The sequence below is a fragment of the Mustelus asterias genome, unplaced genomic scaffold (genome assembly GCF_964213995.1).
Source record: "Mustelus asterias unplaced genomic scaffold, sMusAst1.hap1.1 HAP1_SCAFFOLD_475, whole genome shotgun sequence".
Lineage (NCBI taxonomy): Eukaryota > Metazoa > Chordata > Chondrichthyes > Carcharhiniformes > Triakidae > Mustelus > Mustelus asterias.
The window spans coordinates 1,838-127,480 of NW_027590427.1; the positions used below are offsets into that span (position 1 = coordinate 1,838).

The window sequence follows — 125,643 nt, forward strand, 5'->3', positions numbered from 1 at the left end:
TGCACAGATGCTGCCGAACCTGCTGAGTTTAATTCCAGCATTTCCCTGTTTTTCTAAGATTTCACAGAATAGTGTTGGTGCAGGAGGAGGCCATTTGGCCCATCGTGTCTGCACCAGCTCTCCAATGTGCTGTTAAATCAGAGATTGGTGTAAAACTGGGATCTGTTCCTGACTGAGAGCGAAACGGCAGCTTTACATTTCCAACCTGAAAATAACTGGCCAATATTTTGTGCAGATTGTTCCCAGTTCCTTGCTTGTGGTCTATCCCTAACTGCCCTTGAACTGAGCAGCTTGCTTGCTGGGCCATTCCAGAGTCAACCACATCGTGTGGACCTGGATTCACATGAAAGACTTACAGGGACTACCAGACCTGCTGAGATTTTCCAGCATCCTCTGGTCTTATTCTGGAGTCGGATAAATTCCTTCTCTAAAGGGCATCGGTGAAGCAAATGGGTTTTAACGGCAATGGTTTCATGGTCATCACCAGGCCTTTAATGACAGATTTTTATTGAATTGAGATTTCACTATTTGCTGTGGTGTGATTGGAAGCTGGCTGGCTCTGGGCTCCCAGTCCAGTGACAATACCACCACACCATCAGATTGAGAGCATCTGTGTGATAGTCCCCAGTCTACCACTTTCAGCCGGTCTCAATATGTTTAAAATAAACCGTTTTAAAATAAATCAATTCAAGTCTAATTAAATACGAGTTGGAGGAATTCACAGGAGCCTGGGGCAGTTTTCTAACACATTACCATCTTTCTATAGATAAGGAATCAAGTATTGTACACAATACTCCAGATGTGGTCTCTCCAATGCCTTGCACAATGGAAACATACTGGAATTTAGAAGAATGAGAGATCACTGACAAAGTGATAAAAGGTACGGATAAAGTAGACGTGGAGCGGATGCTTCCTCTTGTGGGACATTCTAGGACGAGAGGTCACAGTCTTAGGATAAGGGGCAGCAAATTTAAAACAGAGTTGAGGAGAAACTACTTCTCCCAAAGGGTTGTGAATCTGTGGAATTCGCTACCCCAAAGAGCGGAGGATGCTGGGACAGTGAGTAAATTTCAGGAGGGGTTAGACAGATTTTTAATTGGTGATGGGTTGAAGGGTTATGGGGAGAAGGCAGGAAAATGGGGATGAGGAGCATATCAGCCATGATCGAATGACGGAACGGACTCGATGGGCCGAATGGCCTAATTCTGCTCCTATATCTGAGGAATTTCTGACCCTTCCTATTTAATAATACATTCCCTTGTAATAAATGGTACCATTTTATGACATTTCTAATTAATTGCTGTACCTGTATATTAGCCCCTTTTGATTCATGCCCAAGGACGGCCCAATCCCTCTGTCCCTCAGAATGTTGTGATCTCTCACCATTTAGTTATTAAGTGTATTTTATATTCATCAGGCCAAAATGTACATTTTCACATCCGCCCATTAAACACAATTTGGCGAAGCTTTGCCAATTCACTGAACTATTTATGTCCCTTCATCGTCCCCTTACATCCTCATCACCATTTATTTTCCAATCTATCGTTGTGTCGTCAGCAAACTTAACATCCATATCTGCTCTGTAACATATCACTGTGTAATCTAACAATTAATCCAGTTCTCCTGGATTACTGCTCTGTAACATATCACTGTGTAATCCAACAATTAATCCAGTTCTCCTGGATTACTGCTCTGTAACATATCACTGTGTAATCCAACATTTAATCCAGTTCTCCTGGATTTCTGCTCTGTGACATATCACTGTGTAATCTAACAATTGAAGCAGTTTTCCTACATTAATGCTCTGTATCACTTCACTGTGTAATCTAACAATTAATCCAGTTCTCCTGATTTATGTTTCCCTGTATCAATGTGTAATGGAACCCACTCCTGATACCGTGATCACACAAACACGGTGAGGGAGCTCCCTCTGGTGGTGATCTGAGGTAAATGGCCTCTGCTTGGGAGATCAGTGAATTCTCAGACTACTGGAGGATCTTTCTTGTTGCAGGATTACGCTGCTGTATTTTTCTTAGGAATAAGAAAAATACGCTCTGTAACATATCACTGTGTAATCCAACAATTACTCCAGTTCCCCTGGATTACTGCTCTGTAACATAATACGTAATACGCTGTAATTCAGTAATACGCTGTATTCAGTGTAATCCTGCAACAAGATCCTCCAGTAATTATAAACTGCCCCTCTGGAACTTTTGTATCTGTCCCCTCTTACCTTAAACCTATGCCCTCTAGTTTTAGACTCCCCTACCTTTGGGAAAATATATTGACTATCGAGCTGATCTGTGCCCCTCATTATTTTATAGACCTCTATAACATCACTCCTCAGCCTCCTACGCTCCAGAGAAAAAAGTCCCAGTCTATCCAGCCTCTCCTTATAACTCAAACAATCAAGTCCCGGTCGCATCCTAGTAAATCTTTTCTGCACTCTTTCTAATTTAATAATATCCTTTCTATAATAGGGTGACCAGAACTGTACACAGTATTCCAAGCGTGGCCTCACTAATGTCTTGTCCAACTTCAACAAGACGTCCCAACTCCTGTATTCAATGTTCTGACCAATGAAACCAAGCATGCCGATGCCTTTTTCACCACTCTGTCCACCTGTGACTCCACTTTCAAGGAGCTATGAACCTGTACCCCGAGATCTCTTTGTTCTGTAACTCTCCCTAACGCCCTACCATTAACTGTGTAAGTCCTGCCCTGGTTCGATCTACCAAAATGCATCACCTCGCATTTGTCTAAATTAAACTCCATCTGCCATTCGTCAGCGCACTGGTCCAATTGATCAAGATCCCGTTGCAATCGGAGATAACTTTCTTCACTGTCCACTATGCCGCCAATCTTGGTGTCATCTGCAAACCATGCCACCTATATTCTCATCCAACTCATTAATATACATGACAAATAACAGTGGACCCAGCACTGATCCCTGAGGCATATCGCTGGTCACAGGCCTCCAGTTTTAAAGAAAGCCCTCTACAACCACACTCTAGAACATAGAACATTACAGTGCAGTACAGGCCCTTCGGCCCTCGATGTTGTGCCGACCAGTGGAACCAATCTAAAGCCCATCTAACCTACACTATTCCCATATCATCCATATGTTTATCCAATGACCATTTAAATGCCCTTAATGTTGGCGAGTCCACTACTGCTGCAGGCAGGGCATTCCACGCCCTTACTACTCTGAGTAAAGAACCTACCTCTGACATGTGTCCGATATCTATCACCCCTCAATTTAAAGAAAGGGCAGTCTTCGGAGCCCGTGAACCAGTGAATCCTACGGTTGTGCGGAACTGCTGCATGCACCTCCAGCGGGGACCTCCGCCGCCCGGCGGCAACAAGGCCCGCCAAGGTGTATCCGGGCGACAGGCGAGGAGGCGGTAGTGGAAGGTGTGCAGCAGCAGCCCGCACAGGAAACGCCTCCGCGCGGTAGAAAAAGGCACGGAGGGCATTTCCGCGAGGCGGCTCAGGCTGTGGGGCACCTCACCCAGGGGAGGGGGCTGAGGCTTTGGGCCAATGTGGAATTCCGCCCGAACAGGGGAACGCTCGGGCGGGATCCCACCGCACGCCTGCGCCGTCTCAAGTTTGCGTGCAGTTTCGGGGCCGAGCACGACCGTCCTAAGGTCTAGGATGGCTTTGGCCGCGCGCCGGACGGACGTCCCCGCACGCTCAGCCAGCACGCGGGGACTCATCCAGCCCGCTCCTCCGCCATCGAGCACGTCCCCGATTCTGGTCACCCCGGCGTCCACAGCCCCCCTCTCCGCCAGCCACCTGAAGTTATACGGCTGGAGGAGCGGATTCCTGAGCAGCGGCTCTCGCACGAGAGCCGCTACTTCTGACGGGGGAGAGCTGCGTCGCGAGGCAACCTTGTTCCAGACAGTGAGGAGGTCCTGGTAAAAGACGGGCAACTCCTGCAGGGTGGTCGAAGCACACCCCAGTTCGATATGCAGGAGCTGCACGTCATAATTGAGGCCGTGCCACTGGCGGAAGAAATACGTCGCCATGGCACACCACTGTGGAGGGGGCTCAACGTAAAGGTACCTCTGCAGGGCCTGGAGGCGGAAGGTCGCTATCTGAGTGCGGAGGCACACCAGACCTTGTCCGCCCTCCTCAAGCGGGAGATACAGGACCGCAGCAGGGACCCAGTGCAGTCGATTGCCCCAGAAGAACCGCACGAGGGTTCTCTGGATATCGGTGACAAAGCCAGGGGGAGGGGTCAAAGGGACCAGCCGGTACCACAGCATGGAGGCGACCAGCTGGTTTATGACGCGAGCTCGCGCCCCGTAGGACAGCACTCGGAGCAGTCCTGTCCAGCGACTCAGGCGGGCGGAGACTTTGGCCTCCAGCTCCCGCCAGTTCGCCGGCCAGGATTCCTCGGCTGGGCAGAGATGGGCCCCCAAGTAGAGGAGGTCGGTCCTGCTCCAGGTGAAAGGCCTGAGCTCCTCCGGGAGGGGGTCCGTCTCCCAAGGACCGACAAGGAGTCCGGAGCACTTGGCCCAGTTGATCCTGGCGGAGGACGCGGCGGAGTACACCGCCTGGCATTCTCGCATCCTCCGCAGGTCAGCCGGGTCCGTGAACATGAGGAGCACGTCGTCGGCGTAAGCTGACAGGACCACCCCTACGTCCGGTCCGCGCAGGACCAAACCTGACAACCTCCTCCGCAAGAGGCGCAGGAATGGCTCCACGCAGACGGAATACAGTTGGCCGGACAAGGGGCAGCCCTGCCGTACTCCTCTCCCGAAGCGAAGGGGCGCCGTCAGGGACCCGTTAACCTTAATCAGACACTCTGCGGCAGAGTACAGTAATCGGATCCGGGCGACAAAATGCGTCCCGAACCCGAATGCCCGCAGAGTCCCGAGTAAATACTCGTGCTCCACCCTGTCGAACGCCTTCTCCTGATCTAATGACAAGAAGGCGCCCGACAGACCAGCCCTCTGGGTGTGATGTATTAGGTCCCGGACCAGGTGGAGATTGTCATGTATACAGCGGCCCGGGACCGTGTAGGACTGGTCAGGGTGGATCAAGTGGTCCAGCACGGATCCAAGGCGTGAAGCCATAGCCCTGGCAAAGATTTTATAATCCGTGCTGAGGAGGGAGACCGGGCGCCAGTTCTTGAGCAGGTGGAGATCCCCCTTCTTGGGCAGCAGGGCAATGACGGCCCTGCGCCACGAAAGGGGCATCTCCCCGGTAGCGACGCTCTCCCCCAGGACCCCCGCGTAGTCGCTCCCCAGGACGTCCCAGAACGCCCTGAAGAACTCTACTGTCAGCCCGTCCAGCCCAGGGGCCTTGCCCCGGCTGAGGCCATTTAGGGCGCCGGTCAGCTCGGCCATGGTGGTAGGGGCCTCGAGCCTGCCGACGCCCTCCGGGCCGACCTGCGGCAGGTCCTCCCACAGAAGTCTGCGGGCATCCTCGCTGGACGGATCCGGAGAGAAGAGCGAGGTGTAATACTCCCGGGCAATGGCCCGGATGCCCTCCGGATCCGAGATGGGGGAACCGTCGTCGGCCAGCAGCGTAAGGAGCTGCTGACGGTTAGCCCGCCCTCTTTCCAGCGAGTAGAAGAAGGGGGAGCCGCGGTCCAGGTCCACCCGGAACTGGAGCCGCGACCTCACGTACGCGCCGCGAGACCTGGCAAGCTGCAGGTCCCGCAGCGCGTCCTTCTTCTCCCTGTACTCCGAACGCAGGGCCGGGTCCGCGTCAGGCCGACTGAGACGTGCCTCCAGGTCGAGCACCTCCTTCTCCAACTCCTCGAGCCTGGATTTCCGCCTCTTTGTCGACCCCCTCGCGTACCCCTGACAGAAGGTACGGACGTGAGTCTTGCCCACATCCCACCAGAGCCTCAAGGAGGGGAAGCCTCCCCGCTTCCTTCTCCAGCCGGCCCAGAATCGACGGAACGAGTCCAGGAAGCGCTCGTCCTCCAGCAGCGTGTTGTTAAAGTGCCAGTACGCGGACCCCCGCCGGATGCGAGACGGCGCAAAGTCCGCCCACACCAGGCTGTGGTCCGTGCTCGACACCGGCCGCATGGAGACCGAGGACACGCCGGACACGTGCGCCTTCGAAATGTAAAGGCGGTCGAGCCTGGACGCTCCGACTCCAGGCCTCACGAAAGTGAAGGCGCTGGAGCCAGGATGGAGATGTCTCCAGACGTCCACCAAGTCGTGGGACCCGATCAGGTCCCGCAACTTCACCACCGCCGGAGTGCGCAGCCAGGGGCCGGTGCGGTCCCGTGCCTCGAGGATGCAGTTGAAATCTCCCCCGAGGATAATGCATTCGCCCCCCGCGATGGTGTCGATGTGAGCGGACACTTTCTCGTAGAAAGTCGTTTGCTGCGGTCCAGCGGTCGGGGCGTAGACATTCAGCAAGTGAATGACCACGCCCCCCTCACGGACCGTCAAGTGCAGCAACCGGCCTGGCACCGGCTCCTTGACCCCCAAGATCTCCGGCTTATAACGCGGGGCCAACAAGATAGCCACCCCGCAAGAAGCGAGCGTGAGGTGGCTCATGTAGACCCCCCCTCGCCACTCCAGGAGCCATTGAGCTTCGTCTCCCGGAATGGTGTGGGTTTCCTGCAGGAAACACACCGCATACTTCCCGTCACGGAGGACCGAGAAGTTCTGGAACCTGCGGTGTGGCCCACTGCTGCCGTTGATGTTGAGGCTGGCTATGGTCACCTTCATGTCAGCAGCTTTGTGCCACCGTCACCACTTAACTAGGTGTGTGGGGGGGGCGCTGGCGCAATTCTCACCAGTCCACCCCCCACCTTTTCGAGCCTGTGGAGGAACCGCAGTACCCAGCGCCGCTCTATTTTCTCCAGGCCCGCGGAGGCATGCGAGCATGCCTTCACGGACCGGACGAGCTGCGCCAGGTCCGGCCAGTGGCCGAGGGCTAGCCGGATTATGTCGGAGCGACCGGAATGGTTACGGATAAAGACCCTGAGGTCCTTGGAGGGGATGAGGGACGACTCGGTGGGGGGCACGAGGGAGTCCCCCGCCTCGCTCTGGGCAGACTCTGAAAGTGTCCCCGTGCCCTCCACCGAGCCGCTGACCTCCTCAGGGCGGTCGCCCCTCGACTCCGAGTCCCCCGCCGCAGGACGTACGGCGGGCGGCACGGAGCCACCAACTAGCCCTAGCCCCTCCCCGATCCCACCCCCAGGATCGGTGGAGGAGGGGTTCCCCCCGGGCTCACCTTTCCCGGATTGCGGGCCCCCGTGCGACGGCGGCCCAGCCCCCCCCCCCGCCCCAGACGCTTGGACACCCCCCAGGTCCGGTGTATCCTTCGGACTGAGGTTGGGGATGTCCAGCGTCCAAGGTCGGGACGGAGAGGACGAGTGGATCGTCTCTTCGCCGCCGCCGCACGAGGACATGAACATTGGAGTGTCGCCCCAGTCCCCCGACAGACTGAAGAAGAACTCCGGGTTGTAACCGGCCGGGTGGAACGGAACCGTGGGGGCCCCGCTGCCACCCGGCCCCGGAGACTCCTCGCCGGGGGACTGAGGCAACACATGCTTGGATTTACAGGGTGCCTTGCCCCCTTTTTTCGCGGGACAAGGCACAAAGACAGGTGGGGGCACGGCAGGAGATGACTCACAAGGGGGGAGGGGCACGCAGACCTCAAACTCTACGGTGCCCGAGGGGCCCCGCCTCTTTTTGTTAACCTGCCCTCGGGCAGGCGAGGCCCCTCGCCCTCCGCCCCTCTTCGCCTTGCCGCGCCCCCCCTGCTCTCCCGTCACTTCCCCCCGAGGTGGCGGCGTCGCCAGTTTTGCCGGCTCGGGGTCGCTTACCCCCCCATGCTCGGGCCCATGATCCTGGGTGCCGGACCCAGCACTAGGCCCAGGAGAGCCCACGGGCCCGGCAGATGGTGGTGGTGGGGGGGGGCGCAGGTGGAGACTGAGGCGGTCCCCGAGCCGGCTGCCGGGGTGGTTGGGGTGTCTTTCCTGGGGGCCGGGGTTCCGGTACCCCCCTTCTTTTTCGTGGGTCCCTTCTGGGCCTTTTGGCCGCGCGGGGGCTCCGCTCCCCCCCCGCCGGCAGCTGAGGTGGCAGCTGCTGCCGGCGTGGCCTCCCCTCGCGGGGGGGCAGATGGTACTCGCTTGGGGGGAGAGGGGGCTGCGGTGCCAGCTGCGGCCGCCTTGGGTTGGTGGTCGGCGGCCTTGGAGACAGGGCAGTTTTTCCGCACGTGCCCCGCCTCCTTACAGGCATGGCACCGCACACCGTCCGCGGACCAAAAGACCCGGTACGTGGTCCCCTCGTGGGGGACATTGAACCCTCCCTCCAGTTCCTCCTCCCGGGCCAGGCGGACAAAAACCTGGCGCCGGAAGGAGTATATATGGCGGAGGGAGGGGTCCCGAAGGCCGAGCGGGATCGGCTGCACCCCGGACCTGACCTCCCCCAGTAGATAGAGGTGGGGGAGGAGGAGCTCACTCGGTAGGAAGGGCGGGACGTTCGATATTACTATCTTGTGGGCGGTGGCCTCCAAAGGGTCCACCGCCAGGAACGTCCCGCCCACCGTGAGCCCCTTTTCCAGGGCGAGGCGAACCGCCCGCTCGGCCTTCAGGAAGAATACGGCCCGGCCGTACATCTTTGAGGCCGCGACAATGGCTGAGGGGCCGACAACCCCAGCCATTGCCTTGACGCAGGCCTCAATAGACATGTCGGGGTGGGCGTAGCACTTCACCCCGAGCTGCCGCGTGATTAGGGAGAATGGCGGCAGGGCCTTGGGAGCGGCGGGGGCTCTGGCAGCCGCCACGCCCGCATAGGTGGGCCGAGAAGGCCCTGCCACCGGCGACGCTGGTGATGTCGCCATGGTATCAAGGGAAGTGCTACGCCCACCCCGAGACTGCCCAGACGTACGGCAGGGCGTATGTGGGATGGGGACGATAAGGCAGGGTGGGGTAGGCGGGGAGGGGTGTAGGTGCTCTCTCCCCGGAGTGAGAGAGGGAGAGAGGAGGTTGGAGGAGCAGGAGGGAGACGAGGCACAAGGCCGGTGCCCCAGTCAGGAGGGAAAAAGGGGAGGGGGTGCCGGTCCCGGGGGCAGCAGCAGTGGGTAGGGGAATTAGGAAAAGGTCTTCACCCCCCCCACTGCAGATGGAAAAGAGACAGTCCAAACGCCTTCGCCCCCCCCCCCCTTCTCCTCCAGTCACTCCCTGTCCTCTCTTCCTCCCTCCCCCCGGGGAGAGCGCACCCTCCAGAGGCCAGATGGCAGGCAAGCAGGCAGTCAGGCAGTCCAGACGGCAGGCAGGCCAGACGGCAAGCAGGCAGGCAGGTAGTCCAGACGGCAGGCAGGCAGGCAGTCCAGACGGCAGGCAGGCAGGTAGGTAAGCAGGCCAGACGGCAGGCAGGCAGGTAAGCAGGCCAGACGGCAGGCAGGCAGGTAAGCAGGCCAGACGGCAGGCAGGCAGGTAAGCAGGCCAGACGGAAGGCAGGCAGGTAAGCAGGCCAGACGGCAGGCAGGCAGGTAAGCAGGCCAGACGGCAGGCAGGCAGGTAAGCAGGCCAGACGGCAGGCAGGCAGGTAAGCAGGCCAGACGGCAGGCAGGCAGGCAACAGGCAGGCCGGGCAAGGCAGGCAGCAGCTCACCTCCCTCCTTCCTCCCCGCAGGGAGCCAAGAACAAACAAACAAAACAAAAACAAACAGAACCGGGCGTCTTCTTAAACAAACCCACCCCGGAAACAAAGTGCAGGCGCTGCCCCAGAGGAGGCACGTTTCAGGCCGTCTGAAGCTCAATTCTCACTCAGACCGAGAGCAGCAGCTTTGCCGGGCAGGAATGAGCAGCTGAACAAGCTCATTGTCCACTTCCGCATTCAGACAATGGGGGAGCTCTGATTGGCTGGAGGACCAAAGAACTTCTGGTCCTCCAGAGTTTCCATTGGTCAATCCCCCGCTGACAGACAATGAGGGGCGGAGCCCCACGTGGGGTGGGCGGGACTTTGTGCTCAAGCCGCGCTGAGCTGTTGTCCAATGGGAAAGGCTGGAAGATCCGGACAGACAATGGTGAGTGCGCCGGCTTTGTCCCGGGCCCCGCCCCACATCCGCACATGCGCATTCCCCCCAAAATACGCACATGCGCACCTTTGATTCAGGGCCCCTTCCTAGCTCTGGCCAATAGGAAGAGTTGGAGGACCGGAAGGACTCTGGTCCTCCCGCCATTGAGAGCGCGGGCTTTGTGTGACTGAAGATGGAGTTTCAGAGAGAGTCAAAGTTTCTCCTGTCGGCCACATCTGTGAGTTTGACCTAAAAGAGGCCAACATCTGTGAGTTTCTTTTCTCAATCTGGGGGAAATTGGGGACTTGCAGCAACTGAAGGGAAAGGAAGTGAATCCAGGGAGGGTGCAAACTCTGGAAAGGTTGGCCCAGGACTCTCTCTCTCTCTTAAAGACATTGATATCGAAACATCGAAGGAACTCCATCAGGAACATCCTCCCTGCATCTATCCTGCCTCGACCAGTTAGAATTTTATCAGTCTCTTTGAGATTCCCCCCTCATTCATCTGAACTCCAATGAAAACAATCCTAACCTAGTCAACCTCTCCTCCTACATCAGTCCCGCGATTCCCTGAATCAGCCTGGTAAACATCCTTTGCTCCCTCAGCTTGACACATTTATTTGTCTGTCGAAAAGGATGGTTATTTTCCTCATGTTCACATTAAAGGGCAGCTTTCCCCAGGAGCTGGCTGACATTTAAGCGTACAGTAACTTAATATAGGACAGAGATATGTCTAGTGTTATTCTATGTACCCAGATTAGATACATTCTTTATGCTTCTGTAATAAAATACATTTATTATTATTTCTTGCATTGTAGTATAATGCTGTAGCGATGTTATACACTTCCAGTCATAAAGTCATTACAGCACAGAAGGAATCCATTTGGTAACTTGATTTCATGCTGACTCTCTGTATAACATTCCAGTCCCATTCCCACTCGATATCCCCATTCTCCTGCAAGGTTATTTCCTTCAACTGCCCATCCACTTTCATTTGTAAATAGAATCCATAGATATGGATGGAGATTTACAACTTTTTGGGAATGAAATAGGAAAGAATGTTCCAGAGAAACTAGAATTGTCTGCTCTGAATTTCGATCCTATACTGACTGTGATGACTTTTGAAAGCTCATTTCACAGGATTTTGAACGAGGAATCACAGGCAAAACTCTCAACCGTCACATCTAGAAAGAGTCATATTCCTTGGAATCTGAATATCTTGTAATGTGGAACTGTAGCTACGTTATATATTTCCAGACGTCTCTTCCCTCAGAGGGTTGTTAGTCTTTTGGATTTCTCTTCTACAGGGACCAGTGGAGGCTGAGGATCATTGAATATATTCCAGTTAGACAGATCTTTGACTGACAAGGGTGTCAAGGGTTATAGGGAACAGACAAGAAGATAGAGCAAAAGCTAAGATGTGAGGGGATTTCTTCACTCAAGGATGTCGTAAAGCTTTGGAATTCTCAACCCCCGAGGACAGTGAAGCCTCAGTCATCAACTATTTTCAAGAGAGAGATTGATTGGTTTCTAGATGTTGAAAATATCAAGGGATATGGGTTTAGTGTGGGGAGAATGATGCTGAGGTAGATGAATGAATTATCTCATTGAATAGTTTAAAAGGCTCGATGAGCCAAATGGCCGACTGCAACTCCTCGTTGTCATGGTCTCTGTGTCCAGGACAGGAAGCAGTGAGCATGAATCTGTCAATCAGCCTCAATCAGCACCTTCAGGAGAATTGGGAGGGTGAATATTAGATACAGCAGAGTGAGAATGGAGGGAGAGTGTGTGGGATGGAGATTTACAGCTTTTGAGGAATGGGAGAGGAAAGAATGTTCCATAGAAACTAGAATTGTCTTTTCTGAATTTCTATCCTGTCCTGACAATGATGACTTTTGTAAACTTGTTTTACAGGATATTGAAAGAGGAATCACAGGCCGAAATCTCAAACGTCACGTCGAGATCTGACATAGTCATATTCCTTGGGAGCTGAATATCATCGTCCTTTGAATCTAGAAAGAGAAATTGTTGTCCAGTCTGTTGATTTGAAAAGATTTCAAACATCAGTGTGACTGGAAAAGCACCAACACACTGCCACACTCGAGTGAGGGTGTTCCAGTGCACGGACTAAAGAGCTTTAACCAGTTACACAGCCTGAATAAATATCACACCATTCACAGCAGGGAGAGACTGTACCCGTGTTCTGTGTGTGGACGAGGCTTCAACTGATTGTCCACCCAAGAGAGCGGCAAGGACACCTGCACCATGGAGAAACCATGGAAATGTGCGGACTGTGGGAAGAGATACAGATACCCAACTGAGCTGGAAGCTCATCGGCGCAGCCACACTGGGGAGAGACCATTCACGTGCTCTCAGTGTGGGAAGGGATTCACTCAGTCATTCAACCTGCAGAGACACCAGCGAGTTCACACTGGGGAGAGGCCGTTCACGTGTTCTCAGTGTGGGGAGGGATTCACTTCTTCATCCCACCTGCGGAGGCACCAGCGAGTTCACACTGGAGAGGGGCCGTTCACCTGCTCTCAGTGTGGGGAGGGATTCACTTCTTCATCCTACCTGCGGAGGCACCAGCGAGTTCACACTGGAGAGGGGCCGTTCACCTGCTCTCAGTGTGGGGAGGGATTCACTTCTTCATCCTACCTGCGGAGGCACCAGCGAGTTCACACTGGGGAGAGGCCGTTCACCTGCTCTCAGTGTGGGAAGGGATTCACTCGGTCATCCAGCCTGCGGACACACGAGCGAGTTCATACTGGGGAGAGGCCGTTCACGTGTTCTCAGTGTGGGGAGGGATTCACTCGGTCATCCAGCCTGCGGGCACACGAGCGAGTTCACACTGGGGAGAGGCCATTCACCTGCTCTCAGTGTGGGAAGGGATTCTGTGATTCATCCCGCCTGCTGAGACACCAGCAAGTTCACACTGGGGAGAGGCCGTTCACCTGCTCTCAATGTGAGAAGAGATTCACTCGATTATCCAGCCTGCTGAGACACCAGCGAGTTCACACTGGAGAGAAGCCGTTCACCTGCTCTGTGTGTGAGAAGAGATTCAGTCTTTCATCCAGCCTGCTGAGACACCAACGAGTTCACGAATGATTCCAGGGGTTGGATTCTGCTGTTACTGTTTCTGCTCTCAATTACATCCAGGACTGCATTTTGTTCATTCTCACAGTTGGTCAATGGGGAGAATGCTCTGACTGTGGGAAGGGATTCACTGATTCATCCGACCTGCTGAAACACCAGAGAATTCATAATAGGGAGAGGCCATTTATCTGCTCCGAGTGTGGGAAGGGATTTACTCAGTCATTCAACCTGCTAAAACACCAGCCAAGTCACACTGGAGAAAGGCCATTCACTTGCTCCAGTTGTGGGAAGGGATTTATTGATTCATCCAAACTGCTGAGACACCAGCGAGTTCACGCTGGGGAGAGACCAGTCACCTCCTCTGATTGTGGCAAGGGATTCAGTCAATCATCCAACCTGGTAAAGCACCAGCGAATTCACACTGGGGACAGGCCATTCACCTGCTCCGTGTGTGGGAAGGGATTCACTCAGTCACCTCACCTGCTGAAACACCATCATGTTCACGAGTGACTGCAAGGACTGAATTTTGCTGTTAATCACATCGAGGTCCCAACCATTTTCATTGGTGTCTGTTTCTGCTGATGTTAATAAACCCTGGCCCAGTTGTAAGATTTGTATTGTGGATTGTCTAGTCTGAGTCCTGAACTCGTAAATAAAAACAAGAAGTGCTGTAAAAACTCAGGAGGTCTGACAGCATCTCTGGAGAGAGAAACAGAGCTAATGTTTTGACACTGAAGAAGAGTCACATTCAACTGGAAACATTAACTGTTCCTGTCTTTACAGATTCTGTCAGACGTACTGAGATTTTGCAGCAACTTCTGCTTTTAGAATGACGGTGAATGCTGGATACATGAATCAGAGATTGGTGTAAAACTGGGATCTGCTCCTAAATGAAAGTGAAACAGCAGGTTAAAGTTTCCAGTCTGAAAAGTACTATGGTTGTTATACTATATATACAATTTTAAGGCTGGTTTTAACTCATTTAAAATAAACCTATTTAAAATATATTTGTTAAAGTCAGTATTAAAATACGAGTTGGATGAGTTCACAGGAGCCTGTTAACCGCTGGGACAATTATTCAACAAACATTGGATCTCCAGATAGAGAAGAAGCTGCAGTTTGTTTGCAGGAATTCCCTGTTTTATTGATGTGTCTGTGTTAGACATCAGGATAACTAAAACTACACAAACCTGGACATCAATGGTGATCTGATTGACAGTTACTCTGGGAATCACTCCCACTGTGAAACTTCAGCACTGACACTGCTGAATGTTGTAGGCTCAGGGAGTGGGACCTCCAGGAGTGGACTGTAAAAAAGCTGGGTTTCAGTATCCTGACTAATATATGGTGAGGAACCAGAAAACTCCTTACTGAGGAACTGTCTGGGGTTTTACCAGTGTAGGTTCAGGCGCGAATGATTCCTGACTCCCTGAAATGTCTGATATTGAACCCAGTTTGGAACAAGATTCATTCAATTTCCAGGAGAATAGAGACAAATATCACCCACAACTGAGAGAGAGAAAAACAGCCACCTTGATCAATGACTTGGATGAAGCCAGAATTGATGATACAAAGATAGGTAAAAAAGCAAGTTGTGAGGTTATTACAAAAAATCTGTAAGGGACACAGATAAGTTACCTGAATGGACAGAAAAATGGCAGATGGAGTATAGTGCGGGAAAGTGGGAGCTTTTCCACTTTGGCAGGAAGAGTGGAGAAGCAAAAAATTGTTTAAATATACAGAAACTGAAGAATACTGCCGTAGAGAGGAATCTGGGTGTCCTTGTACATGAATCGTGAAAAAATAGGATGAAGGTACAGCAAGTAAAGAAGAAGGCAAATGGAGTGTTGGACTTTACTGCAAGGGGGTGGAGTTTGAAAAAGGGAACTTGCTGCACCTACACAGGACATTGCTGAGAGAGCAGCTGGAATACTGTGTGCGGTTTGGTCTCCCTACTTATGGAATGACATGCTTTCATTGGAATGAGTTCAGAGAAAGTTCACCAGGCCCATTCCTAAGATGAAGGTGTTGTCTTTTGAGGAAAGGTTGTGAAGGTGTAGGGGAGAATTCTCCCATCCCACCCACCACAGGAATCGTAGCAGGCCAGGGGGTGGACCACACAAAAATCCTTTGACCTCGCAGAATCCAACTCGTTGTCTTTTGGGGAAGGGTTGCACCTATACTCATTGGGTTTGGAAGAATGAGCAGTGGACATTCTGAAACATGAGATTCTCATGGGCAGTTGACAAGCTCGAGGCCAAGAGGATGATTCATGAAGCAGTCTTGAACTTGGTGCCACAGGTCTACAAGGAAGCCAAGGGTATTGTTTTCACCCTTACAGACACCAATACTTTATCCTCAGTTTTAGTCAGGTTAGTCAGAGGTTTAGTCAGGTGTGGTGAAAGCTTCAACCAATCATCTGGCCTTTTGGAACATAATTTGCAGTCACAGGGAGATGCCATGGAAATGTGGGGATTGTGGGAAGAACATAAGAACTAGGAGCAGGAGTAGGCCATCTGGCCCCTCGAGCCTCATGGCTGATCTTTTTGTGGACTCAGCTCCACTTACACGCCCGCTCACCATAGCCCTTAATTCCTTTACTGTTCAATAATTTATCTATCCTTGCCTTAAAAACATTCAATGAGGTAGCCCCAACTGCTTCACTGGGCAGGGAATTCCACAGATTCACAACCCTTTGTGTGAAGAAGTTCCTCCTCAACTCAGTCCTAAATCTGCTTCCCCTTATTTTGAGGCTATGCCCCCAAGTTCTAGTTTCACCCGCCAGTGGAAACAACTTCCCTGCTTCTATCTTATCTATTCCCTTCATAATCTTATATGTTTCTATAAGATCTCCCCTCATTCTTCTGAATTCCAATGGGCATAGCCCCAATTTACTCAGTCTCTCCTCATAAGCCAACCCTCTCAACTCCAGAATCAACTGAGTGAATCTCCTCTGCACTCCCTCCAGTGCCAGTATATCCTTTCTCAAGTAAGGAGACCAAAACTGTACACAGTACTCCAGGTGTGGCCTCACCAGCACCTTATACAGCTGCAACATAATCTCGCTGTTTTTAAACTCCATCCCTCTCGCAATGAAGGACAAAATTCCATTTGCCTTCTTAATTACCTGTTGCACTTGCAAACCAACTCTTTGAGATTCCTGCACAAGGACACCCCTGTCCCTCTGCACAGCGTAAGAAGTCTCACAACACCAGGTTAAAGTCCAACAGGTTTATTTGGTAGCAAATACCATAAGCTTTCGGAGCACTGCTCCTTCGTCAGATGGAGTGGAAATGTGCTCTCAAACGGTGCAAACAGACAAAATCAAGTTGCAGAATACTGATTAGAATGCGAATCCTCCAGCCAGCCAGGTCTTAAAGGTACAGACAATGTGGGTGGAGGGAACATTAAACACAGGTTAAAGAAATGTGTATTGTCTCCAGACAGAACAGCTAGTGAGATTCTACAAGCCCAGGAGGCAAGCTGTGGGGGTTACTGATAATGTGAGATAAATCCAACATCCCGGTTTAGGCCGTCCTCGTGTGCAGAACTTGGCTATCAGTTTCTGCTCAGCGACTCTGCGCTGTCGTGTGTCGTGAAGGCCGCCTTGGAGAACGCTTACCTGAAGATCCAAGGCTGAATGCCCGTGACTGCTGAAGTGCTCCCCCACAGGAAGAGAACAGTCTTGCCTGGTGATTGTCGAGCGGTGTTCATTCATCCGTTGTCATAGTGTCTGCATGGTTTCCCCAATGTACCATGCCTCGGGACATCCTTTCCTGCAGCGTATCAGGGAGACAATGTTGGCCGAGTTGCAAGAGTAGGTACCGTGTACCTGGTAGATGGTGTTCTCACGTGAGATGACCGTGTCAATGATCCGGCACGTCTTGCAGAGGTTTGTTTGAGGTCATTAGGTTACATTGAAGCTTCATATGTTTCATATGAAGCAATTTTTAAAAACAGTATCTCGGCCTTTTGGCTAAGATGCAAATGAGATCAAGTCTTGGAGGAGGAATTGCTTTCCCTCCTCCAATCAGCTTGGCCTCTGCACAGCAGCATGCTGCAATTTTTTCCCATTTAAATAATAGTCCATTTTGCTGTTATTCCTACCAAAATGGATGACCTCACATTTACCAACATTGTACTCCATCTGCCAGACCCTCGCCCACTCACTTAGATTATCTATATCCCTTTGCAGACTTTCAACGTCCTCTGCACACTTTGCTCTTAGTGTCATCTGCGAATTTTGACACACTACACTTGGTCCCCAACTCCAAATCATCTATGTAAATCGTAAACAATTGCGGTCCCAACACTGATCCCCGAGGCACACCACTCGTCACTGATCGCCAACCAGAAAAACACCCATTTATTCCCACTCTTTGCTTTCTGTTAGTTAACCAATCCTCTATCCATGCTAATACATTACCCGTAGCACTGTGCACCTTTATCTTATGTAGCAGTCTTTGGTGCGGCACCTTGTCAAATGCCTTCTGGAAATCCAGATACACCACATCCACAGGTTCCCCATTGTCCACTGCACATGTAATGTTCTCAAAGAATTCCACCAAATTAGTCAAACATGACCTGCCCTTCATGAACCTATGCTGCGTCTTACCAATGGGACAATTTATATCCAGATGTCTCACTATTTCTTCCCTGATGATAGATCCAAGCATTTTCCCTCCTCCAGAAGTTAAGCGAACCAGCCTATAGTTACCTGCCTTTTGTCTACCTCCTTTTTTAAATGTTTGTGATTTTGTGAAACCTGTTTTTGTTGTCTGAGCTGACTGGAATTAGAGCCAGAGCAGGAGTAATCCAGGGGAATGATTTGGAGGTAAAGCAAAATCCTGCAGATGCTGGAGTTCTGAAAAGAACCAACCTGCTGAGTTTATCCAGCATTTTCTCTATTTATTATAATGAGTTGGGGACCTGGGTTTGAATCCCACCACGTTTCAATAAAAATATTGATGAGCATGAATTAATTGTTGTAAAAACACATCTGGTTCTCTAATCCCTTTAAGGAAGGAAATCTGCCGCCCTGATCCAGTCTAACCGACATGTGACTGGATTTACAAACAATTCAAGGGCTGACTGGGTAAACAGGGAATGTCACCATCAGAAAAACAGAGCCCCCTGGAGGGCAGAAGGGTTATGACAGGTTATGGAGAGGTTAAAACTGTCATCATTGAGAACACAGACTTTAGTGGAACAACTGGTCCCAAACACAATCTCTTGTAGTTAGTGTGGCAGGGTGTGGTGAATCAAGTTTAAAAAGAGTCAAATTATATATGTTTTCTAGTTTGGACAACCACATTTAAATCTGGGACTCGGATGAGGATATGAATTGGTGTTTGGTGGTAAGATCTAAATCTGTGTATTACGCCAGGAAGCCTTAAACCCAGAGTGAGAATATTTCAAACCAGGGTTCAAAATGAACGGCTGTGGATGGTGAATTCACTCTCAAAAGAAAACAAAGAAAATTACAGCACAGGAACACCCCCCTTTAGCCCTCCAAGCCTGCACCAACCACACTGCCAAACTGAACTGAAACCCCCTACCCTTCCGGGGACCATATCCCTCCATTTACATCCTATTCATGTATTTGTCAAGACGCCCCTTAAAATTCACTATTGTATCTGCTTCCACTACCTCCCCCGGCAGCGAGTTCCAGGCACCCACCACCCTCTGGGTAAAAAATCTGCCTCGTACATCCCCTTTAAACCTTGCCCCTCGCACCTTAAACCTATGCCCCCGAGTAATTGACTCTTCTACCCTGGGAAAAAGCTTCTATCCACTCTGCCCAAGCCCCTCACAATCTTGTAGACTTTGTCAGATCGCCGTCAACCTGCGTCGTTCCAGTGAGAACAAACCAAGTTTCTCCAACCTCTCCTCATAGCTAATGCCCTCCATGCCAGGCAACATCCTGGTAGATCTTTTCTGTACCCTCTCCACCCTCTTCAAAGCCTCCACATCTTTCTGGTAGTGTGGCGACCAGAATTGAACACTATATTCCAAGTGCGGCCTAACTGAGGTTCTATAAAGCTGCAACATGACTTGCCAAAAGGCCCGCAGAAATTCTGTCTTGGGAGGAACTACTGGAAGAAATAAATCATCCTGTACATGGGAGGGACAGAAACTGTGAGGACCATCTCCTCCAATCACAGATTCTGTCTCTCCCGATGTTGCTACATCTGCAGAGACAGAGTCTCAAACTGGAGGAACAGCTTTGCCACCTATTTTGAGAAAAGAAGTTCACTGACTCAGCAGCCTATCAGTGACGTGTGGAGGAGTTGTGTCTTCCTGCTACAGAACTAGTTTCATAGCAGTGTGAGCCTCAAAAGGAATGATCCAACCATCGGCAGAGTTTTCCCCATTCTGCTGAACAAGTCTCGATTATTTTTATATATCTCAGGAGGTGGGGTTTACAACTCAGGAATTTGAGTAAACAGATATTGTGAACGTACTTACAATCACTTGGGTCGTCACATTAGAAATTGAGATCCATTCATCCAGGTTCATATTCTAAACTGCTTTCATTTGCACTTTAACGCTCACAGACAACATACAGAATCCCCGGTCAGAGCTGATCTCAGCTGGTGTAGTGAGGTTATTGATGGGTTATCAATGTAAATCCACACACAATGAAGATCAGAATCGGGAGAGATTTTTCCTGCTCCACTGTCTGAACCAATAAACATCTGATTCAGTTACCTTGTGTCAAATAGTTAGAATTCTCATTTTGGAAAGAGAGTATGGGAGTATTTTTAAAATAAGTTAATAAATTGGAATCTATGAATGATATTTTTTAAAAGATTTAATATATACACAGTCTTCAGTATTTGTGTTATCTTATTCAAAGAAGTAAACTAACAGAAACACAAAAGGTAATGTTACTACGTGACTACATCACTAATAAAGGAGTTACTGAGAATGGAAAACGATCTCCTGGAAACCAAAAAATAGCCCTTAAAAATCAAAGAGTAGCTTTCCAGAAAATCTCAATACAAGCATTGAAAATAAATACTTTGTGCCCTGCAGATGGATCTTTCAGAGAATGAATTGGAGATTTTGCCCAAAGATCAAATTAGAATTGAAGCAAAAGTTCTTAACTTTATTCTAAACAGGTTCCTGTTGAGAGTTCTTCAATTAAGGGGGAAGATCATTGGTGGTGCTTTTAAAAAGTGGCATTGCAGCCCTGAAAATCAGTGACACTTCCAGAATATTAAATTCCAGCTAGTTATAGGGTTTGTTAACATCAGCAGAAATAAAATATTGTCAGACTGTCAATACTGAACAGCAGCAAAAACAGCAAAATCCAACCCCTGCAGTCACTTGTGAACTTGTTGATGTCTCAGGAGCCATTGTGACTGAGTGAATCCCTTCCACACACAGAGCAGTTGAATGGCCTCTTAGTGTGAGTGTGTTGGTGAGCCAGCAGGTTGAAAGACTTTGCGAATCCCTTCCCACACACGGAGCAAGTGAATGGCCTCTCCCCTGTGTGAACTCGCTGGTGAGCAGAGAGGTTGGATGACCGATTGAATCCCTTCCCACACACGGAGCATGTGAATGGTCTCTCTGCAGTGTGAGTGCGTCGGTGAGCAGTGAGGTTGGATGACTGCCTGAAATTCTTTCCACAGTCAGTGCAGCTGAATGGCTTCTCTTCAGTGTGAATTTTCTGGTGTCTCAGCAGGGTAGGTAAAGCTGTGAATCCCTTTCCACACACAAAGCAAGTAAACGGTCTCTCCCCAGTGTGAATTCGCTGGTGTGCAATGAGGGAGGATGCCTGTCTGAAACTCCGTCCACAGTCAGTGCAGCTGAATGGCTTCTCCTCAATGTGAACTCGCTGGTGTGACAGTAAGTGGGATGACCCAGTGAATCCCTTCCCACAGTCAGAGCAGGTGAACGGCCTCTCCCCAGAATGAACTCGCTGGTGTGACAGCAGGTGGATTGACTGAGTGAATCCCTTCCCACACACGGAGCAGATGAATGGTCTCTCCCCGGTGTGAGTGCGTTGGTGCACAGTGAGTGCTGAAGAATGCCTGAACCTCTTCCCACAGGAGGTGCAGGTGAATGGCTTTTCCTCAGTGTGAATTCTCTGGTGAGACCAAAGGCCAGATGACTGAATGAATCCCTCCCCACAGACAGAACAGGTGAACGGTCTCTCCCCAGTGTGACTGCGCCGATGGTTTTCCAGCAGGGAAGGGTAACTGAATCCTTTCCCACAGTCCCCACATTTCCACGGTTTCTCCATGGTGCTGGTGTCCTTATGTTTCTCCAGGTTAAACGATCAGTTGAAGCCTCATCCACACACAGAACACGTGTACAGTTTCTCCTTGCTGTGAATGCTGTGATGTTTTTTAAGGCTGCGTAACTGGATAAAGCTCTTTCCACAGTCAACTCACTGAAACACTCTCACTCGGGTGTGCGTGTATCTTGGTGCTTTTTCAGTCACACTGATGTTTGAAATCTTCTCCTCCAGACAGAAGACAAACATTTCTCCTTCCACATTCAAAGTCTGAGGATATTTAAGTCCAAGTGAATCGAGACTCTGTCTGATTTTGATGTGATGTTTCTTCACCTCACCTGTAAAAGGAGTTTACAAAATTAATCACTGTCAGTCCAGGATAGAAATTTTGAACAGGCAAATCTAATTCTCTGGAACATTTCTTCCTCTCTCATTCCCCCAAATCTGTAAATCCCCGTCCCCACACTCTCCCTCCTCCCTGGGCTGAAATCCAAACCCATCTCACCATTTCTTTCCTCCACTCCCAGTTTTCTCCCTCCCACTCCTCCGTCTGGGTTCAGTTCTCCAGCTCCTGTCTGCAGACTGACAATAAAACCAATGGGTCTTATTGGGGGTGTTGGGGCCTCCAGCGGGTGTTTGTGAATCCTCCCCGCCCACCTCCCAGGGTTTCCTTCCTTCCCAGAGATCAGAGTCCTCATTGATTTGAGGCCAAAGTGTAACCTCTTATTTATTGTCCCCCTCCCCCATCCTCTGATGTGAACCATCCTCCAGTGGCTGAGCCAGGATGGGGCCGTTAACCTGGGTCTGTTCCCGGGAGGGAGGGAGGGAGAAGCCCCGCAGCTGCAAACCAGGGAGCTGACAATGATTCTGAAGGGTTTGCGGATCCACAAAGTGTTTCCAAATCCTCCCAGCCACCGCCTAACGCTGACTCCGCTTCTCCGGGACAAACAAGCGCCAAGGACAGCAATGACACTGCGCATGCTCCACATCACAATGCCCGGGGACTGATTGACGGCAGCTCCGGACCAATAGGAAGAGGGGGTGGGGCTGGAGGACCGAGCGGGAGCGGCTGGTCCTCCAACCAATCGGAATGAATGAGGGGCGGGACCTGAAGCATGCGCAGTGCGGGTGAACCAGATAAACCTGTTGGACTTTAACCTGGTGTTGTTTGACTAGTTGCTGTGTTTCCTGTGCTGTACTGTTCTTTGTTGTTCTTTGTTTACCCCAGTCCAACGCCGGCATCTCCCCATCAGTGCGGGTAATGGCAGACGGCCGGTTTTAGTTTGGAAGCGAGATCAATGAAGGGAAAGGAATGACTGGCAAATGGGAGGTTTTAAAAGTGTGATATCAAGAGTCCAGGGGCAGTATATTCCTGTTAAGATGCAGGGAAAGAATGGTAAATTTAGGGATCTCTGGCAGACAAGGGACATTGAGGCTCTGGTCAGGTAAAAGAAGGAAGCGTACATTGGGTTTCGGCAATCGGGGACAAGTGAATCACTCTGACTATAAAAAAGTGTAAGAAAATACTGAAGAGGGAAATCAGGAGGACAAAAAGAGGGTATGATATGGATCTGGCAGGTAAGATTGAAGAAAATTCCAAGATGTTCTATAGCTATATTAAGAGGAAAAGGGTGGCTAGAGAGAGAATAGGTCCCCTTAAAAATCAGTATGGCCATCTGTGTGTGGAGCCACAGGAGATGGGTGAGATTTTTAATGAATACTTCTCTGTGTTTACTGCGGAGAGCAGCATGGGTGCGAAAGAAATAAGGGAAACAAGTGGTGATGTGTTGGGCACACGCATGTTACTTGGGAGGAGGTATCTGCAGCCTTATAAAAGCAAATTACTGCGGATGCTGGAATCTGAAACCAAGAGAGAAAATGCTGGAAAATCTCAGCAGGTCTGGCAGCATCTGTAAGGAGAGAAAAGAGCTGATGTTTCTTGTCTAGATGACCCTTTGTCAAAGCTCTGAAACATCAGTTCTTTTCTCTCCATACAGATGCTGCCAGACCTGCTGAGAATGGGGAGAGAGTGTGTGGGATGGAGATTTACAGCTTTTGGGGAATGAGAGAGGAAAGAATGTTCCATAGAAATTGTCTGTTCTGAATTTCTATCCTGTACTGACACTGATGACTTTTGTAAACTCATTTTACAGGATATTGAAAGAGGAATCACAGGCTGAAATCTCAAACGTCACGTCTCGATCTGACAGAGTCTTATTCCTTGGGACCTCAATATCATCGGACTTTGAACCTAGAAGGAGAAATGATTGTCCAGTCTGTCGATTTGAAAAGATTTGAAATGTCAGTGTGAGTGAAAAAGCATCAACACACTACCACACTTGAGAAAGAGTGTTCCAATGCACTGACTAAAGAGCTTTAACCAGTTACACAGTCTGAATAAATATCACACCATTCACAGCGGGTAGAGACTGTAATCTTGTTCTGTGTGTGGACGAAGTTTCAACTAATTGTCCACCCAAGAGAGAGGTAAGGACACCTGCACCATGGAGAAACCATGGAAATGTGTGGACTGTGGGAAGGGATGCAGAACCCCATCTCAGCTGGAAGCTCATCGGCGCAACCACACTGGGGAGAGGCCGTTCATCTGCTCTCAGTGTGGGGAGGGATTCACTCGGTCAACCAACCTGCAGTCACACCAGCGAGTTCACACTGGGGAGAGACCATTCACCTGCTCTCAGTGTGGGCAGGGATTCATTCAGTTCTGCAGCCTGCAGACACACCAGCGAGTTCACACTGGAGAGAGGCCATTCACCTGCTCTCAGTGTGGGAAGGGATTCACTCGGTCATCCCACCTGCAGAGACACCAGCGAGTTCACACTGGGGAGAGTCCATTCACCTGCTCTCAGTGTGGGAAGGGATTCACTCGGTTATCCAACCTGCGGACACACCAGCGAGTTCACACTGGGGAGAGTCCGTTCACCTGCTCTCAGTGTGGGAAGGGTTTCAGCGTTTCATCCCAGCTGCTGAGACATCAACAGGTTCACGAGTGATGACAGTGGTTGGATTCTGCTGTTATTGTTTCTGCTCTCAATTACATCCAGGATTGCATTTTGTTCATTCTCACAGTTGGTCAATGGGAAGGGTCAGAGGGTTTCTTTGTGCTGGACTGGCTGGTCTCAGCCTCCAGTGGGCTGATGCTCTTTGAGTCTTTTTGTGAATACCTGATTTCAAATGTCACAAGGATCACAGAGTGACAGGGTGTTAGGAAGTTTAGAGATATTTAGTCAGAAGAAAACAGAGGTTGGCAGTGCAAAGGTACATTTCTGAATGGAGGGCTGTGACAAGTGACATTCCTCAGGGATCAGTGCTGGGACTTTTGCTGTTTGTAATATATGTAAATGATTTGGAGGAAAATGTAACTGGTTTGATTGGTAAGTTTGTGGACGACACAAAGGTTGGTGGATTTGCGGATAGCGATGGGGACCGGCAGAGGATACAGCAGGATAGAGATCAGTTGGAGACTTGGGCGGAGAGATGGCAGATGAAGTTTAATCCGGAAAAATGTGAGGTAATGCATTTTGGAAGGTCGAATACAGATGGGAAATATACAGTAAATGGCAGAACCCTGAAGAGTATTCATAGGCAGAGGCATCTGGGTGTGCAGGTACACAGGTCATTGAAAGTGGCAATGCAGGTGGAGAAGATAATCAAGAAGGCATATGGCATGCTTGCCTTCATCGGCCGGGGCATTGAGTTTAAAAATTGGCAAGTCTTGTTGCAGCTTTATGGAACCTTAGTTAGACCGCACTTGGAATCTAGCGTTCAATTCTGGTCACCACACTACCAGAAGGACGTGGAGGCTTTGGAGAGGGTACGGAAAATATTTATCAGGATGTTGCCCGGTGTGGAGGGCATTAGCTATCAGGAGAGGTTGGAGAAACTTGGTTTGTTCTCACTGGAACGACGGAGGTTGAGGAGGGCGACCTGATAGAAGTCTACAAAATTATGAGGGGCATGGACAGAGTGGATAGTCAGAAGCTTTTTCCCAGGGTGGAAGAGTCAATTACTCGGGGCATGGGTTTAAGGTGCGAGGGGAACTCCACCAGGCTCGTAAGGCACGATCTGCCCTTGACAAAGCCATGCTGAGTATTCTTGAGCATACTAAACCTCTCTAAATGCTCATATATCCTGTCCCTCAGGATCTTCTCCATCAGTTTACCAACCACTGAGGTTAGACTCACTGGTCGGTAATTACCTGGGCTATCCCTATTCCCCTTCTTGAAAATAGGACTAAAACCTCTCAAAAGTTTGAATATCACTGTTAAATCTTTCCTTAACCTTTCCTGCTCTATAGAGTGCAATTCCAGCTTCTCTAATCTCTCCATATGGATTATCCATCCTGAGGTCCCTAGTATCACAGATGCCCATCTTCAGCCAATTCGATTCACTTCAAGGGATATCAATCACCAGCTGAAGGCAATGGATAAGGAAAAATCCAAACTGGCCAACTGCCCTCCAATGTCTCTCGTCTCGATCATCAGCAAAATGATGGAAGATGTTGTTGCCAACGGTGCGATCAAGCAGCATTTATAGCAACAACCTGCTCACTGATGCTCATTTTGGGTTCCACCGAGGACCACTCACCTCCTGCCTCATTTACAGCCTTTGTCCAAACATGGACAAAAGAGTTGAACTGGGTGATGTTGGAGTGATTGCCATTGACATCAAGGCAGCATTTGACTGTGCGTGGCATCAAGCAACCCGATTAACATTGAAGTCAATGGGAATCAGGGGGAAACTCTCCACCGGCGAGAGCCACATCCCGCACAGAGGAGGGTGATCGCGGTTGTTGGAGGCCAATCATCTCAGCCCTAGGGTAGTGTCCTCGGCCCATCCATCCTCAGTTGCTCCACCAATGACCCTCCCCCCATCATAAAGTCGAAAGCGGAGCTGTTCATTGATAATTACAGTCCTCATGGCTGAGAATGATACCAGGGATGAGGAATTTTTTTATTCTTTCAGGGGATGTGAATGTGGCGGCAAGGCCAACATTCATTGTGCATCACTAATTGCCCTTGTGAAGAAAGTGAGCCAATTTCCTGAATCGCGGCAATCCATCTGGTGTAGGTATACCCACAACGCTGTTAGAGAGTTCCAGGAATTTGATGCAGTGACAGAGAAGGAATGGTGATTGATTTTCAAGTCAGAATGGTGTGTGATGTGGAGTACAATTTGCAGATGGTGGCATTCCCATACGCTGGCTGCACTTGTTTTTCAAGTGGTAGAAGTTAGGGTTTGGAACATGCTGTGAAAACAGCCTTGGTGATTTCTTGCAGTGTATCTAATATGTGGATACACTGCCACCATTGTGGGCTAATGGTGGAGAGTGAATGTTTAAGGTGGTATTTGAGATGCTGATCAGGCGAGCTACTTTGTCCTGGATATGATCTACAAAATTGTTGCAGGTACACTCATCCAGGTAGGGAATATTCCACCTTACTCCTGATTTATACCTTGTGAATCATGGCAAGCCTTTGGGGAATCATTAAGTGAGTAACCTGCCACAAAACTCCCAACCTCTGATCTGCTCCTGTAACCACAGTATTTAAATGACTGGTCAATGGTAACCCCAAAGTTATTGCTGGTGGGGCATTCACTGATGGTAATGCCATTGAATATCAAGGGAAGATGGTTAGATTTTCTTGCTGGAAATAGATATTTCCTGATAATTATGTGGTGTCAATATGAATTGACAATCAGCTCCAACCTGAATGTTGTCCTGGTCCTGCGCTGCATGCGGGCAGCTTCAGTATTCAGAGTTGTGAATGGTAATATACACTGCAATCATCAGTGAACATTCCCGTTTCCCACCCTACGGTGGGGAGACGGTAATTAATGAAGCCGCTGAAAATGATTAGGCCCAGGAGACATGAGGAACAACAAAATATATTTATATAGCGCCTTGAAATAATAAAACATCCAGGGAGCATTGTAAAATAAAGTATGATATTGAGCCACAAAGAAGATATTAGGTTAGATGACCAAAAATTTGGTCAAAGTGGTAGATTTTAAGGGGTGTGTTAAAGGAGTAAAGCGAGGTGGAGAGTTGGAGATGTGTAGGGATGGTATTCCAGAGGTTGGAGCCTAAGCAACTGAAGGTAGAGCTTGCAATGGTGAAGCAAGGTCAGGGACAAACTAAAGACCAGAATTAGAGCAGTGTAATATATTGAGGGTTGTGGGGCTTATAGGAGATTATAGATATTGGGACAGGCAAGGTCATGGAGTGATTTGAAACCAAGGATGAGAATTTTAATATTAAGTTGTTGCTTTACTGGGTGGATCATCGTGCACGAGGGTGATAGTGGAATAACACTTAATGTGAGTTTAAACATGGCCAGCAGAGTGTTAGATGAACCCTGCAGTGACCCTTGCAGTGATGACTGACCTCCAACAACCACAGCCATCCTCGTCTGTACCTGGTATATCCCCAACCGGTGGAGAGTTCCCCCCGCCAAATCCCACCGACTCCAACCCTGTGTAGGTCCCTTTCTGCCAAACTCAGTCAAATGATGTCTTGATGGATTTTCTTTGTTCTTTTTTTGTTTTTTTTGTTTTCTTTAAAAGAAAAACAAAATTTTCTTTGTTCTTCGTTCTGTTTGGAACATCCCAAATGCCCATCCAATTTCCTTTTTAATTGTTTATTGTCTCCACTTCCTCCACCCTCGTAGGCAGCGAGTTCCAGGTCATTACCATTCACTGCATCAGAATATTCTTCCTCACATCTCCCCCCCCGCCTTGCATCTCTGACCCAAAACAAGAAATCTGTGACCCCCCTCGTCCTTGTCCCTTCAGCTAATGGGAACAGCTTTTCTTTGTCCACCTTATCTAAACCTGTCAGAATCTTGTCCACCTCTATCAAATCTCCCCTCAACCTCCTTTGCTCCAAGGGGAACAACCCCAGCCTGACATTGACAATAAAGAACAAACTAACAGAATATGTTACTGTCTGAAATCAAATGGGAATGTTTAATTTCTGTTTTAAAGATATTGTGAATATATTGTCCTGGACAATAAAGGAATCAGCTATAACTGAGCGAGAAGAAGACAGTTTCAATGTGGAATTGACTGGAATTTTCTCTCTGGATTTAAACAATGGAGGAACTACAAACATGAAAGAAAATAAATTTCAAAACGTGAACTCTGAACAGACTGTTTTCAAAATAGAACTTGAAAATTCACAAATGAACAGCAATGAAGACTCTCCTTTTGCAGGAGGACCTTTGGACTATAATTATTGTAAAAAGAAAAGTTTCAGAAAAGACTGCAAGCAGTAATTTCCATCTTCAGTGGACTGAGATTCCTGGACATGGAACCCAGCAGTGTGCTGTTACCAAGCTGGACTTGTGAATGTGAAGTGGACAATGGAGGGATTATTATGTCTGTTGCAGGTTATAAGATAGTTAAACATAGGAAAACAGTGGATTTAGGAACAGGAGGAGGCCATTTGGCCCTTCGAGCCGGCTCAACCATTCAATAAGATCATGGCTGTTGTTAAGATATACAGCATGTTGTACATTGTAATATTCTAAATGGGATATTATGAAGGTGATACATTTCCATTTTTTCCTGTTTTTGTTACAGAAATCTAATTTCATAATTCCTATGTTTTCGAAATATGAATTAGTTGCAAGAATTGCTTTTAAAAAATGGAAAACCTGGATTGAGAATCTGATGAAAACACCCTCAGGGAATTCGCAGTCACAAAGCATGGCCCATGTTGGTTTAAGAAGTCAAAACTCGAGAGGTAAGAACTGTAAAAGGTCAGCTGGATCTTTTAGCTGGAGACATTGGGACTGACAATTATTGTACTGTTTTTGTTCGGTGAATTCTTCATGCAGACCTCAGGGAAAAAGGGTTTAGTTTTGAAGCGAAATATCTGTCGGACATTCCACCTGGTCTCTGTTACCATGGGGATATGTGATTCAGGGTGGAGCCTTGGTTAGAATTAGACCATAAGATATAGGAGCAGAATTAGGCTATTCGGCCCATCGAATCTGCTGTGCCATTCGATCATGGCTGATAAATCTCAATCCCATTCTCCTGCCTTTTCCCCGTAACCTTTTGAGTCCTTTCCAATTAATGACCTGGTTCCACAGATAGACAGCGGACAGTCTGCAGTTCGCTTGGAAGCCACCAGTTGTGGGACCAGGAGCTGTGGGACTAGAAGCCTCGAGGACCATTAGAAACCAGGGGTGTTTCCAACATTTAAATCCCTCAGCAAGAATGCAGTGAAGCCCATGTTTGGACTGAGGAGTCCACAGTTTGAGAGCTTAAAGGAAAATTGGAGGCTTGTTTAATGAAAAGATAATGGATGGACTCCCATAAACTCTTGGAGCTTGGAGAATATCTGGAGTACTGGGGAGAATTAAAGTGAATTGTGGAGAGCTTTGGGATGGTCCTAGGAACAGAAGTGAATGAACCTTCAAGATATCATTAAGTATAAAGAAACTCTTGGGGTGAGGTAAAAAAATAGAACTAGGTTTATATCATAAATCTTTATTGAGTGTAGTATTCAATTTGTAGTGTTGTCTTTTTAAATTTATTTAAACATACAGTAAAGTTTGTTTTTGTTTAAAAATGTGGAATCTTGTGATGTAATTCTTTCAGTTAATCACTGGGTGTTCGAATTTCTCTGCAAACGTTAACAGTCCTGACCGGGATCGCAAAAATTCACACAAACAGTGTTTCAAAACAAATCGAAGAAAAAGATGTTTTTTCTCCTTCTGTCCAAACGTTACACATGAAGAAACCCTCTTCTGGTATCTCCAATAATTTGTTACTTCGAGCAATTCTTTTCATGGAACAATCAGATAATTGATGACTGAAAATGGAACTAATTGTATCCCTTTAAAGCAGGAGGGCGATCGCCCGGCACAGAGGGGAATTAGGGATTTCTCCCATAGACCAATTGACAGGGATTCTACCCTCCAACCACCTGAAGTGAATTCTTTACATGAATCATCCGTGCCAGTGCAGTTATCAACTTGCAGTTTGGCTGATCAGAAAATGCCTTGTTGCTGATTTTCCTTGTGTTAGGAAGTGACAGTGCCAAGGCCAGATCTTGTTTCCTCCTTGATCGGGATGTAACCCGTGTCCACATCGCCACTTCATTCTTCCACTGGTTGTATGGTTCAGACTCCGAGAGCATCAGCAGGTAATCAGACCCTGACAATTCCCACTGCCTTTCACTCATTTCTCACATAAACTGCTGGGATTGGAAGCTTCCGTCTGAAATATACTTTCTTTTAGTTTCCAACCTTCACCATTAGACAAGCATTTTCTGTTACCTTGTTATAATCCTGACAGCCTTGGGGTGGAGTCAATCTTTATTTGGTACAGATTTGTTCACAGAATCAAACATTACAGGTTCAACTCTGACTCCAAGTTATATTAGTGAGTCCCACTTTTTGCCTGCTCATTATAACTATCTAATCAGTGCCCTCCATCTGAATAAACTTCACCTCTATTGATATAATTAACAGCCACAGTCAGAGCATCCGAAAAATCACTAATCGGTGTGACTGCCACGGTGTCTCAGCAGCTTGGGTGAACAAGTGAATCCTTTCCCACATACTGAGCAGGCGAATGGTCTCAGTTTGGAAACTAAGGGAAAATAAAATTTCAGGCAGAAGCTTCCAATCTGGTAGGTTTTATGAGAAATCGCTGAAAGTGAGTGGGAATTATCAGGGTCTCTCCCCAGTGTGAATTCCCTGATGTTTCAGTAGGTCAGATGATGTTCTAAACCTCTTTGCACAGTGAGAGCGCCTGAACGGGGTCTCCTCAGTGTGAATGCGGTGGTCGACCCTCAGGTAGGCTCAGGTTTTAAAGCAGCTCCCACAGTCAGAGCATTGAACAGGTTTCTTATTGGGGGAGGTGCCTCAGTATTCCAGCAGACTGGATGATTGACTGAGTCACTTCCCACACACACATCAGATGAATGGCCTTTCCCCAGTATGTAATCGTATCTTTCTCAGCAGACTAAATAATTGAGTGAATCCCTTCCCACACTCAGAGCAGATGAATGGCCTCGGCCCAGTGTGAATGCGTTGGTTTGTCAGCGGGAGCGATGAGTGAGTGAATCCCTGCCCACGCTCTGAGCAGGGGAACAGTCCCTCACCCGTGTGAAATCGCTGGTGGTTCTGCAGGGTAGATGACTGAGTGAATCCCTTTCCACAACACAACAGGTGAATGGTCTCTCCCCATTGTGAACCCGCTGCTGTGTCAGCAGGGCAGACGAATCGCTGAATTTCTTCCCACACTCAGAGCAGGTGAATGGCCTCTCCCTGATGTGAAGTCGCTGGTGATTCCTCAGGGTGGATGAATCACGAAATCCCCTTCCAAACTCAGAGCAGGTGAACGGTGTCTCCACAGTGTGGCTGCATCGAAGGGTTTCCAGCTTCGAGGGACAATTGAATCCCGTCCCACAGTCCCTACATTCCCATGGTCTGAGTGTCTTTGTACATTTGCAGGTTCAGATGAAGGTTTGACCCCACAGATAATACATACATGGTCTCTCCTCACTGTGAATCCTTCGATCTTTTCCAGGCTGTGTAACTGGTTAAAGCTCTTTCCACAGTCAGTTCACTGGAATACTCTCACTCGAGTGAATGTGTCTCAGTGATTTTCCAGTCACACTGATGTTTAAACAGTTTGAAGGAACAGACAAACATTTCCCATTCCAGTTTCAAATGCCGATGGTATTCAGATCCTGAATAATTGGGTGACTCTGTCAGATCCTAACGTCATGTTTGTTGAGATTTGTGTCTGTAAATTCTCCCCTTCTAATAGCCTGTGAAAGAAATTCACAAAAATCATTGCTGTCAGTACAGGATAAAAACTCAGAACAGACAATTCTAGTTTCTGTGGAACATTCTTTCCTCTCATTCTTGAAAATTTGTAAATCTCCATCCCAAACACTCTCCCTCCATTCTCACTTTGCTGGACCTGAAATAGACATTGTCCTGAGGGTGCTGATTCATCCTAATCGACAGATCCGTGCTGACTGTTTCATGTACAGGACACATATTCCTGAAATCTTCACACAGGATTGTGTCTAAGCATATCAAAAATTAGCATATTTAGTGGACTAAAAATGTATGCAATATTCAGAACTCTATTACATGATTAGAGATACAGATGGGTGTGGAAGAACTTGACTTAGGGAGCAAGCAATCATGTTCTGGAACTCACTGACGATGAGAGTGGTGGAAGTGGAGACGACCAGTGATTTCAAGATAAAATTGGTCGGGCACTTGAAGGAATGAAACGTACTGGGGAACAGGGATATCGAGGAAAAATGGCACTGAGTGGATTCCCCGACAGAGACTTGGCACGGACTCAAGCTGCTGAATTGATTTATCTTGTGCTCTGATGAGTCTTTGACTGGAAAATATACAGTGTAGTTACAATACTATTCTGGAATTAAACAACATCAACTGTAATACAAATCCATAAATAATATACCTAATATGCACCATATAGTAAGAAGTCTCACAACACCAGGTGAGAAGGAGCAGCGCTCTGAAAGCTCGTGATTCCAAATAAACCCGTTGGACTTTAACCAGGTGTTGTGAGACTTCTTACTGTGCCCACCCCAGTCCAACACCGGCATCTCCACATCATATGCACCATATAACAACACCAGACATATCAATGTTGTTACGATCCTCATGGTCACCTTATAATAAACAAATTCCCACAAATCCCAATGGAATAAACTGAAAGACAATGTTTCATTTTTAAACATCTTTACTTTAAAAATTAATCTAAAATAATCACTGAATCATGCATTATGAAACAGTATTTGAATAGACAAGATAAATTACACTTTAAAAAGCTCAGACAATAAAAACAGGTTCCACAAAATCACAAACATTTCCCCCTCAGTATATTTGGCTCTAATTCCAGTTCCAGAGAATTTCTCTGTCTCTGTATTTCCCAGAGGGAGAAAGAAAGTGTTTTCCTCACAGGTGTTGTCCAGAGGAGGTTTGAGTCTGTGTGTGAAGTTTGAGTCTGTGGTGAAGTTTGAGTCTGTGATGAAGTTTGAGTCTGTGATGAAGTTTGAGTCTGTGGTGAAGTTTGAGTCTGTGTGTGAAGTTTGAGTCTGTGGTGAAGTTTGAGTCTGTGGTGAAGTTTGAGTCTGTGATGAAGTTTGAGTCTGTGTGTGAAGTTTGAGTCTGTGGTGAAGTTTGAGTCTGTGGTGAAGTTTGAGTCTGTGATGAAGTTTGAGTCTGTGTGTGAAGTTTGAGTCTGTGGTGAAGTTTGAGTCTGTGTGTGAAGTTTGAGTCTGTGTGTGAAGTTTGAGTCTGTGGTGAACTTGGAGTCTGTGTGTGAAGTTTGAGTCTGTGGTGAAGTTTGAGTCTGTGTGTGAAGTTTGAGTCTGTGGTGAAGTTTGAGTCTGTGTGTGAAGTTTGAGTCTGTGGTGAAGTTTGAGTCTGTGATGAAGTTTGAGTCTGTGTGTGAAGTTTGAGTCTGTGGTGAACTTGGAGTCTGTGTGTGAAGTTTGAGTCTGTGGTGAAGTTTGAGTCTGTGTGTGAAGTTTGAGTCTGTGGTGAAGTTTGAGTCTGTGTGTGAAGTTTGAGTCTGTGGTGAAGTTTGAGTCTGTGTGTGAAGTTTGAGTCTGTGGTGAAGCTACAAACAGAAGCTGTTCTGTTTCAAATCAAACTGCGGGACTTGGAAGAAAATGATGGGAAGAGATTTTGCAAAGTCCCCTCCACCACTCCCTCAGCTGGCAGCCCAGCACGCAGGCGCAGAGAGCGCTGCTGAGCCGAGCTGTCCGGAGCAGGCGCAGAGAGCGCTGCTGAGCCGAGCTGTCCGGAGCAGGCGCAGAGAGCGCTGCTGAGCCGAGCGGTCCGGAGCAGGCGCAGTGCGGCTGCCGCCAGCGGTCCGCTCTCGATCTCTTTTTGGAGCAGCAGCCGCCGGACAAAGGGGGGGGGGGAGATCACCGAGCGGCTTCTCGCTCTGGCCGGAGCCGCCAGTCGGTTGCCTGGAAACCGTGGCTGGAGGCGGTGCAGGGGGTAGGGAACAATGGGTGGGGGCGGGGCTCCCGGATCCGCGAGCCGGGCCTGCGACATGGAACCCCGACACGTCACTGCGGAGCCGAGTAATTCCTATTGGCTGATTCAGGCAGCGCTCCATTGTGACGTCTCAATGCGGAAGTTGGCCACAGCTTCAGATTAAACCTTCCACTTGGATTTGAAAAGACTTCGGCCATCAGTGAGTGGAAAAGCACCAACACACTGCCACACCCGAGTGAGAGTGTTCCAGTGCACTGACTAAAGAGCTTTAACCAGTTACACAGCCTGAATAAATATCACACCATTCACAGCAGGGAGAGACTGGACCCGTGTTCTGTGTGTGGACAAGGCTTCAACTGATTGGCCACCCAAGGGAGAGGCAAGGACACCTGCACCATGGAGAAACCATGGAAATGTGCAGACTGTGGGAAGAGATACAGAGCCCCCTCTCTGCTGGATGCTCATCGGCGCAGCCACACTGGGGAGAGACCATTCATCTGCTCTCAGTGTGGGGAGGGATTCGCTCTGTTGCCCAGCCTGCAGTCACACAAGCGAGTTCACACTGGAGAGAGACCGTTCACCTGCTCTCAGTGTGGAAAGGGATTCACTGTGTTATCCACTTTGCAGAGACACCAGCGAATTCACACTGGGGAGAGGCTGTTTATCTGCTCTCGGTGTGGGAAGGGGTTCAGTCAGTTTTCCAACCTGCAGACACACCAGCGAGTTCATACTGGGGAGAGGCCATTCATCTGCTCTCGTTGTGGGAAGAGATTCACTCGGTCATCCGACCTGCAGACACATCAGCACGTTCACACCGGGGAGAGGCCGTTCCCCTGCTCTCAGTGTGGGAAGGGATTCACTCGGTCATCCGACCTGCGGACACATCAGCACGTTCACACCGGGGAGAGGCCGTTCACCTGCTCTCAGTGTGGGAAGACATTCATTCGGTCATCCGTCCTGCGGAGACACCAGCGAGTTCACACTGGGGAGAGACCATTTACCTGCTCTCAGTGTGGGAAGGGTTTCAGTCAGTTATCCACCCAGCAGAAACACCAGCGAGTTCACACTGGAGAGAGGCCGTTCACCTGCTCTCAGTGTGGGAAGACATTCACTCAGTCATCCCACCTGCGGAGACACCAGCGAGTTCATACTGGGGAGAGGCCATTTACTTGCTCTCAGTGTGGGAAGGGTTTCAGTCAGTTGTCCAACCTGCAGAGACACCAGCAAATTCACATGGAGAGAGACCATTCACCTGCTCTCAGTGTGGGACGGAATTCACTCAGTTATCCCACCTGTTGAGACATCAGTGAAGTTCCACTGGGGAGAAACTGTCCACCTGCTCAGTGTATAAAAAGTGTTCGGAATTTCATCACAGCTGCTGAGGCACCAACAAGTTCACAGGGGTTGGATTCTGCTGTTATTGTTTCTGCTCTCAATTACATCCAGGACTGCATTTTGTTCATTCTCACAGTTAGTCAATGGGGAGGGTCGGAGGGTTTCTTTCTGCTGGACTGGCCGGTCTCACAACTTTGCCTCCAGTGAGCTGATGTTCTTTGAGTCTTGTTGCGAATACCTTGTTTTAAATTTCACAAGGATCACAGAGTGACAGGGTGTTAGGAAGTTCAGAGATATTTAGTCAGCATTTCTGTTTGAAACTCCCCCAGATGCCCATCCAATTTCCTTTCTAATTGTTTATTGTCTCCATTTCCTCCACCCTCGTAGGCAGCGAGTTCCAGGTCATTACCATTCGCTGCATCAAAATATTCTTCCTCACATCCCTCCCTGCATCTCTGACCTGAAACTTTAAATCTGTGTCCCCCTCGTCCATGTCCCATCAGCTAATGGGAACAACTTTTCTTTGTCCACCTTATCTGCACCTGTCAGAATCTTGTCCACCTCTATCAAATCTCCCCTCAACCTCCTTTACTCCAAGAGGAACAACCCCAGCCTGACATTAACAATAAAGAACAAACTAACAGAATATGTTAAGACCTGAAACCAAATGGGAATGTTTAATTCCTGTTTTAAAGATATTGTGAATATCTTGTCCTGGACAATAAAGGAATTGGAATAACTCACCTTGGGTGTGGTTGAATGGAATATGTCAATCTGGTATCCACCTACAGTCCAGTGAAAGTCTGGAATGTGTAGCTGGAAATCCCTCCCTAACAGCACTGTGGGTGTACGTACACCTCAGGCATTGTAACAGTTCAGGAAGGCAGTTGTGGGGTTGACCACGGCCGAGGCAGCTACATACAGCCACATATTCTGTTATAATTGAAGGACTGCAGATTGAATGTGAGGCATTATGGGACTGGACTATCTTGACCACATTCCTGTGACTGCTCAGTTTCTGCAATCACAGACCATTAAAGCTGCTGAGCAGGGCCCCGACAGAGGACCTGGTGTGAATATTTACTCAGAATGAGTTAGAATGAATCTTATTCCAGGTCCGGCTGATTTTGAGCGGCTGAGATACCCGAATCTGTGAAGAGGACGTCTGACCAATCAACAAACAGTGGGAGATAGTTGGTTAAGAAGTTAAAAAGCGTTCTCAGGCATTGTTTAAATTATTTTATCCCAAATTTGTGATAAGAACTGTGAGGGACATGTGACCCGTTAGTCGGTGAAGTAACGGTATACTCCAAATAGCACTGGACTGAAAAGCAGACCTCTGAGAGTAGATTCTAATGGTTATAAACTGACTCAAGCATGGCCAGTGAAAAAATCAGAGCTCGAGCGAGGACTGGACAGGTCTCTTACCTGCTAATTGGAAACTAAGAGCAAGAAACATATCGATAAAATTATTAGAGAATAGAGCCAACATTTCGAGTCTGGAAGACACTTCATAAGAGCTCTTATAAAGGGTCATCCATACCTGAAACATTGGCTCTATTCTGTCCCCACAGAAGCTGTCAGACCTGCTGACATTTTCCAGCATTTTCTGCTTTTGTTTCAGATTCCAGCATCCGCAGTATTTTACTTTTATGATAAAATGATTAGTTCTGATTGGAATCCCCACGACCCTCCCGCAAAACAGAGGGAGTGGTGGCAAAGGGAGAAAAAGGACAAGGATGATAAAGTCTGGGTTCTGATTCTCCGAGTTCATGGAGAATCAACAAAATGAGTGAAGCAGTTTATAAAGAACAGAAGTTACCCATCCCTAACAAAACTGATCAAATAAAAACAATTAGGTTGTGGAATATAACAAAAAAATTAAGAGATGAAGTTTACAATCGAGTTTGTTTTGATTTTTATACTTGTGTAAAGTGGTATTATTGTGGGCCAATTTTTTTCTGCTCACTCCCCATCCCTTCAGGTTCTGTAGAAAAGTTAACCCTTTCAGCAGACAGTTCATTTCTTTTCAAATCATCTGAAAACTCGTGTCTATTTTAGTTTATAATTGAAGATTTATGGGAATTGGCTAAGATGGTCTTTTGACATTTTTAAAGTATAAAAAAGTGATCTTGAGAAGGCAATTTGGTAGAGAGAGGTGGAGGGAGATATGTTTACAGAGAGGTGTGGAGAGCTGTTGGTTTTACAAGTTATCCATGTTTTTGGAGCGGTCACTTCATGTCCTGGTCTGAGAGGGATGGAGAGAAGTCTGTTCAATTGTTAAAGTTAAACTTTCTCGATTAACTGTTAATCGATACTTTGCCTTTTATCGTTCTGACTTGTTACATTTTTAATGATTAATAAACTTTCTGAATTCACCATTTAAAGTGTTCTTTCTTGCCATATGGTTAAGACACTGGAACCTGGTGTGATTTACGATTAGGGAGGTTATTGTAAACAAGAGAACCCGCATAAATCTTAGTACAAATAAATCAAAGTTCTTACAAATGGAATGCAATCCTTTATTACGAGAGAAATTGAACATTGGAGTAAAGATGTTCTGCTTCAGTTATACAGGGCATTACTGAGACTGCATCTTGAATACTGGGTGCAGCTTTGACTCCGATTTAAGAAATGATACAAATGCATTGAGAGTGGTTCAGAGGAGGTTTAATAGATTGCTTCCCAATTCTTGACCCTCACAGGATAAAGTTTGTCCGATTTTCCTCGTCTTCACCTCTGACAAAGAGTAATCCTGACTCAAAATGTTGTCTCTATTCTCTCTTTACAGATGATATCAGACTTGCTGAGATTGTCCAGCATTTTCTGTTTTTGTTTCAGATTCCAGCAACAGCAGAATTTTGCCTTTACACCAACTGATGTTGGATAAGGGCATCAAAAATATCGGGTGTGGAACGAGAATGTGGAACGCAACTGTTATGGTGAAATCAAAATGATGGACACAAAATGGTTACCTGGCACACAAAATGGACTCTGGGAAGGGACATTAAAAGGCACTGGCTTTGGGCACAGACAGTTACACAAAGAGTTAAAACCTACAGTATCTGAATTGCTGCAGGAAGCTGGTCAGACCTGGGGCACTTTAAGACTTGAGATAAGAGCAGACCCAGAACAATGAGTTTGATGATAAAATCCGCCACTGATGGGGACATAAATACATAAATATATATATCGAAACCAGTCATTGATAGAGGACATAACTGCATAAATATATTCATTCTATGTATAATGATGTGTTAACTGTCCATGTCCGTACCTGTCTGCTTGTAACAATGTGTTAATTGTCGATGTCCGTATCTGCCTACTCAACTTGTAACGATGTATTAACGGCTAATGTCCATACTATCTATTGTCTAAAAGGTATAAAGATGCTCAACTACCATTGTGTAGTTGAGAAGGTCGCTGCCAAGTACTGCGGAGTACCAGTGCTTTCTCCCAAAGCTTTGTCCGAAATAAAACTGTTTTGTTCAACCTCCAAGTCTGACTCCGAAGTGGTAAATTTCCCACAACACAACACAAACAGATCAGCCATGATCTAAATAAATGGGGGAGCAGACTCAAAGGGCCAAATGGCCAACTTCTGCTCCTATGTCAAATGTTGGTCACAAATTCCTGAGGATTGTGAAACAAGGCTGGAAGATTCGCCTTGCTTGTGTTCGTGGGAAAATGTCCAGGAGAACCATCACTGTGAAGGACAGTTCTGGGATTAAAAGGTTGCCAGACGGGAAAAGGAAAACAATGGAAATAAACTCTTGGGGAGTGAAAAATCACCTTGGACTCATTCTTGGAGAATTGAGTGTGAACATTCCAAGGTGGAATAAAATATAACCATTGAGTGGGACATTTGATGGTGTTAAGAGGAAAAGGGCAAAGTTCAATTTTACAGTTTAAGGGTTATGTTCCCGACAAAGAAGTGTTTCGTCATTGTTGCTTCCAGTTTGTTGGAGTAGAAGTCATAAAACTTGGAAGTTTTGTCCTGTGATTCTTCAATTTACTCATTGAGTTTAGAATTCATTTCTTTAAATTATTGATCATTACAGAGATCCTAATAATTCATTCAAAGCCCTGTGTTTTGACTTCCCATTTGAGCCTGTGGCACCTTTCTGTCTCTCTATTGCTCTTGTCAATGACAGCCAGGCGACGGAGCTGAGGGCTGAATTTAGCTGTGAATAATGAGGCCTGCGCCCCAGTTGGAAAACTGCAATGTATGTTGCAGTAATCAAGAGACAGGAAGGTGCTGGAGGACTGAGTGAGAAATGGGCCTCCAATCAATTGTTATATCGGTCACTCAGGGCTAAAGAGAAACCCGTCTCTTTAAATACATATACAGGGAAGAGGCTGCAATGAAATCTGCCCCTTTTAACATGCACAAAAGCTGGAGGATGAGATTGACAGGCTGCAGGAGGAGTCCATTCAGCCCATCGTCCTCCTGCTATCTCTTTGAAAGGACTCTTTGATTCATCCAACTGCACGGTTCTTTCCCCAAATTCTTCCCACTCAAGTCTTAACCCTTTGGAGGCAAACTATTGAATCTGCTTTCAGGCAGATCAGAACAACTCACTGTGTCAAAAAATAAAATCTCATCTCCCCCTCTGGCTCCTTTGCCAATTACCTTAGAGGGACTCACTTTCTGTTAAAGAACCTGCCAACCCCTCTCACCCACTTTCCCTAAAGTGCATCAATCTCATCAGGAAAAGTCCAGAAAAATTAAATATTTTTACTGATAAAAGTCTATTAATGAAACAGAACATGGTTAAAACAAACAGAAAATGACTTGAGGATCAAAGACAACCAGAGTAAAAGGATGTTCACAATGTTCTGGACACAAATGGTTTCTCTTTAATTCATCTGTAGCCTGTTCCCTGCCCTCTTTGTGGAACACCTCCGCTCAGTCCACAAGCATCACCCTGACCTTCCGCTTGCCATTAGAATTCACCACCTTGCTCTCACGCTCACATTTCTGTCCTCGGCCTGCTGCAATGTTCCGGAGAAGCCCAACACAAGCTGGACAAACAGCCCCTCATCTTCCGATGAGGCACTTTACAGCCTTCTGGACTCAACATTGAGTTCAACAACTTCACACCCTGAACTCTCTCCTCCATTTTGATTTGTTGTTTTTTGCCGAGTGCCAGTCTGCATCTTGTTTTCATGTTTTTTGCTTCCAGACAGAGCTGTCCTTTATTCTGCCATTAACACTTACTCTGGACCAATGCTTTGTTTCTTTACCACAACCATTACCTCTCCCTTTGCCTTTTGTTCCGGACATTTTTGTCATTTAATCTCACCCACCCTCTAACCAATCCCTGACTTTCTCTTTTGTTCTACCTGCCCCTCCCCCCTTTCTCAGCAGCATCAAACCCATCACATTTCTCCCTCTCTTTAGTTCTGAAGTAGAGTTACATTGGATGTGAAACATTATCTCTGTTTCTCTCTCCACAGATGCTGCCAGACCTGCTGTGTTTTTCCAATTCTTTCTGTATTTATTTTTGATCTACCTGTAGTGGTAGAAAAAACACTATTTACTATCCAGGATAAAATAAATGTCCTTCATCAGCTTTTGTGGGTCATTTCAGTGGAAATGTGCTCTCCCAGGCTCAAAGAGCATCAGCCCACTGGAAGCAAAGTTGTGCGACCGGCCAGTCCAGCAGAAAGAAACCCTCCGACCCTCCCACTTCACCAACTGTCAGAATGAACACTGTTCAGTCCTGGATGTGATTAACAGCAGCAATAACAGCAGAATCCAACTCCTGTCATCACTTGTGAACTCGCTGGTGTCTCTGCAGGGATGTTGACTGAGTGAATCCCTTTCCACACACAGAGCAGGTGAATGGTCTCTCCCCAGTGTGAACTCGAACGTGTACCTGCAGTCTGGATAACTGAGTGAATCCCTTCCCACAGTGAGAGCAGGTAAACAGCCCCTCCCCGGTGTGAACCCGCTGGTGTGTCAGCAGGCTGGATGCCCGGGTGAATCCCTTTCCACACACACAGCAGATAAATGGCCTCTCCCCAATGTGAGTTCGCTGGTGTTCCCGCAGGTTGAATGAATCAGTGAATCCTTTCCCACACACAGAGCAGGTGAATGGTTTCTCCCCAGTGTGAATTCGCTGGTGTCTCTGCAGGTGGGATGATGTTCGAAACCTCTTTGTGCAGTGAGAGCAGCTGAATGGTCTCTCCTCGGTGTGAATGTGCTGGTGGTCCCTCAGATCCTGAGACCTTTTGAATTCACTCCCACAGTCGGAGCATTTAAAGGGTCTCTTACTGGTGTGAACTCGCTGGTGTTCCTGCAGGTTGGATGTTGATCTAAATCTCTTTGAGCATTGAGAGCAACTGAACGGTTTCTCCTCAGTGTGAATTCGCTCGTGTCTCAGCAGCTCCTGTCAGGAGAAGCTGCTCCCACAGTCGGAGCATTTAAAGGGTCTCTCATTAGTGTGAGTGACTTTGTGGTTCAACAGCTTGGAGAAATAAGTGAATCCCATGCCACACACAGAGCAGGTGAATGGCCACTCCTCAGTGTGAATACGTCGATGAATTTCCAGCCGAGATGGGAATCTGAATCCCTTCCCACATTCCATGGTTTCTCCATGGTGCGGGTGTCCTTGTGACTCTCCAGGTTAAACAATCAGTTAAATCTCACACAGAACACAGGTACAGTCTCTGCCCACTGTGAAAGCTGCGATGTATTTTCAGGCTATATAACTGGTTAAAGCTCTTACCACAGTCAGTGCGCTGGAACACTCTCACTCGGGTGTGTGTGCGTTGGTGCTTTTCCAGTCACACTGACGTTTAACGCCTTCTGAAGCAGACAGAATAGAGAAGCATTTCTCCTTCTAGATGCAAAGGCCGATGGTATTCAGGTCCAGATGAATTGAGCGACTGTCAAATCTTGAACGTGGCGCATGATTTGGGATTCTGTCAATGGATCCTAACCTTCTGATATCCTATAAAAGGAGTTTGCAGCAGACATCACAGTCACTACAGGATCAAAATTCAGAACAGATAATTCTAGTTTCTATAGAACATTCTTTCCCCACTCATTCCCCTAAATCTGTAAGTTGGTTAAGATACAGGGGGTTGTGATTAGTCATGCTCCTGAACTTGCTGCCTCTGAGGGTAGTCAAGCAGAGATGATCAGTAATTTCGAAATGTGATTGGATGGGTGCTGCAGGATTACAGAAAATGGGACCTTCTCCAGACTGACAGAATTGCTCGACAGAGAGTCAGCAGGGCCTCGAATTGTCCAATGGACTCCCCCTGTGCTGTGATGGCTCTGACTGGAAATATATAACGTAGCAACAGTACTATATTACAAGACAAGAAATAATAATAAATGTACTTTATTATAGAACCATCCAATATTTATCACATAACCACACTGTCATAATTCTGTCCTCAGAGTTTTAAAGCACAGCAAGAGGCCCTTTGACCCATCGTATTTGTGCCAGCTCTCAAGCACCGATCTGTTCTAAGCCCACCTTTCACCACTTGGTCAGTAGCAGCCTTATACGTTATGGGTCTTCAAGTACTTATCTAAATGCTTCTTAATGTTGAGCGTTCCCACCTCTCCCACCCTTTCAAGCAGTGAGTTCCCGATTCCCACCACCCTCTGGGTGAAAATCTTTTCCCTCAAATCCCCTCTAAATTTCCTGCCCCTCACTTAAATCTATGTCTCTGGATATTGACCCAGCTACTAAAGGTCAGTGAACTGAGGGTTCATATTTTTGTACATCTCAATCAGGCCCCCCCTCAGCCTTCTCTGCTTTAGGGAGACCAATTCAAGCCTAACCAGCCTCTCTTCATGACTGACACGTTCCAGCCCAGGCAGCATCCTGGTGAATCTCCTCTGCACCTTCTCCAGTGCAATCACATCCTTCCTAAAGTGTGGCGACCCGAACTGCAGACAGTACTCCAGCATTTTATACACTCAATCATAACCTGCCTGCTGTAATATTTGATGCTTTGGCTAAAAAAGACAAGTATCCCATATCCCTTCTTAACCAGTTTATCAATCTGTCCTGCTGTCTTCAGGGTCCTATGGACATGCACCCCAAGGTCCCTCTGGTCCTCTGTACTTCCTGACGGCCTATTGTTCATTATCTGTTCCCTTGCCTTGTTAGTCCTTCCAAAATTCATCACCTCAGACATTTCAGGGTTAAATTACATTTGCCACGACTCTGCCCATCTAACCAGCTCGTCCACATCATCCTGTAATCTAAGGCTTTCCTCCTCGCTATTTACCACAACACCAATTTTTGGACCATCAGCAAACTTACTGATCGAACCCCCACATTCATGTCCACAGGAAACTCCGCGCGGCCATTGACACAGGGCCTGGACTCTGATTGGCTGGAGGACCATCGCCCTTCCGGTCCTCCAAGCATGGCCATTGGTCAGTCTGCCGCATATAGACTGAGGGGGCGGAGCCCGGGCCCACGTGGGGGTGGGCGGGGCTTTGACCGCCAGCCGCGTTGAGCTGGTGTCCAATCCGCAGTGTGCGACTTCTGTAACCAGTGATATTGCTGCCAATGGGACACTGTGTGCTGGGAACGCCCCTCTGAGTCATTGTGACGGCACAATGGAGCCTGCCTGAATCAGCCAACAGCAATCACTCTGCTCCGCAGTGACGTCTCCGGGTTCAGGCGTGCGGACCCGGGAGCCCCGCCCCCACCCATTGTTCCCCCAGTCTGTACATTCCACACATTGTTAGTCCAGTCAGATAGACATATATCTGTCTGGGAGCCTGCATGGAGATTTCCAGCTGTGTGTGTCCAGGGCAGGATGTGGAGATGCCGGAGTTGGACTGGGGTAAACACAGTAAGAAGTCTCACAACACCAGGTTAAAGTCCAACAGGTTTATTTGGTAGCAAATACCATAAGCTTTCGGAGCACTGCTCCTTCGTCAGATGGAGTGGATATCTGCCTCCATCTCCACTCCATCTGACGAAGGAGCAGTGCTCCGAAAGCTTATGGTATTTGCTACCAAATAAACCTGTTGGACTTTAACCTGGTGTTGTGAGACGTCTTACTGTCCAGGACAGGACACAGTAAGAAGTCTCACAACAGGGCAGGAAGCAGTGAGCATGGATCTGTCAATCAGCCTCAATCAGCACCTTCAGGACAATGGGGTGGGTGAATATTAGATACAGCAGAGTGAGAATGGAGGGAGTGTTGGGTAAAGGGCAGCACAGCGGGAAGCACTGCTGCCTCACAGCGCCAGGGACCAGGGTTCAATTGCCAGCTTGGATCACTGAGTGTGCGGACTCTGCATGTTTTCCCCGTGCCTGCGTGGGTTTCCTCCGGTTACTCCGGTTTCCTCCCACAGTCCGAAAGACGTGTTGGTTAGGCACATTGGCCATGGCAAATTCTCCTTCAGTGAAACCAAACAGGTGCTGGAGTGTGACAACTCGGGGACTTTCACAGTAACTTCATTGCAATGTTAATGTAAGCCAACTTCGGCCACTAATAAATAAAAAGGATTCAGATTTACAGCTTTGGGGAATAAGAGAGGAAATAATGTTCCATAGAAACTCGAATTGTTTGTTCTGAATTTCTATCTTGTACTGACTGTGATGTCTGTTGTAAACACCTTTACAGGATATTAGGTGAGGATTTACAGACAGAAATCTCCAACTTCACATACAGATCTGACAGAGTCACTTGATTCCTTGCAACCAGAATATCATCGGCTTTGAATCTAGAAGGAGAAATGTTTCTCTATTCTGTCGGTTTAGACCATAAGACATAGGAGCAGAATTAGGCCACTCGGCCAATCGATTCTGCTCCGCCATTCAATCATGGCTGATATTTTTCTCATCCCCATTCTCCTGCCTTTTTCCCATAACCCGATTCCCTTATTAATCAAGAACCTATCTATCTCTGTCTGAAAGACACTCAATGACCTGGCCTCCACAGCCTTCTGCGGCAAAGAGTTCCACAGATTCACCACTTTCTGGCTGATGAAATTCCTCCTCATCTCTGTTTTGAAGGATTGTCCCTTTCGTCTGAGGTTGTGCCCTCTAATTCGAGTTCTTCCTACTAATGGAAACATCCTCTCCATGTCCACTCTATCCAGGCCTCGCAATATCCTGTAACTTTCATTAAGATCCCCGCTCATCCTTCTAAACTCCAACGAATACAGACCCAGAGTCCTCAACTGTTCCTCATTGGACAAGCTTTGGGGCGGCACGGTAGCACAGTGGTTAGCACTGCTGCTTCACAGCTCCAGGGAATTGGGTTCGATTCCCGGCTTGGGTCACTGTCTGTGTGGAGTTTGCACATTCTCCTCGTGTCTGTGTGGGTTTCCTCCGGTTTCCTCCCACAGTCCAAAGATGTGCAGGTTAGGTTGATTGGCCATGCTAAAAAATTGCCCCTTAGTGTCCCGGGATGTGTAGGTTAGAGGGATTAGTGGGTAAAATATGTAGGGATATGGGGGAAGGGCCTGGGTGGGATTGTGGTCGGTGCAGACTCGATGGGCCAAATGGCCTCTTTCTGTACTTGAGGGATTCTATTCTATTCTAAGCTCTTCATTCCAGGGATCATTCTTGTGAACCTCCTCTGGACCTTTTCCAAAGCCAGCACATCCGTCCTTAGATATGGGGACCAAAACTGCTCACAATATTCCAAATGGGGTTTCCAAATGATTTGAAACATCAGTGTGACTGGAAAGACACCAACACACACATACAAACACACCTGAGTGAGAGTGTTCCAGTGCACTGACTATGGAAAGAGCTTTAACTGGTTACCCATCCTGAAAAAACATCGCACCATTCACAGCAGGGAGAGACCATACACATGTGTGGATCAGGCTTCAATTATCTTATCTGGAGAGACATAGGGAGGGCTGTCCTTTATTCAGCCATTAAACTTACTCTGGACCAATGCTTTATTTATTTACAACAACCGTTACCTCTCCCTTTCTCTTTTGCTCCAGGATATTCTTTTCCATGAGCTGCATTTTTTCAGTTCTTTCTGCATTTATTTTAGGCCTGCATGTAGTAGGGGGGGAAAACACATTATTTACAACCAGATAACATAAACATCCTTCATCGCCTTATGTGGATCATTTCAGTGGAAATGTGCTCTCCCAGGCTCAAAGAGTATCAGCATTGGAAGCAAAGTTGGGAGAAGGGCCAGTCCAACAGAAAGAAACCCTCCGACCCTCCCACTTCACCAACTGTCAGAATGAACATGGTTCAGTCCTGGATGTGATTAACAGCAGCATCCAACCCGTGTCAGCAATTGTGAACCCGCTGGTGTCTCAGCAGGGATGTTGACCGAGTGAATCCCTTCCCACACTGAGAGCAGGTGAATGGTCTCTCCCCGGTGTGAACTCGCTGGTGTGTCTGCAGGGTGGATAACTGAGTGAATCCCTTCCCACAGTCAGAGCAGATGAACGGTTTCTCCCCGGTATGAAACTGATGGTGTCTCACCAGGGTGGAGGAATCTCGGAATCGCTTCCCACAATCAGAGCAGGTGAATGGTCTTTCCCCAGTGTGAACTCTCTGGTGTTTCTGCAGAGTGGATGAATCTCTGAATCCCTTTCCACACTCAGTGCAGATGAATGGCCTCTCTCCAGTGTGAACTCGCTGGTGTCCGAGCAGGTTGGATGACTGAGTGAATCTCTTCCCACAGTCAATGCAGATAAAAGGCCTCTCCCCTGTGTGAACTCGCTGGTGTGTCCGCAGGTGGGATAACTGAGTGAATCCCTTCCCACAGTCAGAGCAAGCAAACGGCCTCTCCCCAGTGTGAATGCGTCGATGACTTTCCAGGCTTGATGGAGTAATGAAGCCCTTCCCACAGTCCGCACATTTCCATGGTTTCTCCATGGTACAGGTGTCCTTGTGACTCTCCATATTCAAGAATCAACTGAGGTGTCCACACACACAGAACACGTGTAGCGTCTTTCCCGGTTCCAAAGGGTAATGTTTTGAAAAACTGTGTAACTAGTTAAAGCTGAAACACTCTCACTCAGATGTGCATGTGTCTCGGTGCTTTCCCAGTCACACTGATGTTTAAAATCTTCTGTCGCAGACAAAATAGACAAACATTTCTCCTTCAAGATTCAAAGCTGATGATATTCAGCTCCCAATGAATTGAGCGACTCTGTCAGATGATGTGACGTTTGGTTCGAGATTTCTGTCTGTAAATCCTCACCTTCTGATATCCTGTAAAAGAGTTTACAAAAGTCATCATTGTCAGAACAGGATAGAAATTCAAAACAGATAATTCGAGTTTCTACGGAGCATTCTTTCCTCTCTCATTTGGCACAGTGGTTAGCATTGCTCTCTCACAGCACCAGGGACCTGGCTTTGATTCCCAGCTTGGGTCACTGTCTGTCCGGAGTCTGCACGTTCTCCCCGTGTCTGCGTGGATTTCCTTCGGGTGCTCAGGTTTTCTGCCACAGTCCGAAAGGCGTGCTGGTTAGGTGCATTGGCCATGCTAAATTCTCCCTCAGTCTACCCGAGTGTGGCAACTAGGGGATTTTCACAGTAACTTCATTGCAGTGTTAATGTAAGCCTACTTGTGACGCTAATAAATAAATAAAATCCCAAAATCTGAAAATCTCCGTCTCAGACACTCTCCCTCCATTCTCATTCTGCTGTATCCAATATTCACCCTCCCAATTCTAATGAATGAGTCGTGCTGATCTATCGATACAAGGTTCTGGAGTCAGACACCCAAACATTTTAATTCAGTAAATGTACATATATCTCTCCAGATGCACAATTAGCTGTACAGAAAATGTTTGATAGAGAGTGCTGTATCTTTTAATCAGAGATAGAGTGGGGGATGTGGAAGGAAGAACTTTATTTAGACAGCGAATGGGCATAATCAGAAAATCACACCAGTGGTGGAAGTGGAGAAAAATAATTTCAAATAAATTGGGTTGGATATTTGAAGGAAATAAACATGGAGGGAAACAGTGTTATAGAGGAGGAGTGGGATTGACTGTATTGTCCTACAGAGAGTCGGCATGGACTCGAGTTACTGAATGGACTCCGCCTGTGCAGTAATGACTCTGACTAGAAATTTATAATGTAGCTACAGTGGTATATTACAAGGCTAGAAATAATAAATGTATTTTATCACAGAACCACTATTGTATATCTAATCTGTACCATCTAACAACATTAGATGTATCTCTGTCCTATATTTACTGTCTCCTTAAATGTCAGCCATCTCCTGATGTTCCCGATGGTGAGAGAGTCCAGAACTAGGGGTCATAGTTTGAAGATAAGGGATAAACCTTTTAGAAATGAAGTGAGAAGAAATGTCTTCACCCAGAGGGTGGTGAATGTGCGGAATTCACTACCACAGAAAGTAGTTGAGGCCAAAACGCTGTGTGATTTCTAGATTAAATTAGATAGAGCTCTTGAGGTTCAAGGGATCAAGGGATATGGGGGGTGGGAGGGGGATCAGAATATTGAATTTGATGATCATCCATGATCATAATGAATGGTGGAGTAAACGCAAAGGGCCGAATGGCCTACTCCTGCTTCGAGTTTCTATCTCCTGGGGAAACCAGTCCTTTAATTGTGAACATTAGGAAAGGGACCTTTTAGCCAGACAAATCAGCGTGTCAAGCTGAGGGAGCAAAGGATGTCAATGTCTTTAAGAGAGAGAGAGAGAAACCTGGGCCAACCTTTCCAGAGTCTGCAGCCTCCCTGGATTCACTTCATTTCCCTTCAGTTGCTGCAAGTCCCCAGTTTCCCCCAGAATGAGAAAAGAAATGGAAAGGGGGAGAAAATAAAGTGTTTTACTCACAGATGGTGGTTTCTTTTTGTTTATTACAAATACGTTAATACAAAACAATTACAAATACACAAAGAACAAATGTGAAAAAATACATTACCAATGGCTAACGCCATCCATTTATCAGTTACTATCTTCTATTTCGGAAGGGTTCACTAACGGTCATAATTTTCCAGGGCATTGCCCTCTCAATACACCTCCAATTACAAATCATAATCTACAAAGTGACAAACATTAGTACAACACAACAAGAATAAACATTGCAGCATATCCGCCGCCCTCCAGGGCACCGCCTCCCGGGTTTTTCCCCTGCCGGGGGATGCAACCCTCCAGAGGTACTCAGGTCCGGGGGTTCCACCTGACGGATGTTCGACTGGAGGCGGGGGGACAGGAAAACCACCCCGAACCTACTCAATCCGGACTGCCTTCCGGATTTTCGGCTGGGGCGGTGGGAAAAGCTCTCCGGGATACTCAATTCGGCCTGCCTTCCCAATTTTTCTCCCGGAGAACAAAACCCCCCCGGTGTTACCCCTCTGGGTGCCCCGGACACTTTCCCCAACTGGATGTCACACCCCCCGGGGGTCACTCTATCCGGGGGGGGGGGGGGGGGGGGGGGGGTGGGGGGATACCCCCCAGGCCACAAACAATGCAAAGATTTTCCGTTGGTTAGTACAAACACGATATTACAAAACAATTACAAATGAACAAAGAACAAATCTGAAAAATACATTACCGATGGCTAACACCATCCATTTATCAATTACTACCTTCCATTTCGGAAGGGTTCATCATCAATTACAGTTTTCCAGGGCATTGCCCTCAAAATACACCTCCATTTACAAATCATAATCTACAAATCTACAAACATTAACACAACACTACAACTGTACACAACAAAAAATAAACACTGAAGCATAAGGGCACCGTCCCCTGGGTTTGTCCACCTGCCGGGGGATGCAACCCTCCAGTGGTACTCATATCCGGGGGTTACACCTTACGGATGTTCAGCCGGAGGGGGGAAATGGGGAAACCACCCCGCCTACTCAATCCGGAATCCCTTCCGGAATTTCAGCCGGGGCGGTGGGAGAGTCTCTCCAGGGTACTCAGTTCGGGCCTGCCTTCCCAATTTTTCTCCCGGAGAATAAAAATCCCTCTGGTGTTACTATGTCCGGGGCTTCACCACCCAGAACTTTCCCCAAGTGGATGTCACACCCCCCGGGGGTGACTTTATCCAGGGGGGGATGCCCCCCAGGCCACAAATAACGCAAGAAAATAGACGGGGGCCGGAACAAACCACCAACTATCATAACAGGAAAACCACATATTACAATAACAAACAATCCATGAACAACCATACAATTGTGAAACATTTCGGAGGCATCGCCTTCCAGAGCTTCGCCCATCAACATTCCACCGTCCGAAGTCGACAACGCTCAACTACAGTCCTCCAAAGTCCACCACTCCGGGCCAGAACTTCCAAAATCACACCCACTGGGGCTGCACCGTCTGGGGTCACACCTTCCGCGGCTGAACCTTCCGAAACCATAGTTCCCAAATGGCTCCTCCCTGGCTTGGGTCTTCCGAGATTGCATCTACCTGGGCCACGCCTTTCAAGGCACAGGAATCCCAGCGAGAGCAGCATTCAACAAGCCCCAGCCGAAACAAAAAGTTCTTGCACAAGTCACGAACCCAAGCACTTGAAACAGAAACTTCACGCCGACCAAGGCGTTCCTCCCAGCGGCCACATTTCCAAAAGCTCACCGCAAGGCGCGCATTAAGCCCGCCTTGAACTCCTTATCCTCTGCCCGCCCCCTGCCTGGAGCACACTATACTGGCCAACACGCAAAGCGAACGGCCAATATGGTGGACTGGCTGGACAATCCAATCTTTCCCACTCACAGATGTGGATTTCTTTTTGTTTATTACAAATACGTTAATACAAAACAATTACAAATACACAAAGAACAAATGTAAAAAAAATACATTACCAATGGCTAATGCCATCCATTTATCAGTTACTACCTTCCATTTCGGAAGGGTTCATCGTCAATTACAGTTTTCCAGGGCATTGCCCTCAAAATACACCTCCATTTACAAATCATAATCTACAAATCTACAAACATTAACACAACACTACAACTGTACACAACAAAAAAATAAACACTGAAGCATAAGGGCACCGTCCCCTGTGTTTGTCCACCTGCCGGGGGATGCAACCCTCCAGTGGTACTCATATCCGGGGGTTACACCTTACGGATGTTCAGCCGGAGGGGGGAAATGGGGGAAACCACCCCGCCTACTCAATCCGGAATCCCTTCCGGAATTTCAGCCGGGGCGGTGGGAGAGTCTCTCCAGGGTACTCAGTTCGGGCCTGCCTTCCCAATTTTTCTCCCGGAGAATAAAAATCCCTCTGGTGTTACTATGTCCGGGGCTTCACCACCCAGAACTTTCCCCAAGTGGATGTCACACCCCCCGGGGGTGACTTTATCCAGGGGGGGATGCCCCCCAGGCCACAAATAATGCAAGAAAATAGACGGGGGCCGGAACAAACCACCAACTACCATAACAGGAAAACCACATATTACAATAACAAACAATTCATGAAAAATACATTACCGATGGCTAACACCATCCATTTATCAATTACTACCTTCCATTTCGGAAGAGTTCATCGTCAATTACAGTTTTCCAGGGCATTGCCCTCAAAATACACCTCCATTTACAAATCATAATCTACAAATCTACAAACATTAACACAACACTACAACTGTACACAACAAAAAAATAAACACTGAAGCATAAGGGCACCGTCCCCTGGGTTTGTCCACCTGCCGGGGGATGCAACCCTCCAGTGGTACTCATATCCGGGGGTTACACCTTACGGATGTTCAGCCGGAGGGGGGAAATGGGGAAACCACCCCGCCTACTCAATCCGGACTGCCTTCCGGAATTTCAGCCGGGGCGGTGGGAGAGTCTCTCCAGGGTACTCAGTTCGGGCCTGCCTTCCCAATTTTTCTCCCGGAGAATAAAAATCCCTCTGGTGTTACTATGTCCGGGGCTTCACCACCCAGAGCATTTTCCCAAGTGGATGTCACACCCCCCGGGGGTGACTTTATCCAGGGGGGGATGCCCCCCAGGCCACAATAACGCAAGAAAATAGACGGGGGCCGGAACCACCAACTGTCATAACAAGAAAACCACATATTACAATAACAAACAGTCCATGAACAACCATACAATTGTGAAACATTTCAGAGGCATCGCCTTCCAGAGCTTCGCCCATCAACATTCCACCGTCCGAAGTCGACAACGCTCAAATACAGTCCTCCAAAGTCCACCACTCCGGGCCAGAACTTCCAAAATCACACCCACTGGGGCTGCACCGTCTGGGGTCACACCTTCCGCAGCTGAACCTTCCGAAACCATAGTTCCCAAATGGCTCCTCCCTGGCTTGGGTCTTCCGAGACTGCATCTACCTGGGCCACGCCTTTCAAGGCACAGGAATCCCAGCGAGAGCAGCATTCAACAAGCCCCAGCCGAAACAAAAAAGTTCTTGCACAAGTCACGAACCCAAGCACTTGAAACAGAAACTTCACGCCGACCAAGGCGTTCCTCCCAGCGGCCACATTTCCAAAAGCTCACCGCAAGGCGCGCATTAAGCCCGCCTTGAACTCCTTATCCTCTGCCCGCCCCCTGCCTGGAGCACACTATACTGGCCAACACGCAAAGCGAACGGCCAATATGGTGGACTGGCTGGACAGTCCAATCTTTCCCACTCACAGATGTGGCTTTCTTTTTGTTTATTACAAATACGTTAATACAAAACAATTACAAATACACAAAGAACAAATGTGAAAAAAATACATTACCAATGGCTAAACGCCATCCATTTATCAGTTACTACCTTCCATTTCGGAAGGGTTCATCGTCAATTACAGTTTTCCAGGGCATTGCCCTCAAAATACACCTCCATTTACAAATCATAATCTACAAATCTACAAACATTAACACAACACTACAACTGTACACAACAAAAAATAAACACTGAAGCATAAGGGCACCGTCCCCTGGGTTTGTCCACCTGCCGGGGGATGCAACCCTCCAGTGGTACTCATATCCGGGGGTTACACCTTACGGATGTTCAGCCGGAGGGGGGAAATGGGGAAAACCACCCCGCCTACTCAATCCGGAATCCCTTCCGGAATTTCAGCCGGGGCGGTGGGAGAGTCTCTCCAGGGTACTCAGTTCGGGCCTGCCTTCCCAATTTTTCTCCCGGAGAATAAAAATCCCTCTGGTGTTACTATGTCCGGGGCTTCACCACCCAGAACTTTCCCCAAGTGGATGTCACACCCCCCGGGGGTCACTTTATCCAGGGGGGGATGCCCCCCAGGCCACAAATAACGCAAGAAAATAGACGGGGGCCGGAACAAACCACCAACTATCATAACAGGAAAACCACATATTACAATAACAAACAATTCATGAAAAATACATTACCGATGGCTAACACCATCCATTTATCAATTACTACCTTCCATTTCGGAAGGGTTCATCGTCAATTACAGTTTTCCAGGGCATTGCCCTCAAAATACACCTCCATTTACAAATCATAATCTACAAATCGACAAACATTAACAACACTACAACTGTACACAACAAAAAAATAAACACTGAAGCATAAGGGCACCGTCCCCTGGGTTTGTCCACCTGCCGGGGGATGCAACCCTCCAGTGGTACTCATATCCGGGGGTTACACCTTATGGATGTTCAGCCGGAGGGGGGAAATGGGGAAACCACCCCGAACGTACTCAATCCGGAATCCCTTCCGGAATTGCAGCCGGGGCGGTGGGAGAGTCTCTCCAGGGTACTCAGTTCGGGCCTGCCTTCCCAATTTTTCTCCCGGAGAATAAAAATCCCTCTGGTGTTACTATGTCCGGGGCTTCACCACCCAGAACTTTCCCCAAGTGGATGTCACACCCCCCGGGGGTGACTCCATCCAGGGGGGGATGCCCCCCAGGCCACAAATAACGCAAGAAAAATAGACGGGGGCCGGAACAAACCACCAACTATCATAACAGGAAAACCACATATTACAATAACAAACAATCCATGAACAACCATACAATTGTGAAACATTTCGGAGGCATCGCCTTCCAGAGCTTCGCCCATCAACATTCCACCGTCCGAAGTCGGCAACGCTCAACTACAGTCCTCCAAAGTCCACCACTCCGGGCCAGAACTTCCAAAATCACACCCACTGGGGCTGCACCGTCTGGGGTCACACCTTCCGCGGCTGAACCTTCCGAAACCATAGTTCCCAAATGGCTCCTCCCTGGCTTGGGTCTTCCGAGATTGCATCTACCTGGGCCACGCCTTTCAAGGCACAGGAATCCCAGCGAGAGCAGCATTCAACAAGCCCCAGCCGAAACAAAAAGTCCTTGCACAAGTCACGAACCCAAGCACTTGAAACAGAAACTTCACGCCGACCAAGGCGTTCCTCCCAGCGGCCACATTTCCAAAAGCTCACCGCAAGGCGCGCATTAAGCCCGCCTTGAACTCCTTATCCTCTGCCTGCCCGCCCCCTGCCTGGAGCACACTATACTGGCCAACACGCAAAGCGAACGGCCAATATGGCGGACTGGCTGGACAATCCAATCTTTCCCACTCACAGATGTGGACGACAGGAGGAAGTTTGACTCTGTCTGAAACTCCATCTTCACTCACACAAAGCCCGCGCTCTCCATGGCTGGGGACCAGAATCCTTCCGGTCCTCCAACTCTTCCTATTGGCCAGAGCTAGTAAGGGGCCGTGAATCAAAGGTGCGCATGTGCGTATTTTGGGGGGCATGCGCATGTGCGGTTGTGGGGCGGGGCCCAGGACAAAGCCGGCGCACTGACCATTGTCTGTCCGGCTCTTCCAGCCTTTCCCATTGGACAACAGCTCAGCGCGGCTGGAGGACAAAGTCCCGCCCACCCCCACGTGGGGCTCCGCCCCTCATTGTCTGTCAGCGGGGTTTGACCAATGGAAACTCTGGAGGACCGGAAGTTCTTTAATCCTCCAGCCAATCAGAGCTCCCACATTGTCTGAATGCGGAAGTTGCACAATGAGCTTGTTCAGCTGCTCATTCCTGCCCAGCAAAGCTGCTGCTGCTCTCCTTCTGAATGAAAATTGAGTTTCAGACAGACTCAAGGAAGTGAAAAGAATCAGCCAATGTCTACGACCATACTCGTCTGAAAACGCCTGATCTCGAGAGCTAAGCAGATTCAGGCCTGGTTAGTACTTGAATGGGAGACCTCCTGGGAATACCAGGTGTAGTAGACTTTAGGGTAGCATGGTGGCACAGTGGTTAGCACTGCTGCCTCACAACGTCAGGGACTCGGGTTCGATTCCTGGTTTGGGTCACTGTCTGTGTGGAGTTTGCATATTCTCCCCATGTCTGCGTGGGTTTCCTTCGGGTGCTTCGGTTTCCTCCCACAGTCCAAAAGGTGTGTGGGTCAGGTGGATTGGCCATGTTAAATTGACCCTTTGTACCAGGGGGACAAGTTAGGGTAAATGCACAGAGGTACGGGGATAGGGCCTGGGTGGGATTGTGGTTGGTGCAGACTTGATGGGCCGAATGGCCTCCTTCTACACTATAGGATTGTATGATTCTATGAAGTGAATCCAGAGAGGGTGCAGACTCTGGAAAGGTTGGCCCAGCTCTCTCTCTCTCCCTCTCTTAAATACATTGACATTCTTTGCTCCCTCAGCTTGACACATTGATTTGTCTGGTTAAGAGGATGTTCTCTTTCCTAATGTTCAGAATTAAAGGGCTGCTTTCCCCAGGAGATGGCTGACATTTAAGGGGACAGTAAATTAATATAGGACAGAGATATATCTCGTGATTTTTTTTGTCACAGATTAGATAAATTATTTAAGGTTCTGCAATGAAGTAATTTATTCTTATTTATATTCTTGTAATATTGTTCTGTACCTATGTTATATACTTCCAGTTATAGAGTCATTACAGCAAAGGGGTCCTTTCAGCCACACACGTCCATCCTAACTCTTGGTAAAGGTCTCTTAGTTCTGGAAGCAGCGAGCGTGGATCTGTCAATCAGCCTCAATCAGCACCTTCAGGAGAATTGGGAGGGTGAATATTAGATACAGCAGAGTGAGAATGGAGGGAGAGTGTGTGGGATGGAGATTCACAGGAATGAGAGAGGAAAGAATGTTCCATAGAAACTAGAATTGTCTGCATTTCTATCCTGTACTGACAGTGATGCATTTTGTAAACTACTTTTACAGGATATCTGAAGGTGAAGATTTGCAGGCAGAAATATCAAACCAAATGTCACACTAAGATCTCACAAATTCACTCTATTTATCGGAACCTGAATATCATCAGTCTTTCAATTTAGAAGGATAAATTTTTGGCTGTTCTGTCTTTTTCAGGAGATCTTAAATATCAGTGTGCTTGGAAAAGCACTGAAACACACGCACACCTGAGTGAGCGTGTTCCAGTGCACGGACTGTGGAAAGAGCTTTAACACAGTCTGAAAAAACATTGAATCATTCACATCAGGGAGAGAAATTAATTGTGTTGTGTGTGTGGACGAGGAAACCAGCAGAGTCACAAGGGCACCTGCACCATGGAGAAACGGTGGAAATGTGGGGACTGTGGGAAGGGATTCAATTACCCATCAAAGCTGGAAACTCATCGACGCAGTCACACTGGGGAGAGACCATTCACCTGCTCTCAGTGTGGGAAGGGATTTAGTCAATTCTCCCTTCTGCTTACACACCAGCGAGTTCACACCGGGGAGAGGCCATTCGCCTGTTCTGAGTGTGGGAAGGGATTTAGTGATTTAGCCACACTGCGGAGACACCAGCGAATTCACAGTGGGGAGAGACCATTCACCTGCTCTGACTGTGGGAAGGGATTCACTCAATCATCCCATCTGCTGGCACACCAGCGAGTTCACACTGGGGAGAAGCCATTCACCTGCCCTGTTTGCGGAAAAGTTTTCAGCAATTCATCCACGCTACTGACACACCAGCGAGTTCACACTGGAGACAGACCGTTCAATTGCTCTGACTGTGGAAAGGGATTCATTCAGTCATCCCACTTGCTGACACACCAACGGGTCCACAGAGGGGAAAAGCCATTCACCTGCTCTGAGTGTGGGAGAGGATTCAGTGATTCATCAAACCTGCTGACACACCAGCGAGTTCACACTGAGAAGAAGCCATTCAACTGCCCTGTGTGTGGAAAGGGATTCAAACATTCAGCAACCGTGATGAAACACCAGCGAGTTCACACCGGGGAGAGGCCGTTCACCTGCTCCATGTGTGGGAAGGGATTCACATTGTTATGCAACTTGCAGAGACACCAGCGAGTTCACAAATGATGACAGGGGTTGGATACTGCTGTTATTGCTGTGGTTAATCACATCCAGGCCCGAACCATGTTCATTCTGACAGTAGGTGAAGTGGGAGGGTCGGAGGGTTTCTTTCTCGTGGACTGGCCGGTCCCACAACTTTGCTTCCAGTGGCTGATGCTCTTTGAGCCTGGGAGAGCACATTTCCACTGAAATGATCCACATTTGATGGCAGGATTAGAGGATACATGTGAAGCTTCTTGTAGTTTAATTGCTGGAGAAATGCTATGTCTTAAATTGTATTCGCTTTTTAACTTCAAGAGAAATAGTCACTTTCCTTCAACACACACAGATTAGTGTGGGTTTGATTATCAGTTTCTGTAATGGTGTTGTTGTGATGCATTTTCTGTGACTTTTATTTCTTATGAAAATAAAATAAAAATGGTATTTTGTAATGTGTATATTGCTTCCTGAGCTTTAGCACACCTGTCACCTTTCTGTGTAGATTTTCTATGTTCTGTAGTAATTGCTGTATTAGTTTGTGTATCTCTTGTACTTTTAGTTATTTGTCTTTAAGTAACTTGCTTCAGGCATCAGCAGTCACTGAGAAATGAAACATCACACCTCAGATGTAGCAGTTCGGTCGATGAGCCTGACGAACATCAGTCATTAGGAAGTGACACCACACGTCCTTTTATTACAAGGAAGCAGACACACAAATTACCTTGTGCTTCCTTGTTTTCTCAGTGGAAAAGCTTTAAACTTACTACAGCAGCAGAGAAAAGCAGTAAGGAAAAGGATGTTGCTGCAAGTGACTGAGATTCTGGATTAACTCAGTTAGGAGTTAATGGGAAGTGATATCAGGAAGGTGACCAGGACGGCACGGTGACACAGTGGTTAGCACTGCTGCCTCACAACACCAGGAGCCCGGGTTCAATTCCAACCTCAGGTGACTGTGTGTGTGGAGTTTGTACATTCTCCCCGTATCTGCGTGGGTTTCCTCCGGGTGCTCCAATTTCCTCCCACACTCCAAAGATGTGTGGGTTAGGTTGATTGACTGTGCTAAATTGCCCTTCGTGTTGGGGGGTTAGGAAGGTAAATACATGGGGTTATGGGGATAGGGTCTGGGGTGGTTGATGCAGACTCGGTGGGCCGAATGGCCTCCTTCTGCACTGTAGGGATTTGATGATTTCTATGAGTTAATGGGAAGTGACATCAGCAAGATGACCAATATCCTTCAGGGACCAATCAAACATTGATCATGCACCATTTTATCAATCAGGGATTGATCATGTGCTACTTGGGCCAATCAGAGCCACAGCAGACGAGCGACAAAGCTGAATGAGTGAATACCGCACAGAGATAGTTGTGAGCGAGGGTTAATGAGCGACAATTTTCCGGAGCTCGGTGCGCAACACAACACAACATGAAGTAAGAAGATAGACTTTGGTCAACAGAACAGCCGACAGCCACAGTCAACCAGAAGCTGAGAGCTGGTGTTCCAGAGTGAGTGGACTGACCCACTGTGTTTAAATATTGTGATTTTATACTTATTACAATTAATAAATTCTGTGACAACATTCTTGTACCTGGAATGGTCTGTAACTCGCCAGGAGCTGCAGATTCCTTTCACAACTTATTCCAATGGGTAACTGACTTGACTGTTACAATTGAGATTGGAGCCAAACCCAGATCTTACAATAGGATAGAATTTCACATTCTGTTTGAAGGGGAGAAATGTGGGTCTAAGACCAGTGTTTTGAATCGAAATAAATGGTCTGAAAGCGGAGCTGGCTCAGCCATACAAAATAAGGGAAATTATATATTTTCATCTTTGATTTGTTTTGAAATATTTTCTGTGAATATCATTATAATCCTGGTTGGGGCTGTTAATGTTTAAAGAAAAATTCAAATAGCCAGTGATTAACTGAAAGAATTACGCCACAAGAATCTTTAAACAAAAACATACTTTATTGGATATATAAAACAAAAGAAAATTAAAAACCAACACTACAAACTGAACACTGTAGGTTAAAAAGATTTACGTTATAAACACAGTTCTACTTTTTAACTTTTTCCCAAAATTTCCCTGATACTTAATATCTTGAAGGTTCATTCACTTCTGTTCCTGTGAACATATGGAAGGTACGTCAAAGCTCACCAGAATTCACTTTAATCCTCCTCAGTGTTCCAGCTATTCTCCAAGCTTTTATGAGGTCCTTCCATTGGCTTCCCACTGAATAACCCTTCAACTTTCCTCTATGATCTCAAAACTGTGGACTCCTCACTCAAAGCCTGAGCTTCACTGTCTTCTTGCTGAGGGATTTAAACATGAGGAACAGCACTGGTTCCTCATGGCCCTCGAGGCTTCCAGTCCCACAGCTGGTTCACAGCTCCTGGTCCCACAGCTGGTTCACAGCTCCTGGTCCCACAGCTCCTGGTCCCACTGCTCCTGGTCCTGCAGCATTTTCACAGCTCCTGGTCCCACAGCTCCTGCTCCCACAGCTGGTTCACAGCTCCTGGATCCACAGCTGACGGCTTCCAGGCTAACTGCAGACTGCCTGCTTTCTGTGAAAGGTCAAAGCCTTTCTCTTTTCTCCATACCGTTTAACTAAGGGTCTGTGGAATATTCCATTCGGGGGAGGTGGTGGGATAATGGGAATGTCGCTGGCCGAGTAATGCAGAGACCAGCAAAGGTTCTGGGGACAGACAGCCGGTGGGATTTGAATTCAGTGAATCAATCTGGAATTATATAAAGTTAGTCTCAGTAACGGTGACCATAAAATTCTCAGGGATTGTTGTAAAAATCCATCCGGTTCACCCTATTAATACCCCCTATTAGGGAAGGAAATCTGCCACCCTTACCCGGTCTGGCCTACATGTGAATCCAGACCCACACAGCGATGTGGGTGACTCTTAACTGCCCCTCTGAAATGGCCGAGCAAGTCACTCCGTTCAGGGGCAATTAGGAGCTGAGCAACGTGTGCTGGGGCTTTGCCAGCAGTGTCCACATCCCAGGAAAGAATAAAGAATATTCCACGGAAAGTGATGGGTGATTTGAAATGAATTGAAAGGAGGTCAGGAGGTGCTCGTATCGTCCAGAGCTGCTTTTCAATGGATCCTCCTGTTTAAAATAAAAACACATCAGTGTGCCCCTTTCCCAGACACACTGACCTTGGAATATCACTGCCGTTTTTAAACATTTCTTTGATAAAGAATCAGTCATTTAGAATTGTGAAACAGACAGAAATTAAATGTTGCGTTTTTCCTGGGATCCTCCTGTGCCTGGCACCGGTGTCCTGAACAAGGTTATTAACATTCTCTGTGTTAAAGGTTCCTCCTGGTTCTTGCTGTCTGTTGTGTCCTTTGTCACAGTCGGTACCAGGACATTTCTATTGAAAGGTTGTTAAGAAATTCCAGTGAATTCCAGTCCCTTGTGTAACGTTCCATTTGGTGTGCGTCAGATTCAGAGATGTCCACGTGTGTGTGAAAAGGGTTCTGGGTAAGGGTTTTAACCCTTCTTTCCCCGTTAGTAACAATGAGCCCTGTATTCAATTCTAAAGTATAAAGTCCTCATTAGATATCAATTCTACCTGTTATCTACATTTCACCAACCAGTCTATATTTTCATCACAGGACTGCAGTGGGAGCACCGTCAACATCTTACTGACTTGATCGATTTTATCGAGCAGATGACGAAGGTGATCGATGAGGGTAGAGCAGTGGATGTTGTGAACATAGATTTTAGTGAGGCTTTCGACAAGGTCCCTCATGGTCGGCTCATCCAGAAGATTAAGATGCATGGGATTCACGGTGACTTGGCCACTTGGATTCAGAATTGACTTGCCCATAGAAGTCAGAGAATAGTGGTGAGGGTGTTTTTCTGACTGGAGGTCCATGACTAGTGGTGTTCCACAGGGATCCGTACTGGGACCTGCGCTATTTGTGATATATATATAAATGACTTGGATCAAAACGTGGATGGGTGGGTTAGTAAGCTTGCAGACGACACAAAACTAGATGGAGTTGTGGATAGTGTAGAAGGTTGTCAGAGGATACAGTGGGATGTAGATCAGCTGCAGATATGAGCGGAGAAAGGGCAGATGGATTTTAATCCGGGCAAGTGTGAGGTGCTGCACTTGGGAGATCAAATATTAAGGATAACTATACAGTTAATGTACAGAGGGATCTTGGGGTTCAAGTCCACAGCTTCCTGAAATTAGCCACACAAATATTTAGTCGGTAAAGAAGGCATATGGCATGCTTGCCTTTATTGAGTACAAGAGTCAGCATGCCATGTTGCAGCTTTATAAAACTTTGTTTGGGCTGCACTTAGAATATTGCGTTCAATTCTGGTCACCACATTACAGAAAGGATGCAGAGGCTTTGATGAGGGTGCAGAAGAGGTTTCCCAGGATGCTGCCTGGATTGGAGGGTGTGAGCGACTGACAAACGAGGGTTGTTTTCTCGATAGCGGTGGAGGGTGAGGGGAGACCTGATAGCAGTCTATAAAATGAGACACAGAATCTTTTCCCCCAGAGTTGTTATGTCTAATACCAGGGAGCATGCACTGAAGGTGAAACGGGGAAAGTTCAAAGGAGATGTGAGAGGTAGGTTGTTTTACACAGAGAGTGGTAGGTGTCTGGAACACGCTGCCAGGGATGGTGCTGGAGGCAGATACGATAGGGGCGTTTAAGGGGGTTTTAAATAAGCACATGAATATGCAAGGAATAGAGGAATATGGACCAAGGGCAGGCAGAAAGGAATAGTTTAATTTGACATCATGTTCGACACAACATGGTGGGCTGAAGGGTCTGTTCCTGTGCTGTACTGTTCTACGTTCTATTTGTGATCTCCATTTAGAAAAAGGAAACAGAGGCACTGGAGAAGGAGCAAGAAAGATTCACAAGAATAATCCCAGAACTGTCATCACTTGTGAACTCAATGGTGTTTCACCAAGTTTGCTGACTGAGTGAATCCCTTCCCAGTCAGAGCAGGTGACCAGCCTCTGCCTGGTGTGAACTCACTGGTGGGACATTAGTTCCCGAGAGCTTTTGAAGCCACGCCCACATTTAAAGGGTCTCTCCTGGGTGTGATGATGTTGTGTCTCGGCAGGCTGGATAACTGAGTAAATCCTTTCGCACACACCAAGCAGGTGAATGGTTTCTCCCCGGTGTGAACTCACTGGTGTTTCAGCAGTGTTGGTGATATTCTAAACCTCCTTGAACAGTGAGAGCAGCTGAACGGCCTCTCCCCGGTGTGAATGTGCTCGGGGATCATCAGTTCCTGAGAGCTTCTGAAGCCGGCCTCTCAGGCAGAGCATTTAAAGGGGCTCTCCTTGGAGTGAGTGGCTTTGTGTCTCAGCATGCTGGATGACTGAGTGAATCCCTTCCCACACACAGAGCAGGTGAACGGTCTCTCCCCAGTGTGAACTCGCTGGTGTTCCTGCAGGTTGGATGACGTTTTAAACCTCTTTGAGCAGTGAGAGCAGCTGAACGGTCTCTCCTCAGTGTGAATGCGCTGGTGGGACACCAGTCCCTGAGAGCTTTTGAATCCGCTCCCACAGTCAGAGCATTTAAAGGGTCTCTCATTGGTGTGAGTGACTTTGTGTTTCAGCAGGCTGGATAATTGAGTGAATCTCTTCCCACACATAGAGTAGGTGAACGGCCTCTCCCCAGTGTGAACTCGCTGGTGTATCTGCAGGTTGCATGAAGTACTGGGACCTCTGCTCTTTGGGATACATATAAATGACTTGGATTAAAATGTGGATGGGTGGGTTAGCAAGCTTGCAGACAACACAAAGCTAGTTGGAGTTGTAGATAGTGTAGAAGGTTGTCAAAGGATACAGTGGGATGTAGTTCAGCTGCAGATATGAGCGGAGAAATGGCAGATGGATTTTAATCCGGGCAAGTTTTTTTACATAGAGAGTGGTAGGTGTCTGGAACACGCTGCTCGGAGTGGTGGTGGAGGCAGATACAATAGGAGCATTTAAGGGGGTTTTAAATAAGCACATGAATATGCAAGGAATAGAGGAATATGGACCAAGGGCAGGCAGAAAGGAAGAGTTTAATTTGGCATCATGTTCGACACAACATGGTGGGCTGAAGGGTCTGTTCCTGTGCTGTACTGTTCTACGTTCTATTTGTGATCTCCATTGAGAAAAAGGAAACAGAGACACTGGAGATGGGGCAAGAAAGATTCAAAGAATACTCCCAGAACTGTAATCACTTGTGAACTCACTGGTGTTTCACCAAGTTTGCTGACTGAGTGAATCCTTTCCCAGTCAGAGCAGGTGACCAGCCTCTGCCTGGTGTGAACTCACTGGTGGGACATGAGTTCCCGAGAACTTTTGAAGCCACGCCCACATTTAAAGGGTCTCTCCTGGGTGTGAGTGAGATTGTGTTTCAGCAGACTAGATAATTGAGTGAATCCCTTCCCACACTGAGAGCAGGTGAACGGTCTCTCCCCAGTGTGAACTCGCTGGTGTGTCTGCAGGTTGTATGATGTTCTAAACCTCTTTGAGCAGTGAGAGCAGCTGAACGGTCTGTCCTCAGTGTGAATGCGCTGGTGGGACACCAGTTCTCCAGAGCTTTTGAAACCACTCCCACAGTCAGAGCATTTAAAGGGTCTCTCATTGGTGTGAGTGAGATTGTGTCTGCTGAGGTGGGATGAATGAGTGAATCCCTTCCCACACACCGAGCAGGTGAACGGTCTCTCCCCAGTGTGAACTCGCTGGTGTCTCCGCAGGTTGAATGATGTTCTAAACCTCTTTGTGCAATGAGAGCAGGTGAACGGTCTGTCCTCAGTGTGAATTCGCTGGTGGGACACCAGATACTGAGAGCTTTTGAAACCACTCCCACAGTCAGAGCATTTAAAGGGTCTCTCCTGGGTGTGAGTGACTTTGTGCTTCAGCAGGTAGGATAACTGACTGAATCCCTTCCCACAGACAGAGCAGATGAATGGTCTCTCCCCAGTGTGACTGCGTTGATGAATTTCCAGCTCAGATGGGATTCTGTATCTCTTCCCACAGTCCCCACATTTCCACGGTTTCTCCATGATGCGGGTGTCCTTGTGACTCTCCAGGTTAAACAATCAGTTAAATCTCACACAGAACACGGGTACAGTCTCTCCCGCTATGAATGCTGCAATGTATTTTCAGGCTGTGTAACTGGTTAAAGCTCTTTCCACACTCAGTGCACTGGAACACTCTCACTCGGGTGTGTGTATCTCAGTGCATTTCTAGTAACAGCGATGTTTACAATCTTTTGAAGCCAAGAGGCCAGACGAACAATTCTCCTGCCAGGTTCAAAGGCCAATGATATTCAGGTCCCAAGAAATCGAGTCAATCTGTCAGATCTAGATGTGATGTTGGAGATTTCTGTCTGATTTCTCCTTGTCTAATATCCTGTGAGTCAATTTAGAAAAAAAACATCACAATTCAGAATACGATCAAAATTCAAATTGACATTTCTAGTTTCTATGGAGCATTCATTAAAGACACAGTCATGGAGCATTAAACTTGCCGAGCAGGGCCTCCCGTATCAGCACACAGGCAGCTGCATTGTGAGACTGCCAGCAGTACGGACAAGTCAGAGATAAGGGTGTCCTCAGAAGTGGGATTCATTGTGAAAGCTCAGGGACGGTTGATAAGATGTAGGAATTCTATGATTCTAATGAATGTTCTTTCCTCTCCCATTCCCCAAAAGCTGTAAATCTCCATCCCACACACTCTCCCTCCATTCTCACTCTGCTGTATCTAATATTCACCCTCCCAATTCTCCTGAAGGTGCTGATTGAGGCTGATTGACAGATCCATGCTCACTGCTTCCTGTCCAGCACAGAAATCAGAACAAATAGGAGCTGCAGTCAGCATTCGGCCCATCGAGTCTGCTCAACCATTCATTCAGATTATTGGTTGATCAACCTCTGCATTATTTTCCCCACACTGTCCCCCATATCCATCGATATCTTCAATATCCAGAAACCTATCAATCCCTCTCTTGAAAATTCTTGATGACTGAGGCTCTATAGTCCTCTGGGGTAGAGAATCCAAAACATCACCACGTCCTTGAGTGAAGAAATCCTTCCTCATCTGAGCTTTCTCTCCATTTTTCAGCCTGTTCCCAATAATTATTGACTCCCTTGTCATTCAAAAACTGTCTAACTCATCCTTGAATATATTCAATCCCTCCACTGGTCCCTATGGAAGAGAAATCTAGACACTAACAATTCTCTGAGGGAAGAGATTGTTGGAAATATATAATATAGCTGCAGTCCAAAATTACACAGCCAGATATAATAAGTGTATTTTATTACAGAGCTATAAATAATATATCTAATCTGTACCATATAACAACAGGGGAGCTGATAGCCTTGTGGTATTAATCACCAGACTATTAATCCAGAAACATAGCTGATGTTCTGGGGACCCGGGTTTGAATCCTGCCACAGCAGATGGTGGAATTTGAATTTAAATACAAAATCTAGAATTAAGAATCTACTGATGACCATGAAACCATTGTCGATTGACCAAAAAACCCATCTGGTTCATTAATGTGCTTTAGGGAAGGAAATCTGCCATCCTTACCCAGTCTGGCCTACATGTGACTCCAGAGCCACAGCAATGTGGTTGACTCTCAAACAGCTTCTGAAATGGCCGAGCGAGCCATTCAGTTCAAGGGCAATTAGGGATGGGCAATAAATGCTGGCCCAGCCTGCAATGCCCGTGTCCCAAGGATGAATAAAAAAAACATCAGACACGTCTCTGTCCTGTATTAGTTTACTGTCCCCTTTAATATATTTCAGAAATTAGATGGGCACATGAAGGAAATAAAGTTGCAGGGGAAAGGGAATATAGAAAGGGAATGGGACTGACTGGATTGTTCTACAGAGAGTCGGCATGGATTCGAGTTACTGAATGGACTCCTTCTGTGCCGTAATGACTCAATGAGTGAAAATATATAACATAGCTTCAGTGCTACATTATAAAACGAGAATTAATAATAAACGTACTTTGTTACAGAACCATAAATATTATACCAAATCTACAATATAACAACACAAGGCATATCTCTGTCCTATATTAATTTATTGTCCTTTTAAATGCCAGCCATCACCTGGGGAAACCAGCTCTTTAATTGTGAACATTAGGAAAGGGACCTTTTAGCCAGACAAATCAATGAGTCAAGCTGAGGGAGCAAAGGATGTCAATGTCTTTAAGAGAAAGAGAAACCTGGGCCAACCTTTCCAGAGTCTGCAGCCTCCCTGGATTCACTCCGTTTCCCTTCAGTTGCTGCAAGTCCCCAATTTCCCCCAGAATGAGAAAAGAACTGGAAAGGGAGAGAAAAGAAAGTGTTTTACTCACAGATGTTGAAGACAGAAGGAAGTTTGAGTCTGTCTGAAGCTCAATCTTCATTCAGAGTGAGAGCAGCAGCAGCTTTGCTGGGCAGGAATGAACAGCCGAACAAGCTCATTGTCCACTTCCGCATTCAGACAATGGGGGAGCTCTGATTGGCTGGCGGACCAGAGAACTTCCGGTCCTCCAACTTTCCATTGGCCAACACCTCAGCATACAGGTCAAATGGTTGGCTCCCCCCGCACATGCGCATCTTCCCCTCTCCCTTGGACATGCGCAGTCCCGGGCCGAGGGAGGGGGCGATCACGACGCGGCTTCTCGCTCTGGCCGGAGCCGTCAGCCGGTTGATTGGAAACCGTGGCTGGAAGAGGTGAAGGGGGAGGGGGAACAATGGGTGGGGGCGGGGCTCCCGGGTCCGCGCGCCCGGGCCTGCGCACCGGAGACGTCATCGCGGAGCAGAATGATTCCTATTGGCTGATTTAGGCAGAGCTCTATTATGGACGTCACAATGCGGAAGTTGTCCAAACTCCCTCCTCTGGGCAACATCTGGGAGGAAATCAATGTTTCCCCCTTTCCATTTCTTTTCTCATTCTGGGGGAAATTGGGGACTTGCAGCAACTGAAGGGAAAGGAAGTGAATCCAGGGAGGCTGCAGACTCTGGAAAGGTTACAGATGAAGACCGGATTCAGGAACAGGACTAGGCCCAGGTATATTTTTGTTTCTCTCTCAAAGACATTGACATCTTTTAGTTCCCTCAGCTTATCTGGCTAATAGGGTAGCCTCTGACCCAATGTTCACAATTCAGTTTTCCCAGAAGAGGGCTAACATTTAAATGAACTGTAAATTTGTATGGGAGAGAGATATGTTATTTATGATCCCATATTTTTTGTCTTGAAATATACAGCAGTGTGGCTGCTTTATCAATTTCCAGTGATGCAGAGATTACAACATAGAAGGAAATGCATTTGGCAACTTAAATCCATGCTAACTCTCCGTGGTAGCCATGATGTGGAGATGCCGGCATTGGACTGGGTTGGGCATAGTAAGAAGTCTCACAACACCAGGTTAAAGTCCATCAGGTGAGTGACCTGAGGAAGGAGCAGTGCTCCAAAAGCTCGTGATTCCAAATAAACCTGTTGGACTTTAACCTAGTGTTGTGAGACTTACTGTACTCTCTGTGGAGCAATTTGGTCAGTTCCATTCCCTTGAGCTCCACGTCACATTGGAATGGATGAGAGTTCCAGATGAAGTGAGACTGGGGTGGAGTCGGGCGATGTCACTGAGATGGGAATAGGCGATTTTGATGATGTTGTGGATATGTGGTTGGAAGCTCATCTTGGGATGAAATATTTCACCATGGTTGTGAACAGTTTGGTTCAGCCTCAGACAGTTACCAGGAAGATAGAGTTGCTGGTGAGGGAGTGGAGTTTGTAGTGGGGACTGAAGACAATGGGTTCAGTCTTCCCAGTGTTTATATGAAAGAAGTTTCAGTTCTTTTAGTACTGGATTTCAGACAAGTCAGGATTGTGTGCGAGTTGTGGGGGGAGAAACTCGGAGGTGATGGCGTTCACATCTACCTGCTACCTCGGTCCTTCTAGGTGGTGGAGGTTGAGGATTTGGGAGATTCTGTCAAAGTTCCCATTGAGTTCTAGATGTATAAAATCCCTCTCCTTCACCCCGGCCCCTTCTACTTCTCTCTGTCTCCACTTGAGACCAGGTGCCAGATTTCCTTTCTTGACAGACATCAGCATAACACTTGGGTTTTTATGATAATCCAGCAGCTTTCCTCTGTGTGGGTTTCCTCCAGGTGCTCAGGTTTTCTCCCACAGTCCAGAGATGTGCAGATTAAGTGGGTTAGCCATTTCCCTTAGTGTCCCAAGACATGTAGGTTAGATGGATTAGCCATGGTAAATGTGTGAGGGTATGGGGATAGGGTGGGAGAGAGGCTCTGGGTAAGATACTATGTGAGAGAATTGGTGCGACCCATGGGTTGAATGTCCTCCTTCTGCACTGTAGGGACTCTATGATAATGTTGGAAAATGTGAAACAGTTCATTTTGGAAGGGAGAGCAGGGGAGTATTATTTAAATGAGGAAAAGACTGTAAAGCTGCAACACAACAGGACTTGGGGGACTTCTGCACAAAACACAGAAACCCAGCACACCGGTGCAGTTGGTAATCAGGAAGCCTAATAGAATGTTGGCCCTTATTTCAAGTAAAGTAAAGTTTATTTATTTGTCACAAGTAGGCTTACATTAACAATGCAATGATGTTACTGTGAAAATCCACCAGTCGCCACACTCCGGCGCCTGTTCAGGTACACTGAGGGAGAATTTAGCATGGCCAGTTCACCTAACCTGCACATCTTTGGACTGTGGGAGGAAACCGGAGCACCCGGAGGAAACCCACGCAGAACCGGGGAGAATGTGCAAACTCCACACAGACAGTGACCCAAGCCAGGAATTGAACCCGAGTCTCTGGCGCTGTGAAGCAGCAGTGCTAACTGCAGTGCCACCGTGGTTGGAGTATATGAGTAGGGAAGTCTTGCTGCAACTGTACAAGGTACTGGCGAGACCATATCTGGAGGACTGTGAGCAGTTTTGGTCTCCTTATTTCAGGAAAAATATTATTTCATTGGAGGCAGTTCACAGTAGATTCACTTGGATTATCCCCGTTATGGAGGGATTGTTTTTTGAGGAAAGGTTAAACAGGTTGGGCCTCTCCTCATTGGAATTTAGAAGAATGAGAGGTGATCTCATTGAAGCATATCGGATTCTTAAGGGACTTGACAAGGTAAATGCTGAGTGGATGTTTCCTCTCATGGGAGAGTCTAGGACCAGAGGGCACAGTCTCAGAATAAAAGGTGCCAATTTAAGACTGAGATCAGGAGCAATTTCTTCTCCCAGAGGGTTGAGAGTCTTTGCAACTCCTTGCCACAGAGAGCTGTGGGGGCAAAGCCCTTGTGTATATTTTTGAACAGTAAGGAAATCAAGGGTTACGGGAAAAGGGCAAGAAAGTGGACATGAGGAATGTCAGATCAGCCACGATCCTATTGAATGGGTGACATTCAATCCCTTCCCTGCAGGACATCAGTGAATCGCTTGGGTTTTTATGTCACTCCAGCAATTTTCATGGTCACTTTTTCCTGGTGCCGGCCCCAGAAATTACCAGATTCATTCAGCTCAATTTCACAACCTGCCTTTGTGTTTTTGTGGGTTCTCTCTCACTTTTTTTTTCTTTTAAATTCAGTGTCACAGAGTTTTAGAAGAGGAGGATTTGCAGTCAGGAATCTTTGAACAAACATCACATCTGGATCTGACGGAGCTGCCCAGTTTACGGTAACTTGATTATCATTCGGATTTTAAACATTGAAGGAAAAAGCATTGTTCACAGTAGATGAAACTGTTCTCTGTGTGGACGCAGCTTCAGTTGATGATCTGGCCTCAGGAGCTACAAATATAAACATCCTGGGGAGGAACCATGGAAGAGTGAGGACAGTGATGAGGGATTCAGTTACCTGTCTGAGCTGGAAGCTCATCGGGCACCGGGGAGAGGCCGTTCACCGGCTCTGTGTATTGGACTGATTTCACTCCATCATCCAACCTGTTGGCTCACTGACATATTCACACTGGGGGGAGATTGTTCAAATGCTCCAGAGATGGAAAGGGATTCATTCAGTCATCCCACCATATGACACACAAACGTGTTTGCACTCTGGAGTGATTTTGTTAATTACCCAGATTACGAGAAGAGCTGTAAAAGTTCCAGGGAAGTGATATCCTATCAACGTGTCCACACTGACGAGAGACCGTTCAGGTGCTCTCACTTTGGGACTGAGTTCAGGCGATTATCCCACCTCACAGTGCACCAGCAAATTCACACTGGGGAGAGGTGATTCCTCTGCTCTGACTCAGTTGAAAAAAATTACAAGTAAATCACTATTTGCTATAGACCAAAGAAAGATACTTTATTAGAAGAGTAAGGGTCACAAGGTAAAACAAGCCAAGTTCCAGAATATTAAACATCCAGTCCAGTTACAGAGATTGTAAACATCAACAGAAACAAACCCAAACTATCAGAATGAACAGAGTTCAGTCTTGGATGTCATTAACAACAGCAGAATCCAAGCCCAGTAATCACTGCTGAACTCGCTGGTGTGTCAGCTGATTGGATGATCGATTCTATCTTTCTCACATGTGGAGCAGGAGTCTGGTCTCTCCCCAGTCTGAACTCGCTGGTGTGTGTCTTGGAGGTGATGGTTTTCCCAGGCGCCGGCTGCTCTTGTCTTTCCAGTGGGTGGAGTTATGGGTTTGGGAGATTCTTTCAAAATTCTAATTCAATTACGGATCTATGAAGTTCATCTTTTTTACCCTCCTTCACATCTCTCTCTCCTCCCATAGAAGCCAGAGCCTTGTGTAAGCCCCGACTGGTTGGCAGGTTCCCTTCCCTAAAGAACATTAGTGAACCAGTTGGGTTTTTATGAGAAACCAGCAGTTTTCAGGGTCACTTTTTCCTAGCATAGGCCCCACAAATTACAAGATGAATTTAGCTCAATTTCACAACCTACCTTTGTGTTTTTGTGGGTTCTCTTTTATATTTCCTTGATTCTGTCTTAAATTCATTTTACAGAATATTTGAAATGTTCACGATCAGGAAAGTCAAACCAAACATCACATCAAAATCTGACGGAGTCACTCGATTCATCAGGACTTGAATATCATCGGCCTTTGAACATGGAAGCAAAAAGCACCGTTCACGCCAGGGAGAAACCATGGGAATGTGTGGACTGTGGGAAGGGATTCAGATCCCCATCTGAGCTGGAAATTCATCAACGCAGACACACCGGCGAGAGGCCGTTCATTTGTTCCGTATGTGGGAAGAGATTCGCTCAGTTCATCTGCCTTCAGCTGCATGAGCGACTCCACACCGGGGAGAGGCCGTTCACCTGCTCGGTGTGTGGAAACGGATTCACTCGCTCATCCCACCTGCTGAAACACCAGCAAGTTCACACTGACAAGAGAGAGTTTCAATGCTCCAGTTGTGAGAAGAGCTTTAAAAGCCCACACAGACTGAGGGAGCACCAGCGCATTCACACCGAGTACACACTGTTCAGCTGCTTAGTGTGGGAAGAGTTTCAGGACAGCAACCCACCTTCAGACACACCAACGGGTTCACACTGACAAGAGACCTTTTAAATGTCCAGAGTGTGGGAAGTGCTTTAAAAGCTCTGGTGAACTGATGTCCCATCAGCGAGTTCACACTGAGGAGAGACCGTTCAAGTGCTTTCACTGTGGGACTGGGTTCAGGCGATCATCTCATCTCACTGTACACCAGCGAGTTCACACTGGGGAGAAGCCATTCATCTGCTCTGAGTGTGGGAAGGGATTCAGTCAGTCCTCCAACCTGCTGACTCACCAACAAATTCACACTGAGGTGAGGCCGTTCACCTGCTCCGAGTGTGGAAAGGGATTTGCACGATCATCCCACCTGCTGACACACCAGCGCATTCACACTGGGGAGAGGCCGTTCACCTGCTCCGAGTGTGGGAAGAGATTTACCGAATCATCCAATCTGGTGAAACACCAGCGAGTTCACAGATGACGGCTTTGCTCTGATTCTGCTGTTGTTCATCAGATTCAGGACTGAACCTTATTCATCATGACATTGGGGAAGTGTTGATGATGTTGCTGCAAAGTACAGTAACTGGGCTGGAGTCGACAGAATTTGCATTCATGTAGCACCTTTCACAACCTCAGGACATCTCTGTGCGCAGTCAGCCTCCACAAGCAACAATGTGGTTCGGGGCAGTGACCTGTTTTCAGTGAGATTGGGTGAGGGGTAATATTGGTCTCAGCAGGGTAAACCACATCAACAATGTGATAATGAGCAGTGTTCTGTTTTTAGGGAGATTGGGTGAGGGGTAATATTGGTCTCAGCAGGGTAAACCACATCAACAATGTGATAATGAGCAGTGTTCTGTTTTTAGGGAGATTGGGTGAGGGGTAATATTGGTCTCAGCGGGGTAAACCACATCAACAATGTGATAATGAGCAGTGTTCTGTTTTTAGGGAGATTGGGTGAGGGGTAATATTGGTCTCAGCAGGGCGAGCTCCCTCCTCTCCTTCCAAATAGAAGCTGTGTGATCTTTCACCTCTGCCTGAGAGAGCAGACGGGACCCTCGGGTTAACATCCTCATATTAGTGAAGTGAAGAACCTTCATTCTGAGACAGTTGAAGAATCAGCACTTAATAGTTGTACTTGTCAGACTGGTAATATAACCTGTAACACAAAGTCTGTAATGTTTTATTATAATAAATAATATGATTTTAAGTACACTGCTCATAAATCATGAGAACTGTCAAATTATGTTTTCCAGCCAATCTAGAAAGATAAGGTAGAGCTCACAAAACATTTATGGCTTTGACAAGTTACGTTAAGTTGGGAATGAATGGGACCTTACTCAGGATGTCTCATTTATTCAGTAGACCTTTGTACTCAGACATCAGGAGATGCCAGTAGGTGTCAGGGGCCAATCAGACAATTAAGTTAATCAATTATCGTTCAATACTGTGGCTAATTTGAGTTAAGCAAATGTGAGTTGAAGGGATAAAAATAAAGGTTTTGAGTCGCCATTCTGTTAACATGTTATCCACCATGTCTGATGATCATTTCACGTCTTTGGCCTGATCAACCGAGGAAAGTTGTGAGAAGTCTGTTTCATTGTTAAAGATGAGCTTTCTCCTCCTCCTGTCAATCACTGTTGATTCAAACTTTGCTTTTTATCTTTCTAACTTGTTACCTTTCGACCTTTTAATGGTTAATAAATCTTCTGAATTTACCAATTAGAATTTTCATTCTGGCCAGATAGTTAAATCTTGTAGATTTAATTTAAAATTGGGGATTTATTGCAAACAACTTCTACCTGATAAATCAACTCCAAAGTGCAAATGCTGCCTGGATTTGGTGTCTTGGTGTAAGTGGTCCCTGGATTGGTGTCTTGGTGTAAGTGGTCCCTGGATTTGGTGTCTTGGTGTAAGTGGTCCCTGGATTTGTTTTCTCAGTCCATGTGGGCCCCGCACTGCTTTCAACCCAACTGTCTGTCTCAGATCTTTCATTGATTTCAATTGAATGGAAACTGGGAGTTGGGACCTGTCAACATTTGAAATATATTTACAAATGTTTGGAGGGTTTCTTACAGTTGGGACCTTTCTCTGTTCTGTCCACTCAAGATGTTGGGTAACAGACTTTCTCCTGTGAATATCCAGCTGTAGTTTTGGGCCCTGATGTGTTTCCTTGTTCATCTTGTTGACTCTAAATATTGAATCTTGTGGTTTCATACATCAGATAATCAAACTCCCAACACCAGATTGTCTTTAACTGACTTTATTACAGCACTGCAATAATAGATGGAGTATAGTTACTTGTTCTGCAGAACAGAGATAATATCCTCGATTCAGAGCTCTCTATCCTGAGCAAGCTATTCAGTTGTGTCAAATTGCTACAGAAGAGTCAATGATAAAACCAGACTGACCCCCCCCCGCATTGACCTAGGTTCCAGAAATGATAAACGCACACTGTTCCCAGGTTAATCCTGCGAAGAATTCCCGGCGAACAGCTGGGGGCTTGTGCCAAAGTTGGCAGAGATTTTCTGAAAGACGTGGGTTCACCTCAACTTAAATGTAAGACTTAAAGTCAATTACAATTGTTGGGTTTAGTTGGGAGAGCTGATCTAAAAGGGACTTTCATTTACAACTAGCTACAGGACCATACTGGGTGCAAATATTGTTCCAAGCTTTACAGAATTTACTAAGTTAATCACAGAAGTACAAAATGCAAAACTTAACAAAGGCAGTGGAAGCAGTCAGTTCACTTTGTAACGCTGGCTCACAACTTCCAGCCGACTGAGGTGCTGTTTCTTGTTCTGTTGACGTCGTCTATCTTCTTCCTGCTCAGCTTCTCTGAGCTGTGAACTGGGCAGCTGAAAGCTGATGGTTATTAACCCTTTCTAGACACAGCTCCTGTACACGATCAATGGTGTTCCTGAACTCTGGTTCACCATGATCAGTCCCTGATTGATTTAGGTGGTGTGTAATCAGTTTCTGATTGGTTTCTTAATGGTGATGGTCATCTACTGACCATTTCCTGCAACCTCCTGACTGGCCCTCTAATGTGTCAGTTACTTTCAGAGTTTGCCCCACGTGCCTTTTCTGTGATTTCATTAAATTTTATGGCTTTGTACTGAGATAATGGAGGCCTAAAGACATCTTCTTTGTCACTTAATTGAGAAAAGCAAGTTCATGGTGTCAAATCCTAATGGTTAACATTTGGGTTCATTGTCTCAAATGTCTCATTGATGTGTAGAAATCCTGTAGAGTTCTCATTGGGGCAAGTGACTATCAGTATATTTTGGTTAAAGAAAGTGCTTGCTGGTTTTTGTAGTGGTTGCCAGAGCTTGGAACACAGTTAATTAAAAGGACACAAAGTGACACACAGCCTTAAACTAATACATAAATTACAAAGTTACTTCAGATCTGAAATCCAAAGAAAGTGGCATCAAATCAGTGTGTAAAAGGTGAGATAGCAGGAAACACAAATACAGTATGATACATTCAATTGATAAATGTTCAAAACTAATGAGTCAGAATAACTACTGCACTATGAAAATTAAACTGAAACCTTTAATTTTTCAAACCAATGATAGTTATATAGTGTGAAGGAAAGTGATTGCTTCTTTTAAGATATTAAAAGTTAAAAGATTAAACTAATTTATGACACAATGCTGAAGGTTTGAAACTTCACAGCTGGTTTCTTCACACAATATGGCCTCTAATTCAAGTATAACTGTTGTTGTCAATGCTGAGGAGTTAACAGTTCCAGACCTCAGCTCATCCAGATTTGATGGGATCCACAGGACTCTGTAATTAAAGTATAAAAGTGTAGCTTTACACCGACCTCGGGTCATGTGATGTATTTCACTTGTCAAATAAGGATGCAGCGACAGACAAAGCCAGTTACATGATACTAATATACTATAATTAAGCAGAATATCGTATCAGGTTAATTGATTAATAACCTTCAATTACTTGATCATTACACATAACTAAGCTACAAACTATTAAACATGACTATTCCTACAGTCAAACAGTTCAGTCAAGCAACAGGCTGAGTCATACTTTGAATCATATCTTACTGCCAATGTCTCACAGGAACAAGGAGCAGGATTCGGCTATTTGGCCCCTTGAGTCTGCTCCACCATTTAATCAGATCGGGGCTGATCTGATAGTAACCTTAAATCTGCATCCTGCCTGGCCCCAATAATCTATCACCCACTTGCTTGCCAAGAATCTATCTACATCTGCCTTAAAAATATTCAAAGATTCTGCTCCCACCGCCTTTTCAGAAGAGGTTCACGACCCTCTGAAAGAAAATATTTCACCTCATCTCTGTTTTAAATGTGCGAACCCTTATTTTTAAACAGGGACCCCGAGCTCTAGATTCTCACAGAAGAGGAAACATCCTCTCCACATCAACCTGTCAAGACCCTTCAGGATCTTCCATGTTTCGATCAAATTTATCTTACTCTTCTAAACTCCAGCAGACACAAACCTAGCCTGTCCAAGCTTTACCCATAATCCACACATTTCTGGCATTAGTCTGGTCAATCGACTGCTTCCAATGTATTTACCTCCTTGCTTAAACAAGATGACCAATACTGTACACCGTACTCCAGATGTGGTCTCACTGGTGCTCTGGATAACTGAAGCATAACCTCCATATTTATGTAATCAATTCCTCTCACAAATGATAGCTTTCCTAATTACTTGCTTTACCTGCTTACCAGCTTTTTGTGATTCATGCAAAGAACAAAGAACAGCACAGGAACAGGCCCTTCGGCCAACGCTGATCACATTGTCCTATCGAGACCAACCGCTTATATCCCTCTATTCCCCGTCTGTTCATGTGTTTATCAAGATAAATCTTAAATGTCGCTAAGGTATCTGCCTCAACCACCTCACTTGGCAGTGCATTCCAGGCCCCCACCACCCTCTGTGTAAAAAAACCTTCCCCTGCACATCTCCACTGAACCTTTCTCCCTTGTCTTGAACTTCTGTCCCCTTGTAATTGTCATTTCTGCCCTGGGAAAAAGCTCCCAACTGTTCACCCTATCCACACCCCTCATAATTTTATAAACGTCTATCAGGTCGCGCCTCAGCCTCTGTCTTTCCAGGGAGAACAATCCCAGTTTATTCAATCTCCAGAACACTCAGATCCCTCTGCATCTCAGAGCTCGACAATCTCTCACCATTTAGATAATCTGCTTCCCTTTTATTCTTCCTGCCAGAATATCCTGTCCTACCAGCAGTTCAGACCTGAGTAGAGGGAGCAGCACAGAGGTGGACAGTGCAAGTGAGTCATCCTGGGAGTCCTCAACTTGAAATTCTTTTTTATTCATTCGTGGGAAATGGGCATTGCTGGATGGCCAGCATTTATGGCCCAGTCCTTGTTGCCCTTGAACTGAGTGACTTGCGAGGCCATTTCAGAGGGAGTCACATGTAGGCCAGACCGGGTAAGGAGAGCAGATTTCCTTCCCTGAAGGGCATTAGTGAACCAGATGGGTTTTTTACGATAATCAACAATGGTTTCATGGTCATCAATAAATTCTTAATTCCAGATTTTTTTCATTGAATTCAAATTCCACCAACTGATGTGGCAGGATTCGAAACCCGGTCCCCAAATCATTAGCTGAGTTTCTGGATTAATAGTTCAGCAATAATACCACCAAGTCATCACCTCCCCTAGTTCAAGATGGAGTGTAGGAGAACAAGTCAGGAGCAGCACTGGGCACCCTAAAACTGAGATTCCAATCTGGTGACTCTATAACACGGGACTATAAGCATGCTAAACAGCAGAGGCAGCATGTCCCAGGCAGGACCAAGCGATCCCACAAACAACGGATCAGATCAGAGCTGCAGTCCCCCCACATCCAGTCGTGAATGGTGGAGGACAATTAAACAAATCACAGAGAGAGAAAGCTCCACAAACATCACCATCCTGAATGACTGGGGAAAGAAGTGGATCAGTGAAAACAACTGTGATTTGTGTTTGGTGATCGCGGATGTGTTACTGATGCCTTCCATAGATTCCAAGGCCAGGAAAGACACTCTGGAGGGTATGGGGAGCTGGGACTTGTCCAGGAGAGTAACAAGGTATGAAAACTGAAATAATCTAGAACTAGAAAGGAGAAAAGGTCACAAAAATGCAGCAATTGGTAACAAGACATTGATTAATCTTTTCTTGTCCTGAAGAAATGAAGGTCTCAGCTTTGTGTCTTAAACAATATTAGTTAATTTGACATTTATCCAGAGTAATAAACTCCAGCCCAGTTATAGCGATCACTAACATCAGCGAAAACACACCCCAACTGTCAGAATGAACATGGTTCAGTCCTGGATGTGATTAACAGCAGCAATAACAGCAGAATCCAATTCCTCCAGACACTTGCCAATTTGCTGGTGTGTTAGAAGATGGGTTGACTGAGTGAATCCCATCTCACACTCAGAGAAGGTGAACGGTCTCTCTCCATTGTGAGTGTGTTGGTGTCTCAGCAGGTGGGATGAGTGAGAAAATCCCATTCTGCACTCAGAGCAAGTGAACGGTTTCTCCCCGGTGTGAATGTGCTGGTGTGTTCGCAGGTTGGATGAGCGAGTGAATCCCTTTCCACAGTCAGAGCAGGTGAACGGTCTCTCCCCAGTGTGAACTTGTTGGTGTCTCAGCAGAACACTTGAGGTCTTAAAGCTCTTCTCACATTCAGAACATCTGAAAGGTTTCTTATCCGAGTGAACAAGTTGGTGTGATCTGAGGCTGGTTAAATAAATGAATCCTTTTCCACACAAGGAGCAGGTGAACGACCTCTCCCCAGTGTGAACTCGCTGGTGTTTCTGGAGGCTGGATAACAGAGTGAATCCCTTCCCACACACTGTACATCTGAATGGTCTCTCCTCATTGTGAACTCGCTGGTGTATCAGCAGATCACTTGTGGTTTTATAACTCTTCTCACATTCGGAACATTTGAAAGGTCTGTTATCAGTGTGAACCAGTCGGTGTGTAGCGAGGTGGGATGATCGTGTGAATCCCTTCCCACACACAGAGCAGGTGAACGGCCTTTCCCCAGTATGAGTGCGTTTGTGTTCAATGAGATTCTGTGATCGCTTAAATAACTTCCCACAGTAAGAGCAGCAGAACTGTTTCTCGGTGTGAATAGATTGGTGCGTGACCAGGTCCTCAGGGCTTTTAGAGCTGTGATCACCGTCAGCATGGTTAAAAAGCCTCTCTTCAATGTGAACTTGCTGGTGGGTCAGCAGGTGGGATGACTGAATGAATCCCTTCCCACACATGGAGCAGGTGAATGGTCTCTCCCCAGTGTGACTGCGCCGATGCATTTCCAGCAGAGATGGGTAACTGAATCCCTTCCCACAGTCCCCACATTTCCATGGTTTCTCCATGGTGCCGGTGTTCTTGTCTGTTCAAGCCTTGTCCACACACAACATGTGTATTGCTTCTAAGTAAGGCTATTAAGGGTTATGGGACAAGGCAGAAAATTGGATTGTCATATCAGATCAGTCGTGATCTCATTGAATGGAGGAGCAGACTCGATGAGTCCAATGGCCTAATTCTGATCCTAATTCTTATGATCTTATTGTTCTCTGCTGTGAATGGTGTGATGTTTCTTTCAGGCCGTGGAACTGGTTAAAGCTCTTTCCAGTCAGTTCACTCTCACTCAGGTGTGTGTCTCGGTGCTTTTCCAGTCACACTGATGTTTGAAATTGTTCCCCACCGCCAGAACAGACAAACATTTCTCCTTCCACATTTAAAGGTCGATGGTATTCAGGTTCTGATGAATTGAGTGACTCTGTCAGATCTTGATGTGATGTTTGGTTTCAGTTTCCCATCTGCAATTCATCGCCCTTGTGGACCTTGTAAAAGACATTGACAGAGTCGGTATCACTGTCAGTACAGGACAGAAATTCACAACAAACAATTCTAGTTTCCACGGAATATTATTTCAAATCTTGTTTCCCCAATCTTGTGAACCAATCGAACTTCCATCTGAACTAAACCAGAACTTTGTTTCCAGTGTTTGTGAGACACTCTGTACCCTGAGTTGTGGAAGATATCGAGTGTTTCAGTCGACACTGTCTGCTCCCTCTCCAGGACCACACGAGCACGGACAAGAAAGTTAACGTTTATTTTTATTAGTCACAAGTAAGGCTGACAGTAACACTGTAATGAAGTTACTGTGAAACCACAGAAGAACCACAGCCAAGTTACCCTCTGCTGAACTACAAATTACTGTTTTAACCAGCCCCAAGAGCAGGTCCAGGAAAAGATCCTCTGACCTCCCCAGTCTCCTCCACACTGGGCAGCCAACGAACAGGAGCGTGGGGCAGAGCAGAAGTGTAACTAAAAGTGGAGAAGCAGCTCCTTCAGGGGTTGCAATCTCTCACACTGAATATGTACATGGCTCATGGATTTCTCGAGGCTGCAAATTAATTTAAAGAGGAGAAAAAACAGTGATAAACACAAAGGCAGGTTGTGAAATTGAGCTGAATGAATCCGGTACTTTCTGGAGCCGGCACAAGGAAGAAGTGACTCCGGAAGCTGCTGGATTGTGATTAAAAACCCAAATGGTTTGTTAATGTCCTTCAATGCAGGAAACCTGCCACCCATCCAGATCTACACAAGAATTCAGCCTCAATGGGAGGAGAAAGATAAAGATGAAACAAGGAGGGAATGAACGGCAAGGACTTTATACATCTACAACTGGACAAGAACTTTGACAGAACCTGCCAAACTACAACCTTCACCAACTCAAAGGATGCAGGAAAACTATCACCTCCAAATGTCGTTTTCAATCTCAAATCTCAAAACAACTTGTAATCCTGAGGTAACCTGTATCCTCCTGCATTTAAGGGGCAATTTAGCATGGCCAGTCCACCTAACCTGTACACCTTTGGGGTGTGGGAGGAAACCGGAGCACCTGAAGGAAACTCATGCAGTCACAGAGAGAACATGCAAACTCCACACAGACAGTCACCCAAAGCTGGAATCGAACCCGGGTCCCTGGTGCTGTGAGACAACAGTGCTGACCGCTGTGCCACCCTGTGCCACTGTACTGTGTGCTCGGAAATAAGTTTTAGGATTTTGGCCGAGTGATTGTGAAGGCAGACCAGTATACTACCAAGTCAGAATAGTGCGTGATTCTGAAGAGTAAATGCAGGTTATGGGGTCTCCATGCACAAACTGCCCTTATCCATGTTGGAGAAGAGGTTTGTAGTTTTGGAAGGTGCTGTCAAAGGAGGTTTAGCCAATTGCTGGTAATTCTAGTCATGTCCATGTTCCAGTTGTGAACTCGCTGGTGCCTCAGCAGTGTGGATGAACGACTGAATCCCTTCCCACACACTGAAAAATTTGAAATTTTTCTAAATGTAAATTTAATGAAAATCCCTGACAGAACTACTTTTTCCTTACTTGAAACACAGCTTTAAATGGTCCATTTGTTTCTCGAGTCGGTTCCATGAGCAACACCTTCAACTAAACAAAATCAAAACACTGCAGCTGCTGGAAATCTGAAATGAAAAGAGAAAACGTTGTAAATACTCATCAGGTTAGACAGCATCAATGGAGACAGAAACAGAGTTAATGTTTGCAGTCACTGACGCTCCTCTAATAAAACACATACCAATAGCTGCTGTTTAACAGGGCCGTGGATCCTACAATCCCATGTGCCCCAGAAACCGCTCTATCCATCACACACATTTCCCATTATGACACTTCTGTGTCAAGAGGATGCGCTGTTTAAAAGTTGTCAAGTTCCATTTTTGCGTGTTCATGTTAATTAAAGATACAGTTCGACTTCCCCCTCATTATGTATCAATTTCAGATACTTCGGTTGAGAATTTCCATTCCCCTACTTTCTGTTGGATAATGAATGCCTTGAGTACTTAGAAATCATAGAAACCCTACAGTGCAGAAAGAGGCCATTTGGCCCATCGAGTCTGCTCCGACCACAATCCCACCCAGGCCCTACCCCCATATCCCTACATATTTTACCCGCTAATCCCTCTAACCTACGCATCTCAGGACACTAAGGGGCAATTTTTAGAATGGCCAATCATCCTAACCTGCACATCTTTGGACTGTGGGAAGAAACCCACGCAGACACGAGGAGAATGTGCAAACTCCACACAGACAGTGACCCGATCCGGGATTCGAACCCAGGTCCTTGGAGCTGTGAAGCAGCAGTGCTAATGACTGTGCTACCGTGCCGCATAGATTACAGTATAATTTGATTCCTAATGTTATTGACTGCACCCGTATCCCTAATTTTCACATCGCAGCAGAAAAAGCTCACCGTTCCTAAATGAGGAGTTTCGATGGCGTGCGCTTTACCCAACATTCCTCGCGGTGGGGAATGTTCCCTATCCACAGCACGGGAGAGAGGTGCACATGCGCAGTCAGGACGTGTTTGGCGCATGTGCAGCGTGGATGATGGCAATGGGGAGAGACATTCCTCTGTCTCATCAGCAACCGGTAAGGATGCGTAGACATGGAGGGAGGATTGGAACCGGCAGATGGACGGAGAGGGTTTCTAAATATCTGGTGAAGGTCTCAAACCTCTAATAGTAATCCGCAAGTCCCGTGTTTGTAGCTTCAGGTCTTTATCCCGAGACGAGGCTCAGGTTAACAGCCGCCATCTTGATTCAGCAGGGAGCAGAGCGCATGCGCTGGTGTCTTGGTGACGCAACAGTGAGTGGGCGGGGCTTCAGCGTTTTCCGCTCCCAACCGGGTCCTAGTGACCGGAAAGCATCGCAAACTGAGCAACAGGTTTGAAACACCCACTCCCAGGGAAAAATGGAGTATGAAAGTAAGCTCGCAGGAACATAAAAACTGACTGTAAAAATTTCTATAGATATATAAAGAGAAAATAAAGAGAAGCACTGCTGCTTCACAGCTCCAGGGTCCCGGGTTCGATTCCCGGCTCGGGTCACTGTCTGTGTGGAGTTTGCATATTCTCCTCGTGTCTGCGTGGGTTTCTTCCGGGTGCTCCGGTTTCCTCCCACAGTCCAAAGATGTGCGGGTTAGGTTGATTGGCCAGGTTGAAAATTGCCCCTTAGAGTCCTGAGATGCGTAGGTTAGAGGGATTAGCGGGTGAATATGTGGGGGTAGGGCCTGGGTGGGATTGTGGTCGGTGCAGACTCGATGGGCCGAATGGCCTCCTTCCGCACTGTAGGGTTTCTATGATTTCTATGAAAATGATTGACAAAATGTTAGAAATGGGAGAATTCATCACGGGGAATAAAGGGCCGAAGGGCCTGTTCCTGTGCTGTATTGTTCTTTGTTCGAGGGCCGAAGGGCCTGTACTGCGCTGTAATGTTCTATGTTCTGTGTTCTATGGATCTGTCAATCAGCCTCAACCAGCACCTTCAGGAGAATTGGGAGGGTGAATATTAGATACAGCAGAGTGAGAATGGAGGGAGAGTGTGTGGGATGGAGATTCACAGCTTTTGGGGAATGAGAGAGGAAAGAATGTTCCAGAGAAACTAGAATTGTCCTGAATTTCTATCCTGTGCTGACACTGATCACTTTTGTAAATTCTTTTTACAGGATATTGGAAGGGGAGGATTTACAGACAAATTTCAAACCAAACGTCACATCAACATCTGACATCCTCACTCAATTCATCGGGACCTGAATATTTCGACCTTTGTTTCTCAAAGGAGAAATGTTTCTCTGTTCTGTGCTTCAAATACTTTAATCATTTGTGTGACTTGAAAAGCACCGAGACACATACACAGCTGAGTGAGAGTGTTCCAGTTCCATTGCCTGAAAATACATCGCAGCATTCACAGTGGGAGAGACTGTACCTGTGTTCTGTGTGAGATTTAACTGATTGTTTAACCTGGAGAGTCACAAGGACACCCACACCATGGAGAAACCGTGGAAATGTGGGGACTGTGGGAAGGGATTCATTTCCCCATCTCAGCTGGAAGCTCATCGACGCAGTCACACTGGGGAGAGACCATTCACTTGCTGTGTGTGTGGCAAGGGATTCAGTCAGTTATCGAATCTGCGGACACACCAGCGAGTTCACACTGGGGAGAGGCCGTTCACCTGCTCTCAGTGTGGGGAGGGATTCACTCGGTTATCCAGCCTGCAGACTCATCAGCGAGTTCACACTGGGGAGAGGCCATTCACCTGCTCTCAGTGTGGGAAGAGATTCACTCAGACATCCCACCTGCAAACGCACCAGCGAGTTCACACTGGGGAGAGACCGTTCACCTGCTCTGTGTGTGGGAAGGGATTCACTGACTTATCCAGCCTGCGGGGACACCAGCGAATTCACACTGGGGAGAGACCATTCACCTGCTCTCAGTGTGGGGACGGATTCACTCAGTCATCCGCCCTGCGGAGACACCAGCGAGTTCACACTGGGGAGAAGCTGTTCACTTGCTCTCAGTGTTTAAAGGGATTCACTCAATTATCCCACCTGCAGACACACCAGCGAGTTCACACCAGGGAGAGGCCATTTACCTGCTCTCAGTGTGGGAAGGGATTCACTGACTTATCCAACCTGCAGACACACCAGCGAGTTCACACTGGGGAGAAACCATTCACCTGCTCTCAGTGTGGGAAGGGATTCACTCAGTCATCCAGCCTGCGGAGACACCAGCGAGTTCACACTGGGGGAGGCCATTCATCTGCTCTCAGTGTGGGAAGAGTTTCAGAACTTCATCCCACCTGCTGAGACACCAACCAATTCACAAGTGATTCCAGGGGTTGGATTCTGCTGTTATTGTTTCTGCTCTCAGTTACATCCAGGACTACATTTTGTTCATTTTCCCAGTTGGTCAATGGGGAGGGTCGGAGGGGTTCTTTCTGCTGGACTGGCCGGTCTCACGACTTTGCCTCCAGTGGGCTGAGTCTTGTTGCGAATACCTGGTTTCAAATTTCACACGGATCACAGAGTGACCGGGCGATCGGAAGTTAAGACATGTTGAGTCAGCATTTCTAATTGAAACACCGCCTGAATGCCAATCGAATTTCCTTTGCAATAGTTTGTTGTCTCCACTTCCTCCACCCTCGTAGGCAGCGAGTTCCAGAACATTACCATTCGCTGCATCAAAATATTCTCCCTCACATTCCCCCCCCGCATCTCTGACCCAAAACCTTAAATCTGTGTCCCCCTCGTCCTTGTCTCATCAGCTAATGGGAACAGCTTTTCTTTGTCCACCTTATCTAAACCTGTCAGAATCTTGTCCACCTCTATCAAATCTCCCCTCAACCTCCTTTGTTCCAAGGAGAACCCCAGCCTGACATTGACAATAAGGAACAAACTAATAGAATATTTTAATGCCTGAAATCAAATGGGAATGTTTAATTTCTGATTTAAAGATATTGTGAATATATTGTCCTGGACAATCAAGGAATTTGAACAACTCACCTTGGGTGTGGTTGAATGGAATAGACAATCTGGTATCCACCTTCATTCTGGTGAAAGTATGGAATGTGTAGCTGGAAAACCCTCCCTAACAGGACTGTGGGTGTACTTACACCTCAGGCATTGTAGCAGTTCAAGAAGGCAGTGTTGGGGTTGACCATGGCCGAGGCAGCTACATACAGCCACATATTTTGTTATAATTGAAGGACTGCAGATTGAATATGAGGCATTATGGGACTGGACTATCTTGACCACATTCCTGTGGCTGCTCAGTTTCTGCAATCACGGACCATTAAAGCTGCTTAGCAGGGCCCCGATAGAGGACGTGGTGGGAATATTTACTCAGAATGAGTTAGAATTAAACTTATTCCAAAACACCGGCTGGTGTTCAGCAGCTGATATACCCGAATTTGTAAAAAGAGGGTCTGACCAATCAACAAACCATGGTAGGGAGTCGGTTAAGAAGTGAAGAAGCGTTCTCAGGCATTGTTTAAATTATTTCATCATAAATTTGTGATAAGAACTGTGAGGGACTTGTGACCCGATAGTCGGCGAGGTGACGGTATACTCCAAGTAGCACTGGACTGAAAAGCAGACCTCTGAGCGTAGATTATAATGGTTATAATCCTACCCAAGCATGGTCAGTGAAAAATCAGAGCTCAAGTGGGGACCGGAGAGGTCTCTTACCTGCCATTTGGAAACTAAGAACAAGAAACATATTGATAAAATAATTAGAGAATAGAGCCAACGTTTTGAGTCTGAATGACACTTCGTAAGAGCTCTTATGAAGGGACATCTTGATTCGAAATATTGGCTCTATTCTCTCTCCACAGATGCTATCAGACCCGCTGAGATTTTCCAGCATTTTCTGGGTTTTTTTCAGATTCCAGCATCCACAGTATTTCACTTTTATGATAAAATGATTTGGTCTGATTGGGATCCCCACGACCCTCCCGCATTGTTCTGACTCTACCAGCTGGGCTGTGGAATTAATTGGATAGATCTTCCAGAGAGCCAGCAGAGACATAATGGGCCAAATGATTTCTATTTATGCTGTATCATTCTCTAAAACAGTGAATATTCAGTATCAGGGACAGAGAGAAGAACCAGTGACTGTGCGATTGAACCCAGCCAGAATCAGCACCAGAAAGGGAGGAGTGAGAGGGAAACGGTGTGAAAGCTTTGAAACCATTGCATGGTCCTGCAGCAGAACTTTGAGAAATGGAGCACAGGAGATCACCAATTCTCAATATTTCATTAATTTACCTCAAATGCGAACAATGTTATTATGAATTAATTGTATGAGGTTTCAATGGCGGTTATTACCCAGCATTCGCTGCGGGTGTGAAAGTGCCCTACTCACTCCACAGGAGCCCAGTGCGCAGGCGCAGCGCTGTATCTGGGGCATGCGCAGTGTCACTTTGCTCGGAGGCCTGCGAGTGCGGGAGATGCTGGTTTCAAGGGGTGAGAATCGGTAGGGCGGAGGGAGGAATGAAGCCGGGAGTCGGGGTGGGGAGGGAACAGAGGCTTCATGAACATCTGCTGTCGGCCGCAAGGCCTGAATAAGAGCCTTCCGGTCCCGGGTTTGCAGCTCCGGGGATTTTATCTGGGATCAGGCCCAGTGCCGTGGCCGCCATCTTTGTTTAGCGGGGAGCAGAGCGCATGCGCGGTCAGTGGGCGGAGCTTCAGGATTTGGGTGACCAGGAGAGACAATGTTTGAGTCATTGACTGACAGGCCGGGTTCATGGATGCTGCCTTTCCCGGGGGAAGGTGCTGCAGGGGGAATGTGCGGCCATTCGAATAACAGAACAAAAACATGATCAAAATTAGGAGCAGGAGGGGGCATCTCGACCCATCGAGGCTGCTCCACCATTCAGTAAACACATGGCTTAACTCAATTTTCCTCCAGCCTCAACCTCTCGAACTCATCACCTCCTGGGAGGTAAAATTGTAAATAACACAGCTTTGAATATACTCAATGAGCCGGCCTCTATTGTTCAATGAGGGAGAGAATTTCACAGCTTACTGAACTTCTGAGAGAAGCAATTTCTCCTCATCTCTGTCTTAGATCATTATTTTTAAATTGTTCTCGCAGTTCCAGATTCCGTGTTGAGGGGTAAACCCTTTCAGCATTCACTCTGTCAAGCACCTTCAGAATCTCATATGTTTCAGTAAGATCACATCTCATTTATCTAAAATCCAACGAGCATAGAAGCACCCTGCCGAACCTTTCCTCATAAAACAGACCCCTTCATGCCCAAAATCAGCGAGTGAACCTTGTCTGAATTGTTTCCAATGTAAGTATATTCCATCTTAAGTAATCTTATGCTAGAAAACAGGAGGGGAGAATGTTATGGATTTATATTCAGGACTGACAAATGACTGTTGGGGGTGACACAGTGGTTAGCAGTTCTGTCTCATAGCGCCAGAGACCCGGTTCAATTCCAGCCTCGGGTGATTGTCTGTATGGAGTTTGCACATTCTCACTCTGTCTGTGTGGGTTTCCTCCGGGTGCTCTGGTTTCCTCCCACACTCCAAAGATGTGCAGGTTAGGTTGATCAACAGTGCTAAATTGTCCCTCTGTGTCCCAAGATGAGGGGGGAGGAAAGGGGAGGATTAGTGATGTACGTACATCAGGTTACAGGGATAGGGTCTGAGTAAAGGGTCTGTTAGAAACTTGATGCAGACTCAATGGCCTAAAAGACCTCCTTCTGCACTGCAGAAATTCTGTGATTTTGGAATCTCCTTGGTTAGAAGAAGAGGATTTTCAAGCAATCTCAAACCCCCCAAAAATGTGTATCTCTTAATTTCAAGTCACAATTAACACGTGACTCTTGTAATCTCCTTTTGCAGGGAGTTAGAATATTTGAAGATTGCAATTTTTCTCTGATTCCAGTGCTTCTGACATCTTTCCAGCTGCAGGTTTCAAATTAGAAAACAGTGAAATTGTTTCAGAGGTGAGTATTATTGAACATTTACCTATAATTTTGAATTTTCCTGCTGTGCTCTGTTATCTGTACTCTGGTTCCACGTCTTTGGGGCTGGTGTGACTCCGTTACTCTGGATCTGAATCCATGTCCATCCATTGCTTTGTTTCACCCCTGCCCTCCCTGATCACCTCTCTGTCATTGTCAGTTCAGAGAAGGATCTGCAGGCTGATAGCTGGGATGAAGGCATTGTTTTGTGAGGAAAGGTTGGGCCTGTACTGACTGGAGTTTAGAGGTGATCATAGTATTGACATCAGATTGTGAGGTAGTGATTAGTATAGATGAAGAGAGGATGTTTCCAATGTTGGGGATTCCAGAATTAGTCGGCAAATTGTCAAAATAAAGGGTCCCCCATTTCTGATGGTGAGGAGGAGAAATGTCTTCCCTCAGAGGGCCGTTAGTCTTTGCAATTCTCTTCCCCAGAGAGCAGTGGAGGCTGCATCATTAAATATACTCAAAATACAGAGAGATTTTTGATCGAAAAGGGAGTCAAGGGTGACAGGAAGAAAAGTGGAGTTAAGATTACATCAAATCAGCCATGATCTTGATGGGGAGACGATGGCCTTGTGGTATTATTGCTGGACTATTAATCAGAAACTCAGCTAATGTTCTGGGGACCCGGGTTTGAATCCTGCCATAGAATCATAGAAATCCTACAGTACAGAGGGAGGCCATTCAGCCCATCGAGTCTGCACCAACAACAATCCCACCCCATAGCAGCTTGGTGGAATTTGAATTCAATAAAAAATATCTGGAATTAAGAAATTACTGATGACCATGAAACCCTTTTGATTGTCGGAAAAACCTATCTGGTTCACTAATGTCCTTCAGGGAATGAAATCTGCCATCCTTAACTGGTCTGGCCGACATGTGACTCCAAAGCCACAACAATGTGGTTGACTTGCAACTGCCCTCCAAGAGCAACTCGGGATGGATAATAAATGCTGGCCAGCCAGCAACATCCATATCCCATGAATGAATGAAAAAAATTCAATTGAGCAGCTTGGTGGGCTGAATTTCTAACTATTTCTTATGATCTGTCAGGAACATGAAATGGTGAGTGTCAATCAGCATTAATTAGCACCTTCAGGAGAATTGGGTGGGTGTATATTAAAGTTTATTTATTAGTCACAAGTAAGGCTTATTTTAACACTGCAATTTCTCTTAAAGACATCGACATCCTTTGCTCCCTCAGCTTGACACATTGATTTGTCTGGCTGAAAGGTCCCTTTCCTAATGTTCACAATTAAAGGGCTGGTTTCCCCAGGGGATGGCTGACATTTAAAAGAACAATAAATTAATATAGGGCAGAGATATGCCTTGTGTTGTTACATTGTAGATTTGATATATTATTTATGGTTCTGTAACAAAGTACATTTATTATTATTTCTCGTTTTATAATGGAGCACTGAAGGTAGTATGGGCGGAGATTAGAAATAGGAGAGGAGAGGTCACCCTGTTGGGAGTCTTTTATAGACCTCCTAAAAGTTCTAGAGAGGTTGAGGGAAGGATTGCGGAGTCAATCCTGCTTAGGAGTGAAAGTAATAGGGCAATTGTTATGGGGGATTTTAACTTGACTAATATTGACTGGAATTGTTATAGCTCTAGCTCGTTAGAGGGGTCAGTTTTTGTTCAAAGCGTGCAGGAAGGTTTTTTGACTCAGTATGTAGACAGGCCAACTAGAGGTGAGGCTATATTGGATCTGGTGCTGGGAAATGAGCCAGACCAGGTGCTAGACTTGGAAGTTGGTGTGCATTTTGGTGATAGTGACCACAATTCGGTTACGTTCACCTTAGTGATGGAAAGGGATAGGCATGAACCTCGGGCCAGTGGTTTTAGCTGGGGGAAGGGTAATTATGAGGCTATTAGGAGAGAATTAGGAAACATAGGTTGGACTAGGAGATTACAGGGACTGGGAACGTCCGACATGTGGAGTTTTTTCAAGGAGCAGCTACTGCGAGTCTGTGATAGGTATGTCCCTGTCAGGCAAGGAGGAATTGGTAGGGCTAGGGAACCGTGGTGCACCAAAAAAGTTTCTTTGTTGGTTAAAAAGAAAAAGGAGGCTTATGTTCGGATGAGACGTGAGCACTCGGGTAGTGCACTAGAAAGCTTTAGATTGGCTAAGAGGGAGTTGAAGAGCGAGCTTAGAAGGGCTAAAAGGGGACATGAGAAGACTTTGGCGGATAGGGTTAAAGAGAATCCTAAGGCGTTCTATAGGTATGTCAAGAACAGAAGGTTGGTTAGGGCAAGTTTAGGGCCAGTTATAGATGGCAGAGGGAAGTTATGTGTGGAACCGGAGGAGATTGGTGAAGCATTGAACCAATATTTCTCTTCGGTGTTCACGCAAGGGGACATGAATATAGCTGAGGAGGACACTGGGTTGCAAGGGAGTAGAATAGACAGTATTACAGTTGATAAGGAGGATGTGCAGGATATTCTGGAGGGTCTGAAAATAGATAAATCCCCTGGTCCGGATGGGATTTATCCAAGGATTCTCTGGGAGGCAAGAGAAGTGATTGCAGAGCCTCTGGCTCTGATCTTCAGGTCGTCGTTGGCCTCTGGTATAGTACCAGAAGATTGGAGGTTAGCGAATGTTGTCCCATTGTTTAAGAAGGGGAACAGAGACTTCCCCGGGAATTATAGACCGGTGAGTCTCACTTCTGTTGTCGGCAAGATGTTGGAAAAAATTATAAGGGATAGGATTTATAGTTATTTGGAGAGTAATGAATTGATAGGTGATAGTCAGCATGGTTTTGTGGCAGGTAGGTCGTGCCTTACTAACCTTATTGAGTTTTTTGAGAAAGTGACCAAGGAGGTGGATGGGGGCAAGGCAGTGGACGTGGTATATATGGATTTTAGTAAGGCGTTTGATAAGGTTCACCATGGTAGGCTTCTGCAGAAAATGCAGATGTATGGGATTGGGGGTGATCTAGGAAATTGGATCAGGAATTGGCTAGCGGATAGGAAACAGAGGGTGGTGGTTGATAGTAAATATTCATCATGGAGTGCGGTTACAAGTGGTGTACCTCAGGGATCTGTTTTGGGGCCACTGCTGTTTGTAATATTTATTAATGATCTGGATGAGGGTATAGTTGGGTGGATTAGCAAATTTGCTGATGACACCAAAGTCGGTGGTGTGGTAGACAGTGAGGAAGGGTGTCGTAGTTTGCAGGAAGACTTAGACAGGTTGCAAAGTTGGGCCGAGAGGTGGCGGATGGAGTTTAATGCGGAGAAGTGTGAGGTAATTCACTTTGGTAGGAATAACAGATGTGTTGAGTATAGGGCTAACGGGAGGACTTTGAATAGTGTGGAGGAGCAGAGGGATCTAGGTGTATGTGTGCATAGATCCCTGAAAGTTGGGAATCAAGTAGATAAGGTTGTTAAGAAGGCATATGGTGTCTTGGCGTTTATTGGTAGGGGGATTGAATTTAGGAGTCGTAGCGTTATGTTGCAACTGTACACAACTCTGGTGCGGCCGCACTTGGAGTACTGTGTGCAGTTCTGGTCCCCACATTACAGGAAGGATGTGGAGGCTTTGGAGAGGGTGCAGAGGAGGTTTACCAGGATGTTGCCTGGTATGGAGGGGAGATCCTATGAGGAGAGGCTGAGGGATTTGGGATTGTTTTCGCTGGAAAGGCGGCGGCTAAGAGGGGATCTTATTGAAACATATAAGATGATTAGAGGTTTAGATAGGGTGGATAGTGATAGCCTTTTTCCTCTGATGGAGAAATCCAGCACGAGGGGGCATGGCTTTAAATTGAGGGGGGGTAGTTATAGAACCGATGTCAGGGGTAGGTTCTTTACCCAGAGGGTGGTGAGGGATTGGAATGCCCTGCCAGCATCAGTAGTAAATGCGCCTAGTTTGGGGGCGTTTAAGAGATCCATAGATAGGTTCATGGACGAAAAGAAATTGGTTTAGGTTGGAGGGTCACAGTTTTTTTTTTAACTGGTCGGTCCAACATCGTGGGCCGAAGGGCCTGTTCTGCGCTGTAATGTTCTATGTTCTATTGTGACATCACACTCTCACCCATTCCATTGTGACCTCACACTCCCACCCATTCCATTGTGACCTCACACTCTCACCCATTCCATTGTGACGTCACACCCTCACCCATTCCATTGTGACGTCAGGGCTTCCCTCTCCGATCACAATCCCTGCCGGCCTCCCACATGCAGCCTCAATGGCGGCAGTCAGCCCGGGTCTAACACTACAAGCTGCCGCTCCATTTGGTACAAAGGGGGGGAACCGGGAAGTTCATTTCCGGGGTTTGGGGTTGAACAACATGTTTACAAAGCCTCTCCACCCACCCGCCACATTTATCATTCCTCGCACGCCGCCCTCTACCTCGTATTGATCTCGCTACCGAGTTAAAACCGTCCATCCGTCGTCATTACCCGCACTGCGCATGCTACAGGCCCCGCCTCTCATTCACTCCGATTGGTTGGAGGACCAGCCGCTCCCGCTCGGTCCTCCAGTCCGGCCCCCTCTTCCTATTGGTCCGGAGCTGCCGTCAATCAGTCCCCGGGCATTGTGATGTGGAGCATGCGCAGTGTCATTGCTGGCCTTGGCGCTTGTTTGTCCCGGAGAAGCGGAGTCAGCGTTAGGCGGTGGCTGGGAGGATTTGGAAACACTTTGTGGATCCGCAAACCCTTCAGAATCATTGTCAGCTCCCTGGTTTGCAGCTGCGGGGCTTCTCCCTCCCTCCCTCCCTCCCGGGAACAGGCCCAGGTTAACGGCCCCATCCTGGCTCAGCCACTGGAGGATGGTTCACATCAGAGGATGGGGGAGGGGGACAATAAATAACAGGTAACACTTTGGCCTCAAATCAATGAGGACTCTGATCTCTGGGAAGGAAGGAAACCCTGGGAGGTGGGCGGGGAGGATTCACAAACACCCGCTGGAGGCCCCAACACCCCCAATAAGACCCATTGTTTTTATTGTCAGTCTGCAGACAGGAGCTGGAGAACTGAACCCAGACAGAGGAGAGGGAGGGAGAAAACTGGGAGTGGAGGAAAGAAATGGTGAGATGGGTTTGGATTTCAGCGCAGGGAGGAGGGAGAGTGTGTGGGACGGAGATTTACAGATTTGGGGGAACAAGAAAGGAAAAAATGTTCCAGAAAGACTAGAATTGTTCAGAGTTTCTATCCTGTTCTGACAGTGATGACTTTTCTAAACTGTTTTTACAGGATATTCAAAGTGAAGGAATGGCAGACAGAAAACTCAAACCGAACATCACATCTGACAAAGTCATTCAGTTCCTTCGGAGCTGAATATGATCGGTCTTTGAATATGGAAGGAGCAATATTTGTCTGTTCTGCCTGTGGGCAAAGAAATTAAACATCAGTGTGACCAGAAAAGCAGCAGGACAAACACACACCCGAGTGAGAGTGTTCCAGTGAACCGACTGTGGAAAGAGCTTTAACCAGTTACACAGCCTGAAAAAAAATCACAGTTCACAGCAGGGTGAAACTACGTGTATGTTGTGTGTGTGGATGAGGCTTGAACTGATCATCCAACCTGGAGAAACACAAGGGCACCAGCACCATGGAGAAACAGTGGAAATGTGTGGATTGTGGGAAAGGAATCAGTTTCCCATCACAACTGGAAGTTCATCAGCGCAGTCACACTGGGGAGAGACCGTTCACCTGCTCTGTTTGTGGGAAGGGATTCACCCATTCATACAACCTTCTGACTCACCAACGGGTTCACACTGGGGAGAGGCCGTTCACCTGCCCTGTGTGTGGGAAGGGATTCACTCGCTCATCCCACATTGTGACACACCAACTTGTTCACACTGATGAGAGACTGTCTCCATGTTCTGACTGTGGGAAGAGTTTTAAATGCAAAAAAGATCTGCTGACGCACCAACGTATTCACACTGGGGAGAGACCGTTCACCTGCTGTGTGTGTGGGAAAGGATTCATTCAGTCATCCCACTTGCAGACACATCAACTTGTTCACTCTGATAACAAACTTTTTAATTGTTCCCACTGTGAGAAGAGCTTTAAAAATAAAAAAGATCTGCTGACGCACCAATATACTCACACTGGGGAGAGGCCATTCACCTGCTGTGTGTGTGGGAAGGGATTCAGCCATCCATCTGCCCTATTGAACCACCAGAGAATTCACACTAGGGAGAGGCCCTTCACCTGCTCAGACTGTGGGAAGGGATTCATTAATTCATCCAACCTTCTGATACACCAGCAACTCCACACAGGGGATCGACCGTTCACCTGCTCTGAATGTGGGAAGGGATTCACCCGTTCATACAACCTTCTGACACACCAGCAGGTTCACAGTGAGGAGAGGCCATTCACTTGCTCCGTGTGTGGGAAGGGATTCACTCGTTCATCCAACCTATTGAATCACCAGCGAGTTCACACTGGGGAGAGGCCGTTCACCTGCTCCACGTGTGGGAAGGGATTCAGTCAGTCATCCAACGTGCTGACACATCAGAGAGTTCACAGTGGGGAGAGGCCATTTACCTGCTCTGTCTGTGGGAAGGGATTTTCTCATTTATCTTATCTTCTGAAACACCAGCGAGTTCACAGTGGGGAGAGGCCGTTCACCTGTAATGTCTGTGGAAAGGGATTTATTCAGTCATCCCACCTGCTAACACACCGGCGAGTTCACAAGGGACTGTAAGGTTTGGATTCTACACTTATTGATGCTGTTAATCATATCCAGGACTGAATCATCTTCATTCTGACTTTTTTCTTCTGTTGAGATTTGATATTCTGAATAAATGTGAAATAGACATTTGATTGAATCATTGTTGTAGATTTTTGTCTTTTCCATTTGAGTGTTTAACGTCACCAGGCTGGAGCTCAGAAAGGGCAATCTGAGGGAGGATCACACAGTCGGAACAGAACTTCATTCTTGACCCAGTCCTTCAGGGTCACGCTGAGAGGGACAAACAGCACTTTGGTCTTTTTCGTCACTTTTCACTGACAGCAAAGTCCCCGTGTGGGTGAATCCTGAGGTGTGTAAAAAATGTGTCCCAGTCGTTCTTTTCCATGGTTCAGAGCTCCTGGACACGGAAAAGAAGCTCCTTTACAACTGTGTTTAGAGTCAGGAAGAACAACGGTGAATGCTGGAAACGTGCTGACAAAGATTGGTGTAAAACTGGGATCTATTCCTGACTGAGAGTGAAACGGCAGGTTTAGGTTTCCAGACTTAAAATGAAAAAAAGTCTAAAACATTTTAATGTGTGTGTGTCAGTCCTGGTTTATTGAACAGAAACTGGCTTAAAATAAATTGGTTGAAGTCTGCATTAAAGTAGCAGCTGGAGATGTTCAAAGGAGCCTGTTAACTGCTGGGACAATTAGACAACAATTTGATTCCCAGATAGAGAAGGAGCTGCAGTGTGTGTCCAAGAATTCTCAGTTTTGTTGATGTGTGCTTCCCATACACTATCCTTTTAAATAAACCTCACTCCTATCAGCCTTTAACCATTATAAACAGAACAGAGAGAAGCTGAGCAGCATCAGAGCCCTGACTGATCATTTAAGAATGAGTGATGTGTTCAGCTGAAGTTTCCTGTTGGTAGTTTTCTGGGTGATCTCCTTATTTTGATCATTCTCAGTGACCCCTGGGTGTGAACCTGCTCTCCTCTGTTTCAGACATTCACTCACTTAACATCTCCTCTCTCTCAGAAACTCAATCACTTAACATCTCTCATCTCTCTAACACTCACTGAACGTCTCTCTCTCTCTCTCTCCAGGCATTCACTCACACCTTACCTTCCATCTCTCTTACACTCTAACCTCGCTCCTCTCTCACATTCACTTAACCTCTCTCCTCTCAGATACTGTGTTCATCACTTAATGTCTCTCTATCTTTCTTTCAAACACTCACTCATTTAACCTTCCTATTTCAGATCTGCTCAAACTTATTCATTGTTTTCTCTCTCTCGTTACCTCTCTCTGAAAAAGCACAAACAAACTTCATCTCTCTTCGCTGTCTGAGAAAACATCTAATTGATGGAGATTCAATCCTCTCTGTTTCTCTCTCCCACTTCCTCTGACAGGCCCTGACTCACTTTAAATCTCTTTTCTAATAACCCTCTTTGGAAAAACTCATTTGTTCTCTAATTCCTCCTCACTTCTCCCAGTGATGACCCTCAGTCCATCTCCCAATTCAGTGAATGTGTTAAAAGTCCAAATAATCTCCTTTCTTTATTGTTTAAAATGGGAATGGAGATGAATATAATGCTGAGACTGGCAGCAATCTGTGTGGTTGTTCTTGATGCTGTCAGAGTGAGTTCACCCTCACAGGAAGAAAGACTGTTCACGGTGATAACGTCAAACTGACGCTGGCTGTTTCATTCTCAGGTAACACAACTTCCTGTTTCTCTGCTGCCGGTTCCAAACCTCACATCTCACTTCTGAGCAGAAAATAAATCCAGGGACCACAATCTGGTGAGAACATCTGTCAATGCGGCCTTTATTTGTACACAGAGTCAGGGCAGAGTCACACAGATCACATTGTGGTGACATTTACAAATGAGCCTGTTATTTCTGTTCAGAGTTTCCATTCGCAGATAAAACCAGCTGTGTCTGTGGATCAGTTACTGAGTTCCCTTTGTTCCCTGTAGCTGGGAACTGATAGCCTGCTCCCTTAGATTGTATATCATTCTCTCTGTATTGCTTGTTTCCTCAATTTCTCAGCTTTTATCTTTGACCTTCCTCATCTTTCTGCTTTTTAAAATCTTCCTCAATTTTTCTCTCAGTCTTTCTGTCTCTCTCTTCCTCTGTAACTTTCTCAGGCTCTGTGTGTTCCTATTTAATCGAGATGTTCAAAATCATGAAGAGTTTCTGATTGATTATAGAAGGAAAAACAGGGAGAAAAGCAGAAAAACCCGGCAGATCCGGCGGCATCTGTTCAGAGAGAAACAGTTAACATTTTGAGTCCATATAATTCTTCAGGGCAGGAAAAACATGGGTTATCCATCTTAGATTAGGGAATGTGATGGGGAGATTTAATAGAGATGTTTCAAATGACAAATGATTTATGATAGTGTCAATGGAGAGAAATTATCTCCCAGGAGCACGAGGGTTTGTCGATGGAGAGAATCGATTTCCTAGGTGCAGGAGGGTCTGTAAGCAGAGGACTCAGAGATTTATATAATTGACAACAGAACTGGAGGGGGTGATAAGGAGAATGTTTTACACAATAACTTGATATGATCTGGAATGCACAAACTGACAGGTGCTCGAAGCAGGTTTAATAGTAACTTTCAAAGGGAATTGGATAAATACTTGCAGAAGGTAAATTGGCAGAGTTATGGTGAATGGGATTAATTGGACAGTTCACTCATCTTTGTGACATTCTGAATGTTTCTCTCCTAAGGTTTTAATATTTGATCTTTTCGGTAATAATGTGTCTCAAACAGAAGATTTAAACACTGAGTTTGATGAGCTGTCAGATCTCTTTCCTGTGTGTCTGTGTAACTTGCGAACTGGAGATAACCATGAGAAGGAACTGATTATTTTCAGTTCCTCTAACAGATTCCCCTCAGATATCAGAAATCCCTGGAGTTCCCCATGTCCTCATTATTCTCGCCTCGAGTATAACAGCTCTCAGTCAGGCCGAGTCAGTCACATGTGTCTCTGTCATGATGTTTCCACTTGTATTTTATCACTCACCTCCCAGTGACACTCACCATAACACAGACACCGTAAAATATCATTGTTCCCTTACACTTTGTCCTCCTATTATAATCAAATGTTTGTTGGGCCTCTTGTCTCCCTTAATGTCAGATTATCTGCAGTTAAAATGACCTCAGAGACACTGAAACCGACCTTTCTGATTATTATACCAGACTCCAATCAGCCCCAGGAGCTGCAGTTGTAAAATACAGCAGAATTGGAATAACAGACAGGTTATTGTCTGATACTGACAGTGGCAGAGTAACACACACCGGAATCTAAATACGTTATATCAATGGACCATGACTCACTCACACTATCAAATGAAACTTAAACTTTGGTTATGGTGCACTAGATACTGACTGTATTACCATTACATTGGATCAAATGCTGTATTCACTAACATACTGCAACGTGACTCTTATTATTTGAACAAACATTGTATTTGTTACACTCCGAGTAAGTCAGTGCTTTGCTGTGTTGTCTCTGTGCTCCATCCCCACTCTGATTGTACTGGAGCCTGTGTGTGTCATTGTTACACTCAGAGTAAGTCAGTGCTTTGCTGTGTTGTCTCTGTGCTCCATCCCCACTCTGATTGTATTGGAGCCTGTGTGTGTCATTGTTACACTCAGAGTAAGTCAGTGCTTTGCTGTGTTGTCTCTGTGCTCCATCCCCACTCTGATTGTATTGGAGCCTGTGTGTGTCATTGTTACACTCAGAGTAAGTCAGTGCTTTGCTGTGTTGTCTCTGTGCTCCATCCCCACTCTGATTGTATTGGAGTCTGTGTGTGTCATTGTTACACTGAGACTCTCTCACTGTGATTATTGGACAAGCAGCAAGTCACCGTCACAATGCCCGGCTGATTGACGGCAGCGTGGACCAATGGGAAGAGGGGGGGCAGAGCTGGAGGACCGATCTGGAGCGGTTGGTCCTCCAACCAATAGGAGCGAACGAGGGGCGGGGCCAACTTTGACTCGAGCATGCGCAGTGTGAGTAATGGCGATGGAAAACGGTTTTTATTTTGGGCTCGGAAATCTGTTCGAGGTGATTGGCGTTACGGAGAAAGCAATGGATCGTCCAGGTGGGTGGAAACGCTGCGTAAGCATGTTGTGAGAGTCGCAAAATGCGGAAGAGAGCTTCCCGGACCCAGTTTGCACCGAGCAGGACTGCAGCTCCTCATGTTCGTCCCGGGTTAACGTTCGCCATCTTTATTGGGGGCAATATGCAGCAGTGCGCACGTGCGGCCGCCATGTTTGTAGAGGGCAATGTTGTCAATCAGTGGGAGGAGCTTGTTCCCCAGTGTTCAGAATGGAGACAACTTGTCCATCAAACTGCATCAACCCTCTGAGTCCCAATGTCTTATTGATGAGGCAGAGCGGTGACAGAGAAGGAAAATGAAAGGGAAAGTAAAACAGTAAATGCTGGAAAATCTCAGCAGATCTGACATCATAGAACATAGAACATAGAACATAGAAAGTCACAGCACAAACAGGCCCTTCGGCCCACAAGTTGCGCCGATCACATCCCCACCTCTAGGCCTATCTATAGCCCTCAATCCCATTAAATCCCATGTACTCATCCAGAAGTCTCTTAAAAGACCCCAACGAGTTTGCCTCCACCACTCATCTGTGGAGAGAGAATAGAACCAACGTTTCGAGACTGGATGACCCATAGTCAGAGCTTGTACACGTGTAAACAGAGCACGTAAACTTTGACACCTCCATGTACCCTTGTACACCTCTATCAATCTACTTTGCTCCAAGGAGAACAACCCCAAGTTATCCAGCCTAACATTGAGGTGTATAAAATTCTGAGGGGCACAGATAGGGGGGATAGAAAGGAACTTTTCTCTTTAGTCGAGAGGTCAATAACCAGGGGCCTGGATTTAAGTTCAGGGGCAGGAGGATTATAGAAGATGTGAGGGAAAGCTTTTTCACTCAGACGGTGATGGGAATCTGGAACTCACTGCCTGAAAGGGTGGTAGAGGTGGGAATCATCATCACATTTAAGAAGAATTTAGATAAGCTCTTGAAATGCCATAGCATACAAGGTTACGCACCAAGTGTGGAAAATGGGATTAGAATAGAACGGTGCTTGATGGCCGGCACAAACATGATGGGCCGAAGGGCCTCTTTCCATGCTGTAAAACTCTATGATCACCCACATTGGCAGCAAGTTCAATATCATCATCAATCACAACCCCCCCTGTATCTTCACTAACTGAAACAATCCATTTAAAAACATTCTTAGTCAAGAATGTAGCCATACTTCTGTTAGACTGGCAGTCTGCATGGAGATTTTCAGCTCTCTGTGTCCAGGACAGGAAGCAGTGAGCATGGATCTGTCAATCAGCCTCAATCAGCACCTTCAGGAGGATTGGGAGGGTGAATATTAGATACAGCAGAGTGAGAATGGAGGGAGAGTGTGTGGGATGGAGATTTACAGCTTTTGGGGACTGAGAGGGGAAAGAATGTTCCATAGAAACTAGAATTGTCTGTTCTGAATTTCTATCCTGTACTGACTGTGATGATTTTTGTAAATTGTTTTTACAGGATATTAGAAGAGGAATCACACTGATAAATCTTAACTATCACATCTCGATCTGACAGAGTCACTCGATTCCTTGGAAACTAAATATCCTCAGCCTCTGAATGGGAAGGAGAAATGTTTGACCGGTCTGTCCACTGCAAGATTTTAAGCAGCAGTGTGACTGGAAAAACACCGGGACACAAACACACACCTGAGTGAGAGTGTTCCAGTGCACTGACAGTGGAAAGAGCTTTAACCAGTTACACAGCCTGAAAATACATTGCAGCATTCACAGCAGGGAGAGACTGTACCCGTGTTCTCTGTGTGGACAAGGCTTCAAATGGTTGACCTGCAATGATACAAGGAGACCGACAATATGGAAAAACCATGGAAATGTGAGGACTGTGGGAAGAGATACAAAGCGCCCTCTCTACTGGAAGCTCATCGGCGCAGCCACACTGGGGAGAGGCCGTTCACCTGCTGGGTGTGTGGGAAGGGATTCACTGATTCATCCACTCTGCAGAGACACCAGCAAGTTCACACTGGTGAGAGTGCATTCACCTGCTGTCAGTGTGGGAAGGGATTTACTCAGATATCAAGCCTGCAGACGCACCAGCGAGTTCACACTGGGGAGAGGCCATTCACCTGCTCTCAGTGTGGGAAGGGGTTCAGTAAGTCATCCAACCTACAGAAACACCAGCGTGTTCACACAGGAGAGAGGCCATTCAGCTGCTCTGCATGTGGCAAAAGATTCACTCAGTTATCTCATCTGCGGGCACACCAGCGAGTTCACACTGGGGAGAGACCATTCACTTGCTCTCAGTGTGGGAAGGGATTCACTCAATTGTACAGCCTGCAGACACACCAGCGAGATCACACTGGGGAGAGACCATACAGCTGCTTTCAGTGTGGGAAGGGATTCATTCATTTATCAAACCTGCAGACACACCAGCGAGTTCACACTGGGGAGAGGCCATTCACCTGCTCTCAGTGTGGAAAGGGATTCACTCAGTTATCTAATTTGCGGAGACACCAGCGAGTTCACTCTGGAGAGAGGCCATTCACCTGCCCCGTGTGCGGGAAGGGATTCACTCGGTTATCCACCCTGCAATCACACCAGCGAGTTCACACCGGGGAGAGACTGTTCATCTGCTCTCAGTGTGGGAAGGGATTCTGTGATTCATCCACCCTGCTGACACACCAACAAATTCACAAGTGAATATGGGGATTAGATTCTGCTGTTATTGTTTCTGCTCTCAATTACATCCAGGACTGCATTTTGTTCATTCTCACAGTTGGCCAATGGGGAGGGTCAGAGGGTTTCTTTCTGCTGGACTGGCCGGTCTCATGACTTTGCCTCCAGTGGGCTGATGCTCTTTGAGTCTTGTTGCGAATACCTGGTTTTAAATTTCACAAGGATCACAGAGGGACAGGGTGTTAGGAAGTTCAGAGATATTTCATCAGCATTTCTGTTTGAAATCCCCCAAATGCCCATCCAATTTCCTTTGTAATTGTTTATTGTCTCCACTTCCTCCACCCTCGTAGGCAGCGAGTTCCAGGTCATTACCATTCACTGCATCAAAATATTCTTCCTCACATCCCCCCCCCGCCCCCCCTGCATCTCTGACCCAAAACCTTCAATCTATGTCCCCCTTGTCCCATCAGCTAATGGGAACAGCTTTTCTTTGTCCACCTTATCTAAACCTGTCAGAATCTTGTCATAGAAATTTCCATAGATCATAGAAACCCTACAGTGCAGAAGGAGGCCATTCAGCCCATCGAGTCTGCACCGACCACAATCCCACCCAGGCCCTACGCCCACATATTTACCCACTAATCCCTCTAACCTATGCATCCCAGGACTCTAAGGGGCAATTTTTAACCTGGCCAATCAACCTAACCCGCACATCTTTGGACTGTGGGAGGAAACCAGAGCACCCGGAGGAAACCCACGCAGACACGAGGAGAATGTGCAAACTCCACACAGACAGTGACCCGAGCCGGGAATCGAAACCGGGACCCTGGAGCTGTGAAGCAGCAGTGCTAACCACTGTGCTACCGTGCCGCCCTCTATCCACCTCTATCAAATCTCCCCTCAACCTCCTTTCCTCCAAGGGGAACAACCCCAGCCTGACATCGACAATAAAGAACAAACTAACAGAATATGTTAATACCTGAAATCAAATGGGATTGTTTAATTTCTGTTTTAAAGATATTGTCAATATATTGTCCTGGACAATAAAGGAATTTGAATAACTCACCTTGGGTGTGGGTGAAATGTGTTATGATCCAGGTCAGAAATCCAAGGTGTTTTACAAAGTCAGCCGAGCCATAAGATTTGCACTCGAGTGAGTGTAAGATGTTTCACTCCAGGTACGATTTAAGTGACCCACTAGGAAGCTTTTATCAAACAAAGTTAATTTAAGAACACAGTTAAAATATAATTAGAAAATATAGCATAACTTTTACCAATTGCAATAAAAAGCAACCATGATCTTTCTTATATCAACCAGTGCAGCTTAGTGTTCCAAATCAAATAATCCCTACAAATATACACCCCATTCTAGGCTTTGCACAGAAAGCAGGTATGCTCACGTGATGCTGGATTTGGCAGCTTTTTAACACCTGCTGTGAATTCGCCCTTAAAATGTTGAATTCAAACTCTGCCTTCCCAGTCCTGGAACTTCCAGCATCGAGAGAGAGAGAGACTGCTTGCTTCTATCTTCCAGCTACCAACTCAGAGGCAGCAGAATTTTCACTCTGGAGAGAGAGACGACAAACACTGCTTTCAGTTTGCAGTCCAGACAGCTTGTGACAAAATGAAACTAAAACTTTCTCCTGTTAAGAAAAACTGTCCAAAGACAGCACTGACCTTTCAATCAGGTTCCACCCAACAATTCCAAAAGGATCATAAAACGCCAGGTCACTGTATTAGCCCAGGCTCAAAATAAACAAGATGCCCATTATATTGCTTTATTATATTCATAGAATAGAATCCCAACAGTACAGAAGGAGGCCATTCAGCCTATCGAGCCTGCACTGACAATAATCCCAGCCTTTCTCCGTAACCCCAACTGTTTACCCTGCTAATCCCCCGAAACTAGGGTCAATTTAGCATGGCCAATCAACCCAACCCACACATCTTTGGACTGTGGGAGGAAACCGGAGCACCTGGAGGAAACTCATGCAGACACGGGGAGAACGTGCAAACTCCGCACAGACAGTGACCCAAGCCAGGAATCAAACCTGGATCCCTGGTGCTGTGAGGCAGCAGTGCTAACCACTGTGCCACCGTGCCGCCCTAGTTTAATTCTAACTCATTCTGAGTAAATATTCTCACCAGGTTCTCTGTCAGGACCCTGCTAAGCAGCTTTAATGGTCCGTGATTGCAGAAACTGAGCAGTCACAGGAATGTGGTCAAGATAGTCCAGTCCCATAATGCCTCACATTCAATCTGCTGTCCTTCAATTATAACATAATATGTGGCTGTATGTAGCTACCTCGGCCATGGTCAACCCCAACACTGCCTTCTTGAACTGCTACAATGCCTGAGGTGTAAGTACACCCACAGTGCTGTTAGGGAGGGATTTCCAGCTACACATTCCAAAAATAAAATCCCATCTCCCCCTCTGACTCACTTTCTGTTAAAGAGCCTGCCAACCCCTCTCACCCACTTTCCCTAAAGTGCATCAATCTCATCAGGAAAAGTCCAGAACAATCAAATATTTTTACTGATAAAAGTTTATTAATGAAACAGAACATGGTTAAAACAAACAGAAAATGACTTGAGGATCAAAGACAACCAGAGTAAAAGGATATTCACAATGTTCTGGACACAAATCGTGTTTCTTCAGCTCCTCCGTACCCTGTTCCTGTGACTCCCCGCTTTGAACACAGGGACACTGAACCCAGGGTCACGTCACCATCAGCCTCGGCGATCCCCTCCCGAGCCCCGATTGGTTGGAGGCCCATTTCCCAGTCAGTCCTCCAGCACCTTCCTGTCTCTCTATTAGTGCGACGCCCAGGGCAGTTTCCCAACTGGGGTGCAGGCACCGTTCATCTCAGCAAAATTCAGCCCTCAGCTCCGTCGCCTGGCTGTCATTGACACGAGCAATAGAGAGACAGAAAGGTGCCCCAGGCTCAAATGGGAAATCAAAACTTGTGTCTCTAAGCCAACACTTCAACATTTGCCAGTCAAATCCATGGGAGCTTTTATGATGAGATTAATTGAAGTGTTCGGCTAGTCAGCAAGCTCGAGAAGCACTGATTCCAGATTGTTCAATACTTCTACCTTGAATCACAAAAGCTTCTCACTTTATCCCCTTCCTGAACTGAATTCCATCATCCTGAGCAGCTGTGGGTGTCACCTCTCTGTGTAAACTCCTGCCCCTTTTTATAAGGCTCTCTCATTCCTTATTGTGGGTCAATTCTTTAATGGTTGAGGATCGCTCTGTGATGCAGTGAGTGTTTATCCGGTCAATCAATGTTTCTGATGTCAGTCGGAACGTCCATCGTTACTTTTCACCTGTTTCTTACTCTGTGTTTTATAAAAATAAAGTTTATAAACTTTTACAGAATGGTCAGCTTTAAGGTTTCTGTAGTTCGTGATGAGGTCATCCAAAGGTCAAAGCCTTTCTCTTTTCTCCTTCCTGTTTAACTGAGGGTTGTGTGGAATATTCCACTCAGGGGGAGGTGGTGGGAATGTCGCTGGCCGAGTAATGCAGAGACCCAGCAAAGGATCTGGGGACAGGCAGCTGGTGGGATTTGAATTCAGTGAATCAATCTGGAATTATATAAAGTTAGTGTCAGAAACGGTGACCATGAAACTTTCATAGATTGTTGTAAAAACCTGTCCGGTTCACCCTATTAATGCTCCCTATTAGGGAAGGAAATCTGCCATCCTTACCCGGTCTGGCCTACATGTGAATCCAGACCCACACAGCGATGTGGGTGACTCTTAACTGTCCCTCTGAGATGGCTGAGCAAGTCACTCCGTTCAGGGGCAATTAGGAGCTGAGCAACGTGTGCTGGGGCTTTGCCAGCAGTGTCCACATCCCAGGAAAGAATAAAGAATATTCCAGGGAAAGTGATGGGTGATTTGAAATGAATTGAAAGTAGGTCAGGAGGTGTTCGTACCGTCCAGAGCTGCTTTTCAGTGGATCCTCCTGTTTAAAATAAAAACACATCAGTGTGTCCCTTTCCCAGACACAGTTGACCTTGGAATATCACAATGCTGTTTTTAAACATTCCTTTGTTAAAGAATCAGTCATTTAGAATTGTGAAACAGACAGAAATTAAATGTTCCGTTTTTCCTGGGATCCTCCTGTGCCTGGCACTGGTGTCCTGAACAAGGTTATTAACATTCTCTGGGTTAAAGGTTCCTCCTGGTTCTTGCTGTCTGTTGTGTCCTTTGTCACAGTCTGTACCAGGACATTTCTATTGAAAGGTTGTTGAGAAATTCCAGTGAATTCCAGCCCCTTGTGTAACGTTCCATTTGGTGTGTGTCAGATTCAGAGATGTCCACGTGTGTGTGAAAAGGGTTCTGGGTAAGGGTTTTAACCCTTCTTTCCCCGTTAGTAACAATGAGCCCTGTATTCAATTCTAAAGTATAAAGTCCTCATTAGATATCAATTCTACCTGTTATCTACATTTCACCAACCAGTCTATATTTTCATCACAGGACTGCAGTGGGAGCACCGTCAACATCTTACTAACTTGATTGATTTTATCGAGGAGGTGACGAAGGTGATCGATGAGGGTAGAGCAGTGGATGTTGTGTACATGGATTTTAGTGAGGCTTTCAACAAGGTCCCTCATGGTCGGCTCATCCAGAAGATTAAGATGCATGGGATTCACGGTGACTTGGCCGCTTGGATTCAGAATTGACTTGCCCATAGAAATCAGAGAGTAGTGGTGGAGGGTGTTTTTCTGGCTAGAGGTCCATGACTAGTGGTGTTCTGCAGGGATCTGTACTGGGACCTGCGCTATTTGTGATATATATAAATGACTTGGATGAAAACGTGGATGGGTGGGTTAGTAAGCTTGCAGACGACACAAAGCGAGATGGAGTTGTAGATAGTGTAGAAGGTTGTCAAAGGATACAGTGGGATGTAGATCAGCTGCAGATATGAGCGGAGAAATGGCAGATGGATTTCAATCCGGGCAAGTGTGAGGTGCTGCACTTTGGGAGATCAAATATTAAGGATAAGTATACAGTTAATGTACAGAGGGATCTTGGGGTTCAAGTCCAGAGCTCCCTGAAATTAGCCACACAAATATTTATCGGTAAAGAAGGCATATGGCATGCTTGCCTTTATTGAGTACCAGAGTCAGCATGCCATGTTGCAGCTTTATAAAACTTTGTTTGGGCCGCACTTAGAATATTGTGTTCAATTCTGGTCGCCACATTACAGAAAGGATGCAGAGGTTTTGATGAAGATGCAGAAGAGGTTTCCCAGGATGCTGCCTGGATTGGAGGGTGTGAGCGACTGACAAACGAGGGTTGTTTTCTCGATAGCGGTGGAGGGTGAGGGGAGACCTGATAGCAGTCTACAAAATGAGACATAGAATCTTTTCCCCCAGAGTTGATATGTCTAATACCAGGGGACATGCACTTAAGGTGAGATGGGGAAAGTTCAAAGGAGATGTGAGAGGTAAGGTTTTTTACACAGAGAGTGGTAGGTGTCTGGAATGCGCTGCTAGGAGTGGTGGTGGAGGCAGATACGATAGGGACGTTTAAGGGGGTTTTAAATAAGCACATGAATATGTGAGGAATAGAGGAATATGGACCAAGGGCAGGCAGAAAGGAATAGTTTAATTTGGCATCATGTTCGACACAACATGGTGGGCTGAAGGGTCTGTTCCTGTGCTGTACTGTTCTACGTTCTATTTGTGATCTCCATTTAGAAAAAGGAAATAGAGGCACTGGAGAAGGGGCAAGAAAGATTCACAAGAATAATCCCAGAACTGTAATCACTTGTGAACTCAATGGTGTTTCACCAAGTTTGCTGACTGAGTGAATCCCTTCCCAGTCAGAGCAGGTGACCAGCCTCTGCCTGGTGTGAACTCACTGGTGGGACACGAGTCCCCGAGAGCTTTTGAAGCCACGCCCACATTTAAAGGGTCTCTCCTGGGTGTGATGATGTTGTGTCTGGGCAGGCTGGATAACCGAGTAAATCCTTTCGCACACACCGAGCAGGTGAATGGTTTCTCCCCGGTGTGAACTCACTGGTGTTTCAGCAGTGTTGATGATATTCTAAACCTCCCTGAACAGTGAGAGCAGCTGAACGGCCTCTCCCCGGTGTGAATGTGCTCGGGGATCATCAGTTCCTGACAGCTTCTGAAGCCGGCCTCTCGGGCAGAGCATTTAAAGGGTCTCTCCTTGGAGTGAGTGGCTTTGTGTTTCTGCAGGCTGGATGAAGTAGTGAATCCCTTCCCACACACAGAGCAGGGGAATGGTCTCTCCCCAGTGTGAACTCGCTGATGTTCCCACAGGCTGGATGACCTTTTAAATCTCTTTGAGCAGTGAGAGCAGCTGAACGGTCTCTCCTCAGTGTGAATGCGCTGGTGGGACACCAGGTCCTGAGAGCTTTTGAATCCGCTCCCACAGTCAGAGCATTTAAACGGTCTCTCATTAGTGTGAGTGACTTTGTGTCTGCGCAGGTGGGATGAAGTTGTGAATCCCTTCCCACACACAGAGCAGGTGAATGGTCTCTCCCCGGTGTGAACTCCCTGGTGTTGCCGCAGGTTGGTTGAAGTTCTAAATCTCTTTGAGCAGTGAGAGCAGCTGAACGGTCTCTCCTCAGTGTGAATGCGCTGGTGGGACACCAGATCCTGAGACCTTTTGAAGCCATTCCCACAGTCAGAGCATTTAAATGGTCTCTCATTGGTGTGAGTGGCTTTGTGTTTCTGCAGGCTGGATGACCGAGTGAATCCCTTCCCACACACAGAGCAGGTGAACGGTCTTTCCCCTGTGTGAACTCGCTGGTGAATCTGCAGGTTGGATGAAGTTCTAAATCTCATTGAGCAGTGAGAGCAGCTGAACGGTCTCTCCCCAGTGTGAATGTGCTGGTGGGATACCAGATCCTGAGAACTTCTGAATCCGCTCCCACAGTCAGAGCATTTAAACGGTCTCTCATTGGTGTGTGAGATTGTGACTCAGCAGGCTGGATGAATGAGTGAATCCCTTCCCACACACAGAGCAGGTGAACGGTCTCTCCCCAGTGTGAACTCGCTGGTGTATCCGCAGGTCGGATGAAGTTCTAAATCTCTTTGAGCAGTGAGAGCAGCTGAACGGTCTCTCCTCAGTGTGAATGCGCTGGTGGGACACCAGTTCCCCAGAGCTTTTGAAACCACTCCCACAGTCAGAGCATTTAAATAGTCTCTCATTGGTGTGAGTGAGATTGTGTTTCTGCAGGCTGGATAACTGACTGAATCCCTTCCCACACACAGAGCAGGTGAATGGCCTCTCCCCAGTGTGAAGTCGTTGGTGTCTCTGCAGATTAGGTAAGTCAGTGAATCCCTTCCCACACACAGAGCAGGTGAACGGTCTCTCCCCAGTGTGACTGCGTCGATGAATTTCCAGCAGAGATGGGAACCTGAATCCCTTCCCACAGTTCCCACATTTCCATGGTTTCTCCATGGTGTGGGTGTCCTTGTGACTCTCCAGGTTAAACAATCAGTTAAATCTGACACAGAACACGGGTACAGTCTCTCCGCGCTGTGAATGCTGCGATGTATTTTCAGGCTATGTAACTGGTTAAAGCTCTTTCCACACTCAGTGCACTGGAACACTCTCACTCGGGTGTGTGTATCTCAGTGCATTTCTAGTCACAGCGATGTTTACAATCTTTTGAAGCCAAGAGGCCAAACAAACATTTCTCCTGCTAGATTCAAAGGCCGATGATATTCAGGTCCCAAGAAATCGAGTCACTCTGTCAGATCTCGATGTGATGTTGGAGATTTCTGTCTGATTTCTCCTTGTCTAATATCCTGTAAGTCAATTTAGAAAAAAAAATATCGCAATTCAGAATATGATCGAAATTCAAATCTACATTTCTAGTTTCTATGGAGCATTCATTAAAGACACAGTCATGGAGCATTAAACTTGCCCAGCAGGGTGTGTATCAGCACACAGGCAGCTGCTTTGTGAGACTGCCGGCAGTACAGACAAGTCAGAGATAAGGGTGTCCTCAGAAATGGGATTCATTGTGAAAGCTCAGGGACGGTTGATAAGATGCAGCAATTCTATGATTCTAATGAACATTCTTTCCTCTCTCATTCCCCAAAAGCCGTAAATCTCCATCCCACACACTCTCCCTCCATTCTCACTCTGCTGTATCTAATATTCACCCTCCCAATTCTCCTGAAGGTGCTGATTGAGGCTGATTGACAGATCCATGTTCACTGCTTCCTGTCCAGCACAGAAATCAGAACAAATAGGAGCTGCAGTCAGCATTCGGCCCATCGAGTCTGCTCAACCATTCATTGAGATTATTGGTTGATCTACCTCTGCATTATTTTCCCCACACTGTCCCCCATATCCATCGATATCTTCAATATCTAGAAACCTATCAATCCCTCTCTTGAAAATTCTTGATGACTGAGGCTCTATAGTCCTCTGGGGTAGAGAATCCAAAACATCACCACGTCCTTGAGTGAAGAAATCCTTCCTCATCTGAGCTTTCTCTCCATTTTCCAGCCTGTTCCCAATAATTATTGACTCCCTTATCATTCAAAAACTGTCTAACTCATCCTTGAATATATTCAATCCCTCCACTGGTCCCTATGGAAGAGAAATCTAGATACTAACAATTCTCTGAGGGAAGAGATTGTTGGAAATATATAATATAGCTGCAGTCCAAAATTACACAGCCAGATATAATAAGTGTATTTTATTACAGAGCTTTTAATAATATATCTAATCTGTACCATATAACAACAGGGGAGTTGGTAGTCTCGTGGTATTATCGCTAGACTATTAATCCAGAAACTGAGCTGATGTTCTGGGGACCCAGGTTTGAATCCTGCCACGGCAGATGGTGGAATTTGAATTTAAAAACAAAATCTGGAATTCAGAATCTACTGATGAACATGAAACCATTGTCGATTGACCAAAAAACCCATCTGGTTCATTAATGTGCTTTAGGGAAGGAAATCTGCCGTCCTTACCCAGTCTGGCCTACATGTGACTCCAGAGCCACAGCAATGTGGTTGACTCTCAACCATCCTCTGAAATGGCCCAGCGAGCCACTCAGTTCAAGGGCAATTAGGGATGGGCAATAAATGCTGGCCCAGCCGGCAATGCCCGTGTCCCAAGGATGAATAAAAAAAAACATCAGACACGTCTCTGTCCGATATTAGTTTACTGTCCCCTTTAATATATTTCAGAAATTAGATGGGCACGTGAAGGAAATAAACTTGCAGGGGAAAGGGAATATAGAAAGGGAATGGGACTGACTGGATTGTTCTACAGAGAGTCAGCATGGATTCGAGTTACTGAATGGACTCCTTCTGTGCTGTAATGACTCGATGAGTGGAAATATATAACATAGCTTCAGTGCTCCATTACAAAACGAGAAATAATAATAAATGTACTTTGTTACAGAACCATAAATAATATATCAAATCTACAATGTAACAACACAAGGCATATCTCTGCCCTATATTAATTTATTGTTCTTTTAAATGTCAGCCATCCCCTGGGGAAACCAGCCCTTTAATTGTGAACATTAGAAAAGGGACCTTTCAGCCAGACAAATCAATGTGTCAAGCTGAGGGAGCAAAGGATGTCGATGTCTTTAAGAGAAATTGCAGTGTTAAAATAAGCCTTACTTGTGACTAATAAATAAACTTTAATATACACCCACCCAATTCTCCTGAAGGTGCTAATTAATGCTGATTGACACTCACCATTTCATGTTCCTGACAGATCATAAGAAATAGTTAGAAATTCAGCCCACCAAGCTGCTCAATTGAATTTTTTTCATTCATTCATGGGATATGGATGTTGCTGGCTGGCCAGCATTTATTATCCATCCCTAGTTGCTCTTGGAGGGCAGTTGCAAGTCAACCACATTGTTGTGGCTTTGGAGTCACATGTTGGCCAGACCAGTTAAGGATGGCAGATTTCATTCCCTGAAGGACATTAGTGAACCAGATAGGTTTATCCGACAATCAAAAGGGTTTCATGGTCATCAGTAATTTCTTAATTCCAGATATTTTTTATTGAATTCAAATTCCACCAAGCTGCTATGGGGTGGGATTGTTGTTGGTGCAGACTCGATGGGCTGAATGGCCTCCCTCTGTACTGTAGGATTTCTATGATTCTATGGCAGGATTCAAACCCGGGTCCCCAGAACATTAGCTGAGTTTCTGATTAATAGTCCAGCAATAATACCACAAGGCCATCGTCTCCCCATCAAGATCATGGCTGATTTGATGTTATCTTAACTCCACTTTTCTTCCTGTCACCCTTGACTCCCTTTTCGATCAAAAATCTCTCTGTATTTTGAGTATATTTAATGATGCAGCCTCCACTGCTCTCTGGGGAAGAGAATTGCAAAGACTAACGGCCCTCTGAGGGAAGACATTTCTCCTCCTCACCATCAGAAATGGGGGACCCTTTATTTTGACAATTTGCCGACTAATTCTGGAATCCCCAACATTGGAAACATCCTCTCTTCATCTATACTAATCACTACCTCACAATCTGATGTCAATACTATGATCACCTCTAAACTCCAGTCAGTACAGGCCCAACCTTTCCTCACAAAACAATGCCTTCATCCCAGCTATCAGCCTGCAGATCCTTCTCTGAACTGACAATGACAGAGAGGTGATCAGGGAGGGCAGGGGTGAAACAAAGCAATGGATGGACATGGATTCAGATCCAGAGTAACGGAGTCACACCAGCCCCAAAGACGTGGAACCAGAGTACAGATAACAGAGCACAGCAGGAAAATTCAAAATTATAGGTAAATGTTCAATAATACTCACCTCTGAAACAATTTCACTGTTTTCTAATTTGAAACCTGCAGCTGGAAAGATGTCAGAAGCACTGGAATCAGAGAAAAATTGCAATCTTCAAATATTCTAACTCCCTGCAAAAGGAGATTAAAAGAGTCACGTGTTAATTGTGGCTTGAAATTAAGAGATACACATTTTTGGGGGGTTTGAGATTGCTTGAAAATCCTCTTCTTCTAACCAAGGAGATTCCAAAATCACAGAATTTCTGCAGTGCTGAAGGAGGTCTTTTAGGTCATTGAGTCTGCATCAAGTTTCTAACAGACCCTTTACTCAGACCCTATCCCTGTAACCTGATGTACGTACATCACTAATCCTCCCCTTTCCTCCCCCCTCATCTTGGGACACAGAGGGACAATTTAGCACTGTTGATCAACCTAACCTGCACATCTTTGGAGTGTGGGAGGAAACCAGAGCACCCGGAGGAAACCCACACAGACAGAGGGAGAGTGTGCAAACTCCATACAGACAATCACCCGAGGCTGGAATTGAACCGGGTCTCTGGCGCTATGAGACAGAACTGCTAACCACTGTGTCACCCCCAACAGTCATTTGTCAGTCCTGAATATAAATCCATAACATTCTCCCCTCCTGTTTTCTAGCATAAGATTTCTTAAGATGGAATATACTTACATTGGAAACAATTCAGACAAGGTTCACTCGCTGATTTTGGGCATGAAGGGGTCAGTTTTATGAGGAAAGGTTCGGCAGGGTGCATCTATGCTCGTTGGATTTTAGATAAATGAGATGTGATCTTACTGAAACATATGAGATTCTGAAGGTGCTTGACAGAGTGAATGCTGAAAGGGTTTACCCCTCAACACGGAATCTGGAACTGCGAGAACAATTTAAAAATAATGATCTAAGACAGAGATGAGGAGAAATTGCTTCTCTCAGAAGTTCAGTAAGCTGTGAAATTCTCTCCCTCATTGAACAATAGAGGCCGGCTCATTGAGTATATTCAAAGCTGTGTTATTTACAATTTTACCTACCAGGAGGTGATGAGTTAGAGAGGTTGAGGCTGGAGGAAAATTGAGTTAAGCCATGTGTTTACTGAATGGCGGAGCAGCCTCGATGGGTCTAGATGCCCCCTCCTGCTCCTAATTTTGATCATGTTTTTGTTCTGTTATTCGAATGGCCGCACATTCCCCCTGCAGCACCTTCCCCCGGGAAAGGCAGCATCCATGAACCCGGCCTGTCAGTCAATGACTCAAACATTGTCTCTCCTGGTCACCCAAATCCTGAAGCTCCGCCCACTGACCGCGCATGCGCTCTGCTCCCCGCTAAACAAAGATGGCGGCCACGGCACTGGGCCTGATCCCAGATAAAATCCCCGGAGCTGCAAACCCGGGACCGGAAGGCTCTTATTCAGGCCTTGCGGCCTACAGCAGATGTTCATGAAGCCTCTGCTCCCTCCCCACCCCGACTCCATTCCTCCGGCCGCCCTACCGATTCTCACCCCTTGAAACAAGTGTCTCCCGCACTCGCAGGCCTCCGAGCAAAGTGACACTGCGCATGCCCCAGATACAGCGCTGCGCCTGCGCACTGGGCTCCTGTGGAGTGAGTAGGGCACTTTCACACCCGCAGCGAATGCTGGGTAATAACCGCCATTGAAACCTCATACAATTAATTCATAATAACATTGTTCGCATTTGAGGTAAATTAATGAAATATTGAGAATTGGTGATCTCCTGTGCTCCATTTCTCAAAGTTCTGCTGCAGGACCATGCAATGGTTTCAAAGCTTTCACACCGTTTCCCTCTCACTCCTCCCTTTATGGTGCTGATTCTGGCTGGGTTCAATCGCACAGTCACTGGTTCTTCTCTCTGTCCCTGATACTGAATATTCACTGTTTTAGAGAATGATACAGCATAAATAGAAATCATTTGGCCCATTATGTCTCTGCTGGCTCTCTGGAAGATCTATCCAATTAATTCCACAGCCCAGCTGGTAGAGTCAGAACAATGCGGGAGGGTCGTGGGGATCCCAATCAGACCAAATCATTTTATCATAAAAGTGAAATACTGTGGATGCTGGAATCTGAAAAAAACCCAGAAAATGCTGGAAAATCTCAGCGGGTCTGATAGCATCTGTGGAGAGAGAATAGAGCCAATATTTCGAATCAAGATGTCCCTTCATAAGAGCTCTTACGAAGTGTCATTCAGACTCAAAACGTTGGCTCTATTCTCTAATTATTTTATCAATATGTTTCTTGTTCTTAGTTTCCAAATGGCAGGTAAGAGACCTCTCCGGTCCCCACTTGAGCTCTGATTTTTCACTGACCATGCTTGGGTAGGATTATAACCATTATAATCTACGCTCAGAGGTCCGCTTTTCAGTCCAGTGCTACTTGGAGTATACCGTCACCTCGCCGACTATCGGGTCACAAGTCCCTCACAGTTCTTATCACAAATTTATGATGAAATAATTTAAACAATGCCTGAGAACGCTTCTTCACTTCTTAACCGACTCCCTACCATGGTTTGTTGATTGGTCAGACCCTCTTTTTACAAATTCGGGTATATCAGCTGCTGAACACCAGCCGGTGTTTTGGAATAAGTTTAATTCTAACTCATTCTGAGTAAATATTCCCACCACGTCCTCTATCGGGGCCCTGCTAAGCAGCTTTAATGGTCCGTGATTGCAGAAACTGAGCAGCCACAGGAATGTGGTCAAGATAGTCCAGTCCCATAATGCCTCATATTCAATCTGCAGTCCTTCAATTATAACAGAATATGTGGCTGTATGTAGCTGCCTCGGCCGTGGTCAACCCCAACACTGCCTTCTTGAACTGCTACAATGCCTGAGGTGTAAGTACACCCACAGTCCTGTTAGGGAGGGTTTTCCAGCGACACATTCCAGACTTTCACCAGAATGAAGGTGGATACCAGATTGTCTATTCCATTCAACCACACCCAAGGTGAGTTATTCAAATTCCTTGATTGTCCAGGACAATATATTCACAATATCTTTAAATCAGAAATTAAACATTCCCATTTGATTTCAGGCATTAACATATTCTATTAGTTTGTTCCTTATTGTCAATGTCAGGCTGGGGTTCTCCTTGGAACAAAGGAGGTTGAGGGAGATTTGATAGAGGTGGACAAGATTCTGACAGGTTTAGATAAGGTGGACAAAGAAAAGCTGTTCCCATTAGCTGATGAGACAAGGACGAGGGGGACACAGATTTAAGGTTTTGGGTCAGAGATGCAGGGGGGGGAATGTGAGGGAGAATATTTTGATGCAGCGAATGGTAATGTTCTGGAAATCGCTGCCTACGAGGGTGGAGAAAGTGGAGACAACAAACTATTGCAAAGGAAATTCGATTGGCATTCAGGCGGTGTTTCAATTAGAAATGCTGACTCAACATGTCTTAACTTCCGATCGCCCGGTCACTCTGTGATCCATGTGAAATTTGAAACCAGGTATTCGTAACAAGACTCAGCCCACTGGAGGCAAAGTCGTGAGACCGGCCAGTCCAGCAGAAAGAACCCCTCCGACCCTCCCCATTGACCAACTGGGAAAATGAACAAAATGCAGTCCTGGATGTAACTGAGAGCAGAAACAATGACAGCAGAATCCAACCTCTGGAATCACTTGTGAATTGGTTGGTGTCTCAGCAGGTGGGATGAAGTTCTGAAACTCTTCCCACGCTGAGAGCAAATGAATGGCCTCCCCCAGTGTGAACTCGCTGGTGTCTCCGCAGGCTGGATGACTGAGTGAATCCCTTCCCACACTGAGAGCAGGTGAATGGTTTCTCCCCAGTGTGAACTCGCTGGTGTGTCTGCAGGTCGGATAATTGAGTGAATCCCTTTAAACACTGAGAGCAAGTGAACAGCTTCTCCCCAGTGTGAACTCGCTGGTGTCTCCGCAGGGCGGATGACTGAGTGAATCCGTCCCCACACTGAGAGCAGGTGAATGGTCTCTCCCCAGTGTGAATTCGCTGGTGTCCCCGCAGGCTGGATAAGTCAGTGAATCCCTTCCCACACACAGAGCAGGTGAACGGTCTCTCCCCAGTGTGAACTCGCTGGTGCGTTTGCAGGTGGGATGTCTGAGTGAATCTCTTCCCACACTGAGAGCAGGTGAACGGCCTCTCCCCAGTGTGAACTCGCTGGTGTGTCCGCAGATTCGATAACTGACCGAATCCCTTGCCACACACACAGCAAGTGAATGGTCTCTCCCCAGTGTGACTGCGTCGATGAGCTTCCAGCTGAGATGGGGAAATGAATCCCTTCCCACAGTCCCCACATTTCCACAGTTTCTCCATGGTGTGGGTGTCCTTGTGACTCTCCAGGTTAAACAAGCAGTTAAATCTCACACAGAACACAGGTACAGTCTCTCCCACTGTGAATGCTGCGATGTATTTTCAGGCAATGTAACTGGTTAAAGCTCTTTCCACACTCAGTGCACTGGAACACTCTCACTCAGCTGTGAATGTGTCTCGGTGCTTTTCAAGTCACACAAATGATTAAAGTTTTTGAAGCACAGAACAGAGAAACATTTCTCCTTTGAGAAACAAAGGTCGAAATATTCAGGTCCCGATGAATTGAGTGAGGATGTCAGATGTTGATGTGACGTTTGGTTTGAAATTTGTCTGTAAATCCTCCCCTTCAAATATCCTGTAAAAAGAATTTACAAAAGTGATCAGTGTCAGCACAGGATAGAAATTCAGGACAATTCTAGTTTCTCTGGAACATTCTTTCCTCTCTCATTCCCCAAAAGCTGTGAATCTCCATCCCACACACTCTCCCTCCATTCTCACTCTGCTGTATCTAATATTCACCCTCCCAATTCTCCTGAAGGTGCTGATTGAGGCTGATTGACAGATCCATAGAACACAGAACATAGAACATTACAGCGCAGTACAGGCCCTTCGGCCCTCGAACAAAGAACAATACAGCACAGGAACAGGCCCTTCGGCCCTTTATTCCCCGTGATGAATTCTCCCATTTCTAACATTTTGTCAATCATTTTCTCTTTATATATCTATAGAAACTTTTACAGTCAGTTTTTATGTTCCTGCCAGCTTACTTTCATACTCCATTTTTCCCTGGGAGTGGGTGTTTCAAACCTGTTGCTCAGTTTGCGATGCTTTCCGGTCACGAGGACCCGGTTGGGAGCAGAAAACGCTGAAGCCCCGCCCACTCACTGTTGCGTCACCAAGACACCAGCGCATGCGCTCTGCTCCCTGCTGAATCAAGATGGCGGCTGTTAACCTGAGTCTCATCTCGAGAAAAAGACCTGAAGCTGCAAACACGGGACTTGCGGATTACTATTAGAGGTTTGAGACCTTCACCAGATATTTAGAAACCCTCTCCGTCCATCTGCCGGTTCCAATCCTCCCTCCATGTCTCCGCATCCTTACCGGTTGCTGATGAGACAGAGGAACGTCTCTCCCCATTGCCATCATCCACGCTGCACATGCGCCAAACACGGCCTGACTGCGCATGTGCACCTCTTTCCCGTGCTGTGGATAGGGAACATTCCCCACCGCGAGGAATGTTGGGTAAAGCGCACGCCATCGAAATTCCTCATTTAGGAACGGTGAGCTTTTTCTGTTGCGATGTGAAAATTAGGGATACGGGTGCAGTCAATAACATTAGGAATCAAATTATACTGTAACCTATGCGGCACGGTAGCACAGTGGTTAGCACTGCTGCTTCACAGCTCCAAGGACCTGGGTTCGAATCCCGGATCGGGTCACTGTCTGTGTGGAGTTTGCACATTCTCCTTGTGTCTGTGTGGGTTTCTTCCCACAGTCCAAAGATGTGCAGGTTAGGATGATTGGCCATTCTAAAAATTGCCCGTTAGTGTCCTGAGATGCGTAGGTTAGAGGGATTAGCGGGTAAAATATGTAGGAAGATGGGGGTCGGGCCTGGGTGGGATTGTGGTTGGTGCAGACTCGATGGGCTGAATGGCCTCTTTCTGCACTGTAGGGTTTCTATGATTTCTAAGTACTCAAGGCATTCATTATCCAACAGAAAGTAGGGGAATGGAAATTCTCAACTGAAGTATCTGAAATTGATACATAATGAGGGGGAAGTCGAACTGTATCTTTAATGAACATGAACACGCAAAAATGGAACTTGACAACTTTTAAACAGCGCATCCTCTTGACACAGAAATGTCATAATGGGAAATGTGTCTGATGGATAGAGTGGTTTCTGGGGCACATGGGATTGTAGGATCCACGGCCCCATTAAACAGCAGCTATTGGTCTGTGTTTTATTCGAGGAGCATCAGTGACTGCAACATTAATTCTGTTTCTGTCTCCATTGATGCTGTCTAACCTGATGAGTATTTACAACGTTTTCTCTTTTCATTTCAGATTTCCAGCAGCTGCAGTGTTTTGATTTTGTTTAGTTGAAGGCGTTGCTCATGGAACCGACTCTAGAAACAAACGGACCATTTAAAGCTGTGTTTCAAGTAAGGAAAAAGTAGTTCTGTCGGGGATTTTCATTAAATTTTCATTTAGAAAATTTTCAAATTAATAACTGGAACATGGACATTACTGGAATTACCAGCAATTGGCTAAACCTCCTTTGACAGCAGCTTCCAAAACTACAAACCTCTTCTCCAATATGGATAAGGGCAGTTTGTGCACAGAAACCCCACTACCTGCATTTACTCTTCAGAATCACACACTATTCTGACTTGGTAGTTCACTGCTCTGCCTTCACAATCACTCGGCCAAAATCCTAAAACTTATTTCTGAGCAACATAGTACAGTGGCACAGGGTGGCACAGTGGTCAACACTGCTGTTTCACAGCACCAGGGACCCGACTTCGATTCCAGCTTTGGGTGACTGTGTGGAGTTTGCATGTTCTCCTTGTGACTGCATGAGTTTCCTTTAGGTGCTCCGGTTTCCTCCCACACCCCAAAGGTGTGCAGGTTAGGTGGATTGACCAGGCTAAATTGCCCCTTAAATGCAGGAGGTTACAGGTTACCTCAGGATTACAAGTTGTTTTGAGATTGAAAGCGACATTTGGAGGTGATAGTTTTCCTGCGTCCTTTGAGTTGGTGAAGGTTGTGGTTTGGCAGGTTCTGTCAAAGTTCTTGTCCAGTTGTCGATGTATAAAGTCCTTTCCGTTCATTCCCTCCCTGTTTCATCTCTATCTTTCTCCTCCCATTAAGGTTGAATTCTTGTGTAGATCTGGACTGGGTGGCAGGTTTCCTGAATTGAAGGACATTAATAAACCATTTGAGTTTTTAATCACAATCCAGCAGCTTTCGTGGTCACTTTTTCCTTGTGCCGGCTCCACAAATTACCGGATTCATTCAGCTCAATTTCACAACCTACCTTTGTGTTTATCACTGTTTTTTCTCCTTTTTGAATTAATTTTACAGCATATTGGAAGAGGAGGATTTGTAGGTGGGAAACTCAGATCAAACATCACATCAGGATCTGACAGACACCCAATTCATCAGGGCCTGAACATCATCGACTTCTGAACATGGAATCAAAAAGCACCGTTCACAATGGGGAGAAGGTGTTTACATGTTCTGTGTGTGGACGAGGTTTCAGTCGCTCATCAAACCTGTCAAAACACAAGTGCTGTCCCACTGGGGAGAAACCGTGGAAATGTGGAGACTGTGGGAAGGGATTTGATTACCCATCTGAGTTACATATTCATCACCGCAGTCACACTGGGGAGAGGCCATTCACTTGCTCTGTGTGTCAGAAAGGATTCACTAAATCATCCCACCTTCGAAGACACCGGCATGTTCACACTGGGGAGAGACCATTTACCTGCTCTGTCTGTGGGAAAGAGTTCACAAACTCATCCCACCTCCTGTCACACCATCGAATCCACAGTGAGGAGAGACCTTTCCAATGTTCTGACTGTGAGAAAAACTATAAAAGGAAAAATGATCTGTTGAACCATAAACGCACTCACACTGGGGAGAGACTGTTCCCCTGCTCCGTGTGTGGGAAGGGATTCACCCGTTCATTCGACCTACTGACACACCAACTTGTTCATACTGATAAGAGACTGTTTAAATGTCCTGACTGTGAGAAGTACTTTAAAAGCCAGATGGATCTGCTGATGCACCAACTCACTCACACCAGGGAGAGGCCCTTCACCTGCTTTTTCTGTGGCAAAGGCTTCACTTGGATGTCCAACCTACTTAATCACCAAAGGAGTCACACTGGGGAGAGGCCGTTCATCTGCTCAGTGTGTGGGAAGGGATTCACTCAGTCGTCCACCCTGCTGACACACCAGCGAGTTCACACCGGGGAGAGGCCATTTCCTTGCTCAGTGTGTGGAAAGAGATTCAGTCGTTCATCCACACAGCTGAGGCACCAGCGAGTTCACAAGTAACTGAAGGGATTGGATTTAGAATCTGCTGTTAATCGCATCCAGGACTGAACCATGTTCATTCTGAGAGTTGGAGTTTGTTGCTGCTGATATTAATAAGCATGAAAGCTGGTGTGTGCAGTGATGTTGTTTGTAAATAATGATTAAATCAGCTTTGATTCAAACACAGTGTTTTGGATTTCTCCAATAATAAGAGGAGAATGATTGATCTCCTGTTTTTGACAGTGCCATTATTTGGGCCTTTTCTTACTCAAGATTATTTCTGTTCTCTGATTCATCTTCTCCCGGATTAAACTCTGAACTTTCATCAATCCTATCAATCTATTGAAGACATTGGGTGCTTGGTGAAACCCACCTGTTGGTATCAGTTGCCTTTTGGAAGATTTCCCAGTTTTCTGAAATTCCATCGTGGTTCTGGTGTTGATGTAATGATGGGAGTTTCAGTTCCAATGCTGATGATGTGGGGTCTGTGCTGACAAACACGGAATCCTCACAGTGCAGAAAGACACCATTCAGCCCATTGAGTCTGTCCTGGGTCTCTGAAAGGGCATTGTACCCAGTCCTACTTCCCTGCCTTATTCCCGTAACATTGCACATTCTTTCTTTTCGGATAGCAATCTAATTTTCTTTTCAATACCTCGATAGAACCTGCCTCCACGACCTTCTCAGTGAAATTGTTCCAGACTCCAACCAACCTCTGAGTGAAACATTTTTATTCACATCACTCTTACTCCTTTGCGAAATACTTTGAATCTGTGCCCTAGTTCTTGGTGCTCTCTTGAGTGGGAACAGTTTCTGACTATTTACTCTGTCCATACTCATTGCTCAATCCTAATTGCCCTTGAACTGAATGGTTTGCTGGACCATTTAAAGACCCACATCGCTGTGGATCTGGAGTCACATGTGGAATATACCGGGTAAGGGTGGCAGATTTCCTTCCCTAAAGGACAAGAGTTTTTTATGACAATCGGCAATGGTTTCATTAAAAGTTTATTTCCGGATTTTTTTGTTATTGAATTCAAATTCCACCAGCTGCCATGGTGGGATTTGAACCCAGGTCCCCAGAACATGACTTTGGGTTTCTGGATTACTTGTTCAATATTACTTCGCCACTGGGTGCCCCTAAACTCATAAGAAATCTTACACCAAAAGCTTTGACCTGGATATCGAGCTCAGAGATTAATATTTAACACGGTTTTTGCTTCTTCTCTCAGACAGCAGAAGGAAAGAAACCACAAGCTTGTTCTGTTTGACTGTTCTACTTGTGGGTGTGACAAATTGAACTGGAATAGAAAACATAGAAAACTACAGCACAAAACAGGCCCTTCGGCCCTACAAGTTGTGCCGAACATGTCCCTACCTTTTAGGCCTACCTATAACCCTCCATCCTATTAAGTCCCATGTACTCATCCAGGAGTCTCTTAAAGGACCCTATTGAGTTCGCCTCCACCACCACCGACGGCAGCCGATTCCACTCACCCACCACCCTCTGTGTGAAAAACTTCCCCCTAACATTTCACCTGTACCTACACCCCAGCACCTTAAACTTGTGTACTCTCGTAGCAGCCATTTCCACCCTGGGAAAAAGCCTCTGAGAGTCCACCCGATCTATGCCTCTCAACATCTTATACATCTCTATTAGGTCTCCTCTCATCCTACGTCTCTCCAAGAAGAAAAGCCCGAGCTCCCTCAGCCTATCCTCATAAGGCATGCCACTCAATCCAGGCAACATCCTTGTAAATCGCCTCTGCACCCTTTCAATCTTTTCCACATCCTTCCTATAGTGAGGCGACCAGAACTGAGCACAGTACTCCAAGTGGAGTCTGACGAGGGTCTCATATAGCTGCATCATTATCCCCGGACTCCCAAACTCAATCCCTTGATTGATAAAGGCCAGCACACCATACGACTTCTTAACCACCTCCTCCACCTGTGGGGCCGATTTTAGAGTCCTATGGACCCGGACCCCAATGTCCTTCTGATCCTCTACCGTACTAAGAGTCTTTCCCTTTATATTGTACTCCTTCATCCCATTTGACCTGCCAAAATGGACCACTTCGCATTTATCTGGGTTGAAGTCCATCTGCCACTTCTCTGCCCAGTCTTGCATCCTATCTATGTCCCTCTGTAACTTCTGACATCCCTCCAGACTATCCACAACCCCACCAACCTTTGTGTCATCGGCAAACTTACCAACCCATCCCTCCGCTTCCTCATCCAGGTCATTTATGAAAATGACAAACAGCAAGGGTCCCAGAACAGATCCCTGGGGCACACCACTGGTGACCGACCTCCATTTAGAAAAAGACCCATCGATACCCACTCTCTGCCTCCTTTGGGCAAGCCAGTTCTGGATCCATCGGGCAGCAGCCCCTTGGATCCCGTGCCCTCTCACTTTTTCTAGAAGCCTTGCATGGGGGACCTTATCGAACGCCTTGCTGAAATCCTTATAAACCACATCTACCGCCTTCCCTTCGTCAATGTGTTTCACTTTACACACATCTGGAGTTCCTGTGAACCATCCATTGTAGAACGATATTGCAGAAGAAATCTGTTATTTTCTGGCTCAATTAACCCTTTTGGAATCTTGTTTATTAAAACTCCACCACACGTACTGCATGTGAGAGCCTTTGAAATGTTCTGATCTTTGCAATTGTCATCGTTGATTTTGATGGCTTCTCTGGCATGCAAAAGCTCTACACCACCCGCTCCCCCATGGACACAAATCTCCCAATTGCTAAAGAAATTGACAGAGTTTGGGAAGATTGCCGTGTCAAACTCATCAGACTCTTTTGACAAATAGAATTTTTGTTGGGGAAGGTTGCACCTTTTATGTTTTCAGGAAAGTGACGCCAGTGTGCCTTTAAGAAATGTATTTTTTAAAAACATGTTCTCCGCAGTTTGTAAGCAGCTTTATTTTATTGTGGCACTGGCTGCTTGCATAGATGTCCTTTTATTGCTGCTTAAATTTGGTGTCTCGTTGTAAGTGGTCCTTGAGTTTGATGTCATGGTGCCAGTGGTCCCTGGATTTGGTGCCTGGGTGTAAGTGGTCCCTGGATTTGGTGCCTGGGTGTAAATGGTTGGATTTACTACTATTTACTGTGTATTCATGTCTCAGTGGAAACATTCTGTCCATACTTACCTGTCCATCCCATTTGAAGACCTGTATCCGAAGAATCATAGAATCCCCTACAGTGTAGAAGGAGACCATTCAGCCCATCGAGTCTGCACTGACTCTGCAAAAGAACATCTTACCCAGGCCCACCGCCAGCAACTCCACACGTTTACCCCGCTAATCCTCTAACCTGCACATCTTTTGACTGTGGGACGAAAGCAGAGCACCTGGAGAAAACCCCTAAAGTCACAGGTGGAATGTGCAAACTCCACACAGATGGTGAGGCAGCAGTGCTAACCACTGTGCCACCCTGCAGAAATGAACCTTTCTTCAGTTTGGGATTACCGTGTGTAAATCCTCCTCTTCTAACCCCCTGTAAAAGGAATTTCCGAAATCCATCCAGGATAGAAATTCACAACATTCTCTCCTCCTGCTCCAGCTTTGTCACCGGGATAATTCCCCTTGTGTCCACTCAGTAGCTTCTCATTTGGGATTTGCAGTTTACACAGCAGGTTTCCAGAGAATCTCTATCCACCCACCAAATCCATTGCTCCCGCCATCCCACCTTTTACCCATCATGGATCCGAGAGAGAAATGTCTGTTCATAGTCATGGCTGACACTGCGGATGCTCCAAACACAGGGCAGAACCAGGCCTGCCCACTGCTCTCCTGTGCTGTGGAAAGGGGATACTCTCAACCATGGGGAATGCTGGGTTAAAAACACCACCACTGATGGTCCCAATTAAATGGTGACAGAACGCAGAGGAAGATGCAGGTTCAGAGCTCAGACAATGAGGAACTTTAGAAGCAGTATTTTTCTGGTGGGCTGTTGGAAGTAGTAGAGGTAATTCATTGGATGTTCTCAATCTTAAAGAAGCTCTATGAGTTGCTTACACTTGTTATTGGAAGTGAGGATGGAGGAAAGAGGGAATGGGCAGAGCATCTCAAAAACTCCTAACATATTGGAGATATAAAAAAAAATTGACACTCAGCTTAACATACAGCTGATTTATTTAACTTTTAACCAGAAGATTAAAAACATACAACTGGCCTGGAGTTTATCATCAGCAGTAGAAACAGACTCCAAAGAATGGGATTCAGTCCTGGCTGTGATTAAAAGTAAAATACAATCAATATAGTTATTTCTGAAATCACTGGATCTCAGCGGATGGGACGAATGAGTGACACCCTTCCCACATTTAGAGGGAGTGAACATTCTCTCCTCAGTGTCAATGCACTGGTGTACAGTGAGATGAGGTTACCTAAACTCAGACCAAAATGACAACACTTGAATTGTCTCTAGTCTGTAGTTAAATACA

At 46.5% G+C, this 125,643-nt stretch overlaps 7 protein-coding genes and 1 pseudogene across 10 annotated transcripts; 6 read left to right on the plus strand and 2 right to left on the minus strand.

Annotated features, from left to right (window-relative positions):
- Window positions 1-10,164: 10,164 nt before the first annotated feature.
- On the plus strand, window positions 10,165-14,092 carry LOC144486810 (uncharacterized). Its single transcript, XM_078204833.1, has 2 exons — window positions 10,165-10,266; window positions 11,912-14,092. The coding sequence occupies exon 2, from the start codon at window positions 12,263-12,265 to the stop codon at window positions 13,103-13,105; it is 843 nt and encodes a 280-aa protein (XP_078060959.1). The 5' UTR covers window positions 10,165-10,266; window positions 11,912-12,262; the 3' UTR covers window positions 13,106-14,092.
- Window positions 14,093-23,842: 9,750 nt separating this feature from the next.
- LOC144486814 (uncharacterized) lies at window positions 23,843-46,678 on the plus strand. Its single transcript, XM_078204835.1, has 3 exons — window positions 23,843-24,292; window positions 34,790-35,570; window positions 46,662-46,678. The coding sequence occupies exons 1-3, from the start codon at window positions 23,843-23,845 to the stop codon at window positions 46,676-46,678; spliced, it is 1,248 nt and encodes a 415-aa protein (XP_078060961.1).
- A 284-nt stretch (window positions 46,679-46,962) lies between these two features.
- On the minus strand, window positions 46,963-67,314 carry LOC144486815 (uncharacterized). The gene is made up of 4 exons (XM_078204836.1): window positions 67,208-67,314; window positions 64,265-65,248; window positions 58,902-58,919; window positions 46,963-47,491 (listed from the first exon to the last, which is right to left on the minus strand). The coding sequence occupies exons 2-4, from the start codon at window positions 64,897-64,899 to the stop codon at window positions 46,963-46,965; spliced, it is 1,182 nt and encodes a 393-aa protein (XP_078060962.1). The 5' UTR covers window positions 64,900-65,248; window positions 67,208-67,314.
- On the plus strand, window positions 55,696-55,804 carry LOC144486817 (5S ribosomal RNA; annotated as a pseudogene).
- A 1,444-nt stretch (window positions 67,315-68,758) lies between the features above and the next one.
- Window positions 68,759-85,003, plus strand: LOC144486816 (uncharacterized). Its single transcript, XM_078204837.1, has 4 exons — window positions 68,759-68,786; window positions 70,938-71,088; window positions 72,336-72,786; window positions 84,173-85,003. Exons 1-4 carry the CDS (start codon window positions 68,759-68,761, stop codon window positions 85,001-85,003), a joined length of 1,461 nt encoding a protein of 486 aa, XP_078060963.1.
- LOC144486812 (uncharacterized) lies at window positions 78,442-82,654 on the minus strand. Its single transcript, XM_078204834.1, has 4 exons — window positions 82,610-82,654; window positions 81,727-81,789; window positions 79,360-79,544; window positions 78,442-79,191 (listed from the first exon to the last, which is right to left on the minus strand). Exons 1-4 carry the CDS (start codon window positions 82,652-82,654, stop codon window positions 78,639-78,641), a joined length of 846 nt encoding a protein of 281 aa, XP_078060960.1. The 3' UTR covers window positions 78,442-78,638.
- Window positions 85,004-87,111: 2,108 nt separating the features above from the next.
- On the plus strand, window positions 87,112-95,446 carry LOC144486809 (uncharacterized). 3 transcript variants are annotated; one of them, XM_078204830.1, is made up of 3 exons: window positions 87,112-87,160; window positions 88,550-88,653; window positions 93,871-95,446. In XM_078204830.1, the coding sequence occupies exon 3, from the start codon at window positions 94,229-94,231 to the stop codon at window positions 95,327-95,329; it is 1,101 nt and encodes a 366-aa protein (XP_078060956.1). In that variant the 5' UTR covers window positions 87,112-87,160; window positions 88,550-88,653; window positions 93,871-94,228; the 3' UTR covers window positions 95,330-95,446. The 3 variants fall into 3 exon arrangements, with proteins under 3 accessions (XP_078060956.1, XP_078060957.1, XP_078060958.1); XM_078204831.1 differs by lacking the exons at window positions 87,112-87,160; window positions 88,550-88,653 and adding an exon at window positions 93,278-93,358 and having other exon boundaries at window positions 93,871-95,440; XM_078204832.1 differs by lacking the exons at window positions 87,112-87,160; window positions 88,550-88,653 and adding an exon at window positions 93,583-93,705 and having other exon boundaries at window positions 93,871-95,440.
- A 1,616-nt stretch (window positions 95,447-97,062) lies between these two features.
- On the plus strand, window positions 97,063-102,986 carry LOC144486808 (uncharacterized). 2 transcript variants are annotated; one of them, XM_078204829.1, is made up of 2 exons: window positions 97,063-97,104; window positions 100,887-102,082. In XM_078204829.1, the coding sequence occupies exon 2, from the start codon at window positions 101,240-101,242 to the stop codon at window positions 102,080-102,082; it is 843 nt and encodes a 280-aa protein (XP_078060955.1). In that variant the 5' UTR covers window positions 97,063-97,104; window positions 100,887-101,239. The 2 variants fall into 2 exon arrangements, with proteins under 2 accessions (XP_078060955.1, XP_078060954.1); XM_078204828.1 differs by lacking the exon at window positions 97,063-97,104 and adding an exon at window positions 99,322-99,415 and having other exon boundaries at window positions 100,887-102,986.
- Window positions 102,987-125,643: the final 22,657 nt, after the last annotated feature.

Coding starts and splice junctions, on each gene's coding strand:
- LOC144486815 (XM_078204836.1), bottom strand. CDS start 64,899: ATGGAGAAACCGTGGAAATGTGGGGACTGTGGGAAGAGATACAGAATC.
- LOC144486808 (XM_078204829.1), top strand. CDS start 101,240: ATGGAAAAACCATGGAAATGTGAGGACTGTGGGAAGAGATACAAAGCG.
- LOC144486810 (XM_078204833.1), top strand. CDS start 12,263: ATGGAGAAACCATGGAAATGTGCGGACTGTGGGAAGAGATACAGATAC.
- LOC144486816 (XM_078204837.1), top strand. CDS start 68,759: ATGGCGTTCACATCTACCTGCTACCTCG. Junction 71,089..72,335: donor CAAATTCACACTGGGGAGAG/GTGATTCCTCTG, acceptor GAAGAGTTTCAG/GACAGCAACCCACCTTCAGA. Junction 72,787..84,172: donor ATCTGGTGAAACACCAGCGA/GTTCACAGATGA, acceptor GAGAGTCACAAG/GACACCCACACCATGGAGAA.
- LOC144486814 (XM_078204835.1), top strand. CDS start 23,843: ATGGAGAAACCATGGAAATGTGTGGACTGTGGGAAGGGATGCAGAACC. Junction 24,293..34,789: donor CGTTCACCTGCTCTCAGTGT/GGGAAGGGTTTC, acceptor AAACCATGGAAA/TGTGCAGACTGTGGGAAGAG.
- LOC144486812 (XM_078204834.1), bottom strand. CDS start 82,654: ATGTTGGGTAAAGCGCACGCCATCGAAACTCCTCATTTAGGAACG. Junction 81,790..82,609: donor AAACTCCTCATTTAGGAACG/GTGAGCTTTTTC, acceptor GATTTTGTTTAG/TTGAAGGTGTTGCTCATGGA. Junction 79,545..81,726: donor CATTTAAAGCTGTGTTTCAA/GTAAGGAAAAAG, acceptor CTGACCCACCAG/CAAGTTCACATTGAAGAGAG.
- LOC144486809 (XM_078204830.1), top strand. CDS start 94,229: ATGGAGAAACAGTGGAAATGTGTGGATTGTGGGAAAGGAATCAGTTTC.